The 144,179-nt window shown below is 45.7% G+C and overlaps 2 protein-coding genes across 8 annotated transcripts; both read right to left on the bottom strand.

Annotated features, from left to right (window-relative positions):
* Positions 1 to 46,565: 46,565 nt before the first annotated feature.
* On the bottom strand, positions 46,566 to 54,126 carry LOC148394665 (janus kinase and microtubule-interacting protein 3-like). Its single transcript, XM_088383525.1, has 15 exons — positions 53,960 to 54,126; positions 50,950 to 51,094; positions 50,712 to 50,825; positions 50,367 to 50,480; positions 50,154 to 50,264; positions 49,389 to 49,424; positions 49,233 to 49,304; positions 48,992 to 49,096; positions 48,666 to 48,863; positions 48,481 to 48,579; positions 48,178 to 48,403; positions 47,993 to 48,058; positions 47,863 to 47,931; positions 47,419 to 47,786; positions 46,566 to 47,339 (listed from the first exon to the last, which is right to left on the bottom strand). The coding sequence occupies exons 1-8, from the start codon at positions 54,124 to 54,126 to the stop codon at positions 49,043 to 49,045; spliced, it is 813 nt and encodes a 270-aa protein (XP_088239651.1). The 3' UTR covers positions 46,566 to 47,339; positions 47,419 to 47,786; positions 47,863 to 47,931; positions 47,993 to 48,058; positions 48,178 to 48,403; positions 48,481 to 48,579; positions 48,666 to 48,863; positions 48,992 to 49,042.
* On the bottom strand, positions 52,639 to 134,282 carry crfb2 (cytokine receptor family member b2). Of its 7 annotated transcripts, none has more exons than XM_088382075.1 (8): positions 134,057 to 134,281; positions 133,556 to 133,652; positions 132,245 to 132,374; positions 114,424 to 114,599; positions 104,064 to 104,212; positions 102,802 to 102,958; positions 87,045 to 87,160; positions 52,639 to 57,632 (listed from the first exon to the last, which is right to left on the bottom strand). In XM_088382075.1, exons 2-8 carry the CDS (start codon positions 133,602 to 133,604, stop codon positions 56,919 to 56,921), a joined length of 1,491 nt encoding a protein of 496 aa, XP_088238201.1. In that variant the 5' UTR covers positions 133,605 to 133,652; positions 134,057 to 134,281; the 3' UTR covers positions 52,639 to 56,918. The 7 variants fall into 7 exon arrangements, with proteins under 7 accessions (XP_088238201.1, XP_088238200.1, XP_088238202.1 ...); XM_088382074.1 differs by having other exon boundaries at positions 133,556 to 133,641; XM_088382076.1 differs by having other exon boundaries at positions 133,556 to 133,641; positions 134,169 to 134,264.
* Positions 134,283 to 144,179: the final 9,897 nt, after the last annotated feature.

Below are 144,179 nucleotides of genomic sequence, written 5' to 3'. Positions count from 1 at the left end.
CGTTGACCACTGCGCATGAAGAAATAAGCACCTGCAACGTTTGGTTTAGGTTTTAGGTGCATTTTTTATTTTATTGCTTAAATCGCATTCTCTCGACGAGCTGAGCACGTTTTCTGAAATGGGCTCCTCCCGTCGCTCTGGTTGGGTGCGCACAGTAAAAAGAGCTCCTGGCAGCTAGGGAGTTCCGCGTTGACCACTGCGCACGAAGAAATAAGCACCTGCAACGTTTGGTTTAGGTTTTAGGTGCATTTTTTATTTTATTGCTTAAATCGCAATCTCTCGACGAGCTGAGCACGTTTTCTGAAATGTGCTCCTCCCGTCGCTCTGGTTGGGTGCACACAGTAAAAAGAGCTCCTGGCAGCTCGGGAGTGCCGCGTTGACCACTGCGCACGAAGAAATAAGCACCTGCAACGTTTGGTTTAGGTTTTAGGTGCATTTTTTATTTTATTGCTTAAATCGCATTCTCTCGACGAGCTGAGCACGTTTTCTGAAATGTGCTCCTCCCGTCGCTCTGGTTGGGTGCGCGTAGTAAAAAGTGCTCCTGGCAGCTAGAGAGTGCCGCGTTGACCACTGCGCACAAAGAAATAAGCACCTGCAACGTTTTGTTTAGGTTTTAGGTGCATTTTTTATATTATTACTTAAATCGCATTCTCTCGACGAGCTGAGCACGTTTTCTGAAATGTGCTCCTCCCGTCGCTCTGGTTGGGTGCGCACAGTAAAAAGTGCTCTTGGCAGCTCGGGAGTGCCGCGTTGACCACTGCGCACGAAGAAATAAGCACCTGCAACGTTTGGTTTAGGTTTTAGGTGCATTTTTTATTTTATTGCTTAAATCGCAATCTCGACGAGCTGAGCACGTTTTCTGAAATGTGCTCCTCCCGTCGCTCTGGTTGGGTGCGCGTAGTAAAAAGTGCTCCTGGCAGCTAGAGAGTGCCGCGTTGACCACTGCGCATGAAGAAATAAGCACCTGCAACGTTTGGTTTAGGTTTTAGGTGCATTTTTAATTTTATTGCTTAAATCGCATTTTCTCGACGAGCTGAGCACGTTTTCTGAAATGTGCTCCTCCCGTCGCTCTGGTTGGGTGCGCACAGTAAAAAGAGCTCCTGGCAGCTAGGGAGTTCCGCGTTGACCACTGCGCACGAAGAAATAAGCACCTGCAACGTTTGGTTTAGGTTTTAGGTGCATTTTTAATTTTATTGCTTAAATCGCATTCTCTCGACGAGCTGAGCACGTTTTCTGAAATGTGCTCCTCCCGTCGCTCTGGTTGGGTGCGCACAGTAAAAAGTGCTCTTGGCAGCTCGGGAGTGCCGCGTTGACCACTGCGCATGAAGAAATAAGCACCTGCAACGTTTGGTTTAGGTTTTAGGTGCATTTTTAATTTTATTGCTTAAATCGCATTCTCTCGACGAGCTGAGCACGTTTTCTGAAATGTGCTCCTCCCGTCACTCTGGTTGGGTGCGCACAGTAAAAAGTGCTCCTGGCAGCTAGGGAGTGCCGCGTTGAGCACTACGCACGAAGAAATAAGCACCTGCAACGTTTGGTTAAGGTTTTAGCTGCATTTTTAATTTTATTGCTTAAATCGCATTTTCTCGACGAGCTGAGCACGTTTTCTGAAATGTGCTCGTCCCGTCACTCTGGTTGGGTGCACACAGTAAAAAGTGCTCTTGGCAGCTAGAGAGTGCCGCGTTGACCACTGCGCATGAAGAAATAAGCACCTGCCACGTTTGGTTTAGGTTTTAGGTGCATTTTTAATTTTATTGCTTAAATCGCATTTTCTCGACGAGCTGAGCACGTTTTCTGAAATGTGCTCCTCCCGTCACTCTGGTTGGGTGCGCACAGTACAAAGTGCTCCTGGCAGCTAGGGAGTGCCGCGTTGAGCACTGCGCACGAAGAAATAAGCACCTGCAACGTTTGGTTTAGGTTTTAGGTGCATTTTTAATTGTATTGCTTAAATCGCATTTTCTCTACGAGCTGAGCACGTTTTCTGAAATGGGCTCCTCCCGTCGCTCTGGTTGGGTGCGCACAGTAAAAAGAGCTCCTGGCAGCTAGGGAGTTCCGCGTTGACCACTGCGCACGAAGAAATAAGCACCTGCAACGTTTGGTTTAGGTTTTAGGTGCATTTTTTATTTTATTGCTTAAATCGCATTCTCTCGACGAGCTGAGCACGTTTTCTGAAATGTGCTCCTCCCGTCGCTCTGGTTGGGTGCACACAGTAAAAAGAGCTCCTGGCAGCTAGGGAGTGCCGCGTTGACCACTGCGCACGAAGAAATAAGCACCTGCAACGTTTGGTTCAGGTTTTAGGTGCATTTTTTATTTTATTGCCTAAATCGCATTCTCTCGACGAGCTGAGCACGTTTTCTGAAATGTGCTCCTCCCGTCGCTCTGGTTGGGTGCGCGTAGTAAAAAGTGCTCCTGGCAGCTAGAGAGTGCCGCGTTGACCACTGCGCATGAAGAAATAAGCACCTGCAACGTTTGGTTTAGGTTTTAGGTGCATTTTTAATTTTATTGCTTAAATTGCATTCTCTCGACGAGCTGAGCACGTTTTCTGAAATGTGCTCCTCCCGTCGCTCTGGTTGGGTGCGCACAGTAAAAAGTGCTCTTGGCAGCTCGGGAGTGCCGCGTTGACCACTGCGCATGAAGAAATAAGCACCTGCAACGTTTGGTTTAGGTTTTAGGTGCATTTTTAATTTTATTGCTTTAATCGCATTTTCTCGACGAGCTGAGCACGTTTTCTGAAATGTGCTCCTCCCGTCGCTCTGGTTGGGCGCGCATAGTAAAAAGTGCTCCTGGCAGCTAGAGAGTGCCGCGTTGACCACTGCGCATGAAGAAATAAGCACCTGCAACGTTTGGTTTAGGTTTTAGGTGCATTTTTAATTTTATTGCTTAAATCGCATTTTCTCGACAAGCTGAGCACGTTTTCTGAAATGTGCTCCTCCCGTCGCTCTGGTTGGGTGCGCACAGTAAAAAGAGCTCCTGGCAGCTAGGGAGTGCCGCGTTGACCACTGCGCATGAAGAAATAAGCACCTGCAACGTTTCATTTAGGTTTTAGGTGCATTTTTAATCTTATTGCTTAAATCGCATTTTCTCGACGAGCTGAGCACGTTTTCTGAAATGTGCTCCTCCCGTCACTCTGGTTGGGTGCGCACAGTAAAAAGTGCTCTTGGCAGCTAGAGAGTGCCGCGTTGACCACTGCGCATGAAGAAATAAGCACCTGCAACGTTTGGTTTAGGTTTTAGGTGCATTTTTAATTTTATTGCTTAAATCGCATTTTCTCGACGAGCTGAGCACGTTTTCTGAAATGTGCTCCTCCCGTCACTCTGGTTGGGTGCGCACAGTAAAAAGTGCTCCTGGCAGCTAGGGAGTGCCGCGTTGAGCACTGCGCACGAAGAAATAAGCACCTGCAACGTTTGGTTTAGGTTTTAGGTGCATTTTTAATTTTATTGCTTAAATCGCATTTTCTCGACGAGCTGAGCACGTTTTCTGAAATGTGCTCCTCCCGTCGCTCTGGTTGGGTGCGCACAGTAAAAAGAGCTCCTGGCAGCTAGGGAGTTCCGCGTTGACCACTGCGCACGAAGAAATAAGCACCTGCAACGTTTGGTTTAGGTTTTAGGTGCATTTTTAATTTTATTGCTTAAATCGCATTCTCTCGACGAGCTGAGCACGTTTTCTGAAATGTGCTCCTCCCGTCGCTCTGGTTGGGTGCGCACAGTAAAAAGTGCTCTTGGCAGCTCGGGAGTGCCGCGTTGACCACTGTGCATGAAGAAATAACCACCTGCAACGTTTGGTTTAGGTTTTAGGTGCATTTTTAATTTTATTGCTTAAATCGCATTTTCTCGACGAGCTGAGCACGTTTTCTGAAATGTGCTCCTCCCGTCACTCTGGTTGGGTGCGCACAGTAAAAAGTGCTCCTGGCAGCTAGGGAGTGTCGCGTTGAGCACTTCACATGAAGAAATAAGCACCTGCAACGTTTGGTTTAGGTTTTAGCTGCATTTTTAATTTTATTGCTTAAATCGCAGTTTCTCGACGAGCTGAGCACGTTTTCTGAAATGTGCTCCTCCCGTCGCTCTGGTTGGGTGCGCACAGTAAAAAGTGCTCTTGGCAGCTAGAGAGTGCCGCGTTGACCACTGCGCATGAAGAAATAAGCACCTGCAACGTTTGGTTTAGGTTTTAGGTGCATTTTTAATTTTATTGCTTAAATCGCATTTTCTCGACGAGCTGAGCACGTTTTCTGAAATGTGCTCCTCCCGTCACTCTGGTTGGGTGCGCACAGTAAAAAGTGCTCTTGGCAGCTAGAGAGTGCCGCGTTGACCACTGCGCATGAAGAAATAAGCACCTGCAACGTTTGGTTTAGGTTTTAGGTGCATTTTTAATTTTATTGCTTAAATCGCATTTTCTCGACGAGCTGAGCACGTTTTCTGAAATGTGCTCCCCCCGTCGCTCTGGTTGGGTGCGCACAGTAAAAAGTGCTCCTGGCAGCTAGGGAGTGCCGCGTTGAGCACTGCGCACGAAGAAATAAGCACCTGCAACGTTTGGTTTAGGTTTTAGGTGCATTTTTAATTTTATTGCTTAAATCGCATTTTCTCGACGAGCTGAGCACGTTTTCTGAAATGGGCTCCTCCCGTCGCTCTGGTTGGGTGCGCACAGTAAAAAGAGCTCCTGGCAGCTAGGGAGTTCCGCGTTGACCACTGCGCACGAAGAAATAAGCACCTGCAACGTTTGGTTTAGGTTTTAGGTGCATTTTTTATTTTATTGCTTGAATCGCATTCTCTCGACGAGCTGAGCACGTTTTCTGAAATGTGCTCCTCCCGTCGCTCTGGTTGGGTGCACACAGTAAAAAGAGCTCCTGGCAGCTAGGGAGTGCCGCGTTGACCACTGCGCACGAAGAAATAAGCACCTGCAACGTTTGGTTTAGGTTTTAGGTGCATTTTTTATTTTATTGCTTAAATCGCATTCTCTCGACGAGCTGAGCACGTTTTCTGAAATGTGCTCCTCCCGTCGCTCTGGTTGGGTGCGCGTAGTAAAAAGTGCTCCTGGCAGCTAGAGAGTGCCGCGTTGACCACTGCGCACGAAGAAATAAGCACCTGCAACGTTTGGTTTAGGTTTTAGGTGCATTTTAAATTTTATTGCTTAAATCGCATTTTCTCGACGAGGTGAGCACGTTTTCTGAAATGTGCTCCTCCCGTCACTCTGGTTGGGTGCGCACAGTAAAAAGTGCTCCTGGCAGCTAGGGAGTGCCGCGTTGAGCACTGCGCACGAAGAAATAAGCACCTGCAACGTTTGGTTTAGGTTTTAGGTGCATTTTTAATTGTATTGCTTAAATCGCATTTTCTCGACGAGCTGAGCACGTTTTCTGAAATGGGCTCCTCCCGTCGCTCTGGTTGGGTGCGCACAGTAAAAAGAGCTCCTGGCAGCTAGGGAGTTCCGCGTTGACCACTGCGCACGAAGAAATAAGCACCTGCAACGTTTGGTTTAGGTTTTAGGTGCATTTTTTATTTTATTGCTTAAATCGCATTCTCTCGACGAGCTGAGCACGTTTTCTGAAATGTGCTCCTCCCGTCGCTCTGGTTGGGTGCACACAGTAAAAAGAGCTCCTGGCAGCTAGGGAGTGCCGCGTTGACCACTGCGCACGAAGAAATAAGCACCTGCAACGTTTGGTTTAGGTTTTAGGTGCATTTTTTATTTTATTGCTTAAATCGCATTCTCTCGACGAGCTGAGCACGTTTTCTGAAATGTGCTCCTCCCGTCGCTCTTGTTAGGTGCGCGTAGTAAAACGTGCTCCTGGCAGCTAGAGAGTGCCGCGTTGACCACTGCGCATGAAGAAATAAGCACCTGCAACGTTTGGTTTAGGTTTTAGGTGCATTTTTAATTTGTTGCTTAAATCGCATTTTCTCGACGAGCTGAGCACGTTTTCTGAAATGTGCTCCTCCCGTCACTCTGGTTGGGTGCGCACAGTAAAAAGTGCTCCTGGCAGCTAGGGAGTGCCGCGTTGAGCACTGCGCACGAAGAAATAAGCACCTGCAACGTTTGGTTTTGGTTTTAGGTGCATTTTTAATTTTATTGCTTAAATCGCATTCTCTCGACGAGCTGAGCACGTTTTCTGAAATATGCTCCTCCCGTCGCTCTGGTTGGGTGCGCGTAGTAAAAAGTGCTCCTGGCAGCTAGAGAGTGCCGCGTTGACCACTGCGCATGAAGAAATAAGCACCTGCAACGTTTGGTTTAGGTTTTAGGTGCATTTTTAATCTTATTGCTTAAATCGCATTTTCTCGACGAGCTGACCACGTTTTCTGAAATGTGCTCCTCCCGTCACTCTGGTTGGGTGCACACAGTAAAAAGTGCTCTTGGCAGCTAGAGAGTGCCGCGTTGACCACTGCGCATGAAGAAATAAGCACCTGCAACGTTTGGTTTAGGTTTTAGGTGCATTTTTTAATCTTATTGCTTAAATCGCATTTTCTCGACGAGCTGAGCACGTTTTCTGAAATGTGCTCATCCCGTCACTCTGGTTGGGTGCGCACAGTAAAAAGTGCTCTCGGCAGCTAGAGAGTGCCGCGTTGACCACTGCGCATGAAGAAATAAGCACCTGCAAGGTTTTATGTGCATTTTTAATTTTATTGCTTAAATCGCATTTTCTCGACGAGCTGAGCACGTTTTCTGAAATGTGCTCCTCCCGTCACTCTGGTTGGGTGCGCACAGTAAAAAGTAGTCCTGGCAGCTAGGGAGTGCCGCGTTGAGCACTACGCACGAAGAAATAAGCACCTGCAACGTTTGGTTTAGGTTTTAGCTGCATTTTTAATTTTATTGCTTAAATCGCATTTTCTCGACGAGCTGAGCACGTTTTCTGAAATGTGCTCCTCCCGTCGCTCTGGTTGGGTGCGCACAGTAAAAAGAGCTCCTGGCAGCTAGGGAGTTCCGCGTTGACCACTGCGCACGAAGAAATAAGCACCTGCAACGTTTGGTTTAGGTTTTAGGTGCATTTTTAATTTTATTGCTTTAATCGCATTCTCTCGACGAGCTGAGCACGTTTTCTGAAATGTGCTCCTCCCGTCGCTCTGGTTGGGTGCGCACAGTAAAAAGTGCTCTTGGCAGCTCGGGAGTGCCGCGTTGACCACTGCGCATGAAGAAATAAGCACCTGCAACGTTTGGTTTAGGTTTTAGGTGCATTTTTAATTTTATTGCTTAAATCGCATTCTCTCGACGAGCTGAGCACGTTTTCTGAAATGTGCTCCTCCCGTCACTCTGGTTGGGTGCGCACAGTAAAAAGTGCTCCTGGCAGCTAGGGAGTGCCGCGTTGAGCACTGCGCACGAAGAAATAAGCACCTGCAACGTTTGGTTTTGGTTTTAGGTGCATTTTTAATTTTATTGCTTAAATCGCATTCTCTCGACGAGCTGAGCACGTTTTCTGAAATATGCTCCTCCCGTCGCTCTGGTTGGGTGCGCACAGTAAAAAGTGCTCTTGGCAGCTAGAGAGTGCCGCGTTGACCACTGCGCATGAAGAAATAAGCACCTGCAACGTTTGGTTTAGGTTTTAGGTGCATTTTTAATTTTATTGCTTAAATCGCATTTTCTCGACGAGCTGAGCACGTTTTCTGAAATGTGCTCCTCCCGTCACTCTGGTTGGGTGCGCACAGTAAAAAGTGCTCTTGGCAGCTAGAGAGTGCCGCGTTGACCACTGCGCATGAAGAAATAAGCACCTGCAACGTTTGGTTTAGGTTTTAGGTGCATTTTTAATTTTATTGCTTAAATCGCATTTTCTCGACGAGCTGAGCACGTTTTCTGAAATGTGCTCCCCCCGTCGCTCTGGTTGGGTGCGCACAGTAAAAAGTGCTCCTGGCAGCTAGGGAGTGCCGCGTTGAGCACTGCGCACGAAGAAATAAGCACCTGCAACGTTTGGTTTAGGTTTTAGGTGCATTTTTAATTTTATTGCTTAAATCGCATTTTCTCGACGAGCTGAGCACGTTTTCTGAAATGGGCTCCTCCCGTCGCTCTGGTTGGGTGCGCACAGTAAAAAGAGCTCCTGGCAGCTAGGGAGTTCCGCGTTGACCACTGCGCACGAAGAAATAAGCACCTGCAACGTTTGGTTTAGGTTTTAGGTGCATTTTTTATTTTATTGCTTGAATCGCATTCTCTCGACGAGCTGAGCACGTTTTCTGAAATGTGCTCCTCCCGTCGCTCTGGTTGGGTGCACACAGTAAAAAGAGCTCCTGGCAGCTAGGGAGTGCCGCGTTGACCACTGCGCACGAAGAAATAAGCACCTGCAACGTTTGGTTTAGGTTTTAGGTGCATTTTTTATTTTATTGCTTAAATCGCATTCTCTCGACGAGCTGAGCACGTTTTCTGAAATGTGCTCCTCCCGTCGCTCTGGTTGGGTGCGCGTAGTAAAAAGTGCTCCTGGCAGCTAGAGAGTGCCGCGTTGACCACTGCGCACGAAGAAATAAGCACCTGCAACGTTTGGTTTAGGTTTTAGGTGCATTTTAAATTTTATTGCTTAAATCGCATTTTCTCGACGAGGTGAGCACGTTTTCTGAAATGTGCTCCTCCCGTCACTCTGGTTGGGTGCGCACAGTAAAAAGTGCTCCTGGCAGCTAGGGAGTGCCGCGTTGAGCACTGCGCACGAAGAAATAAGCACCTGCAACGTTTGGTTTAGGTTTTAGGTGCATTTTTAATTGTATTGCTTAAATCGCATTTTCTCGACGAGCTGAGCACGTTTTCTGAAATGGGCTCCTCCCGTCGCTCTGGTTGGGTGCGCACAGTAAAAAGAGCTCCTGGCAGCTAGGGAGTTCCGCGTTGACCACTGCGCACGAAGAAATAAGCACCTGCAACGTTTGGTTTAGGTTTTAGGTGCATTTTTTATTTTATTGCTTAAATCGCATTCTCTCGACGAGCTGAGCACGTTTTCTGAAATGTGCTCCTCCCGTCGCTCTGGTTGGGTGCACACAGTAAAAAGAGCTCCTGGCAGCTAGGGAGTGCCGCGTTGACCACTGCGCACGAAGAAATAAGCACCTGCAACGTTTGGTTTAGGTTTTAGGTGCATTTTTTATTTTATTGCTTAAATCGCATTCTCTCGACGAGCTGAGCACGTTTTCTGAAATGTGCTCCTCCCGTCGCTCTTGTTAGGTGCGCGTAGTAAAACGTGCTCCTGGCAGCTAGAGAGTGCCGCGTTGACCACTGCGCATGAAGAAATAAGCACCTGCAACGTTTGGTTTAGGTTTTAGGTGCATTTTTAATTTGTTGCTTAAATCGCATTTTCTCGACGAGCTGAGCACGTTTTCTGAAATGTGCTCCTCCCGTCACTCTGGTTGGGTGCGCACAGTAAAAAGTGCTCCTGGCAGCTAGGGAGTGCCGCGTTGAGCACTGCGCACGAAGAAATAAGCACCTGCAACGTTTGGTTTTGGTTTTAGGTGCATTTTTAATTTTATTGCTTAAATCGCATTCTCTCGACGAGCTGAGCACGTTTTCTGAAATATGCTCCTCCCGTCGCTCTGGTTGGGTGCGCGTAGTAAAAAGTGCTCCTGGCAGCTAGAGAGTGCCGCGTTGACCACTGCGCATGAAGAAATAAGCACCTGCAACGTTTGGTTTAGGTTTTAGGTGCATTTTTAATCTTATTGCTTAAATCGCATTTTCTCGACGAGCTGACCACGTTTTCTGAAATGTGCTCCTCCCGTCACTCTGGTTGGGTGCACACAGTAAAAAGTGCTCTTGGCAGCTAGAGAGTGCCGCGTTGACCACTGCGCATGAAGAAATAAGCACCTGCAACGTTTGGTTTAGGTTTTAGGTGCATTTTTTAATCTTATTGCTTAAATCGCATTTTCTCGACGAGCTGAGCACGTTTTCTGAAATGTGCTCATCCCGTCACTCTGGTTGGGTGCGCACAGTAAAAAGTGCTCTCGGCAGCTAGAGAGTGCCGCGTTGACCACTGCGCATGAAGAAATAAGCACCTGCAAGGTTTTATGTGCATTTTTAATTTTATTGCTTAAATCGCATTTTCTCGACGAGCTGAGCACGTTTTCTGAAATGTGCTCCTCCCGTCACTCTGGTTGGGTGCGCACAGTAAAAAGTAGTCCTGGCAGCTAGGGAGTGCCGCGTTGAGCACTACGCACGAAGAAATAAGCACCTGCAACGTTTGGTTTAGGTTTTAGCTGCATTTTTAATTTTATTGCTTAAATCGCATTTTCTCGACGAGCTGAGCACGTTTTCTGAAATGTGCTCCTCCCGTCGCTCTGGTTGGGTGCGCACAGTAAAAAGAGCTCCTGGCAGCTAGGGAGTTCCGCGTTGACCACTGCGCACGAAGAAATAAGCACCTGCAACGTTTGGTTTAGGTTTTAGGTGCATTTTTAATTTTATTGCTTTAATCGCATTCTCTCGACGAGCTGAGCACGTTTTCTGAAATGTGCTCCTCCCGTCGCTCTGGTTGGGTGCGCACAGTAAAAAGTGCTCTTGGCAGCTCGGGAGTGCCGCGTTGACCACTGCGCATGAAGAAATAAGCACCTGCAACGTTTGGTTTAGGTTTTAGGTGCATTTTTAATTTTATTGCTTAAATCGCATTCTCTCGACGAGCTGAGCACGTTTTCTGAAATGTGCTCCTCCCGTCACTCTGGTTGGGTGCGCACAGTAAAAAGTGCTCCTGGCAGCTAGGGAGTGCCGCGTTGAGCACTACGCACGAAGAAATAAGCACCTGCAACGTTTGGTTTAGGTTTTAGCTGCATTTTTAATTTTATTGCTTAAATCGCATTTTCTCGACGAGCTGAGCACGTTTTCTGAAATGTGCTCATCCCGTCACTCTGGTTGGGTGCACACAGTAAAAAGTGCTATTGGCAGCTAGAGAGTGCCGCGTTGACCACTGCGCATGAATAAATAAGCACCTGCCACGTTTGGTTTAGGTTTTAGGTGCATTTTTAATTTTATTGCTTAAATCGCATTTTCTCGACGAGCTGAGCACGTTTTCTGAAATGTGCTCCTCCCGTCACTCTGGTTGGGTGCGCACAGTAAAAAGTGCTCCTGGCAGCTAGGGAGTGCCGCGTTGAGCACTGCGCACGAAGAAATAAGCACCTGCAACGTTTGGTTTAGGTTTTAGGTGCATTTTTAATTTTATTGCTTAAATCGCATTTTCTCTACGAGCTGAGCACCTTTTCTGAAATGGGCTCCTCCCGTCGCTCTGGTTGGGTGCGCACAGTAAAAAGAGCTCCTGGCAGCTAGGGAGTTCCGCGTTGACCACTGCGCACGAAGAAATAAGCACCTGCAACGTTTGGTTTAGGTTTTAGGTGCATTTTTTATTTTATTGCTTAAATCGCATTCTCTCGACGAGCTGAGCACGTTTTCTGAAATGTGCTCCTCCCGTCGCTCTGGTTGGGTGCACACAGTAAAAAGAGCTCCTGGCAGCTAGGGAGTGCCGCGTTGACCACTGCGCACGAAGAAATAAGCACCTGCAACGTTTGGTTCAGGTTTTAGGTGCATTTTTTATTTTATTGCCTAAATCGCATTCTCTCGACGAGCTGAGCACGTTTTCTGAAATGTGCTCCTCCCGTCGCTCTGGTTGGGTGCGCGTAGTAAAAAGTGCTCCTGGCAGCTAGAGAGTGCCGCGTTGACCACTGCGCATGAAGAAATAAGCACCTGCAACGTTTGGTTTAGGTTTTAGGTGCATTTTTAATTTTATTGCTTAAATTGCATTCTCTCGACGAGCTGAGCACGTTTTCTGAAATGTGCTCCTCCCGTCGCTCTGGTTGGGTGCGCACAGTAAAAAGTGCTCTTGGCAGCTCGGGAGTGCCGCGTTGACCACTGCGCATGAAGAAATAAGCACCTGCAACGTTTGGTTTAGGTTTTAGGTGCATTTTTAATTTTATTGCTTTAATCGCATTTTCTCGACGAGCTGAGCACGTTTTCTGAAATGTGCTCCTCCCGTCGCTCTGGTTGGGCGCGCATAGTAAAAAGTGCTCCTGGCAGCTAGAGAGTGCCGCGTTGACCACTGCGCATGAAGAAATAAGCACCTGCAACGTTTGGTTTAGGTTTTAGGTGCATTTTTAATTTTATTGCTTAAATCGCATTTTCTCGACAAGCTGAGCACGTTTTCTGAAATGTGCTCCTCCCGTCGCTCTGGTTGGGTGCGCACAGTAAAAAGAGCTACTGGCAGCTAGGGAGTGCCGCGTTGACCACTGCGCATGAAGAAATAAGCACCTGCAACGTTTCATTTAGGTTTTAGGTGCATTTTTAATCTTATTGCTTAAATCGCATTTTCTCGACGAGCTGAGCACGTTTTCTGAAATGTGCTCCTCCCGTCACTCTGGTTGGGTGCGCACAGTAAAAAGTGCTCTTGGCAGCTAGAGAGTGCCGCGTTGACCACTCCGCATGAAGAAATAAGCACCTGCAACGCTTGGTTTAGGTTTTAGGTGCATTTTTAATTTTATTGCTTAAATCGCATTTTCTCGACGAGCTGAGCACGTTTTCTGAAATGTGCTCCTCCCGTCACTCTGGTTGGGTGCGCACAGTAAAAAGTGCTCCTGGCAGCTAGGGAGTGCCGCGTTGAGCACTACGCACGAAGAAATAAGCACCTGCAACGTTTGGTTTAGGTTTTAGCTGCATTTTTAATTTTATTGCTTAAATCGCATTTTCTCGACGAGCTGAGCACGTTTTCTGAAATGTGCTCCTCCCGTCGCTCTGGTTGGGTGCGCACAGTAAAAAGAGCTCCTGGCAGCTAGAGAGTTCCGCGTTGACCACTGCGCACGAAGAAATAAGCACCTGCAACGTTTGGTTTAGGTTTTAGGTGCATTTTTAATTTTATTGCTTAAATCGCATTCTCTCGACGAGCTGAGCACGTTTTCTGAAATGTGCTCCTCCCGTCGCTCTGGTTGGGTGCGCACAGTAAAAAGTGCTCTTGGCAGCTCGGGAGTGTCGCGTTGACCACTGCGCATGAAGAAATAAGCACCTGCAACGTTTGGTTTAGGTTTTAGGTGCATTTTTTATTTTATTGCTTAAATCGCATTCTCTCGACGAGCTGAGCACGTTTTCTGAAATGTGCTCCTCCCGTCACTCTGGTTGGGTGCGCACAGTAAAAAGTGCTCCTGGCAGCTAGGGAGTGCCGCGTTCAGCACTACGCACGAAGAAATAAGCACCTGCAACGTTTGGTTTAGGTTTTAGCTGCATTTTTAATTTTATTGCTTAAATCGCATTTTCTCGACGAGCTGAGCACGTTTTCTGAAATGTGCTCATCCCGTCACTCTGGTTGGGTGCGCACAGTAAAAAGTGCTCTTGGCAGCTAGAGAGTGCCGCGTTGACCACTGCGCATGAAGAAATAAGCACCTGCAACGTTTGGTTTAGGTTTTAGGTGCATTTTTAATTTTATTGCTTAAATCGCATTTTCTCGATGAGCTGAGCACGTTTTCTGAAATGTGCTCCTCCCGTCACTCTGGTTGGGTGCGCACAGTAAAAAGTGCTCCTGGCAGCTAGGGAGTGCCGCGTTGAGCACTGCGCACGAAGAAATAAGCACCTGCAACGTTTGGTTTAGGTTTTAGGTGCATTTTTAATTTTATTGCTTAAATCGCATTTTCTCTACGAGCTGAGCACGTTTTCTGAAATGGGCTCCTCCCGTCGCTCTGGTTGGGTGCGCACAGTAAAAAGAGCTCCTGGCAGCTAGGGAGTTCCGCGTTGACCACTGCGCATGAAGAAATAAGCACCTGCAACGTTTGGTTTAGGTTTTAGGTGCATTTTTAATTTTATTGCTTAAATCGCATTCTCTCGACGAGCTGAGCACGTTTTCTGAAATGTGCTCCTCCCGTCGCTCTGGTTGGGTGCGCACAGTAAAAAGTGCTCTTGGCAGCTCGGGAGTGCCGCGTTGACCACTGTGCATGAAGAAATAACCACCTGCAACGTTTGGTTTAGGTTTTAGGTGCATTTTTAATTTTATTGCTTAAATCGCATTTTCTCGACGAGCTGAGCACGTTTTCTGAAATGTGCTCCTCCCATCACTCTGGTTGGGTGCGCATAGTAAAAAGTGCTCTTGGCAGCTAAAGAGTGCCGCGTTGACCACTGCGCACAAAGAAATAAGCACCTGCAACGTTTGGTTTAGGTTTTAGCTGCATTTTTAATTTTATTGCTTAAATCACATTCTCTCGACGAGCTGAGCACGTTTTCTGAAATGTGCTCCTCCCGTCGCTCTGGTTGGGTGCGCACAGTAAAAAGAGCTCCTGGCAGCTAGGGAGTTCCGCGTTGACCACTGCGCACGAAGAAATAAGCACCTGAAACGTTTGGTTTAGGTTTTAGGTGCATTTTTAATTTTATTGCTTAAATTGCATTTTCTCGACGAGCTGAGCACGTTTTCTGAAATGTGCTCATCCCGTCACTCTGGTTGGGTGCGCATAGTAAAAAGTGCTCTTGGCAGCTAGAGAGTGCCGCGTTGACCACTGCGCACAAAGAAATAAGCACCTGCAACGTTTTGTTTAGGTTTTAGGTGCATTTTTTATATTATTGCTTAAATCGCATTTTCTCGACGAGCTGAGCACGTTTTCTGAAATGTGCTCCTCTCGTCACTCTGGTTGGGTGCGCACAGTAAAAAGTGCTCTTGGCAGCTAGAGAGTGCCGCGTTGACCACTGCGCAGGAAGAAATAAGCACCTGCAACGTTTGGTTTAGGTTTTAGGTGCATTTTTAATTTTATTGCTTAAATCGCATTTTCTCGACGAGCTGAGCACGTTTTCTGAAATGTGCTCCTCCCGTCACTCTGGTTGGGTGCGCACAGTAAAAAGTGCTCCTGGCAGCTAGGGAGTGCCGCGTTGAGCACTGCGCACGAAGAAATAAGCACCTGCAACGTTTGGTTTAGGTTTTAGGTGCATTTTTAATTTTATTGCTTAAATCGCATTTTCTCGACGAGCTGAGCACCTTTTCTGAAATGGGCTCCTCCCGTCGCTCTGGTTGGGTGCGCACAGTAAAAAGAGCTCCTGGCAGCTAGGGAGTTCCGCGTTGACCACTGCGCACGAAGAAATAAGCACCTGCAACGTTTGGTTTAGGTTTTAGGTGCATTTTTTATTTTATTGCTTAAATCGCATTCTCTCGACGAGCTGAGCACGTTTTCTCAAATGTGCTCCTCCCGTCGCTCTGGTTGGGTGCACACAGTAAAAAGAGCTCCTGGCAGCTAGGGAGTGCCGCGTTGACCACTCCCACGAAGAAATAAGCACCTGCAACGTTTGGTTTAGGTTTTAGGTCCATTTTTTATTTTATTGCTTAAATCGCATTCTCTCGACGAGCTGAGCACGTTTTCTGAAATGGGCTCCTCCCGTCGCTCTGGTTGGGTGCGCGTAGTAAAAAGTGCTCCTGGCAGCTAGAGAGTGCCGCGTTGACCACTGCGCATGAAGAAATAAGCACCTGCAACGTTTGGTTTAGATTTTAGGTGCATTTTTAATTTTATTGCTTAAATCGCATTTTCTCGACGAGCTGAGCACGTTTTCTGAAATGTGCTCCTCCCGTCGCTCTGGTTGGGTGCGCACAGTAAAAAGAGCTCCTGGCAGCTAGGGCGTGCCGCGTTGACCACTGCGCACGAAGACATAAGCACCTGCAACGTTTGGTTAAGTTTTAGGTGCATTTTTTATTTTATTGCTTAAATCGCATTCTCTCGACGAGCTGAGCACGTTTTCTGAAATGTGCTCCTCCCGTCGCTCTGGTTGGGTGCGCGTAGTAAAAAGTGCTCCTGGCAGCTAGAGAGTGCCGCGTTGACCACTGCGCATGAAGAAATAAGCACCTGCAACGTTTGGTTTAGGTTTTAGGTGCATTTTTAATCTTATTGCTTAAATCGCATTTTCTCGACGAGCAGAGCACGTTTTCTGAAATGTGCTCCTCCCGTCACTCTGGTTGGGTGCGCACAGTAAAAAGTGCTCTTGGCAGCTAGAGAGTGCCGCGTTGACCACTGCACATGAAGAAATAAGCACCTGCAACGTTTGGTTTAGGTTTTAGGTGCATTTTTAATTTTATTGCTTAAATCGCATTTTCTCGACGAGCTGAGCACGTTTTCTGAAATGTGCTCCTCCCGTCACTCTGGTTGGGTGCACACAGTAAAAAGTGCTCCTGGCAGCTAGAGAGTGCCGCGTTGACCACTGCGCATGAAGAAATAAGCACCTGCAACGTTTGGTTTAGGTTTTAGGTGCATTTTTAATCTTATTGCTTAAATCGCATTTTCTCGACGAGCTGAGCACGTTTTCTGAAATGTGCTCCTCCCGTCACTCTGGTTGGGTGCGCACAGTAAAAAGTGCTCTTGGCAGCTAGAGAGTGCCGCGTTGACCACTGCGCATGAAGAAATAAGCACCTGCAACGTTTGGTTTAGGTTTTAGGTGCATTTTTAATTTTATTGCTTAAATCGCATTTTCTCGACGAGCTGAGCACGTTTTCTGAAATGTGCTCCTCCCGTCACTCTGGTTGGGTGCGCACAGTAAAAAGTGCTCCTGGCAGCTAGGGAGTGCCGCGTTGAGCACTGCGCACGAAGAAATAAGCACCTGCAACGTTTGGTTTAGGTTCTAGGTGCATTTTTAATTTTATTGCTTAAATCGCATTTTCTCGACGAGCTGAGTGCGTTTTCTGAAATGTGCTCCTTCCGTCACTCTGGTTGGGTGCGCACAGTAAAAAGTGCTCCTGGCAGCTAGGGAGTGCCGCGTTGACCACTGCGCACGAAGAAATAAGCACCTGCAACGTTTGGTTTAGGTTTTAGGTGCATTTTTAATTTTATTGTTTAAATCGCATTTTCTCGACGAGCTGAGCACGTTTTCTGAAATGTGCTCCTCCCGTCGCTCTGGTTGGGTGCGCACAGTAAAAAGAGCTCCTGGCAGCTAGGGAGTGCCGTGTTGACCACTGCGCACGAAGAAATAAGCACCTGCAACGTTTAGTTTAGGTTTTAGGTGCATTTTTTATTTTATTGCTTAAATCGCATTCTCTCGACGAGCTGAGCACGTTTTCTGAAATGTGCTCCTCCCGTCGCTCTGGTTGGGTGCACACAGTAAAAAGAGCTCCTGGAGGCTAGGGAGTGCCGCGTTGACCACTGCGCACGAAGAAATAAGCACCTGCAACGTTTGGTTTAGGTTTTAGGTGCATTTTTAATTTTATTGCTTAAATCGCATTCTCTCGACGAGCTGAGCACGTTTTCTGAAATGTGCTCCTCCCGTCGCTCTGGTTGGGTGCGCACAGTAAAAAGTGCTCTTGGCAGCTCGGGAGTGCCGCGTTGACCACTGCGCATGAAGAAATAAGCACCTGCAACGTTTGGTTTAGGTTTTAGGTGCATTTTTAATTTTATTGCTTAAATCGCATTTTCTCGACGAGCTGAGCACGTTTTCTGAAATGTGCTCCTCCCGTCGCTCTGGTTGGGCGCGCATAGTAAAAAGTGCTCCTGGCAGCTAGAGAGTGCCGCGTTGACCACTGCGCATGAAGAAATAAGCACCTGCAACGTTTGGTTTAGGTTTTAGGTGCATTTTTAATTTTATTGCTTAAATCGCATTTTCTCGACGAGCTGAGCACGTTTTCTGAAATGTGCTCCTCCCGTCACTCTGGTTGGGTGCGCACAGTAAAAAGTGCTCCTGGCAGCTAGGGAGTGCCGCGTTGACCACTGCGCACGAAGAAATAAGCACCTGCAACGTTTGGTTTAGGTTTTAGGTGCATTTTTTATTTTATTGCTTAAATCGCAATCTCTCGACGAGCTGAGCACGTTTTCTGAAATGTGCTCCTCCCGTCGCTCTGGTTGGGTGCGCGTAGTAAAAAGTGATCCTGGCAGCTAGAGAGTGCCGCGTTGACCACTGCGCATGAAGAAATAAGCACCTGCAACGTTTGGTTTAGGTTTTAGGTGCATTTTTAATCTTATTGCTTAAATCGCATTTTCTCGACGAGCAGAGCACGTTTTCTGAAATGTGCTCCTCCCGTCACTCTGGTTGGGTGCGCACAGTAAAAAGTGCTCTTGGCAGCTAGAGAGTGCCGCGTTGACCACTGCGCATGAAGAAATAGGCACCTGCAACGTTTGGTTTAGGTTTTAGGTGCATTTTTAATTTTATTGCTTAAATCGCATTTTCTCGACGAGCTGAGCACGTTTTCTGAAATATGCTCCTCCCGTCACTCTGGTTGGGTGCACACAGTAAAAAGTGCTCCTGGCAGCTAGAGAGTGCCGCGTTGACCACTGCGCATGAAGAAATAAGCACCTGCAACGTTTGGTTTAGGTTTTAGGTGCATTTTTAATCTTATTGCTTAAATCGCATTTTCTCGACGAGCTGAGCACGTTTTCTGAAATGTGCTCCTCCCGTCACTCTGGTTGGGTGCGCACAGTAAAAAGTGCTCTTGGCAGCTAGAGAGTGCCGCGTTGACCACTGCGCATGAAGAAATAAGCACCTGCAACGTTTGGTTTAGGTTTTAGGTGCATTTTTAATTTTATTGCTTAAATCGCATTTTCTCGACGAGCTGAGCACGTTTTCTGAAATGTGCTCCTCCCGTCACTCTGGTTGGGTGCGCACAGTAAAAAGTGCTCCTGGCAGCTAGGGAGTGCCGTGTTGAGCACTGCGCACGAAGAAATAAGCACCTGCAACGTTTGGTTTAGGTTTTAGGTGCATTTTTAATTTTATTGCTTAAATCGCATTTTCTCGACGAGCTGAGTACGTTTTCTGAAATGTGCTCCTTCCGTCACTCTGGTTGGGTGCGCACAGTAAAAAGTGCTCCTGGCAGCGAGGGAGTGCCGCGTTGACCACTGCGCACGAAGAAATAAGCACCTGCAACGTTTGGTTTAGGTTTTAGGTGCATTTTTTATTTTATTGCTTAAATCGCATTCTCTCGACGAGCTGAGCACGTTTTCTGAAATGTGCTCCTCCCGTCGCTCTGGTTGGGTGCACACAGTAAAAAGAGCTCCTGGCAGCTAGGGAGTGCCGCGTTGACCACTGCGCACGAAGAAATAAGCACCTGCAACGTTTGGTTTAGGTTTTAGCTGCATTTTTAATTTTATTGCTTAAATCGCATTCTCTCGACGAGCTGAGCACGTTTTCTGAAATGTGCTCCTCCCGTCGCTCTGGTTGGGTGCGCACAGTAAAAAGAGCTCCTGGCAGCTAGGGAGTTCCGCGTTGACCACTGCGCACGAAGAAATAAGCACCTGCAACGTTTGGTTTAGGTTTTAGGTGCATTTTTAATTTTATTGCTTAAATCGCATTTTCTCGACGAGCTGAGCACGTTTTCTGAAATGTGCTCATCCCGTCACTCTGGTTGGGTGCGCATAGTAAAAAGTGCTCCTGGCAGCTAGGGAGTCCCGCGTTGAGCACTGCGCACGAAGAAATAAGCACCTGCAACGTTTGGTTTAGGTTTTAGGTGCATTTTTAATTGTATTGCTTAAATCGCATTTTCTCGACGAGCTGAGCACCTTTTCTGAAATGGGCTCCTCCCGTCGCTCTGGTTGGGTGCGCACAGTAAAAAGAGCTCCTGGCAGCTAGGGAGTTCCGCGTTGACCACTGCGCACGAAGAAATAAGCACCTGCAACGTTTGGTTTAGGTTTTAGGTGCATTTTTTATTTTATTGCTTAAATCGCATTCTCTCGACGAGCTGAGCACGTTTTCTGAAATGTGCTCCTCCCGTCGCTCTGGTTGGGTGCACACAGTAAAAAGAGCTCCTGGCAGCTAGGGAGTGCCGCGTTGACCACTGCGCACGAAGAAATAAGCACCTGCAACGTGTGGTTCAGGTTTTAGGTGCATTTTTTATTTTATTGCCTAAATCGCATTCTCTCGACGAGCTGAGCACGTTTTCTGAAATGTGCTCCTCCCGTCGCTCTGGTTGGGTGCGCGTAGTAAAAAGTGCTCCTGGCAGCTAGAGAGTGCCGCGTTGACCACTGCGCATGAAGAAATAAGCACCTGCAACGTTTGGTTTAGGTTTTAGGTGCATTTTTAATTTTATTGCTTAAATTGCATTCTCTCGACGAGCTGAGCACGTTTTCTGAAATGTGCTCCTCCCGTCGCTCTGGTTGGGTGCGCACAGTAAAAAGTGCTCTTGGCAGCTCGGGAGTGCCGCGTTGACCACTGCGCATGAAGAAATAAGCACCTGCAACGTTTGGTTTAGGTTTTAGGTGCATTTTTAATTTTATTGCTTTAATCGCATTTTCTCGACGAGCTGAGCACGTTTTCTGAAATGTGCTCCTCCCGTCGCTCTGGTTGGGCGCGCATAGTAAAAAGTGCTCCTGGCAGCTAGAGAGTGCCGCGTTGACCACTGCGCATGAAGAAATAAGCACCTGCAACGTTTGGTTTAGGTTTTAGGTGCATTTTTAATTTTATTGCTTAAATCGCATTTTCTCGACAAGCTGAGCACGTTTTCTGAAATGTGCTCCTCCCGTCGCTCTGGTTGGGTGCGCACAGTAAAAAGAGCTCCTGGCAGCTAGGGAGTGCCGCGTTGACCACTGCGCATGAAGAAATAAGCACCTGCAACGTTTCATTTAGGTTTTAGGTGCATTTTTAATCTTATTGCTTAAATCGCATTTTCTCGACGAGCTGAGCACGTTTTCTGAAATGTGCTCCTCCCGTCACTCTGGTTGGGTGCGCACAGTAAAAAGTGCTCTTGGCAGCTAGAGAGTGCCGCGTTGACCACTCCGCATGAAGAAATAAGCACCTGCAACGCTTGGTTTAGGTTTTAGGTGCATTTTTAATTTTATTGCTTAAATCGCATTTTCTCGACGAGCTGAGCACGTTTTCTGAAATGTGCTCCTCCCGTCACTCTGGTTGGGTGCGCACAGTAAAAAGTGCTCCTGGCAGCTAGGGAGTGCCGCGTTGAGCACTACGCACGAAGAAATAAGCACCTGCAACGTTTGGTTTAGGTTTTAGCTGCATTTTTAATTTTATTGCTTAAATCGCATTTTCTCGACGAGCTGAGCACGTTTTCTGAAATGTGCTCCTCCCGTCGCTCTGGTTGGGTGCGCACAGTAAAAAGAGCTCCTGGCAGCTAGGGAGTTCCGCGTTGACCACTGCGCACGAAGAAATAAGCACCTGCAACGTTTGGTTTAGGTTTTAGGTGCATTTTTAATTTTATTGCTTAAATCGCATTCTCTCGACGAGCTGAGCACGTTTTCTGAAATGTGCTCCTCCCGTCGCTCTGGTTGGGTGCGCACAGTAAAAAGTGCTCTTGGCAGCTCGGGAGTGTCGCGTTGACCACTGCGCATGAAGAAATAAGCACCTGCAACGTTTGGTTTAGGTTTTAGGTGCATTTTTTATTTTATTGCTTAAATCGCATTCTCTCGACGAGCTGAGCACGTTTTCTGAAATGTGCTCCTCCCGTCACTCTGGTTGGGTGCGCACAGTAAAAAGTGCTCCTGGCAGCTAGGGAGTGCCGCGTTCAGCACTACGCACGAAGAAATAAGCACCTGCAACGTTTGGTTTAGGTTTTAGCTGCATTTTTAATTTTATTGCTTAAATCGCATTTTCTCGACGAGCTGAGCACGTTTTCTGAAATGTGCTCATCCCGTCACTCTGGTTGGGTGCGCACAGTAAAAAGTGCTCTTGGCAGCTAGAGAGTGCCGCGTTGACCACTGCGCATGAAGAAATAAGCACCTGCAACGTTTGGTTTAGGTTTTAGGTGCATTTTTAATTTTATTGCTTAAATCGCATTTTCTCGATGAGCTGAGCACGTTTTCTGAAATGTGCTCCTCCCGTCACTCTGGTTGGGTGCGCACAGTAAAAAGTGCTCCTGGCAGCTAGGGAGTGCCGCGTTGAGCACTGCGCACGAAGAAATAAGCACCTGCAACGTTTGGTTTAGGTTTTAGGTGCATTTTTAATTTTATTGCTTAAATCGCATTTTCTCTACGAGCTGAGCACGTTTTCTGAAATGGGCTCCTCCCGTCGCTCTGGTTGGGTGCGCACAGTAAAAAGAGCTCCTGGCAGCTAGGGAGTTCCGCGTTGACCACTGCGCATGAAGAAATAAGCACCTGCAACGTTTGGTTTAGGTTTTAGGTGCATTTTTAATTTTATTGCTTAAATCGCATTCTCTCGACGAGCTGAGCACGTTTTCTGAAATGTGCTCCTCCCGTCGCTCTGGTTGGGTGCGCACAGTAAAAAGTGCTCTTGGCAGCTCGGGAGTGCCGCGTTGACCACTGTGCATGAAGAAATAACCACCTGCAACGTTTGGTTTAGGTTTTAGGTGCATTTTTAATTTTATTGCTTAAATCGCATTTTCTCGACGAGCTGAGCACGTTTTCTGAAATGTGCTCCTCCCATCACTCTGGTTGGGTGCGCATAGTAAAAAGTGCTCTTGGCAGCTAAAGAGTGCCGCGTTGACCACTGCGCACAAAGAAATAAGCACCTGCAACGTTTGGTTTAGGTTTTAGCTGCATTTTTAATTTTATTGCTTAAATCACATTCTCTCGACGAGCTGAGCACGTTTTCTGAAATGTGCTCCTCCCGTCGCTCTGGTTGGGTGCGCACAGTAAAAAGAGCTCCTGGCAGCTAGGGAGTTCCGCGTTGACCACTGCGCACGAAGAAATAAGCACCTGCAACGTTTGGTTTAGGTTTTAGGTGCATTTTTAATTTTATTGCTTAAATTGCATTTTCTCGACGAGCTGAGCACGTTTTCTGAAATGTGCTCATCCCGTCACTCTGGTTGGGTGCGCATAGTAAAAAGTGCTCTTGGCAGCTAGAGAGTGCCGCGTTGACCACTGCGCACAAAGAAATAAGCACCTGCAACGTTTTGTTTAGGTTTTAGGTGCATTTTTTATATTATTGCTTAAATCGCATTTTCTCGACGAGCTGAGCACGTTTTCTGAAATGTGCTCCTCTCGTCACTCTGGTTGGGTGCGCACAGTAAAAAGTGCTCTTGGCAGCTAGAGAGTGCCGCGTTGACCACTGCGCAGGAAGAAATAAGCACCTGCAACGTTTGGTTTAGGTTTTAGGTGCATTTTTAATTTTATTGCTTAAATCGCATTTTCTCGACGAGCTGAGCACGTTTTCTGAAATGTGCTCCTCCCGTCACTCTGGTTGGGTGCGCACAGTAAAAAGTGCTCCTGGCAGCTAGGGAGTGCCGCGTTGAGCACTGCGCACGAAGAAATAAGCACCTGCAACGTTTGGTTTAGGTTTTAGGTGCATTTTTAATTTTATTGCTTAAATCGCATTTTCTCGACGAGCTGAGCACCTTTTCTGAAATGGGCTCCTCCCGTCGCTCTGGTTGGGTGCGCACAGTAAAAAGAGCTCCTGGCAGCTAGGGAGTTCCGCGTTGACCACTGCGCACGAAGAAATAAGCACCTGCAACGTTTGGTTTAGGTTTTAGGTGCATTTTTTATTTTATTGCTTAAATCGCATTCTCTCGACGAGCTGAGCACGTTTTCTCAAATGTGCTCCTCCCGTCGCTCTGGTTGGGTGCACACAGTAAAAAGAGCTCCTGGCAGCTAGGGAGTGCCGCGTTGACCACTGCGCACGAAGAAATAAGCACCTGCAACGTTTGGTTTAGGTTTTAGGTCCATTTTTTATTTTATTGCTTAAATCGCATTCTCTCGACGAGCTGAGCACGTTTTCTGAAATCGGCTCCTCCCGTCGCTCTGGTTGGGTGCGCGTAGTAAAAAGTGCTCCTGGCAGCTAGAGAGTGCCGCGTTGACCACTGCGCATGAAGAAATAAGCACCTGCAACGTTTGGTTTAGATTTTAGGTGCATTTTTAATTTTATTGCTTAAATCGCATTTTCTCGACGAGCTGAGCACGTTTTCTGAAATGTGCTCCTCCCGTCGCTCTGGTTGGGTGCGCACAGTAAAAAGAGCTCCTGGCAGCTAGGGCGTGCCGCGTTGACCACTGCGCACGAAGACATAAGCACCTGCAACGTTTGGTTTAGGTTTTAGGTGCATTTTTTATTTTATTGCTTAAATCGCATTCTCTCGACGAGCTGAGCACGTTTTCTGAAATGTGCTCCTCCCGTCGCTCTGGTTGGGTGCGCGTAGTAAAAAGTGCTCCTGGCAGCTAGAGAGTGCCGCGTTGACCACTGCGCATGAAGAAATAAGCACCTGCAACGTTTGGTTTAGGTTTTAGGTGCATTTTTAATCTTATTGCTTAAATCGCATTTTCTCGACGAGCAGAGCACGTTTTCTGAAATGTGCTCCTCCCGTCACTCTGGTTGGGTGCGCACAGTAAAAAGTGCTCTTGGCAGCTAGAGAGTGCCGCGTTGACCACTGCACATGAAGAAATAAGCACCTGCAACGTTTGGTTTAGGTTTTAGGTGCATTTTTAATTTTATTGCTTAAATCGCATTTTCTCGACGAGCTGAGCACGTTTTCTGAAATGTGCTCCTCCCGTCACTCTGGTTGGGTGCACACAGTAAAAAGTGCTCCTGGCAGCTAGAGAGTGCCGCGTTGACCACTGCGCATGAAGAAATAAGCACCTGCAACGTTTGGTTTAGGTTTTAGGTGCATTTTTAATCTTATTGCTTAAATCGCATTTTCTCGACGAGATGAGCACGTTTTCTGAAATGTGCTCCTCCCGTCACTCTGGTTGGGTGCGCACAGTAAAAAGTGCTCTTGGCAGCTAGAGAGTGCCGCGTTGACCACTGCGCATGAAGAAATAAGCACCTGCAACGTTTGGTTTAGGTTCTAGGTGCATTTTTAATTTTATTGCTTAAATCGCATTTTCTCGACGAGCTGAGTGCGTTTTCTGAAATGTGCTCCTTCCGTCACTCTGGTTGGGTGCGCACAGTAAAAAGTGCTCCTGGCAGCTAGGGAGTGCCGCGTTGACCACTGCGCACGAAGAAATAAGCACCTGCAACGTTTGGTTTAGGTTTTAGGTGCATTTTTAATTTTATTGTTTAAATCGCATTTTCTCGACGAGCTGAGCACGTTTTCTGAAATGTGCTCCTCCCGTCGCTCTGGTTGGGTGCGCACAGTAAAAAGAGCTCCTGGCAGCTAGGGAGTGCCGTGTTGACCACTGCGCACGAAGAAATAAGCACCTGCAACGTTTAGTTTAGGTTTTAGGTGCATTTTTTATTTTATTGCTTAAATCGCATTCTCTCGACGAGCTGAGCACGTTTTCTGAAATGTGCTCCTCCCGTCGCTCTGGTTGGGTGCACACAGTAAAAAGAGCTCCTGGAGGCTAGGGAGTGCCGCGTTGACCACTGCGCACGAAGAAATAAGCACCTGCAACGTTTGGTTTAGGTTTTAGCTGCATTTTTAATTTTATTGCTTAAATCACATTCTCTCGACGAGCTGAGCACGTTTTCTGAAATGTGCTCCTCCCGTCGCTCTGGTTGTGCGCGCATAGTAAAAAGTGCTCCTGGCAGCTAGAGAGTGCCGCGTTGACCACTGCACATGAAGAAATAAGCACCTGCAACGTTTGGTTTAGGTTTTAGGTGCATTTTTAATTTTATTGCTTAAATCGCATTTTCTCGACGAGCTGAGCACGTTTTCTGAAATGTGCTCCTCCCGTCACTCTGGTTGGGTGCGCACAGTAAAAAGTGCTCCTGGCAGCTAGAGAGTGCCGCGTTGACCACTGCGCATGAAGAAATAAGCACCTGCAACGTTTGGTTTAGGTTTTAGGTGCATTTTTAATCTTATTGCTTAAATCGCATTTTCTCGACGAGCAGAGCACGTTTTCTGAAATGTGCTCCTCCCGTCACTCTGGTTGGGTGCGCACAGTAAAAAGTGCTCTTGGCAGCTAGAGAGTGCCGCGTTGACCACTGCGCATGAAGAAATAAGCACCTGCAACGTTTGGTTTAGGTTTTAGGTGCATTTTTAATTTTATTGCTTAAATCGCATTTTCTCGACGAGCTGAGCACGTTTTCTGAAATGTGCTCCTCCCGTCACTCTGGTTGGGTGCACACAGTAAAAAGTGCTCCTGGCAGCTAGAGAGTGCCGCGTTGACCACTGCGCATGAAGAAATAAGCACCTGCAACGTTTGGTTTAGGTTTTAGGTGCATTTTTAATCTTATTGCTTAAATCGCATTTTCTCGACGAGCTGAGCACGTTTTCTGAAATGTGCTCCTCCCGTCACTCTGGTTGGGTGCGCACAGTAAAAAGTGCTCTTGGCAGCTAGAGAGTGCCGCGTTGACCACTGCGCATGAAGAAATAAGCACCTGCAACGTTTGGTTTAGGTTTTAGGTGCATTTTTAATTGTATTGCTTAAATCGCATTTTCTCGACGAGCTGAGCACGTTTTCTGAAATGTGCTCCTCCCGTCACTCTGGTTGGGTGCGCACAGTAAAAAGTGCTCCTGGCAGCTAGGGAGTTCCGCGTTGACCACTGCGCACGAAGAAATAAGCACCTGCAACGTTTGGTTTAGGTTTTAGGTGCATTTTTAATTTTATTGCTTAAATCGCATTCTCTCGACGAGCTGAGCACGTTTTCTGAAATGTGCTCCTCCCGTCGCTCTGGTTGGGTGCGCACAGTAAAAAGTGCTCTTGGCAGCTCGGGAGTGCCGCGTTGACCACTGCGCATGAAGAAATAAGCACCTGCAACGTTTGGTTTAGGTTTTAGGTGCATTTTTAATTTTATTGCTTAAATCGCATTTTCTCGACGAGCTGAGCACGTTTTCTGAAATGTGCTCCTCCCGTCGCTCTGGTTGGGCGCGCATAGTAAAAAGTGCTCCTGGCAGCTAGAGAGTGCCGCGTTGACCACTGCGCATGAAGAAATAAGCACCTGCAACGTTTGGTTTAGGTTTTAGGTGCATTTTTAATTTTATTGCTTAAATCGCATTTTCTCGACGAGCTGAGCACGTTTTCTGAAATGTGCTCCTCCCGTCACTCTGGTTGGGTGCGCACAGTAAAAAGTGCTCCTGGCAGCTAGGGAGTGCCGCGTTGACCACTGCGCACGAAGAAATAAGCACCTGCAACGTTTGGTTTAGGTTTTAGGTGCATTTTTTATTTTATTGCTTAAATCGCAATCTCTCGACGAGCTGAGCACGTTTTCTGAAATGTGCTCCTCCCGTCGCTCTGGTTGGGTGCGCGTAGTAAAAAGTGATCCTGGCAGCTAGAGAGTGCCGCGTTGACCACTGCGCATGAAGAAATAAGCACCTGCAACGTTTGGTTTAGGTTTTAGGTGCATTTTTAATCTTATTGCTTAAATCGCATTTTCTCGACGAGCAGAGCACGTTTTCTGAAATGTGCTCCTCCCGTCACTCTGGTTGGGTGCGCACAGTAAAAAGTGCTCTTGGCAGCTAGAGAGTGCCGCGTTGACCACTGCGCATGAAGAAATAGGCACCTGCAACGTTTGGTTTAGGTTTTAGGTGCATTGTTAATTTTATTGCTTAAATCGCATTTTCTCGACGAGCTGAGCACGTTTTCTGAAATATGCTCCTCCCGTCACTCTGGTTGGGTGCACACAGTAAAAAGTGCTCCTGGCAGCTAGAGAGTGCCGCGTTGACCACTGCGCATGAAGAAATAAGCACCTGCAACGTTTGGTTTAGGTTTTAGGTGCATTTTTAATCTTATTGCTTAAATCGCATTTTCTCGACGAGCTGAGCACGTTTTCTGAAATGTGCTCCTCCCGTCACTCTGGTTGGGTGCGCACAGTAAAAAGTGCTCTTGGCAGCTAGAGAGTGCCGCGTTGACCACTGCGCATGAAGAAATAAGCACCTGCAACGTTTGGTTTAGGTTTTAGGTGCATTTTTAATTTTATTGCTTAAATCGCATTTTCTCGACGAGCTGAGCACGTTTTCTGAAATGTGCTCCTCCCGTCACTCTGGTTGGGTGCGCACAGTAAAAAGTGCTCCTGGCAGCTAGGGAGTGCCGTGTTGAGCACTGCGCACGAAGAAATAAGCACCTGCAACGTTTGGTTTAGGTTTTAGGTGCATTTTTAATTTTATTGCTTAAATCGCATTTTCTCGACGAGCTGAGTACGTTTTCTGAAATGTGCTCCTTCCGTCACTCTGGTTGGGTGCGCACAGTAAAAAGTGCTCCTGGCAGCGAGGGAGTGCCGCGTTGACCACTGCGCACGAAGAAATAAGCACCTGCAACGTTTGGTTTAGGTTTTAGGTGCATTTTTTATTTTATTGCTTAAATCGCATTCTCTCGACGAGCTGAGCACGTTTTCTGAAATGTGCTCCTCCCGTCGCTCTGGTTGGGTGCACACAGTAAAAAGAGCTCCTGGCAGCTAGGGAGTGCCGCGTTGACCACTGCGCACGAAGAAATAAGCACCTGCAACGTTTGGTTTAGGTTTTAGCTGCATTTTTAATTTTATTGCTTAAATCGCATTCTCTCGACGAGCTGAGCACGTTTTCTGAAATGTGCTCCTCCCGTCGCTCTGGTTGGGTGCGCACAGTAAAAAGAGCTCCTGGCAGCTAGGGAGTTCCGCGTTGACCACTGCGCACGAAGAAATAAGCACCTGCAACGTTTGGTTTAGGTTATAGGTGCATTTTTAATTTTATTGCTTAAATCGCATTTTCTCGACGAGCTGAGCACGTTTTCTGAAATGTGCTCATCCCGTCACTCTGGTTGGGTGCGCATAGTAAAAAGTGCTCTTGGCAGCTAGAGAGTGCCGCGTTGACCACTGCGCACAAAGAAATAAGCACCTGCAACGTTTTGTTTAGGTTTTAGGTGCATTTTTTATATTATTGCTTAAATCGCATTTTCTCGACGAGCTGAGCACGTTTTCTGAAATGTGCTCCTCTCGTCACTCTGGTTGGGTGCGCACAGTAAAAAGTGCTCTTGGCAGCTAGAGAGTGCCGCGTTGACCACTGCGCATGAAGAAATAAGCACCTGCAACGTTTGGTTTAGGTTTTAGGTGCATTTTTAATTTTATTGCTTAAATCGCATTTTCTCGACGAGCTGAGCACGTTTTCTGAAATGTGCTCCTCCCGTCACTCTGGTTGGGTGCGCACAGTAAAAAGTGCTCCTGGCAGCTAGGGAGTCCCGCGTTGAGCACTGCGCACGAAGAAATAAGCACCTGCAACGTTTGGTTTAGGTTTTAGGTGCATTTTTAATTTTATTGCTTAAATCGCATTTTCTCGACGAGCTGAGCACCTTTTCTGAAATGGGCTCCTCCCGTCGCTCTGGTTGGGTGCGCACAGTAAAAAGAGCTCCTGGCAGCTAGGGAGTTCCGCGTTGACCACTGCGCACGAAGAAATAAGCACCTGCAACGTTTGGTTTAGGTTTTAGGTGCATGTTTTATTTTATTGCTTAAATCGCATTCTCTCGACGAGCTGAGCACGTTTTCTCAAATGTGCTCCTCCCGTCGCTCTGGTTGGGTGCACACAGTAAAAAGAGCTCCTGGCAGCTAGGGAGTGCCGCGTTGACCACTGCGCACGAAGAAATAAGCACCTGCAACGTTTGGTTTAGGTTTTAGGTCCATTTTTTATTTTATTGCTTAAATCGCATTCTCTCGACGAGCTGAGCACGTTTTCTGAAATGTGCTCCTCCCGTCGCTCTGGTTGGGTGCGCGTAGTAAAAAGTGCTCCTGGCAGCTAGAGAGTGCCGCGTTGACCACTGCGCATGAAGAAATAAGCACCTGCAACGTTTGGTTTAGGTTTTAGGTGCATTTTTAATTTTATTGCTTAAATCGCATTTTCTCGACGAGCTGAGCACGTTTTCTGAAATGTGCTCCTCCCGTCGCTCTGGTTGGGTGCGCACAGTAAAAAGAGCTCCTGGCAGCTAGGGCGTGCCGCGTTGACCACTGCGCACGAAGAAATAAGCACCTGCAACGTTTGGTTTAGGTTTTAGGTGCATTTTTTATTTTATTGCTTAAATCGCATTCTCTCGACGAGCTGAGCACGTTTTCTGAAATGTGCTCCTCCCGTCGCTCTGGTTGGGTGCGCGTAGTAAAAAGTGCTCCTGGCAGCTAGAGAGTGCCACGTTGACCACTGCGCATGAAGAAATAAGCACCTGCAACGTTTGGTTTAGGTTTTAGGTGCATTTTTAATCTTATTGCTTAAATCGCATTTTCTCGACGAGCAGAGCACGTTTTCTGAAATGTGCTCCTCCCGTCAATCTGGTTGGGTGCGCACAGTAAAAAGTGCTCTTGGCAGCTAGAGAGTGCCGCGTTGACCACTGCGCATGAAGAAATAAGCACCTGCAACGTTTGGTTTAGGTTTTAGGTGCATTTTTAATTTTATTGCTTAAATCGCATTTTCTCGACGAGCTGAGCACGTTTTCTGAAATGTGCTCCTCCCGTCACTCTGGTTGGGTGCACACAGTAAAAAGTGCTCCTGGCAGCTAGAGAGTGCCGCGTTGACCACTGCGCATGAAGAAATAAGCACCTGCAACGTTTGGTTTAGGTTTTAGGTGCATTTTTAATCTTATTGCTTAAATCGCATTTTCTCGACGAGCTGAGCACGTTTTCTGAAATGTGCTCCTCCCGTCACTCTGGTTGGGTGCGCACAGTAAAAAGTGCTCTTGGCAGCTAGAGAGTGCCGCGTTGACCACTGCGCATGAAGAAATAAGCACCTGCAACGTTTGGTTTAGGTTTTAGGTGCATTTTTAATTTTATTGCTTAAATCGCATTTTCTCGACGAGCTGAGCACGTTTTCTGAAATGTGCTCCTCCCGTCACTCTGGTTGGGTGCGCACAGTAAAAAGTGCTCCTGGCAGCTAGGGAGTGCCGCGTTGAGCACTGCGCACGAAGAAATAAGCACCTGCAACGTTTGGTTTAGGTTCTAGGTGCATTTTTAATTTTATTGCTTAAATCGCATTTTCTCGACGAGCTGAGTGCGTTTTCTGAAATGTGTTCCTTCCGTCACTCTGGTTGGGTGCGCACAGTAAAAAGTGCTCCTGGCAGCTAGGGAGTGCCGCGTTGACCACTGCGCACGAAGAAATAAGCACCTGCAACGTTTGGTTTAGGTTTTAGGTGCATTTTTAATTTTATTGTTTAAATCGCATTTTCTCGACGAGCTGAGCACGTTTTCTGAAATGTGCTCCTCCCGTCGCTCTGGTTGGGTGCGCACAGTAAAAAGAGCTCCTGGCAGCTAGGGAGTGCCGTGTTGACCACTGCGCACGAAGAAATAAGCACCTGCAACGTTTAGTTTAGGTTTTAGGTGCATTTTTTATTTTATTGCTTAAATCGCATTCTCTCGACGAGCTGAGCACGTTTTCTGAAATGTGCTCCTCCCGTCGCTCTGGTTGGGTGCACACAGTAAAAAGAGCTCCTGGCAGCTAGGGAGTGCCGCGTTGACCACTGCGCACGAAGAAATAAGCACCTGCAACGTTTGGTTTAGGTTTTAGCTGCATTTTTAATTTTATTGCTTAAATCGCATTTTCTCGACGAGCTGAGCACGTTTTCTGAAATGTGCTCATCCCGTCACTCTGGTTGGGTGCGCATTGTAAAAAGTGCTCTTGGCAGCTAGAGAGTGCCGCGTTGACCACTGCGCACAAAGAAATAAGCACCTGCAACGTTTTGTTTAGGTTTTAGGTGCATTTTTTATATTATTGCTTAAATCGCATTCTCTCGACGAGCTGAGCACGTTTTCTGAAATGTGCTCCTCCCGTCGCTCTGGTTGGGTGCGCGTAGTAAAAAGTGCTCCTGGCAGCTAGAGAGTGCCGCGTTGACCACTGCGCATGAAGAAATAAGCACCTGCAACGTTTGGTTTAGGTTTTAGGTGCATTTTTAATTTTATTGCTTAAATCGCATTTTCTCGACGAGCTGAGCACGTTTTCTGAAATATGCTCCTCCCGTCGCTCTGGTTGGGTGCGCACAGTAAAAAGAGCTCCTGGCAGCTAGGGAGTGCCGCGTTGACCACTGCGCACGAAGAAATAAGCACCTGCAACGTTTGGTTTAGGTTTTAGGTGCATTTTTTATTTTATTGCTTAAATCGCATTCTCTCGACGAGCTGAGCACGTTTTCTGAAATGTGCTCCTCCCGTCGCTCTGGTTGGGTGCGCGTAGTAAAAAGTGCTCCTGGCAGCTAGAGAGTGCCGCGTTGACCACTGCGCATGAAGAAATAACCACCTGCAACGTTTGGTTTAGGTTTTAGGTGCATTTTTATTTTTATTGCTTAAATCGCAGTTTCTCGACGAGCTGAGCACGTTTTCTGAAATGTGCTCCTCCCGTCGCTCTGGTTGGGTGCGCACAGTAAAAAGAGCTCCTGGCAGCTAGGGAGTTCCGCGTTGACCACTGCGCACGAAGAAATAAGCACCTGCAACGTTTGGTTTAGGTTTTAGGTGCATTTTTAATTTTATTGCTTAAATCGCATTCTCTCGACGAGCTGAGCACGTTTTCTGAAATGTGCTCCTCCCGTCGCTCTGGTTGGGTGCGCACAGTAAAAAGTGCTCTTGGCAGCTCGGGAGTGCCGCGTTGACCACTGCACATGAAGAAATAAGCACCTGCAACGTTTGGTTTAGGTTTTAGGTGCATTTTTAATTTTATTGCTTAAATCGCACTTTCTCGACGAGCTGAGCACGTTTTCTGAAACGTGCTCCTCCCGTCGCTCTGGTTGGGCGCGCATAGTAAAAAGTGCTCCTGGCAGCTAGAGAGTGCCGCGTTGACCACTGCGCATGAAGAAATAAGCACCTGTAACGTTTGGTTTAAGTTTTAGGTGCATTTTTAATTTTATTGCTTAAATCGCATTTTCTCGACGAGCTGAGCACGTTTTCTGAAATGTGCTCCTCCCGTCACTCTGGTTGGGTGCGCACAGTAAAAAGTGCTCTTGGCAGCTAGGGTGTGCCGCATTGAGCACTACGCACGAAGAAATAAGCACCTGCAACGTTTGGTTTAGGTTTTAGCTGCATTTTTAATTTTATTGCTTAAATCGCATTCTCTCGACGAGCTGAGCACGTTTTCTGAAATGTGCTCCTCCCGTCACTCTGGTTGGTTGCGCACAGTAAAAAGTGCTCTTGGCAGCTCGGGAGTGCCGCGTTGACCACTGCGCATGAAGAAATAAGCACCTGCAACGTTTGGTTTAGGTTGTAGGTGCATTTTTAATTTTATTGCTTAAATCGCATTTTCTCGACGAGCTGAGCACGTTTTCTGAAATGTGCTCCTCCCGTCACTCTGGTTGGGTGCGCACAGTAAAAAGTGCTCTTGGCAGCTAGAGAGTGCCGCGTTGACCACTGCGCATGAAGAAATAATCACCTGCAACGTTTGGTTTAGGTTTTAGGTGCATTTTTAATTTTATTGCTTAAATCGCATTTTCTCGACGAGCTGAGCACGTTTTCTGAAATGTGCTCCTCCCGTCGCTCTGGTTGTGCGCGCATAGTAAAAAGTGCTCCTGGCAGCTAGAGAGTGCCGCGTTGACCACTGCACATGAACAAATAAGCACCTGCAACGTTTGGTTTAGGTTTTAGGTGCATTTTTTATTTTATTGCTTAAATCGCATTCTCTCGACGAGCTGGGCACGTTTTCTGAAATGTGCTCCTCCCGTCGCTCTGGTTGGGTGCGCGTAGTAAAAAGTGCTCCTGGCAGCTAGAGAGTGCCGCGTTGACCACTGCGCATGAAGAAATAAGCACCTGCAACGTTTGGTTTAGGTTTTAGGTGCATTTTTAATTTTATTGCTTAAATCGCATTTTCTCGACGAGCTGAGCACGTTTTCTGAAATGTGCTCCTCCCGTCGCTCTGGTTGGGTGCGCACAGTAAAAAGAGCTCCTGGCAGCTAGGGAGTGCCGCGTTGACCACTGCGCACGAAGAAATAAGCACCTGCAACGTTTGGTTTAGGTTTTAGGTGCATTTTTAATTTTATTGCTTAAATCGCATTCTCTCGACGAGCTGAGCACGTTTTCTGAAATGTGCTCCTCCCGTCGCTCTGGTTGGGTGCGCGTAGTAAAAAGTGCTCCTGGCAGCTAGAGAGTGCCGCGTTGACCACTGCACATGAACAAATAAGCACCTGCAACGTTTGGTTTAGGTTTTAGGTGCATTTTTTATTTTATTGCTTAAATCGCATTTTCTCGACGAGCTGAGCACGTTTTCTGAAATGTGCTCCTCCCGTCGCTCTGGTTGGGCGCGCATAGTAAAAAGTGCTCCTGGCAGCTAGAGAGTGCCGCGTTGACCACTGCGCATGAAGAAATAAGCACCTGCAACGTTTGGTTTAGGTTTTAGGTGCATTTTTAATTTTATTGCTTAAATCGCATTTTCTCGACGAGCTGAGCACGTTTTCTGAAATATGCTCCTCCCGTCGCTCTGGTTGGGTGCGCACAGTAAAAAGAGCTCCTGGCAGCTAGGGAGTGCCGCGTTGACCACTGCGCACGAAGAAATAAGCACCTGCAACGTTTGGTTTAGGTTTTAGGTGCATTTTTTATTTTATTGCTTAAATCGCATTCTCTCGACGAGCTGAGCACGTTTTCTGAAATGTGCTCCTCCCGTCGCTCTGGTTGGGTGCGCGTAGTAAAAAGTGCTCCTGGCAGCTAGAGAGTGCCGCGTTGACCACTGCGCATGAAGAAATAACCACCTGCAACGTTTGGTTTAGGTTTTAGGTGCATTTTTATTTTTATTGCTTAAATCGCAGTTTCTCGACGAGCTGAGCACGTTTTCTGAAATGTGCTCCTCCCGTCGCTCTGGTTGGGTGCGCACAGTAAAAAGAGCTCCTGGCAGCTAGGGAGTTCCGCGTTGACCACTGCGCACGAAGAAATAAGCACCTGCAACGTTTGGTTTAGGTTTTAGGTGCATTTTTAATTTTATTGCTTAAATCGCATTCTCTCGACGAGCTGAGCACGTTTTCTGAAATGTGCTCCTCCCGTCGCTCTGGTTGGGTGCGCACAGTAAAAAGTGCTCTTGGCAGCTCGGGAGTGCCGCGTTGACCACTGCACATGAAGAAATAAGCACCTGCAACGTTTGGTTTAGGTTTTAGGTGCATTTTTAATTTTATTGCTTAAATCGCACTTTCTCGACGAGCTGAGCACGTTTTCTGAAACGTGCTCCTCCCGTCGCTCTGGTTGGGCGCGCATAGTAAAAAGTGCTCCTGGCAGCTAGAGAGTGCCGCGTTGACCACTGCGCATGAAGAAATAAGCACCTGTAACGTTTGGTTTAAGTTTTAGGTGCATTTTTAATTTTATTGCTTAAATCGCATTTTCTCGACGAGCTGAGCACGTTTTCTGAAATGTGCTCCTCCCGTCACTCTGGTTGGGTGCGCACAGTAAAAAGTGCTCTTGGCAGCTAGGGTGTGCCGCATTGAGCACTACGCACGAAGAAATAAGCACCTGCAACGTTTGGTTTAGGTTTTAGCTGCATTTTTAATTTTATTGCTTAAATCGCATTCTCTCGACGAGCTGAGCACGTTTTCTGAAATGTGCTCCTCCCGTCACTCTGGTTGGTTGCGCACAGTAAAAAGTGCTCTTGGCAGCTCGGGAGTGCCGCGTTGACCACTGCGCATGAAGAAATAAGCACCTGCAACGTTTGGTTTAGGTTGTAGGTGCATTTTTAATTTTATTGCTTAAATCGCATTTTCTCGACGAGCTGAGCACGTTTTCTGAAATGTGCTCCTCCCGTCACTCTGGTTGGGTGCGCACAGTAAAAAGTGCTCTTGGCAGCTAGAGAGTGCCGCGTTGACCACTGCGCATGAAGAAATAATCACCTGCAACGTTTGGTTTAGGTTTTAGGTGCATTTTTAATTTTATTGCTTAAATCGCATTTTCTCGACGAGCTGAGCACGTTTTCTGAAATGTGCTCCTCCCGTCGCTCTGGTTGTGCGCGCATAGTAAAAAGTGCTCCTGGCAGCTAGAGAGTGCCGCGTTGACCACTGCACATGAACAAATAAGCACCTGCAACGTTTGGTTTAGGTTTTAGGTGCATTTTTTATTTTATTGCTTAAATCGCATTCTCTCGACGAGCTGGGCACGTTTTCTGAAATGTGCTCCTCCCGTCGCTCTGGTTGGGTGCGCGTAGTAAAAAGTGCTCCTGGCAGCTAGAGAGTGCCGCGTTGACCACTGCGCATGAAGAAATAAGCACCTGCAACGTTTGGTTTAGGTTTTAGGTGCATTTTTAATTTTATTGCTTAAATCGCATTTTCTCGACGAGCTGAGCACGTTTTCTGAAATGTGCTCCTCCCGTCGCTCTGGTTGGGTGCGCACAGTAAAAAGAGCTCCTGGCAGCTAGGGAGTGCCGCGTTGACCACTGCGCACGAAGAAATAAGCACCTGCAACGTTTGGTTTAGGTTTTAGGTGCATTTTTAATTTTATTGCTTAAATCGCATTCTCTCGACGAGCTGAGCACGTTTTCTGAAATGTGCTCCTCCCGTCGCTCTGGTTGGGTGCGCGTAGTAAAAAGTGCTCCTGGCAGCTAGAGAGTGCCGCGTTGACCACTGCGCATGAAGAAATAAGCACCTGCAACGTTTGGTTTAGGTTTTAGGTGCATTTTTAATCTTATTGCTTAAATCGCATTTTCTCGACGAGCTGAGCACGTTTTCTGAAATGTGCTCCTCCCGTCACTCTGGTTGGGTGCGCACAGTAAAAAGTGCTCTTGGCAACTAGAAAGTGCCGCGTTGACCACTGCGCATGAAGAAATAAGCACCTGCAACGTTTGGTTTATGTTTTAGGTGCATTTTTAATTTTATTGCTTAAATCGCATTTTCTCGACGAGCTGAGCACGTTTTCTGAAATGTGCTCCTCCCGTCACTCTGGTTGGGTGCGCACAGTAAAAAGTGCTCCTGGCAGCTAGGGAGTGTCGCGTTGAGCACTGCGCACGAAGAAATAAGCACCTGCAACGTTTGGTTTAGGGTTTAGGTGCATTTTTAATTTTATTGCTTAAATCACATTTTCTCGACGAGCTGAGTACGTTTTCTGAAATGTGCTCCTCCCGTCGCTCTGGTTGGGTGCGCACAGTAAAAAGAGCTCCTGGCAGCTAGGGAGTGCCGCGTTGACCACTGCGCACGAAGAAATAAGCACCTGCAACGTTTGGTTTAGGTTTTAGGTGCATTTTTTATTTTATTGCTTAAATCGCATTCTCTCGACGAGCTGAGCACGTTTTCTGAAATGTGCTCCTCCCGTCGCTCTGGTTGGGTGCGCGTAGTAAAAAGTGCTCCTGGCAGCTAGAGAGTGCCGCGTTGAACACTGCGCATGAAGAAATAAGCACCTGCAACGTTTGGTTTAGGTTTTAGGTGCATTTTTAATCTTATTGCTTAAATCGCATTTTCTCGACGAGCTGAGCACGTTTTCTGAAATGTGCTCCTCCCGTCACTCTGGTTGGGTGCGCACAGTAAAAAGTGCTCTTGGCAGCTAGAGAGTGCCGCGTTGACCACTGCGCATGAAGAAATAAGCACCTGCAACGTTTGGTTTAGGTTTTAGGTGCATTTTTAATTTTATTGCTTAAATCGCATTTTCTCGACGAGCTGAGCACGTTTTCTGAAATGTGCTCCTCCCGTCACTCTGGTTGGGTGCGCACAGTAAAAAGTGCTCCTGGCAGCTAGGGAGTGCCGCGTTGAGCACTGCGCACGAAGAAATAAGCACCTGCAACGTTTGGTTTAGGTTTCAGGTGCATTTTTAATTTTATTGCTTAAATCGCATTTTCTCGACGAGCTGAGCACGTTTTCTGAAATGTGCTCCTCCCGTCGCTCTGGTTGGGTGCGCACAGTAAAAAGAGCTCCTGGCAGCTAGGGAGTTCCGCGTTGACCACTGCGCACGAAGAAATAAGCACCTGCAACGTTTGGTTTAGGTTTTAGGTGCATTTTTAATTTTATTGCTTAAATCGCATTCTCTCGACGAGCTGAGCACGTTTTCTGAAATGTGCTCCTCCCGTCGCTCTGGTTGGGTGCGCACAGTAAAAAGTGCTCTTGGCAGCTCGGGAGTGCCGCGTTGACCACTGCGCATGAAGAAATAAGCACCTGCAACGTTTGGTTTAGGTTTTAGGTGCATTTTTAATTTTATTGCTTAAATCGCATTTTCTCGACGAGCTGAGCACGTTTTCTGAAATGTGCTCCTCCCGTCGCTCTGGTTGGGCGCGCGTAGTAAAAAGTGCTCCTGGCAGCTAGAGAGTGCCGCGTTGACCACTGCGCATGAAGAAATAAGCACCTGCAACGTTTGGTTTAGGTTTTAGGTGCATTTTTAATTTTATTGCTTAAATTGCATTTTCTCGACAAGCTGAGCACGTTTTCTGAAATGTGCTCCTCCCGTCGCTCTGGTTGGGTGCGCACAGTAAAAAGAGCTCCTGGCAGCTAGGGAGTGCCGCGTTGACCACTGCGCACGAAGAAATAAGCACCTGCAACGTTTGGTTTAGGTTTTAGGTGCATTTTTAATTTTATTGCTTAAATCGCATTCTCTCGACGAGCTGAGCACGTTTTCTGAAATGTGCTCCTCCCGTCGCTCTGGTTGGGTGCGCGTAGTAAAAAGTGCTCCTGGCAGCTAGAGAGTGCCGCGTTGACCACTGCATATGAAGAAATAAGCACCTGCAACGTTTGGTTTAGGTTTTAGGAGCATTTTTAATTTTATTGCTTAAATCGCATTTTCTCGACGAGCTGAGCACGTTTTCTGAAATGTGCTCCTCCCGTCACTCTGGTTGGGTGCGCATAGTAAAAAGTGCTCTTGGCAGCTAGAGAGTGCCGCGTTGACCACTGCGCTTGAAGAAATAACCACCTGCAACGTTTGGTTTAGGTTTTGGGTGCATTTTTAATTTTATTGCTTAAATCGCATTTTCTCGACGAGCTGAGCACGTTTTCTGAAATGTGCTCCTCCCGTCACTCTGGTTGGGTGCGCACAGTAAAAAAGTGCTCCTGGCAGCTAGGGAGTGCCGCGTTGAGCACTGCGCACGAAGAAATAAGCACCTGCAACGTTTGGTTTAGGTTTTAGCTGCATTTTTAAATTTATTGCTTAAATCGCATTTTCTCGACGAGCTGAGCACGTTTTCTGAAATGTGCTCCTCCCGTCGCTCTGGTTGGGTGCGCGTAGTAAAAAGTGCTCCTGGCAGCTAGAGAGTGCCGCGTTGACCACTGCGCATGAAGAAATAAGCACCTGCAACGTTTGGTTTAGGTTTTAGGTGCATTTTTAATCTTATTGCTTAAATTGCATTTTCTCGACGAGCTGAGCACGTTTTCTGAAATGTGCTCCTCCCGTCACTCTGGTTGGGTGCGCACAGTAAAAAGTGCTCTTGGCAGCTAGAGAGTGCCGCGTTGACCACTGCGCATGAAGAAATAAGCACCTGCAACGTTTGGTTTAGGTTTTAGGTGCATTTTTAAGTTTATTGCTTAAATCGCATTGTCTCGACGAGCTGAGCACGTTTTCTGAAATGTGCTCCTCCCGTCGCTCTGGTTGGGTGCGCACAGTAAAAATAGCTCCTGGCAGCTAGGGAGTTCCGCGTTGACCACTGCGCACGAAGAAATAAGCACCTGCAACGTTTGGTTTAGGTTTTAGGTGCATTTTTAATTTTATTGCTTAAATCGCATTCTCTCGACGAGCTGAGCACGTTTTCTGAAATGTGCTCCTCCCGTCGCTCTGGTTGGGTGCGCACAGTAAAAAGTGCTCTTGGCAGCTCGGGAGTGCCGCGTTGACCACTGCGCATGAAGAAATAAGCACCTGCAACATTTGTTTTAGGTTTTAGGTGCATTTTTAATTTTATTGCTTAAATCGCATTTTCTCGACGAGCTGAGCACGTTTTCTGAAATGTGCTCCTCCCGTCGCTCTGGTTGGGCGCGCATAGTAAAAAGTGCTCCTGGCAGCTAGAGAGTGCCGCGTTGACCACTGCGCATGAAGAAATAAGCACCTGCAACGTTTGGTTTAGGTTTTAGGTGCATTTTTAATTTTATTGCTTAAATCGCATTTTCTCGACGAGCTGAGCACGTTTTCTGAAATGTGCTCCTCCCGTCGCTCTGGTTGGGTGCGCATAGTAAAAAGTGCTCTTGGCAGCTAGAGAGTGCCGCGTTGACCACTGCGCATGAAGAAATAACCACCTGCAACGTTTGGTTTAGGTTTTAGGTGCATTTTTTATATTATTGCTTAAATCGCATTCTCTCGACGAGCTGAGCACGTTTTCTGAAATGTGCTCCTCCCGTCACTCTGGTTGGGTGCGCACAGTAAAAAGTGCTCCTGGCAGCTAGGGAGTGCCGCGTTGACCACTGCGCACGAAGAAATAAGCACCTGCAACGTTTGGTTTAGGTTTTAGGTGCATTTTTATATTATTGCTTAAATCGCATTCTCTCGACGAGCTGAGCACGTTTTCTGAAATGTGCTCCTCCCGTCGCTCTGGTTGGGTGCGCACAGTAAAAAGTGCTCTTGGCAGCTCGGGAGTGCCGCGTTGACCACTGCGCATGAAGAAATAAGCACCTGCAACGTTTGTTTTAGGTTTTAGGTGCATTTTTAATTTTATTGCTTAAATCGCATTTTCTCGACGAGCTGAGCACGTTTTCTGAAATGTGCTCCTCCCGTCACTCTGGTTGGGTGCGCACAGTAAAAAGTGCTCCTGGCAGCTAGGGAGTGCCGCGTTGAGCACTGCGCACGAAGAAATAAGCACCTGCAACGTTTGGTTTAGGTTTTAGGTGCATTTTTAATCTTATTGCTTAAATCGCATTTTCTCGACGAGCTGAGCACGTTTTCTGAAATGTGCTCCTCCCGTCACTCTGGTTGGGTTGGCATAGTAAAAAGTGCTCTTAGCGGCTAGAGAGTGCCAAGTTGACCACTGTGCATGAAGAAATGACCATCTGCAGCGTTTGGTTTAGGTTTTAGGTGCATTTTTAATTTTATTGCTTAAATTGCATTTCCTCGACGAGCTGAGCACGTTTTCTGAATTGCGCTCCTCCCGTCACTCTGGTTGGGCTGGCATAGTAAAAAGTGCTCTTGGCGGCTAGAGAGTGCCGAGTTGACCACTGCGCATGAAGAAATAACCACCTGCAACATTTGGTTTGGGTTTTAGGTGCATTTTTAATTTTATTGCTTGAATCGCATTTTCTCGACGAGCTGACCACGTTTTCTGAATTGTTCCCCTCCTGTCACTCTGGTTAGGTTGGCATTGTAAAAAGTACTCTTGAGGGCTTTAGAGTGCCGAGTTGACCACTGCAAATGAAGAAATGACCATCTGCAGCGTTTGGTTTAGGCTTTAGGTGCATTTTTAATTTTATTGCTTAAATCGCATTCTCTCGACGAGCTGAGCACGTTTTCTGAATTGTGCTCCTCCCGTCACTCTGGTTGGGTTGGCATTGTAAATAGTGCTCTTGGCGGCTAGAGAGTGCCGAGTTGACCACTGCGCATGAAGAAATGACCATCTGCAGCGTTTGGTTTAGGTTTTAGGTGCATTTTTTATTTTATTGCTTAAATCGCATTTTCTCGACGAGCTGAGCACGTTTTCTGAATTTCGCTCCTCACGTCACTCTGGTTGGGTTGGCATAGTAAAAAGTGCTCTTGGCGGCTTGAGAGTGCCGAGTTGACCACTGCGCATGAAGAAATAACCACCTGCAACGTTTGGTTTAGGTTTTATAAGTATTTATAAACTTATTGCTTTAATCGCATTTTCTCGACGAGCTGAGCACGTTTTCTGACTTGTTCCCCTCCCGTCACTCTGGTGAGGTTGGCATAGTAAAAAGGCTCTTGGCGGCTAGAGAGTGCTGAGTTTAACACTGCGCATATGAAACGCATAACTTTTGACGCGGCCCGACAAAATTAGGAACTGGGCCGCGCCCGACGGACAATCGAAATACTTTTACCCTTCACCAACTCAAATAATCTAATTTAACCACCGTCGTTATTTTATTTAGAAGAAGTAAATTTTCAAACGAATTAACATTTAACGAAATTCACTCTTCCCTTAAATAATTACGAAGGCTATTTAATTCTCTAACATGTTCGGAGTTACTTTTTACGCGGCCCGTCAAAAAGGGAAACGGGCCTGTGCCCTTCAAATAACTAAATTACTTTCAGTTCTACACCAAACCAATAATCCGATTTAAACACTTCCCTTAATTTATTCAGACGAAGCAAACTTTCAAACGGATTGAAATTCACTCGTGTCTCAAATAACTACGAAGGTTATTTAATTCTCTAAAATTGTCTGATGTTACTTTTATTTATTACGGTCTTATGTTATATCATAATAACCCCCCGCACATTAATCAATTTGTCAAATCAACCCCAAACAATCGATTGCACATTCAGGACAGATCAGAGCACAACGAAGTAGATGAATATACAAAACACATTTATTGAAGAAACATGAAATAGAATTACAAATCTCAATTATTCCAGAAACCGAACAATTTCACTCACTAATACCCGTGTTAATAAAATCATTAAATGCCAGAACATTTCGATTGCAAAACACAGTTCATGAAAGAGGGAAAAAGTAGATACCAGTTGGGTGCTATTTTTGGTGGGAGCAAAGTCGAGTGATCAGTTCGATCTTACTTCTAAAATCCAAATTAGAGAAACAGGCTGGCCTCGAGGGGACCGGCGACCCAATGGCTATACCCCCCTCGCTAAAATACAGAAAAGTCGTTTCCCTCTCCTAGTTCCTCATGCAAAGTTGTCCAGTCCAATTCTTTGGAGTAAATCCAAGTTAATTCAAACCAGCGATCCTGCGTCTCACACAAAGATCCCGGGACTTTGGAAAAAATCTTGAAACTCCCTCGGGCTTCTTCACGTATGAGCGCTCTTTGGGGGAAAAAGCCCCGTAGCTGCCCCTGCAGGACTTTTTATAGACTTCTCTGTTCCCCCCCCCCCCCCCCCCCTTTTTTTTCCTTCTGGTACTTATATCCTCCCTATAGGGTAAGATTGCCTAGTTTCCCACGCCCCTATATGATTTGGTCAGTTTTCCCACGCTCCTATAGGGTAAGATTTGGTCAGTTTTCCCACGCTCGTACACCTGCTGCCTTTTAGCAGCTGTTTCCGCCCTGACCACGCGTTACTTCCCACCAAATGTACAGCTAGCCCCTGGTAAAACCTTTCACTTCCTCTTTTCTTCACTTCCTGTTTCATGAGAATAACTCTTTAAAGTTACGCTTCAATTAACTCTGAAATAAAAATCCAAACCTTTGATCTATTTCTTTAAACAATTTATGTCACGCCACTATTCTCACAGTGACGGGCCCCTTGATCGAATTGACTAATATTGTTTTAAGCTGTTACAGAATACATTTTTAGCCAAGCAAAGAAATCAAAAAGTAAAAATCACATTTGTGCTCCTCCAAACAATTTATGTCACGCCACTATTCTCAGTGACGGGCCCCTTGATCGAATTGACTAACAATATTGCTTTAAGCTGTTACAGAATACATTTTTAGCCAAGCAAAGAAGTCAAAAAGTAAAAATCACATTTGTGCGTCCATGCGTGAATCACAATCCGACACCGTGTTCCTGTTTTATTTCTATTTTAAGTAGCTTAGCTTATTTTGGCCCCTTTTTGGTCTCATGTCTGGCACCATCTTTTGGACAAATTTGGAATTTCAGCTCTGCCAATTTATTCCTGTGAACAATCCATATATACCATTTGCACCATCTCTTCCCCCCATGTTACATGACATCCTCTCCATGATTGAGAAACAGATACCAATCCTTCCTGCCCTCAACCCACGTCGGGAGCTAAGCAGCCATGTCGTCGTCTCCGTCGGAGATATTCACAATCTCAGCGGTCGTCGAAGTAGGGCAGGCCGCCGCCATGTCTCCATGTCTGGTGATCTCTGCGAGGGCGCGACAATCGACCAGAAGCGTTGTCGTCGTCAGAGTGGTCCTCCAACGCGAGGGCTCTCAGCACCGGAGGTGTTGAATCCCCTGCGGCCACACTTTCGAAGTCTGCTTCCTCATTCTCACGCTCAGCCCCGCTCCTGCGTCCTCCGTCTCGAGCCTCATCGTCGTCTTCAGACCCAGACGGAGCTGCATCCACATCCAGTGGGCTTGCCGCCCGTCTGGGGCTGATGGGCGAGTCGAGGGGAGTCACAGATAGGAGGGTGCGGTTTCGATTCCACCTCCGGCCCTCCCTGTGTGGAGTTTGCATGTTCTCCCCGAGCCCGCGTGGGTTTTCTCCGGGCACTCCGGTTTCCTCCCACATCCCAAAAACATGCTTGGTAGGCCAATTGGAGACTCCAAATTGTCCCTAGGTGTGAGTGCGAGTGCGAGTTGTTGTTTGTCTCTGTGTGCCCTGCGATTGGCTGGCAACCGGTTCAGGGTGTCCCCCGCCTACTGCCCGATGACGGCTGGGATAGGCTCCAGCACGCCCGCGACCCCCGTGGGGACTAAGCGGTTCAGAAAATGGATGGATGGATGGATAAATCGCATTTTCTCGACGAGCTGAGCACGTTTTCCGAATTGTGCCTCTCACATCACTGTTGTTAGGTTGGCATAGTAATTAGTTCTCCAGGGGCCTTTAGAGTGCCGAGATGACCGCCGCGTATGAAGAAATAACCACCTGCAAAGTTTTTTTTTTTTTTTTTGTTTTTTTTTGCACATTTTTAATTTTATTGCTTAAATCGCATTTTTGACGAGCTGAGCACGTTTTCTGATTTGTGCCACTCCGTCACTCTGGTTAGGTCTGCATAGTGGTGCCCATTTTGACTTCATAGGACATATTAAACACTGAGCTTGTTATTATGTTCAAGGTAATCAGATTTGTTTATTATTCTAATGGTCTTTTCAAAACTATTCTGGATTACTACTTTGGATCTATTCTACATTACTTGGCAACAACATACTCTGTAACAGATTAGGCAGTATAATCAATATGTTAACTTGAGAGTGCCCACACTCAATCTACAGTGGAAAACTTACAACCAACAAACACCGTGGAACCTAAAGGAATGAAATTAAACATTAACATTTCGCCTCGACCAATATTCACACGTACAATGCAACGCGGCTACATTTCTGCTAGGGTTAGCGCCTCAGCTAAATGTTGCTATGACAGCGAACGCTAGCGACATCGACAACTTTAGTCAAACTACACAAATGTGATTCTCCTTAAACACAATGAGTGTTACTTACCATGTACGCTCTAGACCAGGGGTCTCAAACGCCAGTCCTCGGGGTCCGCATTCCTACATGTTTTCTAAGTTTCCCTCGTTAAACACACCTGATTCAATTATCAGGCTCCTGCAGAACGTGAGGATGAACTGATCATTTGAATCAGGTGTGTTTAACGAGGGAAACTTGGAAAACATGTAGGAATGCGGCCCCCGAGGACTGGAGTTTGAGACCCCTGCTCTGGACAGTCCAGTTGCAAGCAGAAAATAAAAATATTTCTCTTGTTAGTCGTCGTGTTACCATCCGCTGTGTCTTGTTTGTCAGCGTCGCCGTTTTCCTACTTCCTGTTGCGAGCCACGCCCACGGATTTAAATTTTGGTGGAAGTTCGAATAGCAAATCCGATTGGTTGGGAAGGGGGCGCAGTTATGCAGCCGAGGGGTCCTGTGATCAGTGGGATGAAAAGTGTGCACGGTGTTGTCGATTTTTTAAATGCTGCCTTCCGATGAGCGTTGTCAGGCCAAGTTCAGCTGCGCTCTGATTGGTCAGACTGAATTTGGGCTGAGGTAGGAGGTGGGCAAAGTGGCACTTAGGTTTTAGTTTTTGAAGGCACTTTTCACTCTTGAGGTGAGCGTGCGTTGCTCTTCTGTCACTGCCATAGTCACGAGTCTTTGGTCGAGTGGTAACGTTAGTACCTCTGGTACGATGGAACAAGTGTTCGAGACTTGCCCTTGGGCTATACTGTGTCAATTTTCTCTCACTTCTGCATAAAGTTTGTAGCTTGTTTTTTTTTTTTGGTGGGGGGGTCAATTTGCTTGTTAAATACTGCGTCATGATTCGCTGACGCATCAGAAAGTGGGTGTGGCAATGAGAATGAAATCCGATTGGTTGGGAAGGGGGCGCGGTTATGCAGCCGAGGGGTCCTGTGATCGGTGGGATGTAAAGTAGGCGTCGACGTCACGTCCGCGTCACGTGACCACGACGTGGCAGACGTCATATAGCAACCGCTGTTTTGTTGAGTAGACTTACAGTTGTTATGCATTGACATAATGGTGCACACTCCAAATAGATTTAAATAAATTAAATAATTCTTCTGCCCACTCGCTTTTAAACAAGTTAACTCTCCCCGCGGATTTGAATTACGGCGGAAGTTCTGCCCATCGACGTCATGTCTGTCACGTGACCACAACGTGGCAGATGTCACATAGCAACCGCTGTTTTGTTTAGTAGATTTACAGTTGCTATGCATTGAAATAATGGTGTGCACTCAAAATAGATTTAAATAAATTAAATATTTCTTCTGCCCACTCCCTTTTAAACAAGTTAACTCTGCTCACGGATTTGAATTTCGGCAGAAGTTCCGCCCATTGACGTCTTGTCTGCGTCACGTGACCACGACGTAGCGATGTCATATAGTAACCGCTGTTTTGATCAGCAGACTTCGTTAGTATGCGTTGACATAATGGCGCACTGGTTAGCATGTCCACCGCTTAAGCATGATGTTGCGGGTTCGACGCCTGATCAATGTTAGCATGGAGTGAGCTGAAGTGCATGGCGCTGAAGATTTGAATCTTTGAAATGCGCTGAGGTCTCACATATCAGGTAGAATGGTTTGCCATCACGTTCAACAAAAAATAGAAACTTTCCCACTCTCATAAAAACGTCCTGTGTTCATCTACATATTTTCGTTTTGCTGTGCCTCTTTTCCCTGCCATTTTGAGAGCCCAATTGACACTAATAGTTTACTGGAATGTGTTTGCCCATCCTACTTTGTGGAATTTCACAACATGCGCTTTTGACGAAAATACCAAATTGAACTCAAGTGACGCCAACACGCACAACCCCCCCGCCCCCCCCAACACACACACACAAATGTTGATATGAACATAAAAGAGCCGCATGAATCCAAGCAAAGAGCCGCAGACGGTTCGGGAATTGCGGCTTGGCCAAACCTGTACTATACAACTTTATTTGTATAAAATTTTCACAACAGCTGTCACACAAACAAAGCGGAAAAAACCGAAGACGTGCGTGTTCCGCCCACGCTGGATTTATTTGCACCTTTGAAAAGACACCGTATTTCCGCAGATGTGGCAAAGAGTACTTTTGGGCATCTGAGACGGAAGGATGTCCAAAGCATCACGTCACCTGCTCTGGTAGGCATGGTGGTGGGACGTTAAGGTCAACCGCTTTGGGGTTGGCTGAATCTTTGGTCGCAGGATGCCACACACAAGCAGAGCTAAATGTAAAATGTACTCACCGGTGACTCCAATTTTTACCCCCCTGAAGAAATGGATGGACGGTTGGGGCTGGCCGTTGGGACTCTTGTTATTCTGACCCTTTTTAATGCGCGTTTGGGGCAACAACCGTGTTTTGTGGCGCTCTCTTCTGGTTCAAGAGTGCCCTGCATGTGAATTTGCCTTTCCTGCCTTCTGATTGGATGAGCGCCGGTGTGACGCAGTGCCTCTGTCACCGTGGCGGGGGTATACGTGGGAATCGGAGCGTCTGCCAACGTCTGAGACCGGCTGGCAGTGTATCGGAGGTGTCGAGTGCGGTGCTGCTGGAGCTCACTCACCAGCTGGTGTTAGGGCCACAGAATGAAGGCCAAGGAGAAGAATAGAAAGAGAAAAAGAAACTTCTCCTCCAATTGTTTGATTTGTCTCTTCTGAGCTTCAATGAATTCTTTCAGCTCTTTGTTCCTCTGGGACGGACAAATAGAAAGTGGCCATCAAAAGCCAGTAAGCGTGCAATTAAGTGCCGGGCTGGCTTTGGATCCTTACCTGTTGCGCGCTGTGCAGCAGATCCATTCTCTCTTGGAGGATGCTTGCGTCGCGCTCCCTCAACTCGCACATCAGGACTCGCTTCCATTGGTCCACGGCGCTCCTAAGCTCTTCTCTCTGATCCGCCGTCAGCACGTCATTCACGCCAGCGTGGCTGGCTTTTTCGCCGTCCGTGGCGGGGCAGTCCCGCTGCGGTAGCGCCTCGTACAACGTGGCCTCCAGCTCCAGGATCCTCTGGGCCGCAATCCTCGTCCTTCAGTGCTCCGGCGGGAGATTTGAGGGCGCCTTACCTTATGAGCCTGGTCCATGGAACGCTTCCTGAAGTCCAACTCTTCATCCAGGTAGCCCTTCTGCTTGCAGAACATATCCTAGCACAGCTCAAGGTCAGAATTGTTGGGGCACATTGCCGGAGTTCCCCTTGGCTGATGTCGCGTGTCTGTCTACCTTCTCACTTCCAATGTCCAACATCTTCTGTTGAAGTGCTGACTTGGACACTTTGATGGATTCTAACCACTGAGGAAAGGCTGCTGTCACACAAGCAGAATGCGAGAGCGTGCGTGGACGTGCGCGTTACCTTCTCGGCTAGGGTGACAAGGGTCCTGGCGTGAATCACGACCACCTGCTCCTCGTTGGTGAGATTCTGCAAGAGCCCAAAGGCACAGCGTCAACAAGCTTCTTTCAGCGCAAAGCCTTCCAAAGTCACATTTGAGCCGCCGAGTCTCGTGGAGTGCGAACATAAGGAGTTCGACATACACTTACGGCGTTATCGCCCAGGCTTCTTCATCAGATCACTGATGACGATGTCCGGGGGAAAGGCGCAAGGAGCAATGTAAGGTGTTCTGGGACCTCGGGTTAAGGTTAGGGTTGCGATGGACGCCTTACGTACGCTCACGCCCTCGGCCTCGCAGTAGATCTGCAAAGGGCTGAGGCCGTCTGGGAAACGGACTTGCAGAAACTTCGAGACGGGGGAGCGCCACTCCCTCTCCTGAAAGGCAGAGGCATGCATCCGTCCGTCCGTCTGTCACATCTCTGGCCTCAACACGCTTGTGCGAGTCTTCCCACCTCCAGCTCCAGGATGCGGAACTCAAACAGTTCGTTTTGGTCTCGGATATCCTGGATGTGCTCTTTCAGACGCGCTTCTTCCGCCTCCATCCGCCTGACCTGAAAAGTCAGTCAGACCTCATCTGCAGGGCTTCCCGACGGGTGTGACGCCAAGGGACTCCACCCAGCGCCTTTCTTTTCGTCACCTTTTCGGCCAACTGCTGATTGCTCTGACGCAGTAGCGGAGGCTGGGACCCGGCCGGGGGTTGCGGGAAGGGACGCCACCTTGATCTCCTTCTCGGCGTCGTAGTCCCCCCCGCTGGTCTGGGCTAGCAGAGCGTAGGCTCGTTGCAGCGCTTGATATTCTTGCATCAGCGAAGCTCCGCCTCCTCATGCACACACCCCTGCAACACAGCACTATTACCAGAATCAGTCAGACCGGCGACAAAGCATCCGCGACGCAAAGATGAGTCCGATTCCAGGCTGAAGAGGAATGTTTGGCGCCAATACGCTCACAGAAATGGCGGGCTACCTCTTCGGGTTCCGTGTCGGGGGTTCTGTCGGTGTGAAAATACAAGGACGATCAGTCCGAGTCCACCAACACGTCTTCGTCGTAGCCGTAAAATGTTTCGATGACCTGCGGGCGCGGAAGCAAACATCTCTCTGAACAAACTGAAGCGACACCTCACGATGAATCGACGACAGGAACGATAGCGAGAAAAAGGCCATTTCATCTTGCGCAACACCAAGCAGCCGCAAACAAACAAACTCACCTTGCAGGACCTCACGCTCCGTTTCCTCCTCAGAGATTCTCGACGTCGGTATCGTAGCAGCAAATCTCTCTCCTGTCGACACAAATAATCCGCCTTTGAGATTCTTTGGATGCAAAGGGAACGAACGGCTCCGGCGCAGAAACAAACGCGACTCACAATGACATTTCTGACATGAGCTCCTGTCTCCAGAGCCTGAAAAACACGTCACCGGCGATGATTGGAGGGACACTCGTCTTTTCCAAAAGTGACAACTACAGAGTGTGTCAGGGTTTGCCAGATTATCTTTATCGTATGATTATGTTGCTTTGACTTTGACTGCAACCTGTAATAAATAATATTATTTATCCCTTATTTATCCCTATCGCTTATCCCTTCCTACACAAAGTCGTAAAACACCCCTTGCTATGTTTTGACTAGAGGTCAAGGGCTTTCTCTATTCAATCCACTCTTACCCCCACCCTGTTTCTCTTAATAAAAATGCTTGTGCAGGAGCCGAGAGTCAGACTTCATTCGTACAACGGATGGACTCTCCACCTGCAGGTGTCCAAAAGAACTTACTTGTCTCCCGTGTGGTTCTTGCAAAATAAGTTGGAGCGAGCGCAACTCTAACAGGGTGCATTTTGCCACTAGCTGCCTACGGACAATGACATCGCGCTCGCGGCTCATGGTTGACGGGCTGAGCAGCTGGGCGAGTCCGTCGTTTTCAGCGCACAGCGAGTGGCAAAGGCGCTGACAAAACGGGAGCTTTGAGCTGCTGAAAACGGCAAAACAAGTCTAAAGCGTGTTCAAACGCGTGCGCACAATGCTCCTGCTTGAAAGGTCGGAATTTAAGGGGCCAATTTTTTGGATGGCGGCCGCATGGACGGAAAAGGTTTCCTGGCGACAGCGAGCGAGCGTGCACCGAGTCGCCTGCCTGAAGACCTTGGACAAGTCGTTGATGATGTGCCGCTGCTCCACAACTTGAAGGAACTCCATTTCACCGTCCTGCTGGCCGCAACCGCGGTCCAGGTCATTGAGCGAACTAGGCCTTCTCTGTAGAACACAAATGCAGTGGACTCTGTTGGTACGCCGCCGTTGTCCGCGTCGACTTACCAAGCTTGCCATCTCCTCATTCTCCTGGGTGACAAAGCGCACTTTATTTTCAAGGCGACACAGCACCAGCGAGAGTTCTTCATTCTTCCTGCTCAGGCGTTTGTTTTTGTACAGGAGTGGCAGAAACTGGCTTTCTGTTTCTCTCAGTCGCTTTAGCTGCAAGCATGAAGTTCGGGATGTGAAAGACGCACAACACGCGGGCCAGAACGTATCCATTCCTTTTGCATCGGTTTGAACGGAATCGTGGCTTTGGCTCGCAATAAAAGACATCTACCAGGCAACCGACTCGCCGCGCCGCTCAACTAATAAGCAAGCGCAATGGGTGCCTCGCTGGATGGCGCGCATCAAACGTAGCGCAAACCTTCAAGCGTGCCGTCAATAAATTACCAGTTCGTTGCGCTCTTCAGAAAGCAGGGCGTTTTGATCCTCCAGTTTCCTGATGACTGCGCTGAGCTCAGCGATTTTCAGATGAAACCTTCGCGTGTCCCGATCCTCCTGAGACTGAAAACATCCCGCAACACACACACACAACCACTCGTTCAAAGTTCAAAACTGTTTTTGTGCTACCTTCCTCCAGCAACGAACTAAGTCATGCGTACTGCAAGTGTGTGATGAGGTGGCTTACGCTATGAAGAGGATTGCTAGTAGCGGCGTTGACCCCATTTCCAGGGTAGTTTAGGCCCACCCTTTGGGAATCTCTCCGGGCAGCGATCTGCTGCTCGGCAGCCTGAGTCTGCAGCTGAAGGCGGTGGACGTGGCCGGCCCCAGGGCTTTATCCAAAACACTAACCGCTCTGTCTTTCAGCTTGATCTCATCCATCTGGATGTACAAACGGGGAGCGCTCAGGCAGGTGGGCAAACTCATTTGCCAGAATTGTGACAAAAACAAAGAGAGGAACCAGCCAATTTTTTTCTTGAATCGACTAGAACACCTATGCTGTGACAAAAGCGAAGCGAGCAACCGGACGTTTTCTTCTTGTGAAATAGAATAGAATATAATGCCTTAGGTGTCATTGCACTTTATACAACGAAACGTATACGTGTACAACGAAATTGGGAACATAGCCACGCACCACGCATCTGATCAGTCCTACCAGTCGGCGGATCTCCCTCTCGCAGTATCTCTTGGTTCGGCTCAGCCCCTCCCGATGCTGGTGATGAGCCGATCGGAGCTCGGCCGCTCGGCACTGCCAGGCCTGCTGGGCCGCTGCCAGGGCTTCTTCCGCGCTCCTCTTTGCCCCGCGTTGCTCCTGAAGCTCCTGGTGGAGGCGACACCGCTCGGTCTCCCGACAACGCCGCGTCTCCTCCACCTCCGCCAGCAAAGCGCCCCCGCTCCTCACCTGAGCAGACATTGCGCCACACCTGGCTGATGAGACCGCAACGGAGCGCCGCGACGCTGCAGTCGTAGACACGGGGTCGGGTGACGATCGCGGAGTCATTGCCGCAATCGGCGGCACTCAGAGAGTCATTACCATCATGGTGGAGGATGTTGGTCCAGGCGCTGGTTGCTGAAGTGGTCGGATTATTCCATCAGGGATCAAAATGGAGCAGGGTGACCAAATGCAGCTTGGACAAGGGTTTATTTAGCGAAAAGGGAATTGCAATGGAGCATGAAGGAAAACAGACAGGAACTGGCAAACTAACTTAACATCATCACAAAACACCAACAGGGCTGACTGACCGACAGGGATGGCAAACAGAAAACAACCGAGGGAAATACAGAAAGATACGAACGATGAGACAAGAAATAATCCAAAAAGGTTGTGACACGCAGACAGGACTTAAATACACGACAGGTAACGAGATGCAGATGAGAATGATCACACTGATCACAGACACACAGGAGGGGAGGGGCGAGCACACAGGCACACGGACAGAAACTATGACAATATGCACATAATAAAACAAACGGGACGAAACGTGACAAAATAACATGCAGAATTTTTTGTATAAATATTGAAAATATAAACATTATACGTGTGTGCGTGTAACATGTTAACAAGACATACTGGGCAGGCTAATGACTTAGCGGAAAAATGCTAATTCGTGATCGTGCTAACACGTGAAAACGGACCTCTTAAGGAATGTAAATCAACATTTGGAGCAATACTACATGGTCCTAAAGGTTAGACATATGTAATAGTTCATTTCTCTTGTTAGGAGACCCATTTACATCATCAATGACTGCTGTACCACGCGAACGTGAAACAGGAAGTGGTATCGCCTGAAAATGGCCTTCAAAATAAAGCGCTCTACCTCAAATCAAAGCACGACTGAATAACATAAAATGGAGAATTCGTAATACACATTGTAAATATGTTTTTAGAACAGTTTTTATTATTATAATTTTTTATAACAAGGTACAAGTGTGCATGTGTAATGTCCTGTATTATTTGTTTGTTGTATCCGGGCGTGTGAGGGCGGAGCCAGGAGTGAGAAGTGACTTCATGCGGGTGGGTTGTGCGGGCTTGTTAGCTGGGCAATCAGTTGGTGTGTGAAGCGCATGGGCATGAGTTGTGGCCACCAGCAACTCCTGTTTGCATGTGTTTTTCTGTTGCTTCTGAACATCCTTGACGCACTGAAGGGTATTGGTGTCAGAAGTCTTGGGTTCACTTGTACGCCAACTCAGGATGTTCGGCGACTTTTTCAATCATCGCAAAGTGGACAAGAAGGCCGGGCCGTGTGTCGGCGACAGTGGGCGGCCGGAGGTAAAGGTGGAAGCCGTGCAGCGGCTACAGCGAGCGGCCGAGGGTAAAGGAGGAAGCCGTGCCGTATGTTATTGACATGCCTGAGCCGAGTTGGTCCCAGCGCGATCGCCATTTTTGTGGTGTTTCGCGCCGTCCTGATCGTGAGCCCGCCCAAGTGGAGCTACGTCATGACGCAGCGACGGCGCTGGATGTAAATAACCATGGCGGCGCCCTTGAGCTCGCGTGGCCGGCGATGAAAACGCTTACGTTTTCCGGGAAGAGAAGTTGGGAAGCGTATCGAGCACAGTTCGTGTTGGTGGCTGATGCAGCGGATTGGTCGGAGAGGGTGAAAGCGGTACAACTGAAGCTTTGACTGACAGAAGACGCTACGTCCTGTCTACTGCTGCTGAGCCCCGAGGAGAGATTAGATTACAGCGCGCTGGTGAGAGCGTTGCAGAGGCGCTTTGGGGAGTTCACTTTAAAAGACTCTCTGCGCTGTGAGTTCAAGCAGCGTGTTCAGCGCCCGGATGAGCCGCTCCGTTGCCTCGCGCATGAGATCGAGAGCCTGGGTCGGCGTGCATATGCTGGCATGCTGGTTGGAGTCCAAAATGAACTGGTATGTGATCAGTTTATCCAAGCTCTCAGACTGGACGAGCTGCGCCTGCACGTCCAGTTAGCCCATCCGACAGCGCTGGGAGAGGCGCTGGCCCTCGCCATGGAAAGGGAGATTGCAGGGAAGGGGACGCTACAATCATCAACCTGCTCCATTTCGGCAACGTCGTCAGAAGGGGAGGAACGCAAACCGGCGTGGGTGGAGGAGCTGATGTGTGCGATAAACGCTCGCTCAGCACAGCGTGAGGAAAGAAGCAGCCGGCGCGCGCGCCCCGCGGTCTGCTGGGGTTGCAGGCAGTCTGGTCATCTACTGCGTAGCTGCCCGAAGATGACAAACCAGCAGGGAAACGGGAAGGGGTCCGTGTAACCCGAATGACGCGGACCCTTCCAGATGGTGACCAGGAACAGCAACCTGCATGCGGCGGGGCTGTGCGCTGAGACCCCCATGTCCAGAGTGAGCCTGTTGTGATGGTCGGATGGACAGACGTGGAGGACCCCAGCCATGTTCACGTGCTGATTGGAAATGTTTCCTGCATGGCCCTGGTGGACACAGGGTCTTCAGCCACAATTGTGAGGCCTGACGTTGTTCCAATGGGAACTGTCTTGCAATCGATTTTTACCAAACTGAGTACGGTGACCGGTGAAACAGGCCAGAGGAAAGGAAAAGGGACCTTTGCGTTTACCTTGAGGGGTCTGTCAACGATTTACTCAACTTGGTTAGCGGACGTGAGTGACCCTTGTATGCTGGGCCGGGACTTTTTGAAAGCTGCAAAGTGTGTGGTGGACTTGGGTGCTGGAGTGCTCATCCTGCCGGATGGTCAGCATGTGGGGCTGATTGCGGCGTCTCAAAGCAGCACTGCGGAAGTGAGTATCGACCACACAGACTCTGCAGAGGAGAACCTGCAGGTGGGGACGACACTGCCCAGCCCTCCCAGGTTGATTGCAGCGCTGAACCCTCCCCCTCAGTCTACGGTAGAGTGGGTAGAGTTCGCTCGCCCCGAGATGGACCACTCACTGGGGGAAGCAACGTCGTCCTGGCCAGCTGCGTCAGCAGCCTTAGCCCCCGGTCAGCCAGCAGAGGACCGGACCGGGACGATCCATTCCATCTTGGAGAAGAACTGTGATCGGCTGGATGTCGAGCAGCGGAAGCAATTGTGGCAGGTGCTGTGGGACTTTGAGTACATCTTTGCCCTCAGTGAGAATGAGGTGGGCCTCACTCACTTGGTGGAGCACCACATCGACACCGGGGACGCGTGACCAGTCAAGGTGCGGCCCCGACGCTTACCTCTGGTCCAGCAGGAGGCTGCAGATCACGAGGTCGGCGCCATGCTCGAGGCAGGAATTATGGAGTTTTCAGAGGGGCGGTGCTGGCCTGCCACGGGGGCAATGGTTCAGGACACTTTGGCAGTGCGAAGACTCTCCGAGGGCTGCGGCAAGGGTTCTACTGAGGTCAGCATTGTCGAGATGTGGAGGACTTCTGCCAGCGTTGTGATGAGTGTGCAGCCTACAAGGGGCCTCAGGCCCAGTCGCATGCACCGCTTCAGCAACAGAAGGTTGGAAAGGGTTGCTGTGGATATCATGGGTCCTTTTCCCGTGACGGACAGAGAGAACCGTTATGTGCTGTGTGCAATGGATTACTTTACTAAGCGGCCAGAGGCATACGCACTTCCAGATCAGGAGGCAGAGACGGTGGCTGACGCGCTGCTGGAGGGCATGTTCTGTCGGTTTGGGACTGCTGACATTCTCCACAGTGACCAAGGCCGAAATTTCGAGTCCAAGGTTTTTGCTGTGCTTTGTGAGCTCCTGGACATGCAGAAGACACGCACCACCTCTTTGCATCCGCAGATTGATGGCCTTGTGGAACGATTTAACCGCACCATGCAGCAGTAGCTCGCCATCCTCACTTCCTATCACCAACGTGACTGGGACTGACACATTCCGCTTGTGCTGATGGCTTATCGTTCGGCCGTTCAAAGTTACACGAGTTGCACTCCTGCTCTGCTGATGCTGGGCCGGGAAATCAGGACGCTGGGAGAGTTGGCGTTCGGGAGGCCACCTGGTGACTCTGAGGAAAAACTGGGGCTGGAGTATGCCCGGAAACTGCAAGACCGATTGGAGGCGTCGCATGCATCCGCCCGGGACCAGCTGGAGAAAGCTGGTGTGCGCCAGAAGCGGAACTACGACGTGCGGAGCAAGAGGCGGAACTTCCAGATTGATGAGCTAGTTTGGGTGTACACACCCAAACGAAAAATGGGGCGCTGCCCCAAGTTGGACAGCCATTGGGATGGCCCGTGCAGGGTGCGTGAGCGGGTAGGGGTGGGGAGGTGGTCTACCAAGTGGCGGTTCCCCCGAGGGGCAGAAGGGTTGCCCTGCACCGAGACAGGTTGGCTCTGTACCGGGGCAGTGGGGTTCTCGTGTTTGAGGTGGGGTCGGCTTCATCCGCCACTTCGGGACGTGCGGTGGATTCATGTTCCTCAGAATCCGCCAGTGTTGTCCCTGCTCAGCTGGCACGACGGCTAGATACCTTTTTGTGTTGACCCCTTGGGTCGAGGGGTTTTATAAAGGGGAGGGCAGTGTAATGTCCTGTATTATTTGTTTGTTGTATCTGGGCGTGTGAGGGCGGGGCCAGGCGTGAGAAGTGACGTCATGCGGGTGGGTTGTGCGGGCTTGTTAGCTGGGCAATCAGTTGTGGCCACCAGCAACTTCTGTTTGCATGTGTTTTTCTGTAGCTTTTTTTGTTATAATAAAGGCGGCGATCAAACCGTCTGAACATCATTGACGCACTGAGGGTCATTACAATACTGTAAATATGTTTTTAGAACTATTATTATAACATATTTTCTATAACAAGGTACAACACTGTAAATATGTTTTTAGAACTCTTATTATTGTAACAATCTTTTTATAAACAGGTACAAGTGTATGCACTGCAATTGTGTGGGCACTCCCTGCCTTCTGCTGGCGTGTGGGCAACTTTCGTGCCATAATTCTCCAAATTAGAAGTTTTATTTAGAATTTTAATTGTTTTTTTTTAATTTGGGAAAAAAAATCTGCAATGTAGTTAAACTGCAATAAACGGATTACTGTATTACGAAATAGGATAAAACAACATGTCACAAAAGCTTGGCAATTAGCATGGTCTCCATCGTTCTCCTCCCTTCATGATAACGATGTCAAAAGCGTAGCTTATTCACAGCCTCTGATTAGTGTCTTATTCTGTGTTGACACCTGTGTTACAATATTGTTGATTTGTAACATTTGGCAACTCTGTACAATATGTCCTATATGACAGAAAATTAGCGCCTCATGTATGGAAACTGTACATCTTGTTGCTGTTCATCATCAGAGCAGGAGGTGCTTTGAATGTGTGCCTCTTTGGTGTCCCAGGTTTCTGGCAGCATCGCTGAATCCCTGTCATGCTCCTCCAAATCAATTGTATCCACATTTGATTGGTCAGAAATGGTTTTATCCCATTCCTCCACATACCTACCCAAAATTAGAGAGCTGAGATTAACATCTTGGTTGTCTCTTTTTTCATCCTCCCAGTTTTCCACCTCAATTGGCTGTATCCTCTCAGCCATGTAACTAGCTTGGTCTAAAAATGGACTGTGGTCTGAGTTCACAAGAGTATCAAAAATTGAGGCTGTTGTTGTGGATGTATGTTTTGATGCAGCATTTAAAAGTCTGTCATTCCAAATCCATGTTTGAGGCAGGGGACTAAAAACATCTAAAGATAAAAAAATTGAGTTTGAAGTGTTGTTTAACCGTGATCCAGGCTGATATGAGAATAGAAGGGAAGGAGATGATGATGACAAGGATGGTAGGTTAGAATTTAAACGCATTTTGTAACCACTTTCATTTCTTGAAGTCCTTTCTCCATCTTGAAGATCTGACAGTTGATGGTCCTTCTCTTCACATGGAGAGTACAGTGTTGGCCTAATTACGAGGGAAGACAAGGATGCTTTGTGGGGCACAACAATCAGGGCCTCTTTTGTGTGATGGACGGATGTCTAAAATAAAAACGCAGAGAAGAGAATATCATGAAAAAAAGATTGAAGTAAAGGTCCTACATATAAGCTAAACAAAATACATTGACATTAACAAATAACCAACCATTGTTAACAATATTTAGGAAGTGAACAATTGCCTAGAGCAGTGTTTCTCAACCTTTTTTCAGTGAACCCCTTTGAAATATTTTTTCAGCCAAGTACCCCCTGACCAGCGCAACACATTTCTGGTAGAAAAGAAAGAGGTACAGGAATGTCCCATCAGTGTTTGATTTATTAAAGTTAAACAACTTGTACCAATGTACCTGAAAGACACATTTATGTTTCAAACATTACATATAGAAACAAAAAAATTATAAACAGTAAACAGTGACCACCATGAAGGCATAAACCCTATCAAAACTCAAATACTGTATGCAGAACACTGCTAATTTATATCAATCTTTCTTGTAATAATCTCTTGCAAGGAAATAAAAATATACATAACTAAAAATGTGTTCACAAAATAAATTAACTTAGTTATAAATAAATATCTTGTTTACAAAATAAATTGATAACTTAATAAATAAAGATTTGCCCATAAAAATAATCAACTTTACCTCTTTTGGGATAAAAAAGAAACTTTTTTCCTCTTAAAATTGAATTGTTGCATTGAACATTTGATTTTGATTTAACAAGTATTGAACAGTGTTGAAGCTTGAATGAGTCTTTTGCACTCGTACTACATTTTAGTGAGAAACATGGAGCTATGGTGAAAGCATTTTTTAGCTACGAGCAAAGAAACCGCATAAGAAGCCTTCAGGGCTTTGGCTGATGTAGTGGAGGCTTTTCGCATTGTGTCTTGGGATGACTTGAAGTCAGAAAGTTTCCTCCTGAAGAACTCCGGTGGCTTACCAACATGGCATCTGTGTTTTGTGGTGAGATGCCGCTGGAGATGTGCTGGCTTCATGCTAGCGTTGGCTAATTTCTTCCCGCAAAAAAATCACAGCGCTTTGGGTGGGTTACAACTTGTGGACGTAAATCCCATCAAACAATAGTCTTCCATATACTGTCGGTACTTCGTCGGCTCTGGTTTTGCCTTCATTTTTAATTGTTTCTCCGTGTTTTCAACAGCAGCATCGCTGCTACGCTTTACACATCTCCATGTTACAGTGCGTCATCAAGGCAACCGCAGGTGACTGCTATTGGTTTGTGGCGAGTCCGTTTATTAAGGATTAAAATTCAATACTGAATATAAAACATACATTTGTATTTCATCAAACTTTTTATAATTCTCAAGACAATCAGGCTAACTGTTTTTTTTTTTTTAATACCGGTATATATTTTTGTAAAACGTACCCTCTGGAGTACCTCCACGTACCCCCAGGGGTACGCGTACCCCCATTTGAGAACCACTGGCCTAGAGTAACAGTAATTTCTCTGGAAGATTAAGCAAGAGCAACATGGTGATCAAAGTCAACAATGACAGTGAAACTCCAAAGTAAAACAGAAAATTTGGAATTCGTGTGACATCACAAGGCATTCAGTAATGTTTTTAGACTGACAAGAAAATAAGCATGTAACTCAGAGTGTATTTTATCTTTACTTGGACCTTTTTTGATTTTTGTGATACCAACCAGAATGGTGAGACAAATGCAAAGACCTTGAAATAGCGCATGCAACATGAGAATGTGGTAACCAACACAAGTTATATACAGTACAGTAATCCTTCGCTACTTTGCGGTTCATCTATCGCGGCCTCGCTCTATTGCAGATTTTTTTTTTAAACAAATATTGCGGATAGATTCGGTGCATCGCAGATTTTTTATTTTTTTTTAAGTCTGCCACACACACACATTCACAGTGTCATATGCAATGAAGCACACAAGCCAGGCACTTTATCTCAGCCTCCCACAATTTATTCAGTCTGTCTGCGTCAACATATCAGTAGCACCTCAGTCTTGCACTTCATTACACACATACAATCACGTCTCCGCTCCTTGATCGCCAAGCGGAGTAGAACTGCGTGTCTGCTTGTCACTCCCAATCGGATCGTCCTGTTTGCCCATCATAAAATTATTGAAGTCTTGTGCGGATGCCCTCGCGCTGGGCAGCTGGGGCGCGACAGCCGGTCAGCACGGCAAGAGCAGAGTGGCGCCGTTGCACGTGTACACTTTAAATTGACGAGCTGGTCAGCGAGCTCGTGTCGTGCAGGCATCTCGTAACACAGCGGGTCAGGCAAACGAGAACCAGGTGGGAGGCGTGCGTGTCAAAACAGACAAAACTGTGAGGACTAATGATCAGCAGTTCCGTATTGGCGACGTCTAGTGCGGAGGGCGTGTGATGCCATAGGCCAGCAGGGCGAGAGCGGAGACATGACACAAGAAAAATGCACCGCCGTGCAGAAACAGTCGGGACAACGGCAGTGAGCGTAACCGCGCACGTAGGAAAAAAAGCACTGCCGTCCATGATATGGGACAGCGGCCGACAATGAGCTAAGCGCAGGGCGTGCTTCTGAGCAATGCCCTCGCGCTGGGCTGCCGGGGTGCGTCAGCCGGTCAGCACCGCAAGAGCAAAGCGTGACACATTTACACTTTAAAATGTTTAAATGTTCAAAAATACAACAAAGTGTTTACACAAAGTCTAGTGCAGATGCGCTTGTGCTGGGCCGCAGGGGCACGTCAGTTGGCCAGCATGCAAAAGCAGAGAGGAGCCGTGACACTTTAAAATATTTTAAAAAGTGTTTAAAATACAATAACGTATTTAAAAAATACAATAGAGTGTATACAAACAAAATTATAAAAGTCTTGTGCGGATGCACTCGCGCTGGGCCGCGGGGGCGCGTCAGTCGGCCAGCACGCAAGAGCAGAGAGGAGCCAGACACGTTTACACTTCAAAAAAGGTTTATAAAAGTCTTGTGTGGATATTGTAACAATATATTTACTCATATTTACTTTCTTATTTATTCAAATGAATAAGAATGTTTCTGCAAGTCAGTTTGACTTTAAAAACATTATAAAAGTGTTCAAAAATACAAAAAGTGTTTAAAAAACAATAGAGTGTATAAAACTACAATAAAGCTTCATATAAGTCTTGTGCGGATATTGTATATATTTACTATATTTACTCTTATTTATTTTCCTATTTATTTAAATACATTTTTTTTATGAAAAGCAGCTTGACTTTAATGTTAACTAAAGTGTTTAAGAATACAAAAAACATTTAAAAGTGCAATATATAATGTTTAAAATACAATAAAGGCTCATAAAAGTCTTTTATGGATATTGTATCAATATATTTTCTCTACATCGTGGATTTTCACCTATCGCGGGTGGGCTTGGAACCAATTACCCGTGATAAACGAGGGATTACTGTATAACCGCAATGTCCATCCAATCATTTACGATCTTTCACTTGTATAGTGACTTTTCATCTATTAAGACACAGAAAGTGCATCACACTGAATTCATATTCACCTACTGATGGTGCAGCATGAAGAGCAACTGTAGATTCAGTATCTGGCTGAAGGACACTTTGACATGATCAAAAGAGACAGGGATCAAACCCACAGCCTGTGGGCTGGGAGACAACCACTACAACTGTGCCATGCAGATCCATCAAAGAAGAACAAAAATGTCATTACATTTGATTCAGTGGGATTATGATTCGATTCAATATCATATGCATTAGTTTGGGAGAGTGTGATGCAATGAATTTCTTGTCATTTAACATTCATCTACGAACTGTACTAAATGTGCAAGTCTTTTAGATCAAGACAAGTATAGTATATCTCAAGTAAAAGATGATTCAATGGATATCTCTATAAAATATTAAAACGATTCAATTTGGTTCAATTGGATGCATCCAATTAATCACAACTGATTTTAGTTTAGATTGGTTTATTTGGCCATAGTACGTTCCATAGAATGCATCCACATACAATACTCACATACACATAAGAGCCCAAAGGGAGGAGGCTGTAGCAAAAGCTTATGAATGCCTACCCCACCACACATAATGCAGTATATCAGGGGTATCCAAACTTTGCATCAAGAACTATTACATAAATGGAAATCAAAAATATCACATGTAGCACAAATAGAAATATTCATACCCGCAGTAGAAATGTCATCTGCTCAATGCTACAAACCATTTTACAAGCTATAGCATGAATTGCTAAAATGAGAGAATACCAGGACAAACCCTGGAGCTATATTTTATGCATCTTTAGCGTATTTATCCCATATAAAATATGCCATGCCCAACTGAATGCATGAGTGAATTACGACCAACAGTGAGCCCTCACTTTCGCGGGAGATGCGTTCCAGAACCGCCAGCGAAAAACAAAAATCCGTGAAGTAGATGTATAACATATGTATTATTTAGAAATGTAAACATAATTGTATTAAAATTTCTAACACGAGGTGTTTCTTATTGGCCGCTAGAGTGCATGGATGTATTGCAAGTCAATTCGAAGAGTGGTTTTCCTTGCCAAGCAATGCAATGTGTTTACATTCAGAATTACCACACTACACCAACCCGGGGGGACATTATGCATAGCGAAACCAAAGTGAGTCATGGTTGCTGTTAGAATAATTAGTTTTGCAGAAGCGCTGGTCGGCCTGAACCGGAGGTCTCATATCTTCGCTTAAGCCAACATATCTGTCTAGCTTTAAGGAATTCTTATACTCCCTTCCTTTTCTTATCTGTGAGAGGCCCTCACTAGTTATGAACAGAACACCTTTGTTCTTTGTTTAGTTCAAGAGAAGTTCTTTCTCTTTTATACCTTGTAGTTTCTATTGATAAATTGTTGTTGACCGGGACAGTTTTTAAGTTATCCCATATTTACTCGATGGTTGTTTAAGTAGACTTCATGCAAGTTATATCACATCTACTTAACGTTTGTTGGAGTGTATGCACGAGAGGTATCTGATTATTCACTCATCATTATTATTGTGTCAAACGTAGCAAGAAAGTCTAGAGCACTGGTTCTTAACCTGGGTTCGATTGAACCCTAGGGGTTCGGTGAGTCGGCTTCAGGGGTTCGGCAGACCTGGTATGTCATTGCCCCGCCCCTCCCCGCCCCCGCCCGTCCCCTCCTCACCCCCTGCCCCCTGCCCCGCCCCCTCCTCATCCCCCCCATCCGCAGATCGCCGAACACACCTGAATGCCGTGTAAATTCGCGATAATGCATATCTGAACTGGTCTTGCAAAGGCAACAGCAGAAGTCACACTGATTTGCTGGTATGTCCCCCCCCTATAGAGGGGTTCGGTGAATGCACATATGAACCTGATGGGGTTCGGTACCTCCAAAAAGGTTAAGAACCACTGGTCTAGAGCATTGTTTTACAGGGACACGGCATCCAGGTTTGGAGGTTGCAGCCGAGAACGAGGCTGCCAACCACCTAAGAACAGACTCTGCATTCCTGGGGTCACGAATCAGCCAAGGCCATGTGGCCTCGCACCACACAACATTGCTAGCTAGCTAATCAGTGTTGCTACAGCCACAATCTCCCCTACCTTTAGTGTAGCAACGCCTCTTGTAACCAGGGCAACCCAAAATAAAAAGAGGAGATAGCGGAAAAGGAGTCCAGAATTGGTGGAGGACTGTAACTGGGCCTTCTACGTAATTCTCCTCGCGAGCAAAAGGAATACTGGTTGTCTTCTCCTCTTCTTTCAGTGTATAAAATAATGTCGTATGGTACTTAAACCTGACATTTTATTGGTCCTTCGAGCCGGATGCCAATACACCTGAGGATTCCAGCGGGCATCAGTGGAGATCCGGAAAGGCCGCGCGTGGCAGGACCTCCGTAGGTGGGGTCCTAGAATCCTTTTCAAGGGGGGCTGTCTGCTCGTCAGCTGGGATCTCAAGGTTGAAGGCAATCCGAGGTGCAGAGGTGAAGAGAACCAGAGGGTGAGTTTGTTTTTGTTTAAAAGTGTGGTGCGGCCGAGGGCTCGTCATGCCCTGTAAAACCCTAGGTGTGTAAGTAGGACAACGGAAGTCCACAGACCCTGCATAACTGAAATTCCGGGTAGGACAGTGATGTCCAAGTAAGTAGGTTGCGGAGCCACAGAAAAGCTGAAAATGTAAATTCCGTAAAACTGTGTGATTGAGAGTGTGAATGGGAATACGTATCACTAGATGTAGTATTCCATATCAAAGCAGTGGGGAACACATAACGTGGTTCTGTGGACGCAATAGGCAAGGATTCTCCACCAGAACGCTGGTCGAAGTGAGAATAACCAAAGGATCTTTTCGTTATCCCACTGGGAACACCCGACTTTAGAAACCCCTATGGTTTTACAGTTGGGACCAAATTGATTAAAATGGGGAACTGGAAGAGCAAAAATAATATCCGGGATACAGTAAAATGTAAAGATTGGAAAACAATTGAAAGACAGGATCCTGATCAAATTAAAAATCTAGATAAATGGATAAAAAAATACAAATTTGAGGGAGAACTAGAAGAAGTACAAGAGGGGGAGGAGAAAACACAGGCTACAAATTCGAAACAAAAGATCATAGTGAAGTTGTATCCACAAATACATGACACACACAAAATTGAGGAATCACCTCCTCCTTATGGGTTGACAGACAGAGCCACTAGGCAGAAAAGCCTGCTAGAAATGGTTTGGTCGAAGAAAATGAGAGCAAATTATACAGAAATAGGGAGAACAAAGCAACATGATAATGAAACCTTTGATGAATATCAAGTGCGCATGACAGAAGAATTTAAAATATACAGTGAACTGGTAGAAGATAAGCTTATCAGCAACAATTAAAAAATGCCATCCACGTCGGGTCCAAGCCAGCAATACAAATAAGGGTGATCAGAAATTATATAGGAATGAACACCGGAACTTTGGAGAAATACATAAATCACGCCCTCCATGCGGAAAGAGTAGTAATAGACAAACAAAAACAAAAACAAATGAAAGCATCAAAAGACACTTTTCTGGTAGACCAGGATAGTGACACTTTTTACCAAAATGCAGGCAGAAGACAGAAAGGCCAGAGAGGGGGAGCAATATCTAACAGAGAAGGCTTTAGAGGCCGAGGAAGAGGAGTTGTGCGACCTAGTCAATTAGAATGCTGGAATTGCGGAGAAAAGGGTCACTTGGCACGTAAATGCCCAGATAAACAAAAACAACTATGACGAGGGCATAATCAAACTGAATCGGATTCTCATATGACAAAGATAGAACCTGGCTGCCAAAACGAAAGAGAAATTAGCTTAAATATACAGGAGATATTTGTGTTAGAAGGATAAAGTAAGATAGAGAAACACGGAAGTTAAACATTTTCAAAATAAATTGAAAAGAATTACAAATAACTTCCAAAAGTAAAATAGAGAATAACTCAAAACAGGCAACAAGTTCTTAGTGGGCTCTACTTGGTCTTATATGTTGTGCGTCATCCTTTTGTGCTGGTGTGTGTGTGTGCGCGCAGAGGATCCTCATGAGTGGGTGTGTATATGAGTGGGTGTGAGTGAGATGTGTGTTCTATGAAAGACATCAGTCATGGAGAATGTTCAGGAGGCTGTTGGGCGATAATAGGGAAATTGAGAAGTGGATGATGGTGTGTTTAAGTTGGTTAGAGAAACTAAGAGCAAGGTGTGGCAGTAGAGAAAGTAAAGCGTGTGTGCAATAGAGAAAGTAAGACGTGTGTGGCAGAAAGTGACTAGAACGGTGGCTTGATAGGATGAGAATAAGAGACAACAAATGTTGTGTAGAAGACAGTGAAAGATGTCGAATGTGAACATGACGAAGGGCGCAACAGCAAAGTTGGCCTGTCCTTTGAGAGGGTGAGACTGATGAGCGTGCCTGCACTTGCGCGAAGTCGCGGGTCTGGGCTGTGCGCGTGGGCCTGTGCTATGCTCGTGCGGGCATCATGATTGTTGCAGGAAATGGCCAGCCTGTGACCAATCAACATTGAGTACACGCCCCCCCCCCCCCCCCCCCCCCCCCCCCCCGCGCGGGGGGGTGCTACGGCTGCAGGCGGGGCAAGGACAGTGTGAGTTTCTCAGAGAATGTTTGAAGCAGAGTGATGCTTAAGGAAGATGTGACAACATTTGCATGAAGGATAAAAGGCACTGATGAGGAAAAAACGTATAACCAAAACGTCAAAATAGAGGATGACGTTTGCGCAGCATTGTTTGTTGGTATTGTTTGTGAGCTGTGTCTCGGCTGTAAGTTGAACGTGTTGTCTGTGTGCTGTCAGTGTTATGTGTTAAAAGGACGAAATTGGCTAATGTAGGTGCACAAAAGAATTGATTTGCACCGCAAAACAAAAGCAATTTTGAAAAAATAAGAAGAGAAGAAAGGCAAGCAATTTTTTTGTGGGCAGAAACTGGTCCACACGACATTAATGCCTAGCCCTGATGAAACAAAATTTGAGAGATGGAAATAATTTGCTTTCTGGAATTGGATGAAGCAAAATTATGAAATAACGACATTTCAAAGCAAAATTTAGAAGAAATAGTCGATTGGTTGTGCCAAGACTATACAAGTTTTTACATTTGAGAATAAGAGAGCGATTGAGTTCCTTAAAGTTAAGAAACAACAACAATTAACCATTATATTAATTTATTGACAGTTATTTTGTTGATTTTTATTTATTTTTTTCAATTAGTGGATTGGTTTGTCACCTTGAGAAAGGAAAAATTAGGATGAGGAACACGAGTTGAGACAACCAGTTATACACGCAGAACGTGTGCACTGGGACACTGAGAAGCATTTTAGAAGATGTGTCAAATTAAATGATAATGAAATCATATGTAGTAATACAACACTTTACTACATATGGATTCTCTAAATCATACAATTGAGTAAAATAAAACATACATTTTGATTTTTATTCAAATTCCTAAGATTCTTGTGACAAATGATGAGAAAATGATTGAAAAGTAACTAAAGAAACTACAAGAAAGTGAAAATGTCTAATCATTTGCTACCTGAGTCGCTCCCCATTCGGGGAGGCCATCCATTTACTTGCTAAACTAGTTGTGGAAGCAGTCCAATTGCCACGAAAAGTAGCTATATGCACGTGTGCAGTGCACACACACAAGACTGATAAGGTGTCAAGAGGTAACAAGCTTACAGACAGAACCACAAAGCTGAAGCGCAAACGACACTTCAAATTTTATACACACAAGAAGCAAATTAAATCACTGATAAATTTTCAAAGATGTGTAGCGACAAAGTCCATAGACTGAAATTCAATTATGGACAGAAAGAGGGGCAAGAGTAGAGAATGGCATCTATAAATGACCAGAAGACAGACCTATCCTACCAAAAAACCTATACAAATGGGCAGCAATATGGTGCGTGTCACATGGCTCAAGAGGAGGGATAGTGGGGCAGGTCAGTCAGCTTTATACAACATACGGATTTGATTCATATTCAAAACATTTTCAAAACTTTTTTTTTTTTTTTTTGTAGAGCTTGTTTACCATGAGCTAAACACAATCCACAGGGTTACACTGCCTGGTCATAATAGATGCATTCTCAAAATTGTTTGAATTGGCTTCAACAACAACACTGAATGCCTTAACAGTGGCAAAAAAGTTATGTAAAGAGATAATACCGAGATATGGGATTTTGGAGATAAATTCTCATGATAATGGGGGACACTTTGTAAATCAAGTAATGGGGCGAATAAGCACAATGTTCCATAAAGACTTAAAAATCATTGTGCACACCATCGCTGAAGTGCAGGATTAGTATAAAGTGTGAAGAAGTGCATGGAAGAAACTGGAAGATCATGGACATAATGTGTAGACCTCGTCAAACTGTACATAAATATTACAAGTACTGTGGGTTTAACCCCGTATGAAAAATTGTTTGGGAGACAATATAGATTACCATGTTTTAAAACCAAGTGGGAAACTAAGGATGATTAAAATTTGGCAGATTACATGAGAAAAATATTTAAAAGGAAAAAAGAACAAACCACGTTCTCATTAAGAGCATTGAGGTGTTAGGTGTGATTGGGGATTAAGTGTATTAAATTAGGTATTTTCACTCATACTGGTCACAGGAAGTTCAACATGGCACCTCATGGCAACGAACTCTCTGAGGATCTAAAAAAAAGAATGATTGCTCTACATAAAGATGGCCTAGGCTATAAGAACATTGCCAACACCCTGAAACTGAGCTGTAGCACGGTGGCTAAGACCATACACCGGTTTAAGAGGCCAAGTTCCATTCAAAACAGGCCTTGCCATGGTCAACCAAAGAAGTTGAGTACGCGCGCTCAGCGTCATATTCAGAGGTTGGCTTTGGAAAGCAGGCGTGTGTTTAAAAAGTGTTTAAAAAAATCAACTCTTTGATATACTCTTTCCATCTTCCTATCACACTTCCAGTATCTGTCAAAACATTTTCATCTCTATCTTTAATCAACCTAACCTGCTGCACATCCTTCTCATCTCTTTCTCTCTGCCTCGCCAACCTGTATAAATCCTTCTCACCCTCCTCACTCTCTAATCTGGCCTTTGCCACCTCTGGTTTCGCCTTACGCTGTATCTCCCTGTATCCCTGTGTTAGATAAATGGTATATATATGTTATCATGCGTTCTCTAATGAGTACTTATTAATAAGATTATTGCACAGAATGCTTGCTGTTTCGCCTTGCAGACGTCCACCAGACGGATTGTGAAAAACAACACGTCAAACAATGCTGTCTGGAACTTCCTGACCTTCTATACCTCTGGGAATCCAAGAAAGTTGTTGATAGCTCAACCTATTTTGTTGATGTCTGCACATGGCATTTTGTCCTTGCATTCTTTTCTCATGGCATCTTGTCTGTGACTTCTTGTTTCACATAGCATGTCGTCCTTGCATTCTTTTGTTTCTCATGACATCTTGTCTGTGGCTTCTTGGTTCACATAACATCTTCTCCTTGCAATCTCGTTTCTTTTCTTATGAGACAAAGCCCACGCCTTCTCCCTTCCTCTGAGGGGCTAGTCTCACATTGTGGGTAGGGCATTCCAAATAAAAAGAGCGAAGAGTGCAAACTGATTTTTAGTGTAGTCAGATTGCTGTAAATCTGAATGCACTCCTCGCGAGAAAAAACTCAATATTCTGCCTCACTTGTTTTGTCTGCTGATCCTTTTCTTTTATACAGATATTCAGTCAGAGAATTTACCTGACACCCTGTTTACTATATTAAGTCCTCTCGGTGTCCCACATCTTCTTAGCTAGCATGCTCTTGCCACGTATGCACTCCTGAGAGAGAGATGATCAATGTATGACTTTGATGTCTATTCATATGCAAATGAGTTAGGGGTCATAAAATTTTATGATCCATTGATGTTAAGATTTATGGCGTTTTTTTTATTGGGGGTCATAAATTCCTTAGTCCTTTTATGTTAAGATTTATGGTAGTTTTTATTGGGGGTCATAAATTCTTTAGTCCTTTTATGTTAAAATTTATGGTATTTTTTATTTGAGGGGTTATAAAATCTTATGATCCATTGATGTTAAGATTTATGACGTTTTTATTTGGGGTGGGGCGGGGTTGGGGGGATCAAGATGGCGCCAGTTGTGACGGCACCATCTTTGACTGTCGCCATTTTGGTTTGCTGGTGCCATTTTTAGATGTGGATATGTATGGGCATGTATTTTTATGAATCAAAACAGGTGCAGCATCTGAGCTAGCTTTGCTACCAGCCCTCTGACCTAGCTTTGCTACCAGCCCGTACGTGTGGGTTGAAGGGGCCCGTTTTGTTGAGAAGGCGAAGGGGAGGGGGTTTGTGTCAATGTGTCAATGTGGGGGGTCATCATTATTGGTGTCAAACTTGTCTGGAAGAGAGTCGCATGTAATTTGTGAAACAATAGTTTAGCCAAAGCTATCTGAAAGAGAGAGAGAGAGAGAGAGACGCATATAATTTGGCAAACATTAGTTTAGAGGATCAAGGGGGTTTTGTTGAGAAAATATGTCGTCAGCATGGCGCCAAACTTATCTGAAATGTAATTTGATAAACAATAGTGGAGTCGGTATTATTGGTGCCAAAGATATGAGGTAGAGCCTTTGATGCGTCATCAACATACGGCCAAAGTTATCCGATTTCCCGCGACACGTGATCCCATAGGCGTGGTCTTATCCCCGCCGAATTTAAAATTTCGTGTGGACGAGCATCATTTTGGAGAAGACAAGACAAGACAAGCCATCGCTCTGAGCAACGGAGTCGAAGCGCGTCAAACAGCTGTTTCGAGAATGGTTAAAGGTAAGTCATTTTACTACATTAATAATAATGATAATAATAATAATAACAAATAATAATAATAATAACAAATAATAATAATAATAGGTTATTTTATAAAACAAGATGTAATGTTTATATAATATTTGCAGACATCATCGTTTTTGCCGATGTCCACGCATCTTTTGACGACGATTTTAGCGACGTTTACCTAACACAATCAGACTACGGTGAGTCAATCGCGCATCTAAGATAGTTAATATAGAGGGTATTAGTTGCTGATTTTATTTTATGTATGTAACAGATCTCGTGGCCGCGGCCGCTAGGAAAAACAATCGGCCGACACAAGCTGCCTTCGACCACCATATTGGAGCAGTCGAAACGACAGAGCCAGCAAGACCAGCAACATCAGAGTCACGTGCTAATGTTGAAACCAATCCACTCTCAACCCACACCGCTCAGCCGGAAGCAGCGACGGACTCGGAGCTAGTTGAAGCTCTATCTACTTACGAGGGTTTAAACCATCACCATCAAGAGTCGACAAAGTTGGAGGTATTCCTATTTTTTCTCTCTTTGTGTGCTATCATCCGACTTGCTATTTTCGGTATTATAAAGGATTAACTTGCAGGTGAACATCGTGACACGGAGGCACAGAGAGAGAGGAAGAGGAGGAGGAGGAGGGGGCAGCCCTTCTACAACACGCGCCACTCAACCAGCAGGGGGCCTGTAAAGTGCCGTGGTAACTGTATCTACAAAAGACGGTTACAAGAATGTTTTAAGATTGTTCGTATCCTTACAGATTTAGCCGAATCAAAATAGGTTTGTGTTGTTTCTGTTGTGTTTTGTAAAAGAAAATAAAATGGATCATTCAAACCTTACGTCAACGGAGTCAGATTTCTTAGCAAACATTGATGAAATAGATTTGCTACCATTTAGCGAAACAAGCCAAAGAAGTGACACACCAGAGCTAGATTTATCAAACGTTAACAATACGTCTACGCGTCAAGTAACATATTTGCTCAACAATGTGAGCACGGCTTTGTTAGAGGGGGAAAGACCAGACAGTCCTGCTATTCTTACACATTTACAAGCTGTCATAGATGAATTGAACAATCAAAGTCCGAATGAGGGGAGACAGAGTCCTACACAAATCCCGTCACAATTGCTAAACATGATAGCAGAATTAAACAACCATGCTAATGACAGCAACGGGCGTATCAGTCCTGATATTCCTGTCCAGTTGCTAAACATTATCCAAAATCTAAATACACAGCCTCTGGTTGACCCGTTGACCGCTAACTCTGCCGATTCATCACCGGTTGCTATTGACGACTTTCCGCCCATGTTTCAGCCTAACAACTGCTCTGTTATAATTGATCACAAAATAGATGTTATTGATGACAACACACCAGCATTTCAACACACGCCCCAGCAATCTAACAACGGTTCTGTCTTAGCTGATCAGCGCGGCGGTTCTGTTGTAATCAATAGGCCGCATTTCAATAATGTAGAGGTAAGGCGACAGCTAAATATACCATCGCAACAGAACATTAATGATTTTGCAACCTTCTACCTCCAGATTGAAGATAAAATAGATGATGTCATGCAAGAGGTAGCTAGCAGGGCACAAACAGGTGATGTAATTCAGATCGAGCTAGCGGCTGGTAACGATAGAGCTCACATCTACCAGCAAACTAGTGATATAAACTCTATCAGAGATAATGTATCAGACATGCTTGAACGTTTAGCCCAATCAAATACAGAGCTTCTGGCTGATGAGGGCTTAGAGCTCATTGTACAAATAGTCACTCCATTGCGTGGTGGAATGCGTCTCAGGCTGTTGAACACTACCAACAGAGAGATTTTGAGGTTGAAAAAACGACACTTACACATACCTCGTAATAAAGACAACAATTTGTGTTTCGCTCTCTCACTAACCTATCTGCTAAATGACACACTCACAACAAAACAGGCCACAAGACAGGCACGGCTCTTACATGAGAGTGTAGGATTGGATTGTCAAACACCTGTGAGTCTGGGCGAAGTCCATAAATTTGAGAAAGTCCTCAAACGGAAAATAACTGTAATGTATCGAAAAGAGGACTGCCGCCCCATGACCTTTTTCGACACGCGTTATCCCAAAACAGATAACGAAACTTTATTTGTCTTACACCTCGAGGGTCATTATTACGGCGTGAAAGCGATAGAGGCATTCGTTGGTCATGCATCCTTTTGCAGGCATTGTTACAAAGGGCAAGAGAATTGGCAACAGCATCAGTGTGTAGGACACTGTAGCATTTGTCTCGATCCATGCTGTAAACACGACGGATTAAACCTGTCATCTGCCCCGACTGTAACAAAACTTGTCGTAATGAGGCACGCTTTACCAAACATAGAGAGTTTCGATCAATGAATCGTGTGAGCAACTGCGCTTCATACAAAAAATGCTTGCAGTGTGGTCTTCACTATTATGTGAAAGCTGATGGTACCGGTGGTAAACATCGTTGCCCCGTTAAAAAGTGCACAGTGTGTGATGAGATCTTAAATCAAGATGACGCCTTGTTGAACCCCCACATGTGCTACATTCAGCCCATCAAGCCTCAACCACCGTGCAAAAATGAAAAACTACGATTTCGAAACCTATGTAGATACACACGGTTTACACAAACCTTTTCTCATCTGTTACTTGAATTAGTTCTCAAACTTGACATTCTGATGCAAGGGAGTAAAGTTCTATCATCTGTCGATTGAGACACAAAATCTCGATTCATAGACTCTCTCTCATTCTTGACGATGCCTCTAAGTGCAATGCCTAAGGCCATGGGGTTTGAAGACAAATCAAAGGGTTACTTCCAACACAAATTCAGCTCTTTAAAGCATCTAAACTACGTAGGGTCTCACCCTGATCCCGCTTGCTACGGTACCGAGCGAATCAAAGTTTGACGAGTGGTATGCCAAAGAAGCTAACAATGTGTTTGATTTTGCTAAACAGGCAATAGCCTACTGCGAGAATGATGTTGATCTGTTAATGCAAGGGTGTGAAAAATTCAGGAGCGAGTTTTTTGAGGCCACCGGAACAGATCCATTCAATGCGGTAACAATTGCATGAAAGTTTTTCGCACTAATTTTCTAACCCCACAAACACTAGCCATTACACCATCAGACAATTATATGTGTCAGCACAAAGCTTTCTCGCATGATTCTATTCAGTACAGCCAAAATATCCAAATTAGACATGCATTGAACGGGGGCGAAGTTATATTAGACAACTACACTGTAGACGGCTATTCTGAAATTGGGGGCGTAAAATAGTGTTTGAGTATTTTGGTTGTTATCACCACGGCTGCGCAGAATGCTTCGACCTCTCTAAAATATGCCAGACAACCAAACACCCTTTTCAGGAGAGGTTTGATAAAACACAAAAGAAAATTCAGGATCTACAGCTTAGACAGGATGTGTACCTTGTAATTATGTGGGAGCATGAATGGTTGCAAATGAAAAAGATGGACATAGAGGTGAAGGAATTCCTTAAAAAAAAACAAATTTCCTACACCGCTCAAACCGAGGCAGGCTCTTTTTGGGGGCCGAACAAACGCATTTGTTTTAAGATACACGGCAGAGCCAAACGAGCGTGTGTTGTATGTTGATGTGACGTCATTATACCCTTTCATCAACAGTACAGGCACCTACCCTACGGGTCATCCAACGATTATCCACGGTGATTTTAAAGACCCTAGGTCGTATTTCGGTTTCATCAGTGCCACAGTCAACCCACCCCGTGGTTTGTATTTTCCCGTTCTACCCTTCAAAACAGCTTACAGACTGTGCCGTACATGTGCCGAGTGTAACAACCAGCAAACTGCTTGTACACATAATGATGAGCAAAGATCGTTAACAGGTGTTTGGACAACCCCTGAATTTGTTAAGGCACTCGATCTCGGGTACACGGTTGCAGAAATTACAGAAGTGTGGCATTACGCAAGAACGAGCGACACAATTTTCCGTGATTACATGCGAACATTTCTAAAAGGTAAACAGGAATCTTCAGGTTATCCGCCTCACGTGGTCAACCAGGCTGATAGAGAAAGATATATACAGGAGTACGCCATTCATCAGGGTATCCAACTAGACTCTTCCAAAATTGCTGTAAACCCTGGCAAAAGGCAAGTGTCAAAACTCTGTCTTAACAATCTGTGGGGAAAACTCGCGCAACAGGACAACATGGCAAACACAAAAATTGTGACAAAATCTGAGGATTTTTTTGAACTTCTGTTTTCAGGTCTGTACAATGTGAAATTCTTCCATTTTATCAGTGAGAAGCTTTCAATTGTGCAGTATTGTATCAACATAAACAATGAGAGCCCCGCCTCAAAAACATCAAACGTGGCTGCAGCGTGTTTCACAACAGCCTATGCACGCCTAAAAATGTACAGCTATTTAGAAATTTTACAGAGGCGTGTCCTTTACACCGATACAGACAGCCTTGTGTACACGGTTAAACCGGGCGAAAGTGTTCTCCCTCTAGGGGATTATCTGGGTGATTTGACAGATGAGCTTTCGAATGACAGCATTTTAGAATTTGTCTCAGCCGGCCCCAAAACATACGCTTACAAAACACGACAATCATCTCAGACGATCATGAAGGTAAAGGGGATCACACAAAGTCACGAAAGCGGTCAGAGCATCAATCTCGATAGCATGCTCAGTTTGGTTCAAGGGTACATCGACATTAAAGGTGCAACCTCAGATGTGCTATACGCTCCTCAACATAATATCGTTCGCGATGAGAGAGGGTTCCATCTCAGAAACATGTCATTTTCCAAGCGGCTTCGTGTGGTGTACGATAAAAGAAGGCTGCTAGAGCGAGGCACCACTGAACCGTTTGGCTACTGATATTTCTATCTATCTATCCATACGTGTGTCTGTGTGTGTGTGGAAATGGCTTTTAACCAGATTGAATTTGACCCTAGATTAGAACTTCCTTTTTCATCTCTAGTAGCAGGGCCTTCAGGTTGTGGCAAGACTTTCTTTGTAAAAAATGTATTGGGAAATCCTGAACATGTTATGAGAAAAAAAACCTGATAATATTGTCTGGGTTTATACTTCATATCAACCAATGTACGATGAGCTCAAAAACCTGAATAAAGACATTGTTTTTAGCAAGGGGCTGCCTGAATCTTTTGATGACGAGAAGCTGTTCCCGCCACAGCAGCAGCATCTACTGATTTTGGATGACATCATCTTCCAAGCTTCGGATAACCCGGAAGTGGTCCGAATATTCACCCAATATAGACATCATAAAAATGTAAGCGTTATAATGCTAACGCAGAATGTATTCCGTCAGGGCAAATTCAGCCGTACTTTTAGTTTAAACAGTAATTATTTGATTTTGTTCAAAAACCCCCGCGATAAACTGCAGGTGAGTGCCCTGGCAAATCAAATTTCTCCCAGCAACCGGAAGTTTTTCCTGGAATGCTTTGAAGATGCTACAAGAGAGCCGCATGGGTATTTACTGGTAGATTTGACACCTCCATGCCCAGAACAATATAGACTACGTACAGGTGTACTACATAACCAGTGGCCTGTCGTTTATATACCCAAACAATAAAACGATGACGATGCTTTTAAAAACAAACGCACCGTTACTCAAATCTCTGTTTACATCCAAACCGGCCAAACATAAGCATTTGCTACTCAGAGGCCCCAGTAGTTTGGTGAAAGCATTATGTGAGATTGCTCTAAATCTTCTTAAAGGACATGTACCCTTAAAATCAAAACTTTACAAGAGACTTAAAAAGCAAAAGAAAAATATCTGCTTTTTGGCTGATAAGAAAAATACTTTGAAGAAGAAAAGAGCTGTGTTAGTTCAGAAAGGTGGTTTTATATTGCTGTTACTGGCCGCTTTCGCACCTGTTCTCGGAAGTGTCATTAGTGGCTTTATGAACAAATCATAAAATGAGTTTGAAAACGGCTCAGAATATGTTCCTGATTTCACCTTATCAGCTTGAGAGGCTGAATCGACCCGCTCCGACCATCCGTGATACAGCAGAGCATTCTTTGGATGAAGAGATGAAACAGGTTTTGGATAATAAAAATTTAAATCAATATGAAAAGATCAAAATTTATCAAACCTTTATGCAGCGTTACATTGGGTTGGTCAAACAAAAAGACTCCGAGCAAATTCCTATTACGATTCGCAACAAAGCCAATGAGGGGGGTGAAAGAAAGACCGCAGATGAGACCACAATTGAGGTGACAGGTAGACGCTATGAGGATATTTTGGACGCCATAGGTCCACGTTTCCGCCGCAACGCCAACTATGTGCTGAAAAGACTGTCAGCAGAAGATGTAAGCTGGACGCCGTTAAGTGAATTTATTTTTAGAGGAAAAACTATCAAAGGCTCCCATATGAGCGATTTGTTGAGACATTTGTGTGCGAGTGGGAAAAAAATCAACGAGAAACCGGTAGGATGGAGTGAATTTCTTCGGACGCTAGCCCGGTTAAACTTACCGGAAACAAGCATCTCCAACCCCTTGGCTCGCGCAGATTTTAAACGTTTAAAATACGCTACAGGTGAAGATGAGGATGTTTCTTATGTAGAAGATGTAAGCATGATGAATAAAAAAAAAGAAAGAGGACATCGCCGGTTGTAAAATGGGTTAGTTATTAGATGATACTCTATTGTTGTTAGTGAAGAAAAAACGCATGACTCTGTAACTCTCTTTAACAATGTTTATTGAAAGATTTTTATAAAACATTAACATGGTTTCAGACAATGACATTTTTTAAATTTACGCAATGAACATGATGTTTGCCCGCCGCACATCCGGTCTGGCCTTCGACATTTTTTGACAAACTCACTAACCATGGCGTCGTTATGGAGAGGATCGGAATTGTAATGAGTCAGCACTTCACGATAGGTGAGCCCCCACCCACGTTGACTTAGATAATACACACAGTGTTGACCACAGGTGTCTGTCAGCTCGTGTTGCAGTTGGCCGTTCTGGTATTCTACCCGATTCGAATGCTTCTTTAAAAATTTGTATATACTCGATGGGTAATACGGGCTGTCCGGTGGCAGACCAAAAGGATCGAAGAATGTGGCCGAACCGTCCGATTCTAAAGTCAAAGCGAGCCAATGCTCTCCGGGTAAATGTCTTGGATGGGTGTTGACAATGTAATATTTTGGAGGCGGGTCTGACGTCAGCTAACTCATCCGATGCGAAAACACCTCCAAATAAGGTTCTCTGCATCCGAGTCATAATCATGTCCAATTCACGACCGTTCATAGCGTTAATAATAGTCCATCAAAACTTCCCTCTTAGCATTAATCTCAATAAGCGAATCGTATGCAGCATATACGATGAGTGTTGCTGTGTGTGGCAGCGGCGCACGGAAACGCAAATCTAGTCTTAAAACCCCATTGTTTATGGGCGTTAATGCGCCAGAATCATCTGCCTGATTTAAATTGAAAACAAAAAGTGAGTAGCCTTGACTAAAACCCTGTTGATCGATACAAAGAGGTAGATTTTTCAAAAAACGCCCTGTTGCTGTGTATAAATTATGAAATTCACGTGTATATATCCCAGCTTCGAAATTGGGCTGAAAAGCTTTGGCAGGTATCTGTCGACCTTCGTGGCTGAGAGCTAAATACTCTATGTTATAATGCAAAAAATTAAATGGGTTTAAATCTCTCCGTCCCATGAAACTGTTGTGGTTTACTAGGGCTATTACAATTTGTTTAGGGATATGTCCGAGGAAGAGATTATCCTGATGACAAATCCGTGAGTTTTGTGGGATCGAGAAAGTCTTCATATTTATTCGAGTTAACGGATAGAGTGCATTACCTTTCTGTAAAGCGGCGGCGTGACCTATTGCTATGGCCGGTGAGACTGTTAATTTTTTCACAAATAAGGATGCTCCTAGTATTTTGAGACACGAATCGCTGTCTGGAGCGCTTATGAGACAGAAATCATCAGAAGCTCTAGTTAACTTTAGACGCAGATCCACATTATTCAATAGATGTCGTTCGGAAAAGAAAATATCTCCATGAAGCGGTCCCGTAAGGTGGAATTCACGTGAGCCTGCAATCTGCTGTGCGCGCCGCACAAAACCATCGTTGGCCCCCACCCCTTCGAGAGCGATGGAGTCCATGCGCCCCCTAGTGTCTTTTGCGAACATTCCTGCTGTGAATTGTGACTCCAAAGAATCGTTTGAAAAGTTTAACAGCAGCTCGATGATGGATCTGTAGGCGTGTGTGGCACTAGATTGTGAGATTAGCCGCCCGCCCAACGAAATATCTAATTGACTAAAAATTGTGTTTATAGGGAAATTCACGATGCCAACTTGTTCTTGCGGTGGAATATTTGTCCCATCCCTACGCGTCACCTTTAAACGGAGATGTAGTAAAGTGTCGGATAAATCTAAATATTTTGAGCCGTCCCCGGGTATAAAAAATTCTATGGGACCCTGGTCCACGATTGCGGACAAAGGTTGAAATTCGACATATGAACTATCTTCTATGGAGAATTGCGTCAAAGGGGCCGAAAACAAATCGAGACTTGATAAGGTTGCCTCTTGACTTTTAAAATGTAGAAGGGCCATTTTTTTTAAGAGAAAATATCTGCCTTGCGTCTTCGCTTTTTCTTAACAACTGACCTGAGACCGGCCGAGCGCCTTTTCCTTTTAATGCTCCTTTTTCTCTGCCCACCAGGATGGAGCCCCCCACGTGACAATACAGCTAGCCCGGAACCTTGTTGCTCGGGGCCTTGTTTCTGGTGGATTCTTTGAATGACGCGCCCTGCTACATCCGTTGCTATGTTTTTAGCGGCGGCTTGAAGATGCGGCTTCGCCAAGTTAAACCCGTTTTTGAACATAGGCATCACGAAACAGAATAATTTTGCAAAAATAGACCCCAGGCCACGCCCATACTGAATTGGGGCACCAGGAAAACCCGCAAAACCCTGGAAATTCCCGCCAACTTGTGTTTCATAATAATCGATAAAACGATACAAGTCGGGATGTGTTGCTGATGTCGTCATTTTTTTTATTATTATTTCGACCTAAAATGCAGAATGAGAATGACCTTCCCGTATTAGAAATCTATTGGATTGTTCTGGTCTGTTCGCAGGTAAACCGAAATGGTTTCAATATGGCTTCTGCACACATCTAAATAGTAAACAGGATTAAAAGTTTTGTCTATAACGTCGCCATAGCTACCCTCAAGAGGCAGGGTCCTAAGCATTGGAGCGTAGGCGTCACCAACTGTCTGATGATGTATGACGTCAGTGTAGATGAACATGAAATATGATCCGGCTCGTCTGTCGGCAGGATGTTGTGCGTTTACGCCTTCCGGCTTGAGTGAGAGCCAGAGAGAGTGAGAATGTTCAGGGTTCATTCCAACAATGTACGCTAGGGGGCTCTTGAACATAATTCTCAATCCTTCTTCGCCTGAAAACATGAACCTCTGTTTATGTTGATCAAACTGGACGTCAATCTTTTTGTTACTCGCTTTAGTTAATAGAGTTTGAATGTCCAAAGCTAACGAGTCATGATTTTGATAGACCCCTCCTTTCGTTTTGAGCATGGTTCGAACTTCTGAGTCATCCTGAAACGTGTTCCCTCTAGGAACCGGATGCTTAGGCTGTTTCAAGTAGAAATTCCGTTTTTTCTCAGGAATGGTGGGTATTGAGTTGATGTATGAAATCTCACATAAACCGACCTCCCACGAACCTTTTAAATCGATATGTTGAGCCAGTTTGGTTTTAAATTCTGTGAGGCTGTTTGTGCTAAATAGATCTATACTAGCAAATGTTACATAGAATTCTCTCTGGCCTTCACCCATCTTGTAATTTTCACAGAATGGCCGTTTTACCGATCGTCAGATGTTTTTAATACTCTTTGCGGGTACCCAACTGTCGAATTTGGCTGGCCAGCCCACCCAGTGGACGAGGGATTCGCGTTTGCCTGACACGGTGCGTGATTTAAGAATTTTCTGTATGCGAAATTTTTATTTTTTTTTATTTTTACTTTTTGTAATTCCGCTTCGTTAAAGCTGCCTTCTATAGGCATACGATCCAAGTCCGATATTTTATAGACGGGAGGAACGCGATGGAGACGTTGTCTTATTCTGAAAATTTCATCCGTGTAACTTTGTAAATAACCTTTTTCAAAATTGCCTTTTATTTTGGAAATTCTCACAGTTTCACCCGGTGCGAACCGGAACTTGTCCCCCCGTCGGAAAGGATTTTTGGTGTACAGGTTGGTGAAAACAATATCCTTATTCTCTTTGTTTACGGCGTTCGGTGTCATTTTTATACTGCTGTGAAAACTGTCGTTATAACTGGCAATAAAATCCTGAATTACATCCACGTATCGTTGTGTGTTCTTAGCTGTGAAATAGCGCCACATTCGTGATTTTAGAGTTCGGTTAAATCTTTCAACGGTTTGCGCCTTGGTGTCGGACACGGTGGAAAAATGTGTAATATTGTACTTTCTCATTAATTTCAGGAAATGTTTGTTAAAAAACTCCGCCCCTTTATCTGTTTGAAAGCGTAATGGTGAACCGCTAACTGATAGGATATCTTCAAATGCTTTGGTGGCCTGCGTACCTGTTTTAGCTTTCAAAACGCGTACATATGCACATTTCGAGAAAATATCGATTACGGTTAGTAAATATTTATATCCATCGTTGTAGCGTGCTAGTGATTGCATATCGCATAAATCTGCTTGGAATTGTCTCATAGGACCTTGAACAAAAACTTTATTTCTAGGAAAAGTTATTCTGGCTGGTTTGTGTAAAGTGTAAGCATCTTGATCGGATAAAAAAGCTTTCACTTTTTAATTTTAGTGTTTTTACAGCTAACAGCCGCTGTTCTGTGTAGGAGTTTCTCTCCACCAAAACTAGCTGGATTCTTAGCACAATAATAGAGTCTCTGAAGACATTTCTCGCCACCCATTGTTAGGTAAGTTCTGCTGGATATCAGAGTGTGACGCTGTTAATAAAACAAGCAGGTATGATATCTTGTGATTTTAAATTGAATAAACACAGAGAAACAATTGCTTTTCCGGTCACAATAGTTTATTACAGAAAAAAATCAAACTAGTTCTTAAAAACATTACTAATAAACAGAAACAAGTATAAAACATGGTAAAAATAAAAACATGGTAAAAAAAATATTTTTCTATAAAGCCTAAAGTTTAACATAACGCATGAATGAAGATAACATAGATGGTGTTGCTTTGGACCCTATTAGAGTTTTAAACTTCTTTAGCTGCTCCCCTGTTAAATCTAGAAGTACTGTTAGGAAAGTCATCAATCGGCCCCACATTTTTTTCACAATACCTCCCATTGTGTCTTTCCAAACGTTCTAAATAATAGAGCGACTTCGTTGCTACTCAACACAGTGTCACGCGCTTCTTGTTTTATCGCACGGAGCCGCGTAAAGATCTTGCACTCGTGAGCTAGGTCATGTAGAATGGCAGAAACAGAATTGCGAATGTTTATAAGAGATGCAGAGGTTTTAAAATAGAAAAGCATTGTCGACAACGTGTGGAGGAAGTCAGCATTGCACAACTCAGCCGTCACTGCTTCATAATTCACGTAGAAATAAAAGTTTCGATCCTCAACATACAAGCACGTATGGTGCATCTGGCTGAGATCATCAAGAGCACATCCGTCACACTTAAATTTAGTATGCTTCATTAAGGCATCATACAAAAGATGAACCACCATCAACTTCAGGCGTGTATAATCTTCAATCACCAACCATTTAAGAGACTCCACCGTCATATTATACTCTGCGTCCTGCTGTGTGTTGATTCTCACAGGTGTCGACGTCACCGTAGGAACGATGCCATACTCAAGGTCCAGCGGAGGGTCATTGTCAACGACTGTATCGTCAGCCTCCTCAAAATCACCGGGCACCTGTGCCTCTGCCTCTCTGAGCATGATTCTAATGTCAGCAGCAGACAAGCAGGGCAAATCCATGCCATTTTCAGGATAGCTTGCGCAGGCATCGTCAAACAATTCGATGGTTCGTGACGAGGACCATGGTTCATGCTGTTGCTGCCCCGTCGTGCTTGCTAGGTTGTACCCCGAGGTTTCAGGGGTTTCAAACACGTCAAAAGTTGATGACAAAGCTCCATAGAGAGAATCGGGTTGCAGATCGTCGAGGCAGATCGGTGACATACGTTCGCTCGGATCGGGAGTAGGCAGTAGAAGAATCTCAAACCTTTCCGCCCTTGTCTCAGGTCCCGCTGGCGTTGGTTCCGGTTGTTCAGCCGCCATGCTTGGCCGTGGTGTCGCTATGAAGGCCGTATCCGCATCACCATCATCTGTCTCTGCATCAGAGTTGTCAGGGCTGGACCAGAATGTGATGCCTGGCTCATTGCCCATAGGTACAAAACGTGGTAAAAGTCTTCTGGCAAGCATTTTTTGAGCCATCTTCTTTCTCTCTTGTGCGTGTGTGTGTGAAAGAGGCGTCTGCAAGTCCGCTCTTATACATTTTAGATAGTTATGCTAATGACTACAACCCCACCTTTCTGTGACTGCAGGTGAGAAAAAGAGGGGGGCTAGGAGGGGAGTAGGGGGAACACAGTCTAGTGTGTTGAGAAGGGGGTAGTTTAAAGTTAATTTTTTAGTAAGGGTTAATCTAAAGCCAGTTTACGTTTCACTCCGACGACGTTTGTCCAGACACAGCTTGATAGAAAAAGTCCCGTAATACTCTCACCATATGCTTGCATCCTTTCATACCACGCTGTCAATGGTATATTCAGTATTGTCTGGAAAACGCCACACTCGCTGTTAAACACTTCAAGTTTTAAAAACATTAGATCGATTAGCTCTCCATCTTCTGCCCCATCAACAGTTTGAGGAGAAACTTTAAGCCGGAAAAAACATCTTCCGCTGGCTGTGATTTTTGAAATCCAAGTTGCATTCAGCTCCCCTTCTAACCCGTATTCATTGAGAAATTCAGTCAAAACCTCTGGCAGGAGTTGATTTAAAACACCCCAGTCATTTGAGTTCAACATACCATACGCACCGGCCTGCTCATAGTTGCTGTTGTTTGATCCAGAGCTCTCTTGGTTTCTCATAAAGAAAGACAACTCACCAGTCTCGTAAAAAAATTTAAATCCCCATAGACTCTCTGGTGTTAGATGCCAGCTCCGCTCAAGTTTTTCTGTAGGCCTTTGTTGCATACGCCTTAGATACATTTGTTTCTTCCTAGGGGCATCTAGCAAACCATCGGGGCCTTTACGGCAAAGATGGATACTGACCGGCGTTTCTGCTATCATGATTTGAGCTTCAGGTTTGCAGTTTAACATCACAGCTTTAGCTTAGCTCTTTTCTGTGAACTAGCAGCACAATACTCTGGCGTAATATAGCAACAACAGGTCCAGCCCCTCTCTCAAACCACACCTCTGTGTATCACGTGTATCACATGTTTTTTTAAATCAGGATATGTTTTAAACTTTGACAACTTTCATAAAAACAGAGGCCTTCGTCTATCTCCCTCCAAAAATAAACGATTCCAGCCGGCTCTACCTCACGTGTCGCGGGAAATCAGATAACTTTGGCCGTATGTTGATGACGCATCAAAGGCTCTACCTCATCAGATATCTTTGGCACCAATAATACCGACTCCACTATTGTTTATCAAATTACATTTCAGATAACTTTGGTGCCATGCTGACGACATATTTTCTCAACAAAACCCCCTTGATCCTCTAAACTAATGTTTGCCAAATTATATGCGTCTCTCTCTCTCTCTCTCTCTCTCTTTCAGATAGCTTTGGCTAAACTATGGTTTCACAAATTACATGCGACTCTCTTCCAGACAAGTTTGACACCAATAATGATGACCCCCCACATTGACACATTGACACAAACCCCCTCCCCTTCGCCTTCTCAACAAAACGGGCCCCTTCAACCCACACGTACGGGCTGGTAGGAAAGCTAGCTCAGAGGGCTGGTAGCAAAGCTAGCTCAGATGCTGCACCTGTTTTGATTCATAAAAATACATGCCCATACATATCCACATCTAAAAATGGCGCCAGCAAACCAAAATGGCGACAGTCAAAGATGGTGCCGTCACAACTGGCGCCATCTTGATGCCCCCAACCCCGCCCCACCCCAAATAAAAACGTCATAAATCTTAACATCAATGGATCATAAGATTTTATAACCCCTCAAATAAAAACTACCATAAATCTTGACATAAAAGGACTAAAGAATTTATGACCCCCAATAAAAACTACCATAAATCTTAACATAAAAGGACTAAAAAATTTATGACCCCCAATAAAAAAACACCATAAATCTTAAGATCAATGGATCATAAAATTTTATGACCCCCTAACTCATTTGCATATGAACAGACATCAAAGTCTTATACATTGATCATTTGTGTCTCCTGCACTTCCTCATTCCACTACCAAGCCTCCTTATCGACTTTCCTTCCAGAAGACACCAAGTACCTGTCTCACTGATCAAGTTAGCTCTTGTCCAGTCATCTGGAAGTGCCTCCTGATAACCCAGGGCCTGTCTCAACTCCTCCCTGAAAGTCACACAAAACCACCTTTTTTAGTTTCCACCACTTCATCCTCTCTTCTGCCTTTGTCGTCTTCATCTTCCTCTTCCTCACCACCAGGGTCATGCTACACACCACCATTCTATGCTGTCTGGATACACTCTTACCTGCCACCAATTTGCAGTCACTGATTTCCTTCAGATTGCATCGTCTACACAACATGTAATCCACCTGTGTGCTCCTACCTCTGCTCTTGTAGGTCACCAAATGTTCCTGCCTCTTCTGGAAGAAAGTATTCACTACAGCCATTTCCATTCTTTTTGCAAAGGTGATCATCATCTTTTTTTCGACGTTCTTATCCTGGATACCAAACCTGCCCATAACTTCCTCATCACCTCTGTTGCCTGCTCCAACAAGTCCATTGAAGTCTGCACCAGTCGCTACCCACTCACTTCTGCATCACCTCATCCAGCTCAGTCCAGAATTTCTCCTTCTCTTCTAATTCACGTCCTACTTGTGGGGCATAACCAATGACAATATTGAACATCACACCTGGGATTTCCAGCCTCAAATTCATCACTCTGTCTGACATTCTTTTCACCTCAGAACATTTGTTCACTAATTGTGAACATTACTATGAGTTACTGAGAGGGATTTTTTTTTAACCCGTATATTTTTATATTCCAACAGTTACTTAGAATATGCTACTGAACGCCAGTGTTGTGACTAACGGCGTTTGAAGTAATGGCGTTACTAACACTGTTAGTTTTTCAGTTTCGGATGACCTACTCAATTACTATGTTGATTGTTATAACTGCGTTAATGTTACTAACAGTGAAATGTAGCACAGTACTTATACTGCTTCACACCTGTTTCTGACACCGTTTTGGATGTGGGAAGTGTCGACACGCAACGCAAAAATGCATTCGCCTCGCCGCGGACTAACTTCACTCGCTTCGCCTCGCGTCAGGCAATCAGTTTCAGGAATGTGTCACATGACCTTCCGTGCAATGCAATGGCAGGCCTTTTGCTTGAGGAAATGAGAATAAAATACAGGAAATGATCATCGTCGCCGTCCTGTACAATACTTCTTTGTACCTGTACCGGGAAAAAACAAAACGAGAGCATGCTTGGAGGACTTAGAGTAAAAAACTGTTTATCGACCTTTTGTTTGAAAGCAATGGAGCCCTTCGCTCATCTAACCTAAGTTAAAAATCACCCTTCTATGCTGCAATTGTGTAGCTCCAATTAGTAATAATGACACTTACTACAAATTTGTTTAGTTAATTGCTTTACTTAATCGCAGGCCTTTATTATTTTAGTTTATTTTCATCAGTTTCTTGTTGTGGACACCTGGGGGCAGTATTGGGGGAGGATAAATATCTATGGTCTGTTTGCTTTTGTGCAATAAAAACAAGTAATGTGGTTATTCACAGTCTGTAAGAATAACCAAATGTAGCAATGTAAAGTATAATTTTAAACAGCTTACCTGATTGCTTAGAGTGTGGTGTATGCATTGCTTGTGCTTGCATGTGCCTGTGCCTCTGCTGCTCTTGGCTGGGTTTGATTTTGATGATTTTTAGACTTGGCGTGATCATCGAATGCGGTTTTACCTTCAAAGAGAATCTTCACTGGGCACAGGGACCAGCTAGCATAAAATGGATCGCCTGGGCATGGTCTTAGGCACATAGCATATTTCTCCTATTTTAAACAGTCATTGTTAAAACATGTCGAGCGTTTATATGTTTTCTTTAGTGGCCTGTCATCACCTCCTGTAGCACCCTCGTCATCTGTCGCTCCACCAATTTTCACAATAAAATTTCACTCTTTTTAGTCAGTGGATCATTTTCTTTGTGTCTCTCCTTATTCTACACACTCTCTGTTTCCACCTCACCATTTCCAATGAGCCGCTGCGGCCCGTCCACCCAACCCTACCACAAATGAGTATGCTAAGTCATTTTTCTAGAGCCAATAAGGCTGTGCACAAGTTTATGGATGTAGGCACACTACAATTAAACTGAAATACACATTTTGCACAACACGCACAAAAATTAGGGACTTCTCAGAGGCCCAGTTTTTTATTTTATTTTTTTCCAGGACAGAGCATGAAAACATGTTCAACATGTTCCCATTGGTCTGCTACCGGCCAATAGTGTGCGGTTAAGTCATATGGGCAGACAAAGCCCTGCGCTCCAAGTGACCGAAATATTTGTTTACATAAAAATCCGCGATGCACCGAGGCCGCGATAGGTGAACCACGAAATAGCGATGGATGACTGTATGTATATGCCACAGTTGTGTTTACTATAAGATAAACATTAAGTGTATGTGCATTTGTGTGTTTACTTATTGTTTTAGTTCCAGTTTAACAATTCGCTCAACGCTAGCATTAGATGTAGTTGGCTGATTAGTACGCCAGTGGAGACAAGCTGTTGTGACCTTGCACTGCAGCTTCGGTGGCAGGTAGGGCTGTGCGCCATGCAAACTTCCTTTGTTCGTGCTTTTTCCACACGGCTAACTCGAAATTGAAAGTTATCACAGACACTGACAAATCTGAACCAGAATGAAATTCCCGGACCCAATTGATTCCTGATTCTCGATGCCCAACCCTAGCCTCAATCCACTTTGGTGTACAGCTTTATGAGCAATGGTGTGACTACATGTGATGTGTGATTCCCATCCCAAATACAACGTAACTTACCAGCACTGGTGGCAGATGAATCTTTCTCAGACACAGCAATCCAGTATAGATGAGGAGAATCACAATGATGATAACAGCAATGGATATAATGCACGAGAAAGCTGAGATCACAGAGTCTAGAAAAAGGAAAGACAAAGGTTTGTGAGAAGCGTTTTTTCTTCAGTACCGTAATTTTCTGACTAAAAGTCGCTCCGGAATATAGGTCGCATTAGCCATAAAATGCACAATGTGAAAAAAATAATAAGTCGCTCCGGAGTATAAGTTGCATTTTGGGGGAAATGTATTTGACAAAATCCAACACCAAGAACAGACATGAACGAGCAACAACAGGCTAAACGATAGATATGCTAACATGACATAAACACAAACGAAGAGCTGAGAACGGGCCTGACTTAACATTCAGAGTTATTCAAATAACTATTACATAAATAACACGTTTATAAAACCATCTGTGTCACTCCAATTCATTAAATCCATTGATCATCCTTTATGTCAACAATGCCGGGTGTGCGCCGCTGACGGCGGTTGCACTTCAAAATATTCCACAGGCCCATATAACGATGTATAAATTATATATCAGATAACTATTATATAAGCAATAATATTGTTAAACCATCTGTGTCACTCCAAATCATTAAATCCATCGATCAAATTCCTCGTCCTTTGTCAACAACGCCGCATGTGCGCCCTGACGTCAGCCTCGTCGTTATTCCACAGATCTAGTGTATTGTAGCGTTAACAAAGTACAAGGAAAGACGTGGGTTTGGTAAACGGCTCTTTATTTAACAAAACAAGAATTCAACGAGCAAACAACTACTGAACTGTAACGATAAAAACATATACAAGTTGCTACACGAAATAAAATATATCAAATAACTATAACATAAATAGTTCACCGCCACATGGCCCCAAGCACCAGCGTCAACTTCCAGGCGTGTGGCGGCGTGGACTTCCATCCCCGGAGGTGGCACTTCCAGCCATGGAGGTGAAAGAGAGCTCCGTAGAGTAGGACCGGGCGTGCGTAAAAGCCATGTCCGAGCCCCATCCATTGTCCCCGGACAGCCACCCGGTCGAGCGCCGGCCCCCGACTTCCATCCACGGAGGTGAAAGAGAGCTACATAGAGTAGGACTGGGCGTGCGTAAAAGCCATAACAGTTTTTAAAACCTTCTGTGTCACTCCAAATCATGAAATCCCTCAAACTCTTCGTCCTCCGTGTCACTTACAAACAAAGCCGCTAATGATGCCGGTAGTATGTGGGGCCCTTCGTCATCTTCGTCATACCGTGATTGAATCTTTGTCCTTTATGTAAACAACCACCGTGCCGCGCCGCTGACGTCACTTGAAATTCAAATTACAGTAATCCCTTGCTACATCGCGGTTTCACTTTTTTTTTTTTTTGAAAATTTGTGAAAAAAAATCACATATAAGTCGCTCCTCAGTATAAGTCGCCCCCCCACCCGAACGATGAAAAAAAACGCAACTTAAAGTCCAAAAAATACGGTAAAATAAAATCCCAAAAACTCTATTTATTGACAAATATTTATATGAAACAGATGGAAAACAATTTTGATAGTCCACCGGGAATATCATTCAGAAATACCTCTCAAATACACACAAACGCTCTCACACACACATAACTGAAATCACAATCATCAGATTTTTTTTTATTCAATCTTGTTTTCAGTTAATATGTTCAAAGGTAAAAAAAAACTGAGGTGAGTTGTTCAAAACAATTGATAATGATGGATAAAATTGGATTCCACCTCCGGCCCTCCCGAATGGAGTTTAGATGTTCTCCCCGTGCTCGCGTGGGTTTTCTCCGGGCACTCCAATTTCCTCCCACATCCCAAAAACATGCTTTGTAGGCCGATTGAGTACTCCAAATTGTCCCTAGGTGTGAGTGCGAGTGCAGATGGTTGTTCGTCTCTGTGTGCCCTGCGATTGGCTGGCAACCCGCCTACTGCCCGATGACGGCTGGTGTAGGCTCCAGCACACCCGCGACCGCCGTTGGGACAAAGCGGTACAGAAAATGTATGTATGGATGGATAACATTTGAAAACGTGAACTTTTTTTTCTTTACAGATGCAGCTGTTGATAACACAGGTCAACAACAAATTTGTTGTCTGAGTTTTTTCAGTTGATTTAGGACGAATCTGATGCACTGAATCCAAAAATCACATTGGTTTTGCTCAATCAGGTCAAGTTTTTGAGATATGGCCACGTGTGCTTACCATGCATATTTCGGAATTAAACTTGGTGACCAGGATAAAGCCTGGGCACCACACATAGTGTGCAAGGCATGCACTGAGACTCTGTGTGGATGGACCAATGGCAAGAGGAGTCTGAAATTTGGGATTCCTATGGTTTGGAGGGAGCCGACAAACCATGTCACTGACTGCTACTTCTGTGCTGTTGATGTGACCGGTATCAACAGAAAGAACCGAGGAAGCCTCAAGTATCCTGATTTTCAATCAGCACGTCGTCCTGTAGCTCATTATGATGAAATCCCAGTGCCTATCTGCGGAGAACTTCCTGACATTAGTGACGAAGATGTCTCAAGTGTTGAAGAACATGAAGAAGAAGCAGAAGTGGTTTTTGAAGATGATGCTCGACATCCATTTTCCCAAAACGAGTTGAATGATCTAGTTTGCGACCTCAGCTTGTCAAAGGACTCTGCCGAACTGTTGGCATCCAGATTGAAAGAAAAAACCTACTCTCTAACAGTGCTCGTATCAGTTTCTCCCGCAATAGGCATCGAGAGTATCTCCGTTTTTTCTCTGAGGAGAAGGACTTGGTGTACTGTGCAGATATTGCCTAGCTTCTGCTCACGCTTGGTGTGTCACAGTACGAACCCAAAGATTGGAGACTCTTCATTGACAGCTGTAAGGGATCACTGAAATGTGTTCTGTTACACAACGGCAACCTGTTTGCCTCTGTACCTATCGCCCACTCGACTACGCTGAAGGAGAAGTATGAAGCAGTGAAGTACTGCAGGAAATGGGGTCAAAATACAAAAAGTCCTGCCTAGCTACAAAAACAGATATGCTCAAACCTCATTGAATAAAGTACATAAGCAGACAAGTATATTCACATATTAAATAAATAAAAGAAACATTTTAAGCATATAATTATACCTACACACCAAATTAATAAAGAAGACATAACTAGACATTTTTGATAAGTGGTGATGAGAAAGGTCCTTATAACTTTATGATCTGATATATATTTCTGAGCACTTTGAAATAACAAATGACTTTTGATATATTGCCTAAATTGCTTAATGACCCTTAAGGAACTGTGTAATGCATGCCTGATGTTTTTTCTCTGAATCATGGACACGGCCAGAGTCGTCTTGACCGTTCAGTACTTGATTGTATCTTATGTTTTGACTAATGCTAGACGCCAGTTTTTGATTACTACTGAACGCTCTGCACAGAGGGAAATAGTTTGCCTAACAAAGAAAAGATACGGTTGGAAGCATGATTAAACTAAGAATAAGCAAAGACATGATGTATCAAAAGAACAGCAATAGATTAATGATGTCACAGCCAAAAGCTAACATAATTTCGTACAAAATGACAAAATTAAAAGAATAAAAATGAGGTACGACAGTGTATGTCCAAGATTGGAGAAGAATGTTCACAGGAAGGTCACGTGGAGATAAAACCAGCAGGTGCCAGAAGGAGCCACCCAAAGACTCGGCCAAAGATGATCGCCAAGGCCGAAAGACGGGAGGGAAGACAACAGCCCCCACCCGAGAACTCGGCCAAAGATGATCGCCAAGGCCGAAAGACGGGAGGGAAGACAACAGCCCCCACCGAGAACTCGGCCAAAGATGATCGCCAAGGCCGAAAGACGGGATGGAGGACAACAGCCCCCCTCCACACACACACGCCAACAGCCCCCCACCTCCACACCGAATCGCCCATAACCAGCACCACTCCCATGCAAGCAGACTCTCCTTCGAACTTGCCCCACCCCGAAGACTCATCACCCATCAATCTCGGCCCACAATGTGCTACTGAATATAAAACTGATCCAACAACCTTGGACTTTGCCTTTTCTGAATGGAGACTTTCCGCTCTTGAAGGGCCCAGCGCTGTATTGTACTTTCCTGAAAACAGAGCTTTTTGAACAAGAATTGTGATTGAACTCAACCAATCTGTGTAAGTCTAATTTCTGCTTCAGTGTCTTTGCATTTTCCTAAATCTGAAGAAATCAAACGAGCACGCAGTGAGTAAATTGGATAACAGGTGATTGGCAAAGGCTTTTGCCGTGAGGCACAGATAACGCGCTCCCTAAATTGTGGACAGAATCCAGCAGTACGTACTGGAGAAAATTGGCTATGATCAGCATAAGTGGTTTATTTGTGTTGACCTGAAGATGGTGAACTTTTTGTTGGGACAACAGTCTGGCTTCACCAAGTACCCATGTTTTTTGTGCATGTGGGATAGTAGAGACCGTGCTCAGCATTACACAAAGAAGGACTGGCGTGTGCGGGAGGAATTGGTGCCTTGTAAGGAGAGGAACGTCATTAACGACCCTCTGGTGGACAGAGACAGAATACTCTTCCCACCTCTGCACATCAAACTTGGCTTAATCAAACAATTCACCAAGGCTCTGGACAAGGATGGTGACTGTTTCACTTACTTGTGCCAAGCTTTTCCAGGATTAACCATGGAAAAGTTGAAAGCTGGCATCTTTGACGGCACTTCCTTATAGCACTGTGTTGGCTCATATGTTGAGCTCTTGTTTTGTGAAATAAAGAGCTGGTTACAAAACCCATATCTTGCCTGGTATTTTGGTAACGCTACAATATAGTTATATACGTAGATTGTGGAACAATTTGAGCTGCAACTGACGACGAGGCTGCCGTCAACAGCTGTTTTTTTTTTTAAGTGGCACAGCGGATGAAGATTCCAATGGATTTAATGATTTGGAGTGACATGGATGGTTCGTTAAAATTGTTGTTTATATTATTGGTATTTGAAGGAGTACTTGTCTGTACTTGGTGTTGGATTTTGTCAAATCCAAATCCGAGTCCATGGTCCTCGGTCGGAAAAGGGTGGAATGACCTCTCCGGATCGGGGATGAGATCCTGCCCCAAGTGGAGGAGTTCAAGTATCTTGGGGTATTATTCACGAGTGAGGGCAGGATGGAGCGCGAGATCGACAGGCGGTGCAGCGTCGGCAGTAATGCGGACTCTGTACCGGTCTGTTGTGGTGAAGAGAGAGCTGAGCCAAAAGGCAAAGCTCTCAATTTACCGGTCGATCCATGCTCCTAACCTCACCTATGGTCACGAGCTATGGATCGTGACCGAAAGAACGAGATCCAGGATACAAGAGGCCGAAATGAGTTTCCTCCACAGGGTGTCCGGGCTCTCCCTTTAGAAATAAGGTGAGAAGCTCGGTCATCTGGGAGAGACTCGGATTAGAGCCGCTGCTCCTCCACGTTGAGAAGAGCCAGATGAGATGGCTGGATGAAGTGGCTGGGGAGAGGGAAGTCTGGGAGTCCCTCCTAAAGCTGCTGCCCCCGCGACCCGACCCGGATAAGCAGAAGAAGATGGATGGATGGATTATTGTTATTTGATATATAGTTTATATATTGTTATATGGGCCTGTGGAATAATTTGAACTGCAACTGACAACGAGTCCGACGTCAGCGCCACACCGCACACGTGCCGTTGTTTACATTAAGGACGAACAATTCGATCGATGGATTTAATGATTTGGAGTGATGCAGATAGTTTGATAAAATTGTTGTTTATATTATAGTTATTTGATATATAGTTTATATATCGTTATATGGGCCTGTGGAATAATTTGAACTGCAACTGACGACAAGTCTGACGTCACACACGCCGTTGTTTACATAGGGGACAAATAATCCGATCGATGGATTTAATGATTTGGAGTGACACAGATGATTTGATAAAATTGTTGTTTATATTGTGGAATAATTTGAACTGCAACTGAAGACAAGTTCGACGTCAGCAGCGCGCTGCACATGCGGTGTTGTTTACATAAAGGACGAAGCATTCGATCGATAGATTCATTGATTTGGAATGGCACGGATGGTTTGGTAAAATTGTTGTTTATATTATAGTTATTTGATATATAGTTTATATATCGTTATATGGGCCTGTGGAATAATCTGAACTGCAACTGACGATGAGTCCGACGTCAGCGGCGTTGTTTACAGAAAGGACGAAGAATTCGATTGATGGATTCATTGATTTGGAGTGACGCAGATGGTTTGATAAACATATTATTTATGTTATAGTTATTTGAATAACTGTTAATGTTACGTCAGGCCCGTTTTCAGCTCCTTGTTTGTGTTTATGTCACGTTAGCATACCGTATCGTTTAGCCTGTTTTTGCTGGTTCATGTCTGTACTTGGCGTTGGATTTTGTCAAATAAATTTACGACATATATGCTTTTTCCCCTTTATTGTGCATTTTATGGCTGATGCGGCTTGTACTCCGGAGCGACTTTTAGTCCGAAAAATACGGTATATACGTGCTCCTTGTATTTGATCAAAGTCTTTAATGGTCAATTGTTCACTTTGTCTAATTCTGGTGAAGGAATGACCAGAAATCTTCTTTCTAGCATTATTATACACGTATGTTTAGAACGGTAACTGTGGCTGTACTCTATTATTGGTAACTAGTGAAGAAATTTACATTTAAAGAATTTACACGTATGCCCACCACGTAGTTGCTATTTAGACACAAGTTAACTTAGTACTTTTCATGTATGCTCATCATGTAGTTGCCATTTAGAAGACAAGTTAACTTAGTACTACTTGCAATAATTGCTTTTCATTTCTCATTCACTAAGAAGGTCTGGAGAGGTTTGCGTGACCTCAGGTGGAGTGTGAAACCCACATGGCAGAGGAGAAAGGGGCCTGGACATCAATCTCACAGGGAAGACATGACCACTTCTTTGTTGAAAGTCCAGCTAAAGGACAGTAAACCATGCAGCAATTAGCTTAGTGTCCTAGTGGTAGAGTGTCCGCCCTGAGACTGGAAGGTTGTGGGTTCAAACCCCGCCGGGTCATAGCAAACATTATAAAATGTGACCCGTTGCCTCCCTGCTTGGCACTCAGCATTAAAGGCCCAGAGACACCGGTATATGTATAAATCTGTTTTAGTTCACTTATGGGCTTATAAATATAAATTGACGATTGAAACAACGAAAAGGAAGCTGTTGCTCTGAAAATATAATTTAAATTTGCCGCGCTGACGAGTTTGACTTCACCGAGCCGCCAGCCGGAAGTGATGTCTCATGACGTCTCAAGTTGTACGCGTTTAGCTTCAGTGAATTTAAACAAAAAGAGAAGAGGGGCCAGCGCGGAGACGTCAGGCCAGGCTTGCGGCCAACCCAGCTCGCCCAGCCGTGCCTTCCATTCCCCTGGCGTACATTCGTTCGCGTGACAAGATGGGTTGCGTTCGCCTGATAGGATCCACGAACCGGACAGTGCGTGCCTGCTGTGTGCTCGTGTTCACAGTGGCCTGGTTGACTGTCATCTTTCCGGACTCTGCTGTGCATCGGGAGCGGCTAGCGTGCTATCACTCTTATTGTTCATCTTCTTGTTTTATTTTTCCTGTGTCGTTTACTTGTATGTGCGTTGTGAACTCTGTCTTGTCACCCTGGGATAGTGAGAAACGTAATTTCGATCTCTTTGTGTGTCTTGACATGCGGAGGAATTGACAATAAAGGAGACTTTGACTTTGAGACTTCGACTTTGAAAAGTATGTCGAAGCGTGACGGGAGGGGCACAATTCAGAAAACGTGCTCAGCTCGTCAAAAAAATGCGATTTAAGCAATAAAATTAAAAATGAGCCTAAAACCTAAACCAAACGCTGCAGATGTTCATTTCTTCATGCGCAGTGGTCAACTCGGCACTCTAAAGCCCCCTGAGAACTTTTTACTATGCCAACCTAACCACAGTGACGGGAGAGGCACAATTCAGAAAACGTGCTCAGCTCGTCGAGAAAATGCGTTTTAATCAATAAAATTAAAAATGCTAATAAAACCTAAACCAAACGTTGCAGGTGGTCATTTCTTCATGTGCCGAGATCAACTCGGCACTCTAAAGCCCCCAAGAGCATTTTTTACTATGCCAACCTAACCTGAGTGACGGGAGGGGCACAATTCAAAAAACGTGCTCAGCTCAGCCCAAGTGAACTGCTAGATTCATCATATTCTGCGTCAAAAGAGGTTTCTGAATCGGATAAAATGATGCTAATATTGTCGCTAGAAACGGAGCTGTCGCTATCATCTGCCATGTTGTTTGGGTTTGTTGAGATCCGGATGTACAACTTGTGACGTCACAGTAATGGCGCCACCAGTGTGGCTGCGTGCGGAACCTGATCGATAAACTGGCATTTAGTTTTAGCTTTATTCTTAGTAATCGGTGTCCATTTTTAATTTCCAATGTGGCAAATGTGTTCTCTTTATAAATTCCGTTCTAATTGAAAAAAAAAAGGATTTCTCTAGGCCTTTAAGGGTTGGAATTGGGGGGTTAGATCACCAAATGATTTCCGAGCGCGGCACCACTGCTGCTCACTGCTCCCCTCTCCCCCAGGGGATGGATCAAAATCACACGGGAGTGGTTAAATGCAGAGGACAAATTTCACCACACCCAGATGTGTGTGTGACGATCATTGGGACTTTAACTTTTTTTAATTAAGACAACTTTAGCCTTATGAAGGGAGGACACAACCACTCCTGAATTTTCACCGCAGCAGGATCGGGCCGACCAATACAGCCATAGGGAGTACAAGGCAATATCTTTCTTGTGCCGGTCCCAAGCCCGAGTAAATGTAGAAGGTTGCGTCAGGAAGGGCATCCGGCGCAAAAAAATGCCAAAATAGCTCATGATGCGAACTCAGTCTGTTAATTCCATACCGGATCAGTCGAGACCCGGGTTAACAACGGCCGCTATCAGTGCGCCCACTAATTCAATGTAATGGTGAGTTTTATTTTTATGTCGTTTCTACTTGTTTTTATGCCAGTCGTATCATTTTATTTAATCGTATTCATATATTTATTATAAATGTATTATTTATTTATATAAATGTATTATTCATTTATATAAAGGCCGGTCCGCGAAAATATTTCTGACACGTAACCGGTCCGTGGCGCAAAAAAGGTTGGGGACCACTGGTGTAGACGATATGACCTGAAGGAGATCAGTGACTGCAAAGTGGTGGCAGGTGAAAGTGTAGCATGGAATGGTGGTGTGTTGCATGACCCTGGAGGTGAGGAAGAGGAAGATGAAGACGACAAAGGCAGAACAGAGGACGAAGTGGTGGGAACTAAAAAAAGGAAGTCAAGTCAAGTCAAGTCAAGTTTATTTGTATAGCCCTAAATCACAAACTCATGTCAAGTCAAGTCAAGTTTATTTGTATAGCCATACATCACAAGCAGTCTCAAAGGGCTTCACATAGACAAACAATTGACAATTATTCTCAAAGCATCCCCTGATCATAAGCTCCCAAAAGGGCAAGGAAAAACTCAAAAAAACCCTGCCAGGGGAAAATGAGAAACCTTGAGAAGGGACCACAGATGGAAGGATCCCCCTTTCAGGATCACCAGTCCCAGTTGTGTTACTTTCAGGGAGGAGTTGAGAGGCTCTGAGCGGGCAGGAGGCGCTTCCAGATGACAGTACTACGACAGCTAAGGTGATCAGGGAGACAGGTAGGAGAGTACTTGGTGTCTTCTGGAAGGAAAGTCAATAAGAAGACTTGGTGGTGGAACGAGGAAGTGCAGGAGTGCATACGTGGCTAGAGGTTAGCTAAGAGGAAGTGGGACACCGAGAAGACTGAAGAGAGTAAACAGGGATACAGGGAAATGCGGCGTAAGGCGAAAGCAGAAGTGGCAAAGGCCAAACTGAGAGCATACGAAAACCTGTATGCCAGGATGAAATACCTGTGGAGGTATGGAAGTGTCTTGGGGAGGTGTCTGTAGCGTTTTTGACCAGACAGTTCAATGACATCCTAGAGAATGAGCGGATGCCGTGGGGATTGTTGGAATAATTGTTTTTGCAGAAGCGCTGGTCGGCCTGAACCGGAGGCCTCATATATATGTTCGCTCAAGCAAACATATCTGTCTGGCTCTGGGGAGTTCTTAGACTCCCTTCCTTTCCTTATCTGTGAGAGGCCCTCACTAGTTTTGAACAGAACACCTTTGTTCTTTGTTTAGTTCAAGAGAAGTTCTTTCTCTTTTATACCTTGTAGTTTCTATTCATAAATTGTTGTTGACCGGGACAGTTTTTAAGTTATCCCATATTTACTCAATGTTGGTTTAAGTCGACTTCATGCAAGTTATCTCACATCTATTTAACGGCTGTTGGAGTGTATGCACGAGAGGTATCTGATTATTTACTCATTATTATTATTGTGTGATACTTAGCAAAAAAGTCTAGAGCGTTGTTTTACAGGGACACAGCACCCAGCACGTTTGAAGATCGCAGCCTATTCTTGCTTGATGAACGCTTCGGTTGTCCGGGGTCTTCCCTGTCGTGTTTTACGTTTCATAATGCGCCACACATTTTCAACGGGAGACAGGTCTGGACTGCAACCGGGCCAGGGGAGAACCTGGAGTCTTTTACTTCGAAGCCACGCTGTTGAAACACGTGCAGAATGTAGCTTGGCATTATTTTGCTGAAATAAGCAGTGGAAAAGACGTTGCTTGGATGGCAGCATATGTTGCTCCAAAATCTGTATGTACTTTTCAGCATTTATGTTGCCTACACAGAAATGTAAGTCACCCATGCCATGAGAACTAATGCACCCCCATACCATCACAGATGCTGGCTTTTGAAGTTTGCGTTGATAACAGTCCGGATGGTCCGCTTCCTCTTTGGTCCGGAAGACACAACGTCCAGTGTTTCCAAAAACTATATGAAAAGTGGACTCATCAGGCTACAAAACACTTTTCCATTGTGCATCAGTCCATTTTACATGAGCTCGGGCCCAGAGAATCCGGCGGTGTTTCATAAACGGCTTTTGCTTTGCATGGTAGAGTTTTAACCCGCACTTACTGATGTAGTGACGAACTGTATTTACCAGCTCAGTGACCGAGTGGTAGAGTGTCCGCCCTGAGACTGGAAGGTTGTGGGTTCAAACCACGGCCGGGTCATACCAAACACTATATAAATGGGACCCATTACCTCCCTGCTTATAGCTCAGCATCAAGGGTTGGAATTGGGGGGTTAGATCACGAAACGTCTGAGGGATCAATGGTCACGGTCATTCAGTCTTGGTTTCCGGCCGTGGCGTTTCCGTGCAGTGTTTACCAGATTCTCTGAACCTTTTGGTGATATTATGGACCGTAGATGTTGAAATCCCTAAATTCCTTGCAATTTTGCTTTAAGAAATGTTGTCCTTAAACTGTTCAACAATTTTCTCACGCAGTCGTGGACAAGGTGGTGAACCTCGTCCCATCCTTGCTTGTGAATGACTGAGCATGTTTGGTGAGGCTCTTTTTATACCCAATCATGGTACCCACCTGTTTCCAATTAGCCTGATCACATGTGGGATCTTCCAAATAGGTGTTGAATGAGCTTTTCTTAGCTTTCTCAGTATTTTTGCCACATTTCCCAACTTCTACTGGATGTGCTGCAGCCATGAAATTCTACGTTATTATTTGGCAAAAAATAATTAAGTTTATCAGTTTGAACATTAAATATGTTGTCTTTGTAGTGTATTCAATTGAATATAGGTTGAGAAGGATTTTCAAATCGTTGTATTTTATTTTTATTTACATTTTACACAATTTCCCAACTTCAACCGAATCCGGTTTGTAGATCTGGAGAAAGCATATGACAGGGTGCCCAGAAAGGAACTGTGGTATTGTATGAGGAAGTCTGGAGTGGAAGAGAAGTATGTGAGTGGTACAGGATATGTATGAAAGTTGCAGGACAGGAGTGAGATGTGCTGTAGGAATGACAAAGGAATTCAAAGTGGAAGTGGGACTGCATTAAGGATCAGCTCTGAGCCCCATCTTGTTTGCTATGGTGATGGACAGGCTGACAGATGAGGTGAGACAGGAATCTCCATGGCCCATGATGTGCGCGGATGACATTATGATCTGTAGTGAGAGTAAGGAGCAGGTGGAGAGAAATCTACAGCGGTGGAGGTATGCCCCGGAAAGGAAGGGAATGAAGATTAGCCAAAAGAAGATAGAATACATGTGTGTAAATGAGAGGGATCTAAGTACCGTATTTTTCGGACTAAAAGTCGCTCCGGAATATACGTCGCATTAGCCATAAAATGCACAATAACGTGAAAAAAAAACATATATAAGTCACTCCGGAGTATGAGTCTCATTTTGGGGGAAATTTATTCTACAAAATCCAACACCAAGAACAGACATGAATGAGCAACAACAGGCTAAACGATAGGTATGCTAACGTAACATAAACACAAACGAAAAACTGAGAACGGGCCTGACGAAACATTCAGAGTTATTCAAATAACTATTACATAAATAACACGTTTATAAAACCATCTCTGTCACTCCAATTCATTAAATCCATCGATCGTCCTTTATGTCAACAATGCCAATGCCGGGTGCGCGCCACTGACGGCGGTTGCACTTCAAAATATTCCACATGCCCATATAACGATATATAAATTATATATCAAATAACTATTATATAAGCAATAATATTATCAAATCATCTGTGTCACTCCAAATCATTAAATCCATCGATCAAATGCCTCTTCCTTTGTCAACAACGCCGCACGTGCGCCCTGACGTCAGCCTCGTCGTTATTCCACAGATCTAGTATATAACTATATTGTAGCGTTAACAAAGTACAAGGAAAGACGTGGGTTTGGTAAACAGCTCTTTATTTAACAAAACACGAGTTCAACGAGCCAACAACTACTGAACTGTAACGATAAAATCATATACAAGTTGCTACACAAAATAAAATATATCAAATAACTATAACAAATAGTTCACCGCCACATGGCCCCAAGCACCGGCGTCGACGACCAGGAGTGTGGCGGCGTGGACTTCCATCCCCGGAGGTTGCACTTCCAGCCATGGAGGTGGAAGAGAGCTCCATAAAACAGGACCGGGCGTGCGTAAAAGCCATGTCCGAGCCCCATCCACCGTCCCTGGACAGCCACTCGGCCGAGCGCCGCGCCCCGACTTCCATCCACAGAGGTGAAAGAGAGCTCCGTAGAGTAGGACCGGGCGTGCGTAAAAGCCATGTCCGAGCCCCATCCGCCGTCCTCGGACAGCCACCGGGCCGAGCGCCGGCCCCCGACTTCCATCCACGGAGGTGAAAGAGAGCTCCGTAGAGTAGGATCAGGCGTGCGTAAAAGCCATGTCCGAGCCCCATCCACCGTCCCTGGACAGCCACCCGGCCGAGCGCCAGCCCCTGACTTCCATCCACGGAGGTGAAAGAGAGCTCCTTAGAGTAAGACCCGGCGTGAGTAAAAGCCATAATAGTTTTTCAAACCCTCTGTGTCACTCCAAATCCTTAAATCCTTCAAACTCTTGGTCCTCCGTGTCGCTTACAAACAAAGCCGCTAATGATGCCAGTAGTACGTGGGGCCTTTCGTCATCTTCGTCATCCCGTGATCGAATCTTTGTCCTTTATGCAAACAACCGCCGTGCCGTGCTGCTGACGTCACTTGAAGTTTAAATTACAGTAATCCCTTGCTACATCGCGGTTAGTTTATCGCAGTTTCACTTTTTTTTTTAAATTTTGAAAATTTGTGAAAAAATGTACATATAAATCGCTCCTCAGTATAAGTCGCCCACCCACCCAAACTATGAAAAATACCTCGACTTATAGTCCGAAAAATACAGTAGAATGGTGAGGCTACAGGGAGTAGAGATCCAGAAGGTAGAGGACTTTACGTACTTAGGGTCAACAGTCCAGAGCAACAGAGAATGTGTAAAAGAGGTGAAGAAGCACATCCAGGCAGGGTGGAATGGGTGGAGAAAAGTGTCAGGGGTGATGTGTGATAAAATAGTAACAGCAAAAATGAAGGGAAAGGTGTACAAGACAGTGGTGAGACCAGCGATGATGTATGGTTTAGAGAGAGTGGCACTGGGGAAAAGACAGAAGGCAGAGATGGAGGTGGCAGAGATGATGATGCTGAGGTTCTCTTTGGGAGTGACGCGACTGGATAAGATCAGGAATGAGTACATCAGAGGGACAGCACATGTTAGGTGTTTCTGAGATAAGGCCAGAGAGGCCAGAGTGGGATGGTTCGGACATGTTCAAAGGAAGGAAAATGAATATATTGGTAGAAGTATGCTGAGGATGGAACCACCAGGCAGGAGGTCAAGAGGGAGACCAAAGAGGAGATTTATGGATGGAGTGAAAGAGCACATGGAGTTAGTTGGGGTGAGAGAAGAGGATTCACAGGATAGATGGTGAGATGGAAACAGACGGTTTGCTGTGGCAACCCATGAGGGGAAAAGCAGAAAGGAAAAGAAGAAGGATCGGGCTGACCAACTTCAAACACAGTTACCCACGTGGCAGCCAATAACAAAGAACAAAAATACAAACACAAACTGCAAAGTCCGCCCTTTTTCGTAAAATGTCTTGTATAAAGTCTGGGTCAGGGAAAGTCGTTCTTTGTCTCTCTGCATCACTACCCTCGCGGTTAGGGATGGACAGATGTGACCCACAGCTCCGCTTAGAAAACTGGCTTGCTTGCTGTTATTAGACAATTTTGGTAGGAATAAATATTTTGTTGTGTCGCTGACGCGATAGACGAGTGCGTGTATTGATTCCTGTATCCACCCAACGAGCACATCGAAACTCCACAAAGGGATAAGGCTTTTTTAGTTAATTGGTAATTTAAAAAGAGTGGATATTTTCCACCTTCACTAGCAATGCACAAGACATTTCAATTTAGAGCGAAGACTTGACCTGGACTATTTCACACACAACTTAAAGCCACGTTTTTTTTGTTTTGTTTTTTAGGTAGTGTCGTGTTGGGTCGGGTAGGGTAGGGTGGGTTGGTCGGTAGGTACTTTATTGATTCACCTGTCCATAAAATAACTCCACCTCCCCCGCGGGCCACTCGAGCCACAACGTTGACATCAGCGAACCACACACCCACATGATGCAACACATCTGTCTGCCAGTGAAAACAATGCCAGACGCCATCGAATGTGAGCATTTGCCCACTCAAGTTGGTTACAATGACAAACTGCAGCCAGGTCAAGAGCCTGAGGAGAACAATGAGCATGCAGATGAGCTTCTCTGAGACGATATCTGACATCCATCCATCATCTGTACCGCTTATAATCATGAGAGTCAGGGGCACGTTGGAGATCCTAAGCTTGTATGGTTACAAGTGTTCTGAGGTTGTGAGGCTAGTTGGATGTACTGCCAGATTGTCTGAAACGTCTTAGAGACAGTTTATGGTGTAGAAATGATGACTCAATTCATGAATCTGCTCTGGTGGGCATTCCTGCAGTCAGCATCTCAATTGCACCCACTCTCCACACCTTGCAACATCTGGGATATTGTGCTGTGTGATGAAACTGAATATTTCAGAGTGGTCTTTTATTGATTTTTTTGGCCATCCTAAGGCACACCTGCGCAATAAATATGCTGTCTAATCACTATCTTACATACTCCTTATAAATTGTGCCTTGAGGTAACCAATGTTGTAATTTGACACATCATTAAGTTGTACTAAATTTACATACATCTAATTAGAAATTTTGAATGGAAATTGAAAGAGAATCAAAAGGAGAGCCATTTACCTGAAGTAGAAATCCCTGAGGTAACGACACAATGACGCTGGCTGTAGTTGGACTGTCTCGGGATAAAGCTGTCAGAAAATCGAACTGAGATGCAGTAGTTCCCAGGAGCAAGGTTCTTCAGAACAGTTCCCTTCAGAGATTCAGGTTCCTGAAAAAACTGTCCCCAAAAGCATAGACCACATAGATACAGTACAGTACATGATTCGTGGAAGGAAAATAAAAACTTTCACACACATGAATGTAAAACTGTTAGGGATGGGCACCAAGCCACTGCACTAAACTGTCATGGTTAGCAGTCTTGGATTACTTGATTTTTTTTATTTATTTGTTCATTTAGGCTACACTGGATGAGCACTATTTTGCACCTTTGACCTCTCCAGCCTAATTTCTAACTTAAAATAAAATTAAGATATTTGTCAAAACATTTTTGCATGTATTCGCATCAAACGCATTATTTTGGACCTCATTATCATGCACTGAATAGTAAAACAGAGGATCAAACATCCATTGTGGTAGTACTGTAGTAGTAGTGAAGTGTTTTGGGAACTGTTTTCATGCTCATTTCAAAGAGGCAGCAAAATTACTAATTGTCAAATACAAATTTTCAGTTTGTCACTGACTGCACAAAGGCTGTGTAACAAAGGAATAGTGAAGAAAATGAGGGACAGCAGAAAAAGAAGTCAGCTGATTGAAAACACTTGTTCTCAGTGCCAGTCTTAACTCTACAAAAGTTATCTGGATGCAGTTTTTTGTTCTCTATGTTTGCAAAGCGTGAATAAAGGAATACATTTTATTTTGTAAAATTAAATCACAGCAGATTTTTTTATATATCAATTTAGCTTTGCTTCTAGAGAAGAAAATTTAAGGAATAGAAACTGTTTATTCTAAGCGTAACAAATAATTGTTAATTTCTTATATTGTCACATTTTTATTGTTTAAAAAACAAAGTTAGAAAGTTGCTCCTAAAATGAAGTTGTTCATTCAGGAACTGCTCTGCAAAGAAAAACAAATTCAAGTTTTGGAATTGGACAGGCGGGAAAGGGAGCAGGACAAGAGTACCTGCCCCAACAGTTCAATTGGAGTGTGGCGGGAGTGGCTATGTAATTTCTAAATATCTATAGAGTGCAAGTGAAGTCATAAGACTGTATGGCAATTAGGAAGTGGACCCACACCAAGCAACTAGCCTACAAACACATGAAAGCGAAAGTTACAAGTACAAATTAGATTCCTTAACACTTGTGTACGTTAGTTCTCAACATTACCGGAGCTCTGCCTGCATCACTGTTCTCGATCCTGAGTTCGTAGCTGAGTGAGTTGTAGAATTCCCATAGATGCTGCGTTTGAGGCAGAAGGTCCACACACAGATTTTTTCGACATGGAGTCACAGCCACTGCTGGCAAGTCCAGCTGAGCTAAATCATACAAGTTGAAGCCAAATCAAATTTATTTATATAGCCCGAAATCACAGAAAAGTCTCACAGGTTGTCACATGCACACAGTAGACAAATGTTAACGACACAGTTGACTACATCCCCTGATCTTAACACAGACATGAGGAATTTACGGCCCGCGGGCCATATCCGGCCCACGCGGCCATTTAATCCGGCCTGCCAAAGCTGAATAAATTGTCTTATTAAGCATTTTTTTGGTCATTTTCCCTGCAATGTCTGCATTCCCCCAGTAGATGGGGAAGCGCCCGCCCACGCATTTACTCCCGGAAGTCGTGTCTGCACACTCACAAGTGCGTGTACGTACTCAGTAGTACAGACCCGGCGCACTCCACACTCTATTTCTATCAGTGCCGAATTTCGAGTGTGGGCTGTGACGTTAGCATTCTTGTAATTCGCGCGCTGAGCTTTCAGACAGTTTTACACTAAAGCCACCCAAAAACCTTCCCCTGCAATCCTTTCAAAATATCAAAATATCAACATCAAAATATTTTTTCGCTCAAGTCCGATCAATGCCGGTTTGTCTGATATGCCAAGAAACGGTTGCAGTATTCAAAGAGTTCAATATTAGCCGTCACTTTGCTACGAAGCATGCTAACTACGCTAGCAGGGCGGCGACATTGGAGAGGTTGACAGCTAATTTGAAGACTCAGGAAAACCTTACTCACTGACAAACTGTGGATCAAAAGTCAAAGTCTGCTTTATTGTCAATTTCTTCACATGTCAAGACACACAAAGAGATCGAAATTGCGTTTCCGACTATCCCACGGTGACAAAACATATTACATATTATATACATATATATAGTATATATATTATATGATATGATATTATATTATATTATATTATATTATATTATATTATATTATATTATATTATATTATATTGGTCCACGGACAAACAAAACATTCAAGTAAACAATACAAAAAGGGAAAACAAGAATGGACATACAATGAATAAATAAGAGCAATGAATAAATAATAAATGAATAAATAAATAAATAAGAGCAACATTGTTGAAACGGAGCAATTGTGCATACAGCAGACAGTCAGTATATAGCGCAAAAGTACAGGAGGAGTAGTGCAAGGCAGCCAACGTGGCCCAAAAGGCCAGGACGTTATGCAGCCGAGGGTGGTGGGGGGAGAGAGTTCAGGATCCTAACAGCCTGGAGTATGAAGCTGTTGGTGAGTCTGGTGGTGCGGGAGCGCAGGCTTCTGTACCTCTTCCCAGAGGGCAGTAGAACAAACAAAGTGTGAGCGGGGTGACTCACATCACTCACAATCGTGGTCGCCTTGCGGGTGAGATGGGAAGTGTAAATGTCCTTCAGGGAGGGGAGTGAAGCACCAATAATCCTGTGTTCACTATGCGCTGCAGGGTCTTCATGTTGTATTCAGTGCAGCTTCCACCCCACACAGCGATACAACTGGAGAGGACGCTCTCAATGGTGCCACAGTAGAATGTGCTCATGATGGCTGTTGGAGCACTTGCTTGCCTGAGTTTCCACAGGAAGTACAGATGGCGCTGAGCTTTCTTCGCCAGTGATACAGTGTTGGTGGTCCAGGAGAGGTCTTCACTGATGTGCACCCCCAGGAATCTGGTGCTGCTCACTCTCTCCACCACAGCACCGTCGATGGCCAGTGGCAGGTGTTGGGTGAGACCCTTTCGGAAGTCAACAACAATCTCCTTGGTCTTGCTGATGTGCAGCAGGAGGTTGTTGTTGCACCATGTGGTCAGAAGATCGACCTCCGACCTGTATTGAGACTCGTCACCCTCGGTGATGAGACCCACCAGAGTCGTGTCGTCAGCTAATTTCACTATGCGGTTGTTGCTGTAGTTTGCAGTGCAGTCATGCGTCAGCAGGGTGAAGAGCAGCGGACTGAGCACGCAGCCTTGGGGGGCCCCCATGCTCAGCGTGATGGTGCTTGAGATATTGTCGCCAACGCGTACAACTTGAGGCCTCTGACAGAGGAACTACAGTACCCAGTTGCAGAGGTAGGTACTGAGTCCCAGCTCGTCAAGTTTACAGATGAGTCGCTGTGGTACAATGGTGTTGAATGCAGAACTGAAGTCCACAAACAGCAATCTCACATACAAGTCTCTTTTTTCCAGGTAGGTGAGGGATGAGTGGAGGGCAGAGCAGATTGCATCGTCAGAGGACTGTTTGGCTTGGTATGCAAATGGAAGGGGTCAAGGGTGGGGGGGAGAATGGATCTGATGTGTGTCATGACAAGCCGCTCAAAGCATTTCATGATGATGGGTGTCAGTGCCACGGGGCGGTAGTCATTGAAGCAGGATGGGGCCAAAGGGGTCGGGTGCAGTGTAAGCTGGGCGGCTGCCAAAGGCAGGGACCTTGGCGGGACGATTCCCCGGCTGCAGAAGCTGGCTCTTGGGACATGGAATGTCACCTCTCTAGCTGGAAAGGAGCTCGTTCCGACTAGACATAGTCTGACTTGCCTCCACACACAGTTTGGGTTCCGGTACAAGCCCTCTCGAGAGGGGCTGGACTCTCTTCCACTCTGTATTTGCCCACGGTGAGAGGCATCGAGCAGGTGTGGACCTACTTATTGCCCCCCGGCTGGGCGCCTGCACATTGGGGTTCACCCCGGTGAACGAGAGGGTAGCCTCCCTCCGCCTTCGGGTGGTGTGGACGGGTCCTGACTGTTGTTTGTGTCTATGCACCAAACGGCAGCTCAGAGCACCCACCCTTCTTGGAGTCCTTGGAAGAAGTGCTGGAGACCGCTCCTTCTGGGGACTCTATTGTTCTACTGGGTGACTTCAATGCTCACGTGGGCAATGACAGTGAGACCTGGAAGGGCGTGATTGGGAGGAACAACCCCCCCGATCTGAACCCGAGCGGTGTTCTATTATTGGACTTCTGTGCTCGACACGGATTGTCAATAATGAACACCATGTTCAAACATAAGGGTGTCCATGTGTGCACTTGGCACCAGGACACCCTAGGCCGCAGTTCAATGATCGACCATCCCCGATGTCCACGCAATGTTGTAGAGGCGACTCAGCCATGACAGCCCCACAACATCAAGATCCTTTAAGAACTCCTGGCAGATCTCATCCACCCCTGGGGCCTTGCCACCTAGGAGTTTTTTTTAACTACCTCAGTGACTTTAACCCCAGAGATTGGAGAGTCCGCCTCAGAGTCTCCAGGCCCTGCTTCCACAATGGAAAGCGTGTAGGTGGAATTGAGGAGGTCTTCAAAGTATTCTCTCCACCGACTCACAACGTCCCGAGTCGAGGTCAGCAGGACGCCATCTCCACTATAAACAGTGTTGACGGTGCACTGCTTCCCCCTCCTGAGACGCCGGATGTTGGACCATAATTTCCTCGAAACCGTGCGCAAGTCATTCTCCATGGCCCCACCAAACTCCTCCCATGCGCGGGTTTTTGCCTCAGCAACCACCGAAGCCGCGTTCCGCTTGGCCATCCGTTACCTGTCAGCTCCCAAAATGGCCCAATAGGACTCCTTCAGCTTGACGGCATCCCTTACCGCCGGTGTCCACCAGCGGGTTCGGGGATTGCCGCCACGACAGGCACCAACGACCTTACGGCCGCAGCTCCGGTCGGCTGCCTCAACAATGGAGGCGCGGAACATGGTCCACTCTGACTCAATGTCCCCCGCCTCCTCCGGGACGTGGGAAAAGCTCTGCGGAGGTGGGAGTTGAAGCTCTTCCTGACAGGGGATTCTGCCAGACGTTCCCAGCAGACCCTCACAGTACGTTTGGGCCTGCCAGGTCGGACCGGCATCTTCCCCCACCATCAGAGCCAACCCACCACCAGGTGGTGATCAGTTGAAAGCTCCGCCCCTCTCTTCACCCGAGTATCCTAAACACGCGGCCGCGAATCTGATGACACGAGTCGATCATCAAACTGCGGCCTAGGGTGTCCTGGTGCCAAGTGCACACAATGGACATCCTTATGCTTGAACATGGTGATCTAAGATGGCGGCACGTGCACACGCAGCGACCTCTCCCTGTCCCACCCGAACTGTGTTTTGTTTGTTTAATGAGCGTTTCTCCGACAGTTTTACGTGTTTGTCTCGTCTTAGTACGTCGTGCTACAGGTGCAGCAGGCAGGTTCTACTCAACATCGGCAAAATCGAGTTTTGCAGCGTTCTGAGCTTTGAAACAGAAACAGGAACTCTGACTACTCCGGCCTGACACAACGCCGGACTCACCTGCTACTCTTCCCCCGGATAGAAAGCGTTGGAAGCGGTGTGCGAGGAGGCAGAAGAGGGGCAAGCGCGGAGGCGTCCGGGCCAGGCTAGCGGCCAACCCAACTCGCCCGGCCGTGCCTTCCATTCATCTGGCGAATGTTCGATCGCTGGACAACAAAATGGATTACATTTTACTGCTGAGATCTACGAACCGGACAGTGAGTAACTGCTGTGTGCTCGTATTCACTGACACTTGGTTGACTGTCAACATTCCAGACTCTGCTGTGCATCTGGAGCAGCTAGCGTGCTATCAAGCGGACCGGGCCATTGTAAAGGGGGGAAAATCGCGAAGAGGAGGAATCTGTGTCTACATCCGTGACGAATGGTGCCTGTATGCAGTTGTTGTATGCAGGCACTGCTCGTTTGTGATCATTAAGTGCCGTTCTTTTAAAGTTAAAGTTAAAGTCCCAATGATTGTCACACACACAACTGGGTGCGGTGAAATTTGTCTCTGCATCCAACCCATCCCCGAAGGGAGCAGTGAGAAGCAGCGGTGCCGCGCCCGGGAATCATTTGGTGATCTAACACCCCAATTCCAACCCTTAATGCTGAGTGCCAAGCAGGGAGGCAATGGGTCCCATTTTTATAGTCTTTGGTATGACCCGGCTAGGGTTTGAACCCAAAACCTTCCAGTCTCAGGGCGGACACTCTACCACTAGGCCATTGAGCTGGTCAAGGGATTCCCTTTTAACTGTCAAGGGAATTTACTGCGATTCTGCTAGTCGTGGTATACATCCCGCCTTCCAACATTGAAAGCGACAGGATCACGGCTCTTAGTGCACTGTACCAGGCTGTCAGTGAACAACAGATGGCGCACCCTGATGGTTTCATGCTGGGGATTTTATTCATGCTAACCTAAAATCTGTGTTTCTGAGGCTTCACCAGCATGTTAATTTTCCAACACGTGGTGACAGCTTCCTGGACCTGGTCTACACTACACGTAAAGGAGCTTTCAAAGCCAGCGCCCTCCCCCATATTGGGCTTTCTGACCATATCACTGTTATGCTTATGCCTGCATACAGACAAAGAGTGAAAGCATCCAGGCCGGTTCGCAAGCGGGTAAGAGGGTGGCCTGAGGGTGCCTCTGATGCGCTTCGGGACTGCTGTGACGCAACAGTCTAGGGAATGTTTAAGCAGGCAGCCACTTGCAACAATCAGACGGACATAGAGGAGTATAGTGACTCTGTTTCCTCTTACATCTCGAAGTGCATTGATGATGTGACCCACACAAAATGCATCGTTGCTCGGGCTAACAGGAAGCCATGGCTGACAGGGGCTGTCCTCAGGCTGCTGAGGGCCAGGGACAAAGCCTTCAGAGCTGGGGATGAGGCTGGCTTGAGAACAGCGACGGCCGACCTGTCCCAGAGCATCAAGGAAGCGAAGAGGGCGTTCTCTTGCAAGATTACCGCCCACTTCAAAGACAGCAGGGACGCACGGAGCCTATGGCAAGGCATTCAGACCATCAAAGACTACAAGCCCGCGCCACAGATCTCTGAGGGCAACATCCGTCTGCTCAACGATCGGAACCGCTTCTTTGCTCGCTTCGACGCTCAGAACAGCACTTGCTCGCTGAAGACCCCTCCCCCTCCACACGAGCAGCCCCTGTGCCTCACTGCCGATAGCGTGAGGAGGACGCTTGCCGCTATCAACACCCGTAAGGCGGCGGGCCCAGACAACATCCCTGGTTGAGCGCTGAAGGACTGTGCTGGGGAGCTGATGGGTGTCTTCACGGACATCTTTAAAATTTCCCTGCAGCAGGCCATCGTCCCATCATGTTCAAAGGCTGCCACCATCGTACCTGTGCCCAAGAAACCTGCTCCATCCTGCTTCAATGACGACCGCCCCGTGGTACTGTCACCCATCATCATGAAGTGCTTTGAGCGGCTTGTCATGGAGCACATCAGATAGATAGACCCCTTCCATTCGCATACCGTGCCAAACAGTCCTCTGACGATGCAATCTGCTCTGCCCTCCACTCAACCCTCACCCACCTGGAGAGAAGGGACTCGTATGTGAGATTGCTGTTTGAGGATTTCAGTTCTGCATTCAACACCATTGTACCACAGCGACTCATCTGCAAACTCGACAAGCTCGGCCTCAGTACCTACCTCTGCAACTGGCTACTGGACGTCCTCTGTCAGAGGCCTCAGGTACTACGTGGTGGCGACAATATCTCCGCCAGCATCACGCTGATGAGCACGGGGCCCCCCAAGGCTGCGTGCTCAGTCAGCTGCTCTTCACCCTGCTGACACATGACTGCACTGCAACTTACAGCAGCAACCAGCCAGGGTCAAAGTCAATGGAACAACGGGACGCTGCCGCACTTTTAACGAAGGCCTTCCACAAGGCTCAGTCCTGTCTCCTCTTCTCTTTACAATCTTCATCAACGACCTGCTTGGCTCCTTTGAGTCCACAACACTTGTCTCTGCATATGCTGATGACTTGGCGCTTGTCTGTAGCAGCCATAATAAAGTTGAAGTAGAGACCCGATTGCAGCTGGAGGTCGACAAAGTTGCTGAATCGAGCTCAGATAATCGCCTCAAACTCAACACATCCACGTCAGAACTTGCGTTCTTCACGATGGACTCTGCTGAAACAAAATGGTGCCCGAACATCAAGATTGGAGAGTCAGTGCTTAAAACGAATACAACTCCCACCTTCCTGGGGGTCACATATGACCGACAACTCACTTTCAATGAACACGTCCGGCAAGTGAGCCAAAACATCCAAAAGCGGTCACGACTGCTTCAAAAATTGTCAGGTACCACATGGCGCTGGAAACCATCAGATCTTTGCACCATTTACATTACAAAAATGAGAAGTGTGGCCGAATACGCAGCCCCCGCTTGGGCTCCGTGGATATCCAAGGACAACATGAAAGCACTGGAGAGAGCTCAACTAAATGCAGCAAGAGCAATAACCGGACAGGTCTGGTGTACTCCAACACCTGCAGTGCTCCATGAAGCCCAACTCCCACCCCTTTCCTTACGCCTCCAATTCCTGTCAATTCGAAAAGCCGATGAATGGGCCCATCTCCCTCCCGAAGATGACAGACGACAGTTTTTCTACAAATCTGTCCATATGAGGTTAAAACGTATCAACTGGCGCAATTTTACCACCCCTGCCCTATCTCAACTCAACCTCCTGACAGACACCGCGGAAACTGTACATAACCCTAACATTCCGTGGTCCCTGCCAACCCTTCCAACCACCCTTTTTACTCCCATCCTCAAATCTACCACACCATCCCAACAGCTTGCGGCAGCGGAGGCAACCATCGCCCGGAATGGTCTTACCGACCTACTAATATTCACGGATGGCTCTGTAATAAACAGCGTACAAAATGGAGGAGCAGGTGTGATAGTTCGTCGTGCTGATGAAACAATCCACGTGTGGCACGTTCCCACCGGGACCTTTAGCAGTTCTTTTCAAGCTGAAAAGTCTGCTATGACTGCCGCCATCTCCTGGCTAAATCAATATGACGACTGGTCCTTGGTCTCTATCATCAGTGACTGCAAGTCGCTGGTCCAAGCGCTCAGTAATCCCTGCCCCTCTGACCCCGACATCATATCCCTTCAAACCACCCTTGCGGCTTTCCCCAACAACAAACAGATACAAATCATCTGGGTCCCAGGTCACTGCAACCTCGAGGGCAACAACCTCGCCGATGAACAAGCAAAACTTAGCTCCTCGCTACCCCAAGATGAATGCCAGCTGGATAAATCAACACGCCAAGCAATCATCCGCAGGAGCTGCGCCCCCCCTCCCTCAGATCACCCCCGCCTAATCTCCCAATATCCCAAAAACTCAACCCACTGGAGAAGGCCTCTTTGTCGAAAAAAGACCTCACCGATCTGATCCGTTTTGGATCCGGACATCACCCTACGCTCAGAAGGTGGCTACATCTAATGAGGAAGTGTGACGACGCCCGATGTCGACTATGCGGTGAAGAGGAAGAATCCGCTGAACACCTCTGGCTGTGGTGCCCTGCGCTGACGTCAGAGTGGTACTACCGACAGCTTGGTTCCTCCTTCAGTGAACTCTCCAGCCTCCCTAAAGCAAGCCTCGCGCTTCTGCGGATTATCTTTAGGCGCCTCGAGTGACTCACAGACAGACAGACAGACAGACAGACAGACAGACAGACAGCATCAACCGTGTGCTGAAATATGCCGACGACACGACTCTGGTGGGTCTCATCACCGAGGGCGACGAGACTCAATACAGGTCGAAGGTCGACCTTCTGGCCACGTGGTGCAGGGACAACAACCTCCCGCTGAACGTTAACAATACCAAGGAGATTGTTGTTGACTTCAGGAAGGGTCGCACCCAACACCTGCCACTGACCATCGACGGTGCTGTGCTGGAGGGAGTGAGCAGCACCAGATTCCTGGGGGTGCACATCAGTAAGGACCTCTCCTGGACCACCAACACTGTATCACTGGCGAAGAAAGCTCAGCGCCATCTGTACTTCCTGCGGAAACTCAGGCAACCAAGTGCTCCTCCGGCCATCATGACCTCATTCTACCGTGGCACCATTGAGAGCGTCCTCTCCAGTTGTATCGCTGTGTGGGATGGTAGCTGCACTGAATACAACATGAAGGCCCTGCAGCACATAGTGACAACAACTGGTAAGATTACTGGTGCTTCACTCCCCTCTCTGAAGGACATTTACACCTCCCATCTCACCCGCAAGGCGACCACGATTGTGTGTGATGTGAGTCACCCCGCTCACTCTTTGTTTGGTCTTCTGCCCTCTGGAAAGAAGTACAGGAGCCTGCGCTCCTGCACCACCAGACTCACCAACAGCTTCATACTCCAGGCTGTTAGGATCCTGAACTCTCTCCCCCCTCCTGCATAACGTCCTGTACTTTTGCGCTATTCCGACTGACTGCTGTATGCAAACTTGCTCCATTTTTGCTCCTCTTATCTATTATGTTGTTTGTTTATTTATTATTTATTCATCGCTTTTATTTATTCATTGTTTGTGCCTTCTTGTTTTTACTTTTTGTGTTGTTTACTTGTATGTATATTGTGTACTATGTCTTGTGACCGTGGGATCGTGGGAAACTTAATTTCGATCTCTTTGTATGTCTTGGCATGTGAAGAAATTGACAATAAAGCAGACTTTGACTTTGATGGTGTTCATTATTGACAATCCGTGTCGAGCACAGAATTCCAATAATAGAATACCGCTCGGGTTCAGATCGGAAGGGCCGTTCCTCCCAATCACTCCCTTCCAGGTCTCACTGTCATTGCCCACATGAGCATTGAAGTCACCCAGTAGAACGATGGAGTCCCCAGAAGGAGTGCTCTCCAGCACTTCCTCCAGGTACCCCAAGAAAGGAGGGTGCTCTGAGCTGCTGTTTGGAGCATGGACACAAACAACAGTCATGACCCGTCCCCCCACCCGAAGGCGGAGGGAGGCTACCCTCTTGTTCACTGGGGTGAACCCCAATGTGCAGGCGCCAAGCTGGGGGGCAATTAGTATACTCACACCTGCTCGACGCCTCTCACTGTGGGCAACTCCAGAGTGGAAGAGAGTCCAGCCCCTCTTGAGAGGGCTTGTACCGGAACCCAAACTGTGTGTGGCGGCAAGTCCGACTATGTCTAGTCGGAACTTTTCTGCCTCGCACACCAGCTCGGGCTCCTTTCCAGCCAGTGAGGTGACATTCCAAGAGCCAGCTTCTGCAGCCAGGGATCGGACCACCAAGGTTCCTTGCCTTTGGCCGCCGCCCAGCTCACAATGCACTCGACTCCTTTGACCCCTCCCACAGGTTGTGAGCCCATGGGAATGGGGACTCACGTTTCCTTTTTGGGCTGTGCCCGGCTGGGTCCCACGCTTTAGGCCATAATAGGTTAACACATACAAAATTTAATTACTTTAAATAAATATTAAATAATAATTACATAACTAAATAATTAACGAAAGTAAAGTGTCACTCACTGTCTTTGATTGGCTGGAATCCAGGATGCGTCAATGGCCAAGAGGCCTGAGTTTGCAGCTTGGCTGTAACCTGGGTTATGTAGAACTGCCATGGGTCGGAGAAGGCTTCTGTCATGTTACAAACCAATGGGTACTGGACATGCTGACAGGCAGCCACGGGGACCCAGGCAGTTCCCCTACAGGATGAAAATATAGGAATGCAAGCAATCTTCAGTTTCTGTTTTTGGATAAATTGAGACGAATTGGTCTGTGTATTCAAATTCATGGCGGCGTGCATTAATTAGGCAAATACAAGACGAGACAAAGAAATTGTAACATCAAGTATTGACCACACTTCACCACCCTAACCCTTTCCCCATCAATACCTCAATGTGGGATCTCCAGAGGTACATTTTAAGATGCAGTTGAGGCATTGAGGGGGTCTGGTTTGGTGATAAAAATAAACGAATCAATAAGAAATACATTTATTTTGATGGCTGATGGGGACATAATACGTAAATATAATATTAGTTTTCAATGTTACGCGGATAACACCCTATTATATATGCCGTTATCGATGACAGATCCATGAGACTGTTGTAATCTTGAGGCGTGCCTTGCGGAGATCAAGCAATGAATGTCTCTCATCTTCCTTCGTCTTAACCCAGATAAAACTGAGATGTTGATAATTGGTCCAGCTCGTTATCAACACTTATTTAATGAAACCACTATAACTATAGATAACCGTACTATCACTCAGAGCGATACTGTAACTAATCTCGGGGTAATATTTGACCAAACGCTCTCCTTTCAAAAGCACATTAAGAATATAACCAGAATAGCGTTTTTTTCACCTTCGTAATATTGCTAAGATTTGTCTGATCCTCTCGACCGGTGATGCCCAAACTATTATACATGCATTCATCATGTCGCGTCTGGACTACTGTAATGCATTACGCTCTGGTCTTCCTAAGTCCAGCATCAAAAGTCTACAGTTAGTACAAAATGCTGCTGCAAGGCTGCTCTCATGGACAAGAAAATTTGATCACATTACCCCAATATTAGCTAACTTACATTGGCTCCCGGTCCATTTAAGATGTGACTTCAAGGTTCTTCTATTAACCTATAAATCATTGCATGGTTTAGCGCCTACATATCTCGTCGACCTAGTTCCTTACGATCCGTCTCATAACCTCCGCTCGCAAAACGCTAGTCTCTTAGTGACCCCGAGGGCCAAAAAAATGTCTGCAGGGTCTAGAGCATTTTCTATTCGGGCTCCAGAGCTTTGGAATGCCCTACCAACAGATATTAGAACTGCTACCTCAGTAGAAACATTTAAGACACGTTTAAATACACATTTCTATGATATGGCCTTAAATTAACCTGTAGTGGCCGATTTGGCTGGAGTTTGTTTTCGCTCCTTCTCCCCCTCCCCCCACGGTTAGGTGACACCCAAGCTGTCAGCGGCTATCTGGATTCTTGTGGACCAATTTAGGATGAGGGAACTGCAGCTTACTCTCCTCGAAGACACTGCCAGGACAATCGAGGGCACCTCCGGCAGCTCATCGCTTTGACTTGGGCATCCACTTTTTCATTGATTTTCATATTACGTATTTTATGTGCCCTCTCTGCATCCATTGTAGCCTGGTGATCCTGAAAGGGGGATCCTTCCATCTGTGGTCCCTTCTCAAGGTTTCTCATTTTTCCCCTGGTAGGGTTTTTTTGAGTTTTTCCTTGCCCTTTTGGGAGCTTAAGATCAGGGGATGCTTTGAGAATAATTGCCAATTGTTTGTCTATGTGAAGCCCTTTGAGACTGCTTGTGATGTATGGCTATACAAATAAACTTGACTTGACGACATGAGATTCATCATGTCTTTGTAATACTACAAACAGACTATTTTGTTCAGACAATACCATTTTTAGATGTTACCTGCTGACAGTTTTGACTACTACTCCAGTCTTCTTCAGAGCCGCCATACGACGTGCTGCTGACGTGTCATTTAACCATTAGCCAGCTCGGCAGACCTGTCATAGTCCGCCGAGCCAGCCCCTCAGCCTTTGGTGGTCTTTGGCTTTTCATGTAAAACTGACAAGTCTGCCAATGGATAAATGACACATCAGCAGCACGTCGGTTGACGGCTCTGAAGAAGACTGGAGTAGCAGTCGGAACTGTCAGCAGGTAACCTAAAATTTTTATTGTCTGAACAAAATAATCTGTTTATAAAGAAATGAATTTGATAAAACACTAAATTAATGAAATAATAGCAACCTGACCCCAGATAGACTTTCACCCCTCACTATCCGCAGTAATACAATTCTCTCCACGGACACCTTCAAGTTCCTGGGAACCACAATCTCTCGGGACCTGAAATGGACCGGCCACATAGACTCTGTCCGGAAAAAGGCCCAGCAGAGGCTGTACTTCCTGAGACAGCTCAAGAAGTTCAACCTGCCGCGGGAGCTGCTGAAGACCTTCTACACTGCCATCATCCAGTCTGTCCTCTGCACCTCTATCACTGCCTGGTTTGGATCGGCCTTCAAACAAGACAAGCACAGACTGCAACGGACAATAAGGAGTGCAGAAAAGATAATTGGAATCAACCTCCCATCTATCCAAGACTTGTACCTGTCCAGGACCAGGAAACGTGCAAGTAACATCTCTACAGATCCTTCTCACCCCGGTTGCAGTCTCTTTGAACTACTCCCCTCCAGACAGCGTTATAGAGCTGTGTACACTAAAACCAGCAGACACAGAGACAGCTTCTTCCCCCAAGCTGTTGCTCTGATGAACTCACACCACTCTTAGAGTCTCAGAGTCATTACTGTGCAATAACATCCTGCTCTCCACACTTTTTTTGGATTGTCTACATTGTTTGTACTGTGTGTCCTCTCTGCATCCATTGCAGCCTGGTCATCCTAGAGGAGGGACCCTCCCATCTGTGGTCTCTTCTCAAGGTTTCTCATTTCCCCTAGCTGGAGTTTTGAGTTTTTCCTCTTGGGAGTTTAAGATCAGGGGATGTTTGAGAATATCTGCCATTTTTCACATGTTCTGAGTGTTGTTATTAGTCACCTAAATGTTGAACAGAGGCTGTGATTTACCGAAGTCAAATTCCTTGTATGGCAAGCTCAAACATGGCGAATAAAAAACTCTTGAATCTTGAATAAGCAAAAGCAAACGTATGGATTGAACTCACTCATACTCAGTACTTACAGTACAATCAATTGCAATCAACTTGGATTGAGCAATAATTGAATATCAGTATAAATCGCAGCAGACACCTGAACAATATCAATAGAAATTGCACTCAATAAAATATAAATAAAATAAAATCTAGAAGCAAACCCTGACCATGAAATTTAGCGTGTTGTAGGAAGAGGCTACAGCATGACATTACATTCATGCCATAACTGTCATGCGGTCACGTTTATTTTTCCGGATTTCTGTCTTGTCTGTGTCGTAACTTCACTTCCTGTTTTATTTTGTCATCCCTTCCGTTTCAGTTCGTGTTTCCTTCCTCTGTTTTCGGTTGTCTTGTATTCCCTGATCCCGATTGTGTGCACCTGCGTGATTGGCGCTAATTGTCAGCACCTGCGTCCCAGCCCTTTTGTGTGTATTTAGTCCGTGTCTTCCCTTTGTCTTGTGCCAGTGTGTCTTGCCTCGTCCCGACCACCAGCGATTCCTTGACGTCTGAATTCCCAGTAAGATTCCTCCGTTTTGTCTCGCCACAGAGCGACGCCTTTTGTTAGTGCCTTGTTCCCCATAGCCCTTTTTGTCTCGCCCGAGTGCGACGCTTTTTGTTTGGACTTTTTGCCGAGTGTTTCCCTCGCAAGAGGCGCCTTGAGTTGTATTTTTTGATCTTCAGTTGTTGGAATAAATCAGAGAAAAGAAAGACTCTGCATCCGAGTCCTCCGCCTTGTTCCCTGCCTGACAGTACACACTGGCCAGACATGGACTCGGCAGAGTCGGAGCACCTGTGCTCCGCAGTGCGCTCCCACGCCTCACAGCTCGCCCAGCACCAGAGGGAAGTGGGCAATTTGGGCGAGGAGATCCGAGGGCTCGCGAAGAGCCAAGCAGATTTCAGAGGGGCGGTCGCCGCCCAGGTAGGAAAGCTGGGTCAACAACTGCAGGACGTGCTCTCGCTTTTAAACGTGGGACCAGCAGCGACCTCCAGCACACCCGCTGCTTCCCCCGTGACTCCCCTTGCCTTAGCTCCCAGGACCGGCGGTGCCAGACTGGCTCCTCCAGAACGCTACTCCGGCGAACCCGGCCTTAGCCGGGCCTTTATCACTGAGTGCGAGATGCATTTTGAGAGGTCCCCGGCGGATTTCCCCACCGAACGCTCCAAGGTGGCCTATATGGCATCGTACCTGACGGAAAGGGCCCGCACGTGGGCCACGGCGGAATGGGCCAGGGATTCCATCTCCTGTTGCTCTCTCCCCGCTTTTGTCGGGGCTCTGCATACGGTGTTCGACCCGATCTCCGCTGACCGAGAGAAGGCTCGGCAACTCTGTCAGATATCCCAGGGACAAGAGACCGTCGGAGATTACGCCATCCGTTTCCGCACGCTGGTCGCGGAATGCGGCTGGAACGCGACGGCGCTGTATGACATCTTCCTCAGAGGCCTTTCTTAATCCATACAGGATCAGTTAATTCCCCTGGATCTTCCCACCGATCTCGACGCCCTCATCGCTCTGGCTATCCGCACCGACAACCGGCTGCAAGAGTGGAGGAAGCACCGCGGAAGCAGGAACGCCCCCGCCTTCGTGCCAGTAGCCGTTCCTTCCGCCCTAGACGCGAACCACCCCAGGCCGGACGGGGATCGGCAGCACCAGGAGTCGGAACAGATGCAGTTGGGCAGAGCAAAGTTGACAGAGGAGGAGAAGATACGACGACGCCGGGAAGGTAGATGCTACTACTGCGGTGAGCTCGGACACCTCCTCCTCTCCTGCCCGGTGAGGAGGACCCTGAAGGTAAGCGCCTTCTCTGCGGCTCTGTCCCCGGGGCGAGTTCTCCCCAAGGGCAGGATTACACAGCTGGGAAAAGAGATAGAACTTGACGTGCTAATAGACTCAGGAGCTGATGAAAGCTTGATAGACTGGGCATTTGCTCGCCGATGGGGAATAAAAACTGACCTGCTGAACACTCCCGTGAACGCCAAGGCACTCAATGGACAGACACTTTTTGAGATAACACACATAACAGAACCTGTCTCGCTGTCTCTTGGGCCCCACCATGAGAAAATACGACTACATGTCGTGACCTCCCCAATGAACCCCCTCATTCTCAGGTATCCATGGCTTCAACGCCACAACCCCGCTATAGACTGGGGATCAGGGGAAATAACGGGATGGGGGCCCAACTGTCACGATTCCCGTATCAAATCTAACCCGCACGCTGTGCCTTCTGCTCTAGACTCGCAAACTCCAGACTTGACCGGGGTTCCCGCGTGTTACCACCAATGGGCCGAGGTATTCAGCAAGGCCAAGGCTACCTCCCTACCTCCCCACCGTCCGTATGATTGCGCCATTGAACTCCTGCCGGGCTCAACCATACCCAAGGGGAGGCTTTATTCCCTTTCAGGACCCGAAAAGCAGGCCCTGAACGATTATATAGACTCCTCTCTTCAAGCAGGGTTGATTCGACCGTCATCGTCGCCTGCGGGTGCGGGGTTCTTTTTCGTGGGCAAAAAGGACGGCACCCTACGTCCCTGTATTGACTACAGCCCCCTCAATCAGATCACAATCAAAAACCGGTATCCTCTCCCCCTGATGTTGACCGTGTTCAAGTCAAGTCAAGTTTATTTGTATAGCCCTAAATCACAAACAGTCTCAAAGGGCTTCACATAGCCAAAAATTGACAATTATTCTCAAAGCATCCCCTGATCATAAGCTCCCAAAAGGGCAAGGAAAAACTCAAAAAAACCCTGCCAGGGGAAAATGAGAAACCTTGAGAAGGGACCACAGATGGAAGGATCCCCCTTTCAGGATCACCAGGTTAACCAGCACCGTGTTCGACCAATTACAGCAAGCCCGGGTGTTCACGAAGTTAGACCTGCGCAACGCGAACCACCTAGTGCGCATCCGGGAGGGGGACGAATGGAAGACGGGTTTTAACACACATCGAGGACACTTTGAATATTTAGTAATGCCATTTGGCCTCACCAATGCCCCAGCGGTGTTTCAGGCCATGATAAATGATGTTCTGAGGGACTGTTTGGATCGATTTGTGTATGTATATTTAGATGATATTTTGATTTATTCCCCGGATTTGGAGACCCATAGGTCTCACGTCGAGACTGTTCTGCGACGCCTCCTTGACCACCAGCTGTACGTGAAGGCCGAGAAAAGCGAATTCCACACAAACACAGTATCTTTTCTCGGTTTCATCATAGCCCCGGGCAAAGTAAAAATGGACCCGGCGAAAGTTAGCGCGGTAACTGAATGGCCTACCCCTGACTCCCGCAAAAAGGTGCAACAATTCCTGGGCTTTGCCAATTTTTATAGGCGGTTCATCAAAGGCTTCAGTGCTACGGCGGCTCCCTTGCATGCGCTAACGTCCCCTAAGGTTCCATTCTGCTGGTCGGCGGAGGCGGCCTTCCAGGAGCTGAAGAACCGCTTCAGCTCCGCTCCTATCCTCACGCTTCCCGACCCGTCACGACAGTTTGTGGTGGAGGTTGACGCTTCCAATCAAGGGGTAGGGGCCATTCTATCCCAGAGGGCCAAGAATGACAACAAGCTCCATCCGTGCGCGTTCCTGTCCAGACGGCTGACTCCAGCCGAACAGAACTACGACGTGGGAGATCGCGAACTGTTGGCGGTAAAACTGGCATTAGAGGAATGGAGACATTGGTTGGAGGGAGCACAGCAGCCCTTTCTGGTCTGGACAGACCATAAAAAATTAGAGTACATTAAGACGGCCAAGAGATTGAATTCTCGCCAAGCCCGCTGGTCACTCTTTTTCAATCGATTTAACTTTACTTTGTCTTACAGACCGGGATCGAAAAACACCAAGCCTGACGCGCTCTCCCGTGTCTACAGCCCAGGTCCGGAAGTTAAGAAGCCCGAACCCATTCTGCCTCCTCATTGCATGGTAAGAGCAGTGACCTGGCCTATCGAAGGCCTGGTGCAGCAGGCCAATGGCAACGAACCACCCCCTAGGGGGTGCCCTGAGAACAGACTGTTTGTTCCCGATCAATTACGGTCCCAAGTTGTCCATTGGGCTCACACCTCCAGACTCTCCTGTCATCCGGGCATGCGCAGAACCCTGTATGTCGTCCAGCAACGATTCTGGTGGCCCTCCATGGGGGCAGATGTCAGAGAATACGTCTCAGCCTGTCCCGTCTGCGCCCGGAATAAGAACTCCCACGGCGCCCGTATGGGGTTGCTGCATCCCCTCCCCATTCCATCGCGCCCGTGGGCAGAGATCTCCATGGACTTCGTCACAGGGCTTCCGCCCTCAAATGGGCGAACAACCATACTCACTGTTGTAGACAGATTCTCGAAGATGGCTCACTTTATCGCTTTGCCCAAGCTGCCGTCCGCTAAACGAACGGCAACAGTAATGATGGACCACGTATTCAGGATTCATGGTTTCCCAAAGGACATTGTTTCGGATAGGGGTCCCCAATTCATATCCAGGTTTTGGAAGGAATTTTGTAGGCTCATAGGGGCAACCGTGAGTCTCACATCGGGCTATCATCCGGAGGCGAACGGGCAAACATAACGCATCAACCAACAGTTGGAGACGGGTCTCCGCTGCCTTGTCTCCCAAAACCCCTCCTCGTGGAGCAAGAACCTCACCTGGGTGGAGTATGCCCACAACTCCCTGCCCACCACGGCTACAGGTATGTCACCGTTCAAGTGCGTGTATGGCTACCAGCCCCCAGTCTTCCCTGACAGTGAGCCGGAGGTGACGGTGACCTCGGCCCGCGCCTTGGTGCGCCGCTGTCGTCGTGTCTGGTCGGCGGCGCGGGCCACGCTGATCCGCCAGGGGGACCGCGTCAAGCGGATGGCTGACCGAAGGAAACGTCTGGCGCCCGTGTACCAGCGGGTTCAACGTGTTTGGCTGTCCGCCAAGGATCTTCCCCACCGGGGGGACTCCAGGAAGCTAGCGCCTCGCTTTGTGGGTCCATTCCCCATTGCCAAGGTCGTGCACCCGGCCGCGGTGCGTCTCCGCTTGCCCAGGTCCCTTGCAGTCCACCCCACTTTTCATGTCGGGAAGGTCAAGCCGGTAGTGGACAGTCCGTTGGTGCCAGATCCTGCGCCGCCCCCGCCTCCGCGGACGGTTGGAGGTGGGACGGCCTACACGGTGAAAGAACTGTTGGACGTGCGCAGAAGGGGCCGGGGTTGGCAGTACCTAGTGGACTGGGAGGGTTATGGGCCTGAGGAGCGGCAATGGGTGCCGCCTAGTTTTATTTTGGACCCGGGGTTGTTTGAGGACTTTAATGCAGCTCACCCTGAGGCTCCTGGGCCGTCTGGGATCCGGCCCTGGGGGGGGGGGGTTATGTCATGCGGTCACGTTTATTTTTCCGGATTTCTGTCTTGTCTGTGTCGTAACTTCACTTCCTGTTTTATTTTGTCATCCCTTTCGTTTCAGTTCGTGTTTCCTTCCTCTGTTTTCGGTTGTCTTGTATTCCCTGATCCCGATTGTGTGCACCTGCGTGATTGGCGCTAATTGTCAGCACCTGCGTCCCAGCCCTTTTGTGTGTATTTAGTCCGTGTCTTTCCCTTGTGTTGTGCCAGTGTGTCTTGCCTCGTCCCGACCACCAGCGATTCCTTGACGTCCGAACTCCCAGTAAGATTCCTCCGTTTTGTCTCGCCACAGAGCGACGCCTTTGTTAGTGCCTTGTTCCCCATAGCCCTTTTTGTCTCGCCCGAGTGCGACAGTTTTTGTTTGGACTTTTTGCCGAGTGTTTCCCTCGCAAGAGGCGGCTTGAGTTGTATTTTTTGATCTTCAGTTGTTGGAATAAATCAGAGAAAAGAAAGACTCTGCATCCGAATCCTCCGCCTTGTTCCCTGCCTGACAGTAACTACAAGCACCCAAGAGGAAATATGGAACACCTAAAGATCTTATTACCAGCCACTATTTTGAATTGTTTTCTTTTTGATAGCTGTTTTATTTAAGATCAATTAATTGATCTTAAATCAATTGATTTGTTTTTAATTTATCTATTTTACTTGTTGTTTTATTTTAAATAGGTTTCAGAAAATCAATAATTATCAAGACTCATGAAATACCGTATTTTTTGGACTATAAGTTGCGTTTTTTTCATAGTTTGGGTGGGGGGGCGATTTATACTCAGGAGCGACCTATATGTGAAATTATTCACAAATTTTCAAAATTCAAAAATCCGCAATGTTGTGAAACTGCGATAAACAAACCGCAATGTAGCAAGGGATTACTCTAATTTGAACTGCAACTGACATCAGCGGCGCGGGGCACACGCGGTGTTGTTTACATAAAGGACAAATGATCAGATAACGGGATTTAATGTCTTGGAGTGACAGGCATTGTTTGATAAAACTGTTGTTTATAATTATATGGGCCTGTGCAATAATTTGAACTGCAACTGACGACGAGTCCGATGTCAGCGGTGCAGGGCACATGCGGCGTTGTTTACATAAAGGCCGAAGATTTTGATTGACAGATTTAATGATTTGGAGTGACTGTCAAACATGCACTTTTTATTAAAGTGACCGGCTTCCCATTAAAGGGTCAATAAGCCGGGGTGAAGGGACTCGTATGTCTCTGACCACCTGAGTTAAATTAATTCTAAAAGAATAAATATAATCTCTTTATGACGCCATTCCCTCTGAAGTCAAACGACGCTCGTGCTGAGTAACTTAAATTTGAGGCACATCGTCAGAATAACCGCGCCATAATGATGGCTCCCTTCGGTTGTTTGACGCTTTTGTTATGTTACGGATATTTTTAGATGTCTTTGTTAAGACCTCAGGGATTCGTTGATTCACTAGAGCGCACTCGCCCAAGTTGAGCTCAAGATAACAACTTCGAACCAGATCTGACAATTCCTGATGTTAAGGATTAAAGCTGTCTTCACTTTAAAAAGAATTGAACAGATTTAAAGAATGACTATGATAGGGATATAAAGACATTTTAAAGTTCTAATTGCTGCATATAAAACCATGCTCAACATAGTTAATACGAAATAATCGATAACCAAATTAAGGATTAAGAAGAGATCTAATGAATAAGCAAAAAAAAGAATTACAAGTCGAAAAAAACAACACACCTACTCAGAGCAAAAGAGGAGACTAAAGGTCTAAAATCCTATTTGGTTGAACAAGTCGAGTGATTGGCTCTCCTTTGTTCCAAAATCTGAATTCTGTTTAAAAAAGAGGAAAGGTCTCGCCGTGAGGAGTTTAAAATTGGTGTCTTCCCCTTTCTGCCCGAAGCGGCTGTCTCCTCTGCCTTCCTCGAAGCTTAAAATTTGACAAAGTCCAATTCGAAGCTTAAAATTTGACAAAGTCCAATTTGAAGATTCTGGAAATTCATCTTAGTAAATTTTGGTTCAATCTCCAAAAGAATGAAAAATCCATCTTCGTCTAAATGGCATTCTTTACACCGGGCAGCGTCACAGCCAACGCCCTGACTAGGAAGAAGCGCCCCGCTCTGTGTCAGGACAACACTGATTGTCTTGGCAACCTTGCTTAAAGTAGCAACCACTGCACATGACTGCACTCTGCCACCGGATGCAGCTGTTTCCTGTCTTGCTCGAACAGACATGAACGAGCAACAACAGGCTAAACGATACGGTATGCTAACGTGACATAAACACAAACAAAGAGCTGAGAACGCGCCTGACGTAACATTCAGAGTTATTCAAATAACTATTACATAAATAACATGTTTATAAAACCATCTGTGTCACTCCAATTCATTAAATCCATCGATCGTCTTTTATGTCAACAATGCCAGCCGGGTGCGTCCCGCTGACGGCGCTTGTACTTCAAAATATTCCACAGGCCCATATAACGATATATAAATGATATACCAAATAGCTATTATAAAAGCAATATTATCAAACCATCTGTGTCATTCCAAATCATTAAATCCATCGATCAAATTCCTCGTCCTTTGTCAACAACGCCGCGTGTGCGCCCTGACGCCAGCTTCGTCGTTATTCCACAGATCTAGTATATAATTATATTGTAGCGTTAACAAAGTACAAGGAAAGACGTGGGTTTGGTAAACGACTCTTTATTTAAAGAAACAAGGGTTCAACGAGCCAATAACTACTGAACTGTAATGATAAAAACATATACAAGTTGCTACACGAAATAAAATATATCAATATATCAGACGTCATCTGATGGCGCCGCGGATGGCTGCCACGGTGAGTCGCTCTCTGTTTCTTTGTCTTATTTTGTGTGTTTTCTGTGTCTTCTGCTGTCCATCCCGGATCACTTTTACTAGAGAAGCACTGTTAAACATCGGTCAGTCTTCTTCTGGTATTTTCTCTCCTGTTCACTCTGATTCAGACTGTTTGTCGGAGATTTTAGCCGGAGCGGCGGTGTTATACAAGCTAGCGCGACGGCGGCGACGTGGAAAACGAGCCGGAGCCCTCGTAAAGCTGAGGCAGAGAGGGTTCCGTTCTGCCCTACCGTCAATTCATCTGGCGAATGTCCGCTCCCTGGCGAACAAGATGGACGAACTGTTGCTCCTCACTTCAAAGAACACGGACTTCAGCAGATCCGCCGCGCTGTGTTTTGTTGAAACGTGGCTTAGCGAACGAACCCCCAACCACGCCATTGAGTTAGCTGGGTTTCGGCTAACGCGTGCAGATCGCAGCGCGGAGCTCTCCGGAAAATCAAAGGGAGGTGGTCTCTGTTTCTACATTAATGAACGTTGGTGTACCGATGTCATGGTGTTGAAAGAGTTTTGCAGCCCTCACCTAGAAACACTTTTCATAAACTGCCGGCCGTTCTATTCACCACGGGAGTTCTCCTCGATCGTCATGGCGGCTGTTTACATCCCACCACACGCACGTGCGAGTGAAGCCACGCAGATGCTGGCTGACCAGGTGACAGACATGGAGAAACTTCTACCAAATTCACTAATCATTGTTCTGGGTGATCTTAACAGGGCGAACCTCGCACACAAACTCCCCAGATACAGACAGCACATAACGTGTCCCACCAGAGGGGCACAGACACTGGACCACTGCTACACCGTAATTAAGGATGCATACCACTCTGTGGCTCGTGCAGCTTTAGGACTCTCGGACCACTGTCAAGTTCATCTGATCCCTGCCTACAGACAGAAACTAAAAACTTCTAAGCCTGTGGTGAGGACTGTCAGGAAGTGGATAGTGGAGTCAAGGCAGAACCTCCAAGCCTGCTTTGACTGCACCGATTGGAGAGTTTTTGAAGCTGCAAATTCAGACTTCCATGAACTCACTGACACCGTCACATCATACATCAGTTTTTGTGAGGATCTGTGTGTGCAGACTAAGACCTTCTGCACGTACAACAACGACAAACCTTGGTTTACACCAAACCTTAGGAGGCTGCGCAAAGTCAAGGAGGAGGCCTACAGGAGCGGCGACCGGGACCTGTTCAACCAGACCAGAAACACACTGAACCGAGAGGTCAGAAAAGCCAGGAGGTGTTACGGGGAGAGCCTGGAGAGACACCTCTCTGCCAATCCTGATCCCTCAACAGTGTGGAAAGGCCTGCAGAGCATCACGGGCTTCAAGAAACGAACCCCCCGTCCTGTGGAGAGCCCAAGGCTCGCTAACCAGCTAAACAAATTCTACTGCAGGTTTGATCGGTCCTCCCACACAACGGGACCTCCTGCAGCACAATCCACATACTCACCTCCCCCCACAGCTGCTCTGTCCACACCTCCATCACCGCGGTCACCGACTCTCTCTCTTGCAGAGGCCGCACCCGCAATCCAGATTCGCGAGGAGGAAGTGCGCCAGATGTTCCGGAGACAAAAGATCAGGAAGGCACCGGGCCCAGACGGCGTGTCACCTTCCTGCTTGAAAGTCTGCGCTGAGCAGCTGGCACCCACCTTCAATCTTCAATCGTTCCCTGGAGCTGTGTGAGGTGCCCGCGTGCTTCAAGAGCTCCACCATCGTTCCAGTGGCCAAGAAGCCCGCCATCACAGGTCTGAATGACTATAGACCTGTTGCACTGACATCTGTGGCCATGAAATCTTTCGAGAGGTTAGTGCTGAACCACCTGAAGGATGTCACGGGCCCCCTGCTGGACCCCCTCCAGTTTGCCTACCGGGCAAACAGGTCGGTGGATGATGCGGTCAACATGGGACTGCACTACATCCTGCAACACCTGGACACCCCAGGAAAGTACGCCAGGATCCTGTTTGTGGACTTCAGCTCGGCGTTCAACACCATCGCTCCTGACATCCTCCAACAGAAGCTCATCCAGCTCGCGGTGCCTGCCTCCACCTGTCAGTGGATCACCAGCTTCCTGACCAACAGGAGACAGCGTGTGAGGCTGGGGAGCATCACATCTGACACCCTGACCACCAACACTGGAGCCCCTCAGGGGTGCGTCCTCTCCCCACTGCTCTTCTCCCTCTACACCAACGATTTCTCCGCAAGTGACTCTTCTGTGAAGCTCCTGAAGTATGCAGACGACACCACTCTCATCGGACTGATCCAGAACGGTGATGAGACTGCGTACAGACAGGAGGTGGAGCGGCTGGTCCACTGGTGCAGCCAAAACCACCTGGACCTGAACCCGCTCAAGACCGTGGAGATGACAGTGGACTTCAGGCGAGGCCCTTCACCACTTTCACCCCTCACTATCCGCAGTAATACTATTCTCTCATCAGACACCTTCAAGTTCCTGGGAACCACAATCTCTCGGGACCTGAAATGGACCGGCCACATAGACTCTGTCCGGAAGAAGGCCCAGCAGAGGCTGTACTTTCTGAGACAGCTCAAGAAGTTCAACCTGCCGCGGGAGCTGCTGAAGACCTTCTACACTGCCATCATCCAGTCTGTCCTCTGCACCTCCATCACTGTCTGGTTTGGATCGGCCTCCAAACAAGACAAGCACAGACTGCAACGGACAATAAGGACGGCAGAAAAGATAATTGGAATCAACCTCCCATCTATCCAAGACTTGTACCTGTCCAGGACCAGGAAACGTGCAAGTAACATCTCAACAGACCAGGTTGCAGCCTGTTTGAACTCCTCCCCTCCGGACGCCGTTATAGAGCTCTGCACACTAAAACCAGCAGACACAGTGACAGCTTCTTCCCCCAGGCTGTCGCTCTGATGAACTCACTCAGAGTCATTACTGTGCAATAACATCCTCCTTTCCACACCTTTTTTGTCTACACTGTTTGTACTGTGTCCTCCCTGCATCCATTGCAGCCTGGTCTCCTAGAAGAGGGACCCTCCCATCTGTGGTCTTTTCTCAAGGTTTCTCATTTCCCCGAGCTGGAGTTTTGAGTTTTTCCTTGCCCTCTTGGGAGTTTAAGATCAGGGGATGTTTGAGAATATCTTTCGTTCTTCACATGTCCTGAGTGTTGTTGTTAGTCACCTAAATGTTGAACAGAGGCTGTGATTTACTGAAGTCAAATTCCTTGTTTGGCACGCTCAAACATGGCGAATAAAAAACTCTTGAATCTTGAATCTTGAATCTTGAAAATAACTTTAACATAAATAGTTCACCGTCACACGGCTCCAAGCACCAGCGTCGACTTCCAGGCGTGTGGCGGCGTGGACTTCCATCCCTGGAGGTGTCACTTCCAGCCACGGAGGTGGAAGAGAGCTCCATAGAATAGAAGTTTTTAAAACCTTCTGTGTCACTCCAAATCATTAAATCCTTCAAACTCTTCATCCTCCATGTCACTTACAAACAAAGCCGCTAATGATGCCCATAGTACACGGGGCCCTTTGTCATCTTCATTATCCCGTGATTGAATCTTTGTCCTTTATGTAAACAAATGCCGTGGCGCTGACGTCACTTGAAATTCAAATTACAGTAATCCCTTGCTACATCGCGGTTCCACTTTTTTTTTTTTTGGAATCTTGAAAATTTGTGAAAATATCCACATATAAGTCGCTCCTCAGTATAAGTCGCCGCCCCACCCAAACTATAAAAAAAAACGCGACTTATAGTCCGAAAAATACGGTACATAAAGGACGATCAATGGATTTAATGATTTGCAGTGACACAGATGGTTTGATAACATTGTTGTTTATATAATAGTTATTTGATATATAATTTATATATATTGTTATATTGGCCTGTGGAATAATTTGAACTGCAACTGACGACGAGTCCGACGTCAGCGGCGCGGCGCACACGCGGCATTGCTTACATAAAGGACGATTGATGGATTTAATTATTTGGAGTGACACAGATGGTTTTATAAAGGTGTTATTTATGTTATAGTTATTTGGATAACTGTTAATATTACGTCAGGCCCGTTCTCAGCTTTTCATTTGTGTTTGTGTCACGTTAGCATACCGTATCGTTTAGCCTGCTGTTGCTCGTTCATGTCTGTTCTTGGTGTTGGATTTTGCCGAATAAATTTCCCCCAAAATACGATTTATACTCCGGTGCGATTTATATATGTTTTTTTTTCACTTTATAGTGCATTTTACGGCTGATGCGAAGTATATTCCGGAGCGACTTTTAGTCCGGAAAATACGGTACGTACAATGTGATTTGCTCAGTCCTACTAAGCACATTTTGTGTAAAAAGACGTTTATTTAATCTTTAAATTGACAAGTTAATTTGACGTTGTCATAGTTTTGCTGCCCTCTTTTATGAGGTTAATTATTAAATTTTAAAATTAAATTTTCGTATTTTTCGGACCGAAAGTCGCTCCGGAATATACGTACGTCGCATCATCCATAAAATGCACTATGAAGTGAAATAAAACATATACTATAAGCCGCACCGGTGTATAAGTCTCATTCTGGGGGAAATTTATTCGACAAAATCCAACACCAAGAACAGACATGATCAAGCAACAAAACGATACGGTATGCTAAGGTGACATAAACACAAACGAAGAGCTGAGAACGGGCCTGACGTAACATTAACAGTTATCCAAATTATTATAACATAAATAACACCTTTATCAAACCATCTGTGTCACTCCAAATCATTAAATCCATTGATCGTCCATTTTGTAAACAATGCCACGTGTGCGCCGCGCCGCTGACGTCGGACTCGTCGTTAGTTGCAGTTCAAATTATTTTACTGGCCCATATAACGATATATAGTGGAGCTTCGGTTTTCGAATATCCTGGTTCGCGAACAAATCGGTATGTGAACAAAATATTCGAGATTTTTTTGCTTCGGATGTCGGATGAATTTCGCTTATCGAACCTTGCGAGATGAGCCGAGAGGACCCACATGCCAACTGACTCCGTTCGTTATTACATTCTCGTTACTCTGAGGATTGCATCAACTCTAATCATGCCTCCAAAAGAAGCAGCTGGGAGCAGTAAAGCCATCCTAAAACACAAAGACGCTCCTAAAGCAATGTGATAGTGAGCGCCCGGCGCACTGCGTTTGGGCGATCGGACCAAATCAAGCTCCCTGTGCACTGATGTCCACTTAAATTTGGGAAAGTACATCAGGACTTTAAAAATATTTTCTATATTTCAGCGACGGCTCTGTCACAATAATGCAACCAGCGCGGTGCTGTTGCGCGGTCGGCGACGTACTATAGTTGCGCGTTTGGCGGTGCGCTGCAGTTACGCGATCGGACAAAAATGCGCAAATGAAAAAAATGCTTAAAAAAGTTTTTTTTTTTTATTGGAACGGATTTTTTTTTTCCACTATTTGCAATGGGAAAACATGATTCGGAATTCGAACAATTCACTTCTTGAACAGCCTTCCGGAACGGATTGTGGTTGAAAACCGAGGCTCCACTGTATATTTTATATGTCAAATAACTATTATATAAACAACATTATCAAACCATCTGTGTCGTTGCAAATCATTAAATCCATCGATCGTCCTTTATGTAATCAACGCCGCGTGTGCGCTGAACCGCTGACGTCGGACTCGTCGTCAGTTGGAGTTCAAATTATTCCACAGGCCCATATAACGATATATAAAGTATATATCGAATTCCTATTATATCAACAACAATATTATCAAACCATTTGTGTCACTCCAAATCATTAAATCCATCGATCAAAATCTTCATCCTTTATGTAAACGTCGCGTGTGCGCTGCACCGCTGACGTCAGACTCGTCGTCAGTTGCAGTTCAAATTATTGCACAGGCCCATATAATTATAAACAACAATTTTATCAAACAATCTGTCATTCCAAGTCATTAAATCCCGTGATCGAATCCTTTGTCCTTTATGTACACAACGCCGCGTGTGCGCCGCGCCGCTGACGTCAGTTGCAGTTCAAATTACAGTAATCCCTTGCTACATTGCGGTTTGTTTATCGCAGTTTCACAACATTGCGGATTTTTGAAAATTTGTGAATAATTTCACATATAAATCGCTCCTGAGTACAAGTCCCCCCCCCACCCAAACTATGAAAAAAACACGACTTATAGTCTGAAAAACACGGTACCTACATTTGGTGGTCCTTTTTTTAAAGAGTGAAACGATTCAATATATATATTGATAGACAGATATAAAATATTTAAATCATCACATACTTTTCAATCATATTGCAGAGCCCTATTGTCAACAGTTAGAGCTCTAGAACTAATGGTATCTAACTAATGTTTTGAAAGACTGGTTGCATCAAGGTACCACTCACTGTACAGTACTTAATGCCCATTAAGCTCGAATAGATCTGTGATTCATGTCACTGAACTAAAATATTACATTAAAATAAACAATGAAAAAACTCACATATCTGTACTGATACGGATTTGGTAATAAATATCCGCAGGTCTGCCTGGTCCATGTTCCCATGTTAACGTATGAAGGAAATTAGTGGAGGTGATTGCCACGTTGACTGGTTGGGGAAGTTCACTCAAAGCTGAAAAATAATAATAATAAAAAATTATTGTGTAATTTATTGCATATAAACATGTCTAAGCGTTGCTGATCTCTTTGCAAGTGAAATATTTAAGTCCTTTTTAAATGTAGCAAACGCCCCTGTGCTCTTTTGACAGCCGAGCTACTTGGTTTATAAATTGCAACTCTGCTTGGTCAAAAAGCAAATGAAAAACAAAATACATACATAACTTTCATGTATTATGGTAACTATAAGTGACAAACGTTTGAGTCAAAACCAGGAATGCAATGATCCCTCATTTAACATGGGAGATGCGTTCCAGAACCATTCGCAAAAAACAAAAAATCCGCCAAGTTGAAAAGGTATATGTATTTTTTTAGAAATTTAAACACCATTGTATTGAAATTTCCAACGTAGAAACGGTATATGTATTATTTAGAAATATAAACACCATTGTATTGAAATTTCCAACGCGTAGTGTTTCTTGTTGGCCACGAGAGAGCATGGATGTATTGTGAGTCAATTAGAAGAGTGGTTTTCCTTGCCAAGCAATACCTTCCGAATTACCACACTTCACTAACCCAGGAGGACATCATGCATAGCGAATCCAAAGTGAGTCACGGTTGCAATGAATCGCCTGTAGCATTGTGGTCCAGTACACAATATTAAAGCTTTTTAAACCCTCCCCAATACACTACATATACTTTTTCTATTGCCTTAACAACCATTCCCAACACGTGATATTGTCACGTGTCCTGACTTCTTCTGCACCAGGTGATGCTTCTTCCCTCGCGTGTGGCCGCCTTCTGCGTTTGAACTCAAGTCATGTCCGCAGAGGCACACCCTGCACCAACAGCGTGTATTTAAACATCCCATCACATATAAACCTACGAAGTAGCGCCTCTGCAATAGTTGAAACGTGAAGTGGTGAGGGATTACTGTCATGCAGTGAATAGGTTACAAATTAAAATTAGGACTAATGTGATATTTCATAGGCTGTAGACATTAAATATTGGAACTATCATAGATGGATAGCGTCCTACTCCACCCCCATAATTTGTTTGTTTCCTTTACTAATCTAGGTGCCACAGTGCTGCTTGTCGTGGCTCTGAATATCAAGAGCGTGTTACTGTTTTACCTCATGTCACACAAAAACCAAAATATTTAAAATGCTAAACTAAAAAACAATGTACAGTACACACCTGAGAGAAGATGGGGAAGTGACGTAAGCGTCCAAAAGACAAAAATCATGTCGGGGCGGTGGCCTTTCCGGTTCTTGATGTACCCTCTGAAGGGATCCAACAGTTGGGAGAATGATAGAGTTTGACAGTGTTGTTGAGGTAAACCATAAAACCACATTATGCTATGTACATTTACAAGTAAAATTTAGGCTGCTTGGACAACAACCCAAGATACCTCTCAACAACAAAGCAAATAAGAAAAAATAATACTAATAAAATAGCATATAACTCGTTAGATGAAGCTTATGCTTAGTTAAACTTAGCGAATAGGTTATAATATGACACGTTAGAAATAAATGTTCATAACAAGTTTAAGTTAAGTGGAATGAAATATCAGTGAATAAATGAAACATGACATCGCAGCTACTTTCAATGGAAAACCTTCTATGCAGAGTATATTTGTCATGGGGACCTTCACACCCTGGCTTGGTGCTCGCAAAATCACTGTATTTAAAAACGTACTGTTCAAGGAAACTCCATAACAAGCTGATCTAACAAAATCCAGTATATGTTTCACATCCGTCAAAATATTGTGTGGTGGATGAATAATAATATCGGACTGAAACAAACAAACCAAAATATTCCCGGCAATAATTAACGGCTTAACACTCTGATAGTGACATTCTGCAGCGGTCCAATTGCTTGCTTGGTAGGTTCGAAGGCATAAAATAGGAAATCACATGATCACGTCAATGTCGTAACGTGCAGACAGGTTCATCTACTAGATAACTTCTTAAGTGTGTTGGCCAGTAGCTAGAATACGCCATCGTAGTAGCCATATTGGATGTGGCACATCTCCGTAAACTAATGTAATGAACTTCCCCAAAAGCGTATTTTAAGACAAAGCCGCTTGTTAAACCATTGCCAAATATTTGGAAATGAACAACATTGACGTGATCATGTTTCCTATTGAGTGCCTTCACAAACCACCAAGCAATTGATCCTCCAAAACAACGTATGTTGTAACAATAGGATTGTTAGATTGTCTGTGTCCCTACATGAGAGGCGAACGGTCACCGTGTCCAAATTCGCAGGCCAGTTGGCAGGCTGGGTGCTTCGCAGCCCTGGAAGCTCTGCCTCCGTGGACCGCCTAAGCCGTGGAGAATTTGGGCAGGCAGACTATATCTGCATTTTTTTTTTTAATTCAAACATTTATTCAAACACAAACACATTAGGTATTGTTGGATTTAGTCCACAATTTGGGAAGCCCGCTATCCGCGCCTCACGGCAAAAGCCATAGCCAATCACCTCTTATCCAATTTACCGTAATTTCCGGTTATAAGCCGCGACTTTTTTCCAATATTTTTAACCCTGCGGCTTATAGTCAGGTGCGGCTTATATAATATTGTTTTTGTGATTTTTGTGATGACTGTAGTATTAGGTGAACTACGGTAACCTTTGATTAGGGCGGTATTCCTGAGGGGTGAATAAACGAGGGGGGACCCTTTTGACTGTTCAATCATACTACCGTCTCACGTCTGGTTCTTCAACGTATTACTATTAATTATAAATTAATAGATAACCCAACAATGACTTGATCACTTTTACTCTTAACACTATTATATACAGTAAAAGCTACAAAACAAACTGACAAATAACTCGTTTTCAGATCAGACCAGTAAATACTGGTCAAATATTTAAAAAAAAAAGATATTATTAAAAGTGAAGACAATTTGCAATTCTTGTAATGACACACGAATTTGATGCACAATTTGTCTTCGTGGGCCACATAGAATGATGTGGCGGGCCGTATCTGGCCCTCGGGCCTTGAGTTTGACACCTGTGCTCTAAACCCTTTCTCTTACTCTGCCATGTGACTCAGAAATTACACAAAGCAGTGGCGCTGTTTGGACCATCTGCATTGTGTTAAAACCCAATCAATCAGCATTTAAATTCAATTCTTCTGACATTTTGCTCACCAAAAACAAGTTGTCATGAATGTGAACTTTTAATGCATTTTATACAGAAGGTTACTTTGAATCCTGAGGCTTAAATGGCCGTGCAGCGTACTTATGGATTTTTACGGCCAACGGCCTCCAGGGGGCGCTCTAGCAGGAAGCAAGAGCGAGACAGGCGAAGAAGAAATAATGCGCCGAAGAAGACGTGCTAGTGTGTGTTTACAACATTTCGTGCATCACGCAGAACGCGATCAAGACGGACATTACTGAAAGGAAGCTTTTATACACAAACCGTCATTATGGGGGACAAAAGAAATGCATATCATGCCGCTTTTAAGCTAAAGGCAGTCGATGTTGATGACATTGTGTTGCGGCACCCTTTTCTTTATTTCGTGATCATCATGGAAAATGCTAGAAGAAATGGATAAAAACGACGACGAAAGAGACACTGAGAAAGTGTGTGGCGAAGGATATCTAACGCTATTCCAATCGGAAATTGAGGGGGAAGACTTCGACGGTTTCAGTGCACAGGAGGAAGATGAAGACAATGAAGCTCTTTTTTTTTACTTTTACTTTAACCATCCCTGTTAGTGCTGTGCTACCGTGTTGCTGCTGTGTTACCGCCGCGTCTCAGTGACTTTTACCGGTATGTTTTATTTAATCAAACCCTATTAGTGCTGTGTTACTTCCGTGTTGCTGCGGTATTACTGCCGCGTCACAGGCAGTGTTTGGAAAGAAATGTTAAGGTATGTTATTAAAACTTTAAAAAAGCTTTCTGTGTCCAGTATTTCTTTGTTAATAACTGGCGTCCACACTTCCGTGTTGCTGCGGTACTACTGCTGCGTCACAGGCAATGTTTAGAAAGACATGTTAAAGCATGTTATTCAAACTTCAAAAAGGCTTTCTGTGTACTGTCTTTCTTTGTAAAAAACCCGTGTGCACGTGCGGCTTATAGTCTGGTGTGGCTTATGTAAGGAAAAAACTAAAATATCCCCGAATTTTAGCTGATGTGCCTTATACACCGGTGCGGCTTATACACCGGAAATTACGGTACTCACTGCGTTCTCGTTTTATTTCTTCAGTTTTAGGAGACAAAATTTAGACTAGCACAGGTTGGTTGAGTTCAATCACAATTCTTGTTAAGAAAGCTCTGTTTTCAGGAAAGTACAACACAGCGCTGGACCTTTCGTGCGACCATGCTCAAGAGCAGAAAGTCCCCATTCAGAAAAGGCAACGTTCAAGGTTCTTTGGTCAGCTTATATTCAGTTGCACATGCCAGTGTGGGCCGAGTTTGATGGGTGATGAGTCAGGGGGTGTTGGAAGTTTGCAGGAGAGTTTGATTCCATGGGAGTGGGTGCTGGTTCGGTGAGACCTGGTTCCATGGGGATGGGTGCTGATTATGGGCGATTCGGTGTGTGTGGGGGCTGTTGTTTTCCATCCCGTCTTTCGGCCTTGGCGATCACCTTTGGCCGGGTTTTTGGTTGTTTTCCTCCTGCCGCTATTCCTCTGTCACCTCTACCGGTTTTATCTCCAAGTGCCAAGTGAACTTTTGGCTGTGACATCATCAATTTGTTAATTTTCCCTGACTATGCAAAGTTCTTACTCACCACTTACCATCCATTTGTTTCTTTGTTCTTTTGACACTATCTTTTGACACATATCTTTTCATTGTTAGGCAAAACATTTCCCTCTGTTCAGAACGTTCAGTAGTAATCCAAAACTGGCGTCTAGCATTAATCAAAACATAAAATATAATCAAGTACTGAACATTTTTAGATGACTTTGGCAGTGTCCGTGATTAAGAAAATCATCAGGCATGCATTAAACAGTTCCTTAATTAACGCCCAAATTTTTGATTTGTGAAATTTCCATCTAAACACTTTCATATGGTGTAAATATTTCATATAAAACAGTTTCTTCCCAATTTTAGAGGATATAATGAGAGTAGCAGTAGTTTAAAAAAAAAAGTCCCAAATGGGGATCATGGGCAAAAGGGTAATAGAAAATACCAATTCATTTTCGTCACCTTTCTTATTATTATTTCTAAACTTATGAAGTGAGTACGTGATAATAGTGCTTCTTTCTAATGCAAATTGCAAATGCCTTTATTTTTTAACCACAAAAAAGCACAAAATGAATTAGATTACATGAAAAAAACATTGCTCCTTTCAAACTAAATATATGAAATTAATAACCACCCTCTAAATGAGTGGAATTTTACTGATGCCATTCGGGGAAGCATTCAACGTGTAGCCCAACGTTGCACATGGAACATTACTTTCTGACATTTATTTTGCAAACAGCGCACTTTCATTGTCTTCCACCATCTGTTCGCTGCAGAACATGCCTTTGAATTACTTCTTCGAACGTCGTCCAACACACGCCGCTTTGATTGCTTACTGAATGATGGGCAACCTGATTTCTTAGGATCTGACAAAGATGATACTTGCATATATACCCTTACTATTCTCCTCTTGAATTCCAGCAAGGGCATTTTTCCGTTTGCCATGCAAAACAGTATGTGTGCATTTATGACTGTCATGTCAATAATGTTCGTGAAAATTGGAAAATACCATTTCTTTCCACAAACTTTGATCCTGTATTTATTGACGAGCCAGTCCATTTTATCCACACCACCCATGTACTTGTAATCGGCGATGCACTTTGGTTGTTCTAACGAGACCTGATCCTTCTTCTGCTTTCTCCATCTTTTCACTTTTTCAGTCGGCACTACACCCTGGTGATTTGACATCTTGACATCGTTGTTGTCTTTCCATACAACAGCAAAAATGTTATTTCTACTGTCATAACTGTAGTCAATAAAACCCCTTTTTTGCTTTTTCAGGGCTTTTACTCTTTGTTCATATGCGAGAGGGCACTTGTTGGTACAATTGAGCCTCACTGTACCAGAAGCGGACACCTCTTGTTCAGTTACTAATTTCAAGAGCTCGAAACTTGTGAAGAAATTGTCAAAGAAGAATACATGATCCGATGGATTACTAGCTTTTGCAACTTTGTTCAGGATAACTGATGCTCCTTGTTCGGTTTGATAGATTAGTTTGATCCTATGATTATGTTGGAATGTAACCTGTAATAATTAACCTCGCTTGTCCTGTCTTAACAAAAGTAGTAGAACAAAGTGCTAAGATCTTTTGAACTGATTGACTAGCTGCAGAGGAAGCAATCAAAGTTGTTTTGTTTACACAACATCGTGAAAGACCCCCTGCTGTGCTTTGATCAGCAGGCCAGGGGCTTCGGCCCCATCCTGTCTACTCTCACCCCCACTCTCACCCCCACTCTGTTTCTCTCAATAAAAATGCTCCTGGGAGAGGCCTGAGTCAGACCTCATTCGATCATCGCTGTCCACACAGCGACGGATGGACTCTCCACCTGCAGGTGCTTAAAAGGACTTACTTGTCTCCCCTTTGGTTCTTGCAAAATATGTTGGAGTGTGCACAACTCTAACATTTTGGTGCCGTGACCGGGATCCCTCATACCCGCCATCTGGCTGACGGAGGAGGACGTGCTGCATTGTCGACAAGCCAGCGTCCATTAGGAGGACCTGGAAAAGAAAGTCCTGGGAAGAGAATTCTTCGCTGGGCCAACATCTTAGGTCTGCCTTCGTCTGACAGAGGTGGATTGACGGGATCCGGCAGTGCAACGAACCAGGGGACAAGTAAGTTAAAGCTCTAAAGATACTGCTTTGGTTCGTCCGAGCTATGAGATACGGTTTTGGTTTGTCCGAGCTATGAGATACGGCTTTGGTTTGTCCGATCTATGAGATACGGCTTTGGTTTGTCCGGGCTATGAGAATACGGCTTTGGTTTGTCCGGGCTATGAGATTACGGCTTGGTTTGTCCGGGCTATGAGAATACGGCTTTTATCCAGGGATGGGTGCAAAACCCTCCCAAACAGCTTTGGAAAAAACGGACAAAAGAAAAAATCTACGCCCTTCTTCAATTAAGAAAAAGAAGCTCTGTTTTTCTTAGCCCGTTTCTTCCACTGGGACTTGAACCCAAGCTATTCTTTGGCTTGGAAAAACATACAAAGAAAAATCTACGCCCTTCTTTGATTAACAAAAAAGAAGCTCTGTGTTTCTTAGCACGTTCCTTCCACTGGGACTCTAACCCAAGCCAGATCCCTCAGCTCGGAAAAACAGACAAAGAAGAGTCTACACACTTCTTCGATGAACGAAAAAGAAGCTCTGCTTTTCTTAGCCTGTTTCTTCCACTGGGACTCGAACCCAAGCTGGCTCTCGTGCACCTCTACGTGTTACGTGTTTAACAACACAACACAACTTTAGGCCTTTAACTTACTTGTCACCTGGTTCGTTGCACTGCCGGGTCCCGTCAATCCACCTCTGTCAGACGAAGGCAGACCTAAGATGCTGGCCCAGCGAAGAATTCTCTTCCCAGGACTTTCTTCTCCAGGTCCTCCTAATGGTCACTGGCTTGTCGACAATGCAGCACGTCCTCCTTCGTCAGCCAGATAGCGGGTATGAGGGATCCCGGGTTTCGGCACCAAAATGTTAGAGATTTGCTTACTCCAACTTATTTTGCAAGAACCACACGGGAGACAAGCAGGTTCTTTTTGGACACCTGCAGGTGGAGAGTTCACTCGCTCCAGAATGAAGTCTGAACCCTCGTTCCTGCGAGGGGATATTTATTAAGAGAAACAGAGTGGGGGTTTGGGTAAACTGGCTAAAGCCCTAGTCCTCTAGTCTAAACATGTCAGGGGATGTTTTACGACCTTGTGATAAGGAGGACAAGGTAAGGTATTTATTACCTGTTGCATTCCAACATAATCCTATGATAAAGATAACCTGGAAAACCCCAACAATTCTCTCATCAGACACCTTCAAGTTCCTGGGAACCACAATCTCTCGAGACCTGAAATGGACCGGCCACATAGACTCTGTCCGGAAGAAGACCCAGCAGAGGCTGTACTTCCTGAGACAGCTCAAGAAGTTCAACCTGCCGCGGGAGCTGCTGAAGACCTTCTACACTGCCATCATCCAGTCTGTCCTCTGCACCTCCATCACTGTCTGGTTTGGATCGGCCTCCAAACAAGACAAGCACAGACTGCAACGAACAATAAGGACTGCAGAAAAGATAATTGGAATCAACCTACCATCTATCCAAGACTTGTACCTGTCCAGGACCAGGAAACGTGCAAGTTACATCTCAACAGACCCGTCGCACCCAGGTTGCAGCCTGTTTGAACTACTCCCCTCCGGACGCCGTTATAGAGCTCTGTACATTGAAGTCAGCAGACACAGAGACAGCTTCTTCCCCAGGCTGTCGCTCTGATGAACTCACATCACTCTTAGAGTCTCAGAGTCATTACTGTGCAATAACATTCCGCTTTCCACACCTTTTTTGTCTACACTGTTTGTACTATGTGTCCTCTCTGCATCCATTGCAGCCTGGTCATCCTAGAAGAGGGACCCTCCCATCTGTGGTCTCTTCTTAAGGTTTCTCATTTCCTCTAGCTGGAGTTTTGAGTTTTTCCTTTCCCTCTTGGGAGTTTAAGATCAGGGAATGTTTGAGAATATCTTTCATTTTTCACATGTCTTGAGTGTTGTTGTTAGTCACCTAAATGTTGAACAGAGGCTGTGATTTACCGAAGTCAAATTCCTTGTTTGGCACGCTTAAACATGGCGAATAAAAAACTCTTGAATGTTGAATCTTGAATCTTGTTGGGGTTCTAGTCTTCCTTGCGCTTGTCTTTGTTTTCTTTACATTTTTTCTTGTTATGACATTTGTGTTGTTTTGTGTGTGCTGTAAAAAAAAAAAAAAAACAAACAAAAAAAAAAACACATAGGGGGTCTGCCATGCAGTGTTGCCCAGCCGGGGGTGCTTGGGAGCGGGGATGGAGAGGCCATCCGGGTCGTGATGGACAGTGCCGCTTCCTTCGTACTGATGTTGCATGCGTGCATTGCATTTGTTGCCATTGTCATAACGCGATACTGGCAGTGGTTCTCATTCATTGCAGGACGCTTGGACGCTGACCGGGGCCTTGCAAGGGACTCTAAGGATGGTGGTATGGACATGAGGAGTTTGTATGGACAGCAGGCCCTGGGCAGCGCCGCCCGGTGCTCTTCACCGAGGAGGACTCAGTGGACTGGACATCGCTGCGGCACGCACTCACACACGCAAGGGGGGAGGGGGCTTGACTGTTGCATGTTTTGATAATTTGTTTTTATATACCTCACTATGCTACCTCGGTGTTTGGCCGTGTTTATTTATTGCATTATGTTGCCTCATTTCTTTGCCTGATTTAGGATGAGACAAATAGGTTCAAATTGTAGATGGAAACCATAAAAGGTTTGGGGGAAGATTTTTGGATGTTTACCGATGTCATTTCTGGTCGAACCGTTGTCGAGACACTAAGAGTGTCACGTAGGGGGGAATATGGAGTGTATTTTCATTTAAGTCTCATGCAATGTATATTTCATTTCTAAGCTTAGAGGTGACTTGGTCTGGCGCGCATGGGATTTTATGGGGCCTGGGCCAGGAAGGCAGACTTCCTGGCACCAGGATACAGGAATCGGCCGTTTGGTTAGAATCAACAAGGCAGGCTGGGGGGTCAGAAGACATCCAGCAGCCCTCGTGTGCGTGCACCCAAGTAAGGGGGAGCGCGGGGTATAAGATGCAACGCGGGAGAAGACAGGGGGGGCTTCTTTTTTGGCTAGAGAGAGACACTTCAATTCTGACATCGGTTGAATAAAATCTTTCCCCAATCAGCCGTGTGCCACTGAAGTTTTCGTTCCCTGAGCCAGCCACCTATCCACCGTTTGATCTTGGAGACCAGCAGAACATCGACGAGAACTCACTACAAGTTCATTCGCGTTCTGCCGTTGAAGCACATTCAAACACCAGTCTTACAGACGGAACACTCATTCACTTCACCAAAAACCAACGATATAATTACGCGAGCTCTTTGCATAAATCTCGATGCAAAGAAACTCCTCTTTTTGGGTACCATTACATGCTACAAGGAGTATACATTACAAAGGAGACTTTATACGTACTTAATAGTGATTATCATTTATCCATCCATTTTATTACTCAGGTTTTTCAAAGCAAATTAATATTGTTGTATTTATCAATTTGCTTCAAAAGCGCAATATACTATAGTATAGCAATGTCAAACATGTTCATTTAAGAAAAAGCCACACATATTTTGTGATCAAATCTTTCATAACGAGAATGACTTGAGTGAATTGATTTGACTGAGTAATTGAGAAGAAATTTCAGTTCTGAAGGCTCCTTTTGTTCCAAGCAGTGTGACAGGTGGTGGGGAGGGGGAATAAAAATTTTAACAGGAACTTGTTGGATTTTGTCCACAATTTATCCAATTTACTCACTGCGTGCTCGTTTGATTTCTTCAGATTTAGGAAAATGCTAAGACACTGAAGCAGAAATTAGACGTACACAGGTTGGTTGAGTTCAATCACAATTCTTGTCAAGAAAGCTCTGTTTTCAGGCAAGTACAATACAGCGCTGGGCCTTTCAAGAGCGGAAAGTCTCCATTCAGAAAAGGCAATGTTCAAGGTTCTTTGGTCAGCTTATAGTCAGTTGCACATGCCAGTGTGGGCCGAGTTTGATTGGTGATGAGTCTTTGGGGCGGGGCAAGTTCGCAGGAGAGTCTGATTCCATGAGAATGGGCGCTGGTTCGGTGAGAGCTGGTTCCGTGGGGTTGGGTGCTGATTATGGGCGATTCGATGTGTGGGGGCTGTTGTTTTCCTTTCTGTCTTTCAGCCTTGACGATCATCTTTGGTTGGGCTGTCTCCCTCTGGCACCTGCTGGTTTTATCTCCAAGTGACCTTCCTGTAAACATTCTCCTCCATTCTTGCACATACACTGTTCCACCTAATCTATTCATCATTCTTTCAATTCTGTCATTTTTTACGGAATTATGTGAGCTTTTGGCTGTGACATCATCTATGTATTTATTTATGTTCCCTGACTATGCAAAGTTTGTACTCACCACTTACCATGTTTTTGTTTGTTTGTTCTTTTGATCTCCATGTACATGCTTACGTCATCATATTCTTAGTTTAATCATGCTTTCAACCATATCTTTTCTTTGTTAGGCAAAATATTTCCCTCTGTCCAGAACGTTCAGTAGTAATCGAAAACTGGCATCTAGCATTAGTCAAAACATAAGATACAATCAAGTACTGAAAATTTTTAGACGACTTTGGCAGTGTCCGTAATTTAGAAAATCATCAGGCATGCATTAAACAGTTCCTTAAGGGTCATTAAGCGATTCAGGCAATATATCAAAAAACATTTATTTCAAAGTACTCAGAAATATATATCAGATCATAAAGTTAACCATAAACCTTTTTCATTACCACTTATCAAAAATGTCTAGTTATGTCTTCTTTATTGATTTGGTGTCTAGCTATAATTATATGCTTAAAATGTTTCTTTTATTTATTTAATATGTGAATATACTTGTCTGCTTATGTACTTTATTTAATGAGGTTTGAGCATATCTGTTTTTGTAGCTAGGCAGGACTTATTGTATTTTGACCCCATTCCTTCACATAATTGAGAAGAAATTTCAGTTCTGAAGGCTCCTTTTGTTCCAAGCAAAGTGACAGGTGGTGGGGAAGGGGGATAAAAATTGTAACAGGAACTCTATAAAAAAATGTCATCCCGTGAGCATTTGTGCCC

This window comes from Syngnathus floridae, chromosome 8 (assembly GCF_059516105.1).
Source record: "Syngnathus floridae isolate MCC-2025c chromosome 8, RoL_Sflo_1.0, whole genome shotgun sequence".
Classification (NCBI taxonomy): Eukaryota; Metazoa; Chordata; class Actinopteri; order Syngnathiformes; family Syngnathidae; genus Syngnathus; species Syngnathus floridae.
The sequence above is the reverse complement of the archived record's forward strand: the minus strand, read 5'-3'. Positions and strand labels throughout refer to the sequence as shown.

What these genes read in the sequence shown, in the direction of transcription:
- LOC148394665 (XM_088383525.1), bottom strand. Translation starts at nt 54,126, where the DNA reads ATGGCTGGGGTCCTCCACGTCTGTCCATCCGACCATCACAACAGGCTC. An exon ending in TGTGTCGCCTTGAAAATAAA is followed by an intron (nt 50,265 to 50,366) that starts GTGCGCTTTGTC and finishes TGTGTTCTACAG; the next exon opens with AGAAGGCCTAGTTCGCTCAA. An exon ending in CTCATGTCAGAAATGTCATT is followed by an intron (nt 49,305 to 49,388) that starts GTGAGTCGCGTT and finishes TTGTGTCGACAG; the next exon opens with GAGAGAGATTTGCTGCTACG.
- crfb2 (XM_088382073.1), bottom strand. Translation starts at nt 133,712, where the DNA reads ATGTGGTTTTATGGTTTACCTCAACAACACTGTCAAACTCTATCATTC. An exon ending in ATTCCAGCCAATCAAAGACA is followed by an intron (nt 104,213 to 114,423) that starts GTGAGTGACACT and finishes TGTATGATTTAG; the next exon opens with CTCAGCTGGACTTGCCAGCA. An exon ending in GTGATGCAGGCAGAGCTCCG is followed by an intron (nt 102,959 to 104,063) that starts GTAATGTTGAGA and finishes TTTTGGGGACAG; the next exon opens with TTTTTTCAGGAACCTGAATC.